Genomic DNA, 144,179 nt, shown 5'->3' with positions numbered 1-144,179 from the left:
TTTAAACTGTCTAAGGTTTAAACAGTACAACTTGAGTTATACAGAACAGCCAAAGCGGCACAAACATAATCCGCGGCTACGCCACGGCAAGATTATTAGTACGCGGCGGACGAATCGTGTGTTGACGTGGCGTATCGCCGTGGAACTTGGCATCGATCCGCGCAACGACGCTGAGTCTGTAGTAAACCTCGCGTACTTTCGCAGAGTAATTTCGCCGCATACGTACGCGGCGGATCGAGTGAAAAGATATCCACCTACATGTACATACATTTATGTGTAGGGTAGAATTTATTTACGCACAACTGTAAATGTTTCGTTTGATTATCTTTATTAAATATGTAATCCGAAACACACTTCCGAATTTTAATGCAAACGCGACATTTGGCAAATTCTAGCGTCAAATAAACAGTGCTAAAATATCCTTTGTTTCATAAAAAGCGCGCGAAAATTATGCAGACATGTAGAACCTCGTTTGGAAAGTTTGTGTGTATTTTGTGTTGTATAAATACATGAACATCACATCAGGCATAAAACGCGTGTTCAGTGGGAAAAAAAACGACCCGATTAGACGTTATTTCATCATCTCTATAAATAGTAAAAAATGCCAAAATGTATTTGATACTAAAGGAAATATCGAGAATGTTTGTGTATCGTCAATATTTACCAGCATTTGCTTCAAAACTGGAATATACGGGATTATCGGGTAATTAGTAGCGATATTAACTTTATAATATGAACAAAATAAAACGTGTTTATTTACGCATATTCAAACAATAGTTATAATAAGCTGATAATTAACAAAACAACAAATACGTCATCACCATCTTGATTATTGATGTGGCTTCAAGCTGCTAATTTTCTCAGCTTAAATATAATAGCAAATTCAACATGCAATTATTTTATAAATCCACCATATGCAGGAGCCTTGACCACTTGTATGTGCGAAAACATAATTACGTGACCTTGTTTATGTGTGAAATACATACACTACGGTCGGGAAACAAACTTAATTGGCCAGACACATTAACTATGCTTACATGTATATGCTAATACAATCCGCGCACAATAAATTTTATTATGATTATAATTATTATTAAAATTGTTCTTTCAAAATTTGTTAACTTCATGTAACTAATAATTTTTTAAATATTTTTTATTTCATGATGCTCATCGACTCGGCATCATGTCGCGGATCGCGGCATGCCTCGGCGGACAGATGTGAAGTTTTGCAGCGAAATGCGACTTGCCGCCGCATACTAACCCGGCTTCAAAGACTGACGCGGCATCGACTCGTTTCGCCTTGCCGCCGCGGATCGCGAAATACGTTTGTTCCGCTTTGGCTGTACTGTAAAAAACAAGAATATTGCCAAGCAATACAAGTCTCCTACCGGTGAAACTCCTCCATTTTCAGCAATATTTCTAGTCTAATTGTTGCCATAGCAACCAGAATTCTTGACATAGGAACAAAATGAAATGATGTTCATAATCTCCATATTGCCATCTATACATGTTTCAAGTTTCATGAAAAATATGAAGAAATTTTTAAAGTTATCATAGGATCCACTATTTTCAGCAATATTTCTAGTCTATTTGTTGCCATAGCAACTAGAATTCTTGACGTAGGAACAAAATGAAATGAAGTTCATTATCTCCGGCTATATTGCCATCTATCCATGTTTCAAGTTTGATGAAAAATATGAAGAAATGTTAAAGTTATCGTAGGATCCACTATTTTCAGCAATATTTCTAGTCTATTTGTTGCCATAGCAACCAGAATTCTTGATATAAAATAAAATGACATGCATAAGCTCCATATTGCCATCTATCCATTTTTCAAGTCTCATGAACAAATATGAAGAACTTTTAAAGCAGGATCCAGAAAAGTGTGACAGACAGACTGACAGACAGTGCAAACTAGTAATTCAATGCGAATTAATTCATGCTTAACCCACTCCATAATATCTGTCTTAGGCTCCTCATAAAAGTTCACAATAAAGACTCAGCAAATAACATGTGCATAGAAGCCATTGGACACTGCCTTTCTTGGTCAAGCAGGGACTTTCTGAGAAAATAATACATTTCATGTCATAGATTTATATTTTCAATTCTCTTGATAATTCTTTGGACATAAATAAAATGAAGTATGAACAGCATTTGAAGGCTACTGAAACCAAAATCTGAGCAAAACAATCATCATGAAAAGATTAATGATTGTAAATATTATGTACATCTTTGCTGTCCCAATTTAGACACGAGTTTTATGTTTCACTAATAGTTACCATAAATAATAACGGTCTAACAACTGTGTTTGCTATTAAGAATTTCAAACCCTGGCAAGTAACTAAGGTAAATCACCTACTGTATTGTATAGTTACTCAGTGTAAATAATTTACCTTGACATTATGGCGCCCTACTGTTTGGGTTAAATAAGCAATTAGCCTTCACTTTTGTTGGCTGCCATTTGTGATGGGTCAAATAAACAGTTGTTATTTTCCCCATGTTCATATCTTGTGATTTATTAAATTGATGCTCAACAAGGTGAGAGTCTTTAAACCTTTTGCTTGTCTTCCAGACCATAAGGTCAAAGGTATACTTTGCAAGTGGATTTGGTTTATCTTGTCCTGAGAGAAAGCTTATCATGTTTATCAACGAGTGGATGGGTCATGCAAAATAATAATAACCCTACACTTTTCTTAAAGAAGAGTTATTGTCCTTAGTTGTGTTTATATGATGTCTGTCTGTCACAAACTTTTCAAGGATCTTTTAAACTATACAAGATTTCAACATGAACCTTCATGGTTGCCTGGATATAAATGAGGAGAAGTTCCATGCAAAAGAAGCATAATCCTTTAATTTTTAAATAAGAGTTATTTTGGTAAGTTGTTTTTATGATTTTTATGATTTTAATGTTCATGGTTTTATCTCAGATACTAGACAATAATTCAACATGAAGCTTCATAGTTATATAGATAGCAATGAAGAAAAGTGTGATGTACAAGAAACATAACCTATACTTATTAAATAAGATTAATTGCCCTTTGATTAGATTAAATGCCCTTTGATGTTTTGTATGATGAAACTTCCAGAGCTATATCTTTATAAAATTTCAAAATGAAATCCTTATGGGTGTATAGATTTTATATGATCCACAGCCATGTTACTTACCAAAAGATGCTCAATCATCTGGTGCTGAGTCACATGCAAGACCCTGGAGGAAAGGTCAATATCACACATTGAGGTCAAAGATCACTAATTGGATAAATTATTCATAATGTAGCTATTCCTCCAATATGCATAAGGGGATTCTGTAATGACTGTCTACTGTTTTTCACAGTGAAGACCCAAGTCTCTAGGGTTAAGGTCAATGATACACACTGAGGTCAAATGTATCACATTTTGTAACCCTTTGGCCTAGGTTAGGGTCACACAAATTTTGTAGCACACCACCACTTTATAATAGTAATCCCCAAGATTCTTCATTATAAAAATATCTTTCTATATTTTTTCGGCGTAGCTGTATAAGCCAGCTTTTCACCTTACCTGACCTTTGTAAGTGTCCAATAAAATTCAAATAAAATTTCACGCAGCTAGACATGAATGGATACACTTCATTTAGTCCATTGGCTGATTTGAACATACCACCAGAACATTGGAAACATTAACGCGTCTTTGTAACACTGTTTTATTGCGTGTTCAGCATGAAACAATTTTATCTCTAATGAAAATGCTTGAAAGATAGAACAGTTTTACACTAAACACTCGACATCAATACAGTTTGTGCGTGCACCTTTTATTTTCAGAGGATTGCCAGCGCTAGAGCGTTTGTATTTAAAGGCTATGTTCTCATATTTAGTAATTACTTTCATATTCCTGTCTGTGTACTAGTATATTTAAGTTCATAAAAGTATAGTTTTTCCATATCCTGATATTCGTTTTGGCCATACCATTTTAAATTGTTTTCGAAATTGAACATTTAACATGTTAAAGTATAAAGCTTTAAACAAGCCGTCGTTCAAGCAGTGGAAGCGTGGCCTCACTTTAATGCATCGCATTCCAACCCGCAAGGTATCAGGGTCAGTTTGCGGCTAATAAAACAATCGTAATATAATTTAGACGCTATCGCATGAACTAGGTGAACTGGAATTTTCAAGACAAGAAATACGTGTATGTTAAATGAAGATGTTCAGGAATATAATAATGGTATGTCAATAATAGAAGCTTAATGTGTTTTCAACAATACCATGATAAATATTGTTTTTGATTAATTGAAAAAAAATTATTCCACCATTTTGAAAAATGTATTAAGCATGAGCGCGATGATTCTCTATACTGTTAATAATCAAATCAAATAGCAATGCCCGACAAACCACTAAAACAGGTTTGTTCGAAGAATGCGCGTATAAATATTAAAAATATGTGTGGATAGTAACTTCGTGTGTGGCCGGTTGACTCATATGTTTTTATTTCACTTCCATTCTTCTTTTGGTTTTTTGTTTAAGGTTTATGACCAGCAATATGTAATAATGTAAAATAAGCCGCGAAAACTCCGCGTAACATCCTGTACTGCGTATGATGCAGCTAAGAACTGCACAGAAAAAGACATTCGTTATCTTTGATCTCATCATTGAACTGTTAACCTTTCACCAACTCCTACCACAATCAACACCATTTATCTTTCTAGCTCACCTGATTGCTCAGGTGAGCTTTTGTGACCGGTCTTTGTCTGTCGTCCATCCATCTGTCCATCCACATTTGTTCATAAACACTCTAGAGGCTACATTTATTGTCTGATCTTCATGAAACTTGGGCAGAAGATTTGTCCCAATGATATCTTGATCAAGTTCGAAACTGGGTCATGCTGGGTCAAAAACTAGGTCACGAGGTCAAAAAAAAGAAAAACCTTGTAAACACTGTAGAAGTCACATTTAATGCCCAATCTTCATGTAACTTTGTCAAAATGTTTGTCTTAATGTGGTTCCGGTCCGTTGAAAAACATGGCCGCCACAGGGGGGGGGGGGGGGCAGTTTTCCTTATTTGGCTGTAGAGCAACCTTGTAAACACTTTTGAAGTCACAATTTTTGCCCAATCATCATGAAAGCTGGTCAAAACAGTTGTTTTGTTATTGATATCTTGGACGAGTTCGAAAATGGTCCAGATCTGTGAAAAAGCAAGGCCACTAGTGGGCGGGGCATTTTTCTCTATATGTATATGGTGAAAACATGTGAACACTCTTGAAGTCACATTTGTGGCCCAATTTTCATGAAATTTCGTCAGAACATTTGTTTCCTTGATACGAGAGTTGAGTTTGAAAATGGTTCCGGTCAGTTGAATAACATGGCTGCCGGGGAGGGGGGGGGGCAGTATTCTTATATTTATATAGTAAAAAAAGTTTGTGAAAACTCGAGAAGTCACATTTTTGCCCTATCATCATGAAACTTGGTGGAAAGATTGGTTTTATATATATCTCAGATGTGTTTGCAAATGGTCCCGATCAGTCAAAAAACATGGCCGCCAGAGGGTGGGGCATTTTTCCTTATGTGACTAAACAGAGAGAAACCTGGCCCTCTTGTTTAAAGATATTTCTTGTTTAGATTAAATTAAAACTTGGTGATGAGTATATACACAGATACCTGAATGAGGTACAACCATTTTTCTTACACACCATCTTTTAATCACTGTTAATCTTTTATTTTAGTTGTGCAACCATTCATTAACACAATTTAATCAATTCAACCAATATTGGTATTTTGCATGAATATAAATGAAATTATTTTATTCAGCTTATCTAATGCATAACTTAACCATTAACAGTGATAGTTAAAGATGTAATGTTAAGTGTAGCCACTTTTGTATCTTACTTAAATATTCTCATTAACATATGACATAATGTGAATATAAAGTCTCAAACATGGGAGCTTTTAAATCCATGAATGAGATAAAAGGATAGACATGACACTTCTGTTTTTATTGAATGTGCAACATTTCCTCCATCACTGGGACTTCCGATACATAACCAGTTCTGATCAAAGCTTGATACAATTTATGCCCAATCCAGCGTGCTATTCGAAAAACTGTTTGAATGGCGCTTCCATTGACAACATCTCTGCACCATTTACTGATTTCCGAAGAAATATCTCCAACCTTATATTCAGAGTGTATGACGATTGATTCTATTATGTATTGCTTGTTATACATTTCACAAACATATAATGAGGGGTGAACGAGTATTCTATGCTATGTATTCTAGCTGTTGGTGCACTGATTATGATGACTTCAGTATATTGGGATTACCAGTCTTGACCAAGCAACATGGGGGTGTATTGATAGTTATCAGACACCACTATGGAATCACCACAGCATGAATGGCTATAAGTGCTTTTACCTAGAAAATACTTGTTTCATTGATCAGTTAATTAATTGGATAAATTGTAATACAGAGAAAAAGATGTTGACAGAAATTTTGTTTGGAGTAGCAGCATTAAATGGTGGAATGTCGATGATATTGATAATGTTTAGAAACCTATCCATAGGACACTGTTTTTATCCGCTGGCATAATAGGACTAGTTCAATGTCAGAAATGTTTTGGATGGACACATGCACAGACAGGAATAATTGTTTATGCCTATTTATGATTTTATAAATAATGAAGGCATGAGAATAGTGGTTTTGTTAGACAGCAGAACACATGAGCATTTTACCTATAACTATATGCTTCCTGGGACATGGTATTGTGCATAAATGGAAATAAAAGAATTTTATTCAGCTTGTCTAATACATAATTTAACCCATAACAATGATAGTAAAAAATATAATGTGTTGCAACTACTTTATCTTACTTAAATATTCACATTAACAATTGAATTAATGCTGATATTAAGCCTCAAACATGGGGGCTTTTAAATCAGTACAGAAGATAAAAGGATAGAGATGGCATGTCTGTTTCTATTGTGTGTGCAGCATTTCCTCCACTGCTGGTACTTCCGATACATAAATCCTGTTTTCAATTCTTATCAAAGCTTGATACAGTTTTTTCCTAATCCAGCAAGCTATTTTTAACACCATTTGGTGCTTAAATTGAAAACATTTTTTGCACCATTTACTGATTTCCGAAGAAAAATCTCCAACCTAATATTCAGACTGTATGCCAATTGAAACTTGTTCAGACTGGATGCCAATTGAAACTTTTTTATTTTGCTTTTAATTCATTTTACAAAGTTATAATTTAGGGGTTAATGGGTATACTACTGATCAGGATGACTGCAGTACATTGGGACAGTTATTGACCAAGCTACCTGGGGGTGTATTGACAGTAAAAAGACACCAATATGGCATCACCACAGCATGAATGGCTGTAAGTGCTTTAACCTAGAAAATACTTGTCTCATTGATTGGTTAATTAATTGGTTAAATTGTAAACAGTTGACGGGCATTTTTTTTGTAGAAAGGAGTGGCATGATTTTGATGTCCATCGGTCTGTACGTCCGTCCGAAAACTTTAACATTGCCCACAACTTTTGCAATATTGAAGATAGCATTGATATTTGGCATGCATGTGTATCTCATAGAGATGCACATTTTGAGTGGTGAAAGGTCAAGGTCATCCTGCAAGGTCAAATATATGGCGTCTGTTCGTCCTTCTGAAAACTTCAACATTGCCCATAACTTTGCAATATTGAAGTTAGCAACTTGATATTTGGCATGCATGCGTATCTCATGGAGCTGCACATTTTGAGTGGTGAAAGGTCAACGTCATCCTTCAAGGTTAAAGGTCAAATATATGGCTTTAAAGCGGCGCAGTAGGGGGCATTGTGTTTCTGACAAACACATCTCTTGTTAGAAAGGTTTTCATACGAGTGGTTACAGTTATTATGCTCTTGAATATTAGGACTGGTTCCATGTTAGAAATGTTTTGGATGGACGCACACACAAACAGGATTAATCATGAATGCCTCTTGAGAGCTCTTTGAATAATTAGGCATGAAAATCATTTTTATGCTAGTCAGCAGCCCACATGAACACTTGAGCGGTTATTATATTCTTAATAATCATGTAAAGTTTATTTGTTCTTCAAACACATCAGAGTATTATATCAACAGTTTCATATATTTGTGTTGGCTGAACGTACTTTAAGCTGACCATTGTTATAGTATTTGCCTTTTGATTTCCTTTATGTGGGTTACTGCTTGCATTAAATTGCATGCAAGGAAAACATAAAGGAAACATATTACGCCTACAGTTAGATAATTTTTCGACACCAATAGAATCGCCATCAGCTAATGGTAAACAATTCATTTTTGCGATGACACATGTTCAATTAGTGATGCTCATAAAAAGGGAGCATGATGCTGCAGATGATTGTTTCATGAGTTATTTCTTCTTCTTCAAAGACTTGTGCAGTGGCCCAGCATGCAATTCTGCAATCATTGCACGATAATTGCTGTTTGATTTGCGTATTGGCCTTTGCTGTAGGAAGTTGTTAGCTCCGAGTTCTTATAAATCATTCATTACTGATTAGTATTAAATGGTAACCTATATTTTGTAAAAAAAGGTTGCATGATAACAATGCATATTGTCTTTGGAGAAAAAAAACAGTTCAAAACTCCGAAAATAACAAAATCTGTTGGCTTTGCTTAAGTTAGGTATATAATTTGCATTTTAGAGTTTAATAAGCTTTATGTGCAGGAATTAAACCATGCACAAGAGCAGTGTCTAAGTAATTTGCCTGGAACAAAAGGATATAATGTGTAATGTGGTCCACTAGAAAAATGCAATTCTATAATTATTGCAATAATGCTTCTCCATGATGATGTATTTAAATACTATGACAGACATGCTTTGTTTATCTTTTGGTTTGATCAAGACCTTAGAAGATTTAGCTACAAGCTACTTTTGAGACTCTGTCCTTTATCAAAAAAGGTTATCAATAAACATAATTTGACACTGTCCTCCATTTCACATAGGGGTTATCTAAATCAAATGCTCCATTTGCAATAGACAGAGCATGAAATTTGAAGATGAAAAGTAAACAGCTATTGGAGAAGATATCTGTGCTAATAACTTGACATCCATGACAAGGAAGTGGCCATCTGACCAGTTAATATGTTAGAATAGTTGTCATGGGTGGTCAAGTAATTTGAATTTTTAAGGTGAAGTATCTGTTAGTATCCATGAAGATACCATTGAGGCCATGTTTGATAGGTTTGATAATGATTGTCTCATGGTTGTAATGGACTCTGGTTGGATTGTCATTTATGTTACCATTTCATGTGCATTTGATCATAGTTAAATAATATTAGCTCATTATTATTCTGTGTCTTTATTTTAAATATTCCTCTCTGTTTTTCTTTCCTTATTTAATAGCTTTTTGAAAATCATCTTAGAGGGTTGCTTTTCAAATACAATATTTTTAGGAAAATTGTGAGTAGGTTTCTAATAACTCTAAGACCTGGTTAATATAAAGTAAATAATAAAAGAAAAAAAAAACAGATGAGAGTCATGGACTTTCAAGATAATACAATAACTGTCATTACATTTACATTGTGTAAATTCTGTATACTGTTAGAAGGAAGCAAGTTCTTTCTGAGGGCTTAATAGTACAATGTCTTGCAGGACTTTAAAGGGTGAGGGACGGCCAGCCATACTGGTAATGAAGCTGTAATTACTTTGCTTTGGGCATGACTGGGCTAGACATAATAAAATGTAGGCTGTAGAATTGACTGATTTATTTCAGTAATTTGCAACAAAACAGACATTATTACTAAACCAATGTGATTTGATGGGATTCTGTGCATAGATGACTTTCTTTCCAACCATATGACATGAACCATTTTGATCAACAGACCATAATTCTTGCACAGTCTACAGTAAAGTAGGTGCACACCAATCTATTTTATGATCACTTTGTTTTTCTGCCCTGCTCCTGGTAGAGTGTATGTGAGTCTACCTGCATGACTTGCAGAATAAGTTTGAGTTTGTTCTGATTTATTGGTTTGTGGGAAAGTAAAGGGACTTAAAAAAAAATCTCTAGATTAAGAGTTTTCCGGAATTAGTCCTTAATTCTTTCAGATATTGACCTGAATTAACTCTTGTACATACTGACCTGATTTTTGGTGTGTGAGTCTACCTATATGACTTACAGATCAAGGATGTGTTTCGTTCCGGTCCATTAATTTTCAGTTCATCTATTTTTTGAAAAAAAATTATGAGCTATTGTCATCACCTTGGCGTCGGCGTCCGGTTAAGTTTTGAGTTTAGGTACACTTTTCTCATAAAGTATCAATGCTATTGCATTCAAACTTGGTACACTTACTTACTGTCATGAGGGGACTGGGCAGGCAAAGTTAGATAATTCTGGCTTGCATTTTGACAGAATTATATGCCCTTTTTATACTTAGAAAATTGACAATTTTGGTTAAGTTTTGTATTTAGGTCCTTTTTATTCCTTAAGTATCAAAGCTATTGCTTTCATACTTGCAACACTTACTAACTATCATAAGGGGACTGTGCAGGCAAAGTAATGTAATTCTGACTGGCATTTTCACAGAATTATGTGCCCTTTTTATACTTAGAAAATTGAAAATTTGGTAAAGTTTTGTGTTTAGGTCGACTTTTGTCCTAAAGTATCAAAGCCATTGCTTTCATACTTGCAACACTGACTAACTATCGTAAGGGGACTGTGCAGGCAAAGTTATGTAACTCTGACTGGCATTTTGATGGAATTATGTGCCCTTTTTATACTTAGAAAATTGAAAATTTGGTTAAGTTTTGTGTTTTTGGGTCCACTTTTTTCCTAAAGTATCAAAGCCATTGCTTTCATACTTGCAACACTTACTATTTATCGTAGCAGGACTGTGCAGGAAAAGTTATGTAACTCTGACTGGCATTTTGACAGAATTATGTGCCCTTTTTATAATTAGAAAATTGAAAATTTGGTTAAGTTTTTTGTTTAGGTCCACTTTTTTCCTAAAGTATCAAAGCCATTGCTTTCATACTTGCAACACTTGCTAACTATCATAACGGGACTGTGCAGGAAAAGTAATGTAACTCTGACTGGCATTTTGACAGAATTATGTGCCCTTTTTATACTTAGAAAATTGAAAATTTGGTTAAGTTTTGTGTTTAGGTACACTTTTTTCCTAAAGTATCAAAGCCATTGCTTTCATACTTGCAACACTTACTAACTATCGTAAGGGGACTGTACACGCAAAGTTATGTAACTCTGACTGGCATTTTGACGGAATTATGGGCCCATTTTAATTGAAAATTTGGTTAAGTTTTGTGTTTTGGTCCACTTTACCCCTAAAGTATCAAAGCTTTTGCTTTTAAACTTTAAATACTTTCATGCTTATCATGAGCTGAATTTTACCTTGACCTTTGAATGACCTTGACTCTCAAGGTCAAATTATTAGATTTAGCTAAAATTGCCATAACTTCTTTTTTTATGATTAGATTCAATTGATACTTTGACAAAACAACTCTTACCTGACATACCACAATTGACTCCGTTCAAACCATCCCCCACGCCCCCCCTTCAATCCACCCCATTTTTTTTTAAATTAAAGATCATCTAATTAATGACCACCACACCCTAACACTATACCCACACCTACCCCAAAAAAATAGTTTTTATGCCCCCGGTAGAGTGGCATATAGCAGTTGAACTGTCCGTCAGTATGTCAGTCGTCTGTCTGTCAGTCCGAAAAAAAAATTAACATTGGCCATAACTTTTTCACTTTTTAAGATAGCAACTTGATATTTGGCATGCATATGTATCTCATGGAGCTGCACGTTTTGAGTGGTGAAAGGTCAAGGTCAAGGTTATCCTTCAAGGTCAAATGTCAAATTTATGGTGTCTGTCCGTCTCAAAACTTTAACATTGACCATAACTTTTTCAATATTGAAGATAGCAACTTGATATTTGGCATGCATGTGTATCTCATTGAGCTGAACATTTTGAGTGGTTAAAGGTGTAGGTGAAGGTCATCCTTCAAGGTCAAATGTCAAATATATGGCGTCTGTCCGTCCGAAAACTTTAACATTGGCCATAACTTTTTTAATATTGAAGATAGCAACTTGATATTTGGCATGCATGTGTATCTCGTGAAGCTGCACATTTTGAGTGGTGGAAGTTCAAGGTCGAGGTCATCCTTCAAGGTAAAAAAGAATTAAATAATTCAAAGCGGCGTTTTTATGAAGCTGCACATTTTGAGTGGTGGAAGTTCAAGGTCATCCTTCAAGGTCACGGTCATCCTTCAAGGTCAAAGGTCAAAAAACAAATAAAAATTTTCAAAGCGGAATTATCATGAAGCTTAACATTTTGAGTGGTGGAAGTTCTAGGTCAAGGTCATTCTTCAAGGTCATCTTTCAAGGTTAAAGGTAAAAAAAAAATCAAAGCGGCGTTATCATGAAGCTGCAAATTTTGAGTGGTGTAGGGTCAAGGTCATCCTTCAAGGTCAAGGTCATCCTTCAAGGTCAAAGGTCAAGCATAATAAAAAAAAATAAAGCGGCATTCATGAAGCTGCACATTTTGAGTGGTGCAAGTTCAAGGTCAAGGTCATTCTTCAAGGTAAAAAAAGATAAATTCAAAGCGGCGTTCTCATGAAACTGCACATTTTGAGTGGTGGAAGTTCAAGGTCAAAGGTAATTTTTTTTTTTTTTTATAATTTCAAAGCGGCACAATAGGGGGCATTGTGTTTCTGACAAACCTGTCATTGTTTTTTTCAAACATGGTTAAAAAACACTTTATTTTTATTATTTTATTTTTGAAATACCGTCCAACCATCCCACCCAAGAATCCCCCCCCCCCCAAAAAAAATAATTTTTTTTTGCATTTTTTTGCATTTTTGGAAGATAATGTAATAAATGACCACACCCCCACACTATACACCCCTCTCCACTCCACCCCTCCATCCTTTGTGATTGAAATTGAGATAGGTCCCTACACCTTTAAAAAGAAAAATAGATGAGCGGTCTGCACCCGCAAGGCGGTGCTCTTGTTTTACAAAGTTATAGGGCTGGACTTATAAATTTTCTTTACATAGCTCCTGAGCGGCTTTCAAGTGCAGAAGGGGACATTGTGTTTCAAAAATACAGCTCTTGTTATTAATACTGTAGCTATAAACAAATGTCTTATTCTCAATTTCCAAAATACTGTAAAATCTTCCCCCAGATCATCAACATCATCATCATCGTCATCATCTCCATTCAATAAGCATTTTTATTCTTGTTAAGTGGAGCAAGTTCTTTATTGATAAAAAATAAACAAAGACAAATCTAATGAAGCACTCAAATGTTCTTTCAAAGGATCTTTGACCTAACAGTCTGAGGTCGGAGCACTTTTTATCCACCATGCCTTGGCCACAGAATATCCAAAGCCTTGTTATTACCCCTAGCACTTAAACAAGAGACCAACAACACATATACAAGGGTAAGGAGAGCTTTATTAACAATTCTATCTACAGCTCCAAAGACAACGAGAGCGCCGATGGCGTTAAAAGCATAGGTGCAAGATACAGGGAAGAATGGCGTCACGTGGTATAATGTAGTTCGATATCGCCATCCGCGAATTTCTCAAATCAATAATTTCAAACAATTACCGACTATTTAAATAGATAATCTTTCCATTTACATCAGTGTTTGAAACACTAATGAACAATAATTACCCAAGCCTTTCAAAATTTAAGCACGGACAGATCTGTATCGAACTATTCTTTTCACAAATGAAAATAGACGCTACCCTATTCGTCTGCGTCAAGAATTTGTCGTAAAACTTGTGGTAAGCGTTAGATGCAGACGTGCACAACAGATTGAGTTATGAAAACAGATTTCTGAATGCAGATTTTTATAGAAACTCCTCACAGCAGTTACTTCCCTTGCTTCGCCCGGTCAGTAACTTCTAGTATAAGGGAGGCCACTGCGTAGGAGATTGAGATTTATAGTGCAGATAGAATTGTTTTACGAACGAAATTTGTTTTAGGTTATAAGAAGATTTTTTAACATAAAACGGTCTTAGAAAAATTCACTAAAAACGGTGTCAGCAATATTCTTGGAAGAAAACGTTAGAAAAACGTTTAAAAAAAAATTGTAAGAATGACCATATACTAAATTAAATAGATATTTCGTCTGATTTTTGATCAGGTAAGGCTTCATAAAGGGCAACCGACCGATGTGGATTTTTGAAATGTGGTATATACCATAAGCATAGGTGCGTAAACGCACCTATGCTAAAAAGTGTGCTTAATAACAAAGCATGTCAAGTCATAGTAGATGCCCGCTTTGTTTGATTGCATCTGGGTGAAGCCTACATTGCATAACAGAAAGTAGTACCACCCCGCCTGAATGAATGTGACACAATCTCACTAGGATCCACACCACCTGCCTGCAAACACTGTCTAATCGGCAAATCAACAGATTACTGTTTAGAACCAGAGCATGTCCATCCTTCAAATAAACAATGGTAATCTTGTCCACAAGTCTGTTCCTCAACTTGTTCACTATTAATCCGTACAATAAAAAATCCTTTCTGATGGAACTGATGCAGCTGGAATTCCTAGAAGATGGCGGGCTACTATGGCGATGCAAGGAAAACGGCCTTGATTCTGTTGCCACCAGTCAAGAGGTGATGCACACTCATCAGCTGGTTCCTGAATGTATCTGCATAGTTCGTCAGTCTGCGGTTTTGATGATTTTGGCATCATGAAACTCAGACAGGGACGCTTCGATGGTGTTGGTTCTTTTTCAGGGAGATGTAGGGGTATGTCATCCAGCCAGCCTTCTAAAGCCTCATCTGCCTTGTGACGCTGCGCAGACGACAGGACATCCAGATCCTTAAAGGGGGGGGGGGGGGGTAGCAGTGCAGCAATCACAGGCACAGAACGTCCTATTTCAGTTTCTGTGGGACAGAACCGCCCATGTAACTCTCCTGCTATGAGGTCTTTCACTTTCCTAACCACATCTGAATCCAAGTCACCAATACAGAGAGTATTAGCAAGCAGGCCAGGTACAATCGGGTATATCTCACTACATGATACATTCTTTTCTTTTGACATGTACGACGTTGTCTCTGTTAGCTCACTCAGAACAACTCACAGCTCTGAAACAGCAATCAACTCATCTTCTCTTAGAGCCAGGTGCTGGTCTGCTTTCTTGGTAACCGCACTGTTCAGCATTATATCTGACAAAACTTGGTGTTGTTCGTTAAGTCGAGACAGCATAGCGTGGGTGCTGTTCCAGTGAGTAGCTACATCCTGTACTTGTTTGTGCCTAGGCAAGTTCAGTGATTTCTGGCGTCTCCTCATTTCAGCGGTGAGCGTTGTTGAGTGTTTGAAGTGCCCAACCAATTTACGGCACCTGCTTAGCACTCTGTTGAGGAGATGGCATGTCTGCGATGATTTTCCATGTGCAGAGGTCTCCAGCCAATGGAGACCTTGCTCGAGGCCTGTAATGATTGACGACATCGCAGGTAGCGGTTCCATTTCTTTTTTGTCCTCTTCGTGGTTGTTCTCCTCAGCCTCCTTACATGTTCCAGTCGCGTTAGCCATGATCTTGTCGATGTGGTGGCGAGTTCATCATCGATCTTGAGCCACTGATCAATGTCTACGTCCCACACGCCAAATGAATGACAGGATTTGATGACATCTACTTCTGCGGAGTTTAAGTCAGCAAGGTGTTTCTCTGCCTCACAAATGTCCGCAGCGCTGAAACCCTCGCTGTCGTCCGCTTCATCAATGGTGTGGATCGCGTCTCCAACAGCCATTTATGGTTTGCCTGGATACCTCTTGCCAGGCACTGTCCAACATATAGATTGCCTCTTTGTCATCCTCTTCAGAAACGCTGGGAGGCTGAGATCACCCCTGGCTGTAACTGATCTGACGAGCTGGCACTGGTACAGACGTTTAGAGGTTGCAATGATCCCCATATCCATTGGTTGGATCTTCGAACTCGTATTCTTCAGCATGAATGATATTAGGATCTTCTTGTCCTTGGAGCACAGCGTCTTTAGGTGCACCCGGCAGTTATCCAACAGCATTAGTGCCTTTGATGGGAGCCGCTGTTGACGCAGGTGACGGCGGATGGCAGATGAAATCAATTTTCAAAGATGGATAATGTCATCCTTGCGTCCAGGTTCAGATGATGGAAGCACCGAGGCTTTGTGAACTTGGTGATGACTAATGGCGGGAGCTTGTGTGTTTATTTTTCACATCTCTCACAAACATTCTGAAAATGAGTGTCACTTAAATTGCATTTTTCTGCACCTGGTATCAATTTTCGTTATATATCAGGGATCAAGTTTGTCCTTAACAGTCAACAGATTTTCATTTTTTAACCCCCAAATGGTAGCTAAATCAAAGATTTAGACATAAAATTACAAGAAAATCAGTGGTCGCTGGTTGTGTAAGACAAAAATCGCTTAATACTGTGACAATATCAAAATAGATTAAAAAATACTCTGGGGGAATTCAAATTGGTCATGTAAGACAACGGTAATTAAAATGGTCGCATGCACAAGATTGACTGTATCAATATATAATCGTAAATATTAAACTGATAATGATTTCATGATAATGTATGTTGTTACAACTGAGAATTGGATGTATATAGCGTCTTTCTTGCTATCAGGAAACCACAAACTTGATACTGCCCAAAGTTGCTTCAAATGAGATTAAGGGTACTGGGAAAAAAAACTCAAAATGTTATCATTGAACCTTTAACAGTCTGAATTAGATAATCAAGCCAAAGTTAATATGACTTGTAACCTGTCTTAGTGTTCAAGCTATGATTTGATATGGGAAAGGTTCTGACTTGTTAGATTATGCTTGAAGAGTGGGCTGTATAAAAGAATGTGTCATTCATTTCACTTTACAGAGAGTAGATGTCTGATGGGATAGATTCACAAGGAGCTGCCTGTGAGAAGAAACAGAGCCCCCTTGTTCTTCTGTCACAAACTAGCCCTTCAATTATTGGTTTACACTAATTACCTTCCTTAGATACAGATCTACAAACCAATCCAGTGGTTAGGACTGATTGAATCACGAGTTTTGTTTTTTAGATGTCTGGGTTATTTTGTTTTTGTTTTACTTTCTTTTTGTTTTGTTATGTTTTAAATGGTTTGCAGTTGAATGTCAACAAGTTTGACAACAGTAATCACTGTTCTAGTAACAATAAACATTTTGTGTACTGATGTGTTGACATGGGAGCATTGTAGAATAACTTGTACAAGTATTCTAGAGAGGTACACTGAAAAACTGGAAATATTTATATGCATTGTGAAGTAAAATAGTTGCAATAATGCAATGCTACTCTGCTTTTGTTAGAAAATAGATGGCTGTATTTATGCCTACTATAAAGGGAAGCATATCTAGGATTCAAATTGTACTTCAGTCGATCAAGCTTCTTTTGTGATGCATAACTCCAGATTTATTATAGGAATGACAGAACACACTTGAGGAAAGGGCAGAATTCAAGAATCACAGCTCTAGATTTAGGTTGTACAGGGTTATTGACCTTAAGTTAATATTCTTTTGTGGGAATAACTCCCTGAGTATTGACTGTATTTTCAAAAAAAATTGGAACATTGCTTAAAAAAATTAAAAAGAATAAAAGAGGATAAGAAGCAAAACTTTGTAATCAGTATTTTTGGAGTTATTGCCCTTTGCTTATTCTTTGAATAATTTGTTGCACAAAGCAATACACTGCAAGTATTAAAGGTATTCGCATGATAAATGGAAAATGCCATGTACAATGACCATGACCCTGACTTAAGCATAAACAAAGTTATTGCCCTTTTAACATTTTTCTTGTTCACTCTATAATTCCATAAGAATTAAAACATTGAGATGAAAGTTCATAGATCTATAGACAATATTATAGGAAAGTGCATAGTGCAAAAAGTATATAACTCTATTGTTTTTTTATGTCACCGTTCGAAGAAGAGGGGGTATATTGTTTTGCTGTATGGTGGTTGGTGGGTTGGTCGTTCTGTCTGTCGGTAGACCAGTTCGTTTCTGATCAATAACTTGTAAACGTATTGACCAATTGGCTTCCCATGTGCATTTCCCTTTGGCAGTAGATGATTGCTATTGAAATTGGGGTAACTAGGTCAATGGTAAAGGTCACTGTCACACTGTTGCAGAAAATCCTATGTCCAGGTCCTGTTTGGGGGGCATATGTCTCCAACCACAGAGCTCTTGTTTAATTTTTAGTTGTACAATGTATGTAGTTGTAGTATTATTTGTATTTAGTTATTGCCCTTTGATCATTCTTGTATATGTATAACATGAAATTATCAGTCTTGTAGTAACAATGACAAGAATTACTTGTTTGTGTTTTTGTATGAAATTTTACAAATATTTTGACAACGTAAAGCAAGATGAATGATTCCGATTCTTGGCTTATCAGTGACCAAGGTTTAAATACCCTATTGTCTTGACCTGTATCTGATACTTACTTGTGAGACTCTGAGATAACCCAGTGTCAGAACAGTGACAGTTACATGATACTATTATGATAAGCACATGGTTGGGCTAGGATGCATTATGATAAGCCAGATGAGCTGGGCTCAGGTTTCTGTAATTATTAATGTGAAATTTCACACAAACCACTGGTTAGTGTCACACTGATTTTTGGCAGGCATGAGAAACTAATGGTAATTATTTGTTAACTATGTAAATACATTCTTAGTCAGATAAACCTTTAAATATTGTTATAAATGTGTTTCTGCTCTTTGTTACATTTGGTTGATTAAATTTTTTTTATATATAAGTTGCATGTATTATGCTGGTTAGTTACTCATAAATCATGCAAGCTTTTCTGAATATCAAAGATACCCTTTTACCAGATTAAGGCTAGCATTCGATCTATCCGCATCCGTATCCGCAAAATCATAATACGGATGCTATATTCCTATTATCCGCATACGTCAAACGTATCTTTCTTTTTTGGGAAAAGAATATATGGATGAAACTGAAAATTATCATTGAGATAATTGTTATGAATAACAAGCGTGAATTTAAGTAGATATAAGGTAAACATCATCATTCTGTCTGTTAAAGAATACAAATGGTAAATACCTGAAACATTTTTTTCTTGTGCCTTGGCTATGCTTTTCCAAACATTTGAAGTGAAATCAGAGTCTCGATATGCAGAACTGCGTTGGTTGTATAATTCCGGGTTATTTTTCACGAATTGAATTAGTTTTTCAGTTGATTTTTTAAATGACAGCTTCCCTCATCGTGCTAAATGCCGTCCGTATCTTGTCTGCATCCGCATTAGAATGCTCACTTGAGCGTTCTTTTGCGGACGCCTATTGCGCATGCGGATATGCGGATGAATGGAATAAGCACAGTGCATTTCTACTAAGTCTATTTTTTGGGGGATGCGGATATGCAGATGCGGATACCGACAGATGGAATACTAGCCTTACTGTTTCATATCTGTGTATAACTACAATTGATGATTATTTTTTCTGCTTAAAAAAACATTATAAGCACAACTGTGCAATTACTTTTATGATCTCTAACAAATGGAAACAGCTTTTTATGCTCCCAGTAGGGTGGCATATAGCATTTGAACTGTCCGTCAGTCCATCGGTCCGAAAACTTTAACATTGCCCATAACTTTTTCAATATTGAAGATAGCAACTTGATGTTTGGCATGCATATGTATCTCATGAAGGTCATCCATCAAGTCAAAGGTGAAAACAATAATCAAAACAGTGCAATAGGGGGTACTGTGTTTCTGACAAACACATCTCTTGTTCTCCACCAATATAGTAACATTAAAAATATAATTGCTGCATCACGCGAATAGGGATCTTATGTCACGTGCTGCCAGTGCAGACTTGTCTGAGAAAATCCTGTCTGCTAATAGAGAACACAAAACCTGGCTTGACTTTATAGGTGGACCCATTCTTGCATGAGGTCGCTTATACTTGATTGTTAGTCCTAATGATACTAAGTATCTGATACCAGTTATGAATATGAGCACTTCTAACAATGCAGAATAGTAATCCAGATATGGGTTAAGATATAACCTTAACTCTTTCAGTGCTAGAACCGAATTTTGAAGGCCTTTGCAAACAGTTTGGATCAAGATGAGACGCCACAGAACGTGGCGTCTCATCAGGATGCAAACTGTTTGCTATTCTGATAGTATTCTTTGAAAAAAATCAAAGAAAATAAAAATTCTGCAGACAACATTTTAGCAGCCAACAAATTTACCAGCATGCAAGGGGTTAAGATATAGCCTTAAAGAAAAGCAGTAAAAGTCGGTCTGGGTCATGTTCCTGTGTTTTAACACCCAATGACTGGGTATGAAAGTTTGCACCATATGCATCATTTCAGCACTCTGATTCCACTGTTGTTTCTGACATTCTGTCCACTGATTATTGGCCATAAAAATTCTGCACTTGTTTTATTAGGCCTCTAATGGACATCCCAGCACCTTCACAGCAAGCTTGCAATCAGAGATGACATTAACTATTCCACCGCTGGTTTTAAGATGCTCCCGCCAAAGTGGACAACTAAGCCTGAGCCATCTGTCATGGGATGGGCACCAAGGAGTGGTCTACACAGAGTGGTCAATAGTGACTGGTCAAGATGGTCGCAAATCCCTCAGCTGTAAGAAAGCTTTGTGTAAGATTATAGCAGCATTCCCTTTATGCCCCCCCCCTTTTTTGGCCTGCCTGTCTGTAATTGCATGTGTTTGTGATTGTATGTGTCTGTCTGTCATTGTATGTGTCTGTCTGTCCCAAAACTTTAACCTTGGTCATAACTTTTGCAATATTACTGATAGCAACTTGATATTTGGCATGCATGTTTATCTTGTGGAGCTGCACATTTTGAGTGTTGAAAGATCAAGGTCAAGGTCATCCTTCAAGGTCAAAGGTCAAATATATGGCTTCACAGCGATGCAGTAGGGGGCTTTGTGGTTCACAAACACAGCTCTTGTTTTCAATTTAATACAATACAAAAACAACAGCTACCAAACAAGTGTTCTCATTCAGGGCTCCTCTTCATTGTCTTCTTTGATTGCACTAGTTTTACACCACAATTTGTTTGTTATTTGTGAGCATTAGCTCACAAATAATGCAGACCGAATTTTGCAAATCAAAATGCCTTAGCTACGCTAGGAACCGTAACCCGTGACTGCCTGTGTGGATAACTCCAGTAAAATTTAGCAGACGACAGAATGCTAAAAGCGTCTACTCTAACCACGGCATCTGCCTGTTCTCACTGGTAAAGTACATAGTTCTTTCAGGGAAAACGGGGCTTAATGCATGTTAAATTAGCCTGTGCACACTGATTAGCTGTATCAATGATTTGAAAAAAACAACACATCTCAACCTGTGTTTTAAGGCACACTCTTTATAAATTTGAATGGGTTGTGGTCATTTCAAACTTGAGATATAAAAAGCTATAACATAATTTTGAAAACGTTTGAGTTGCGTCTAAGATTATACAACAGCGAACAAATTCAGTGCCTTCAGCGCTTTGATAAATTGTGTCATGGACCTTGAGTGTTTACTAAACAATAAAGGGCAAAGGTTTCAATATTTTTTTAAATAAATAAATTATCTTCATAAACATAAACAACATAATATACTGATACACACTTTCAAGAGAGCATTATATCTTATGACAGTTTCTGATAATTATGATATTTTCTAATCTTATATTATTTAAAGTAATAACATTTATAACTGTTTTTATTTTATCACAATTTCAAAATTGTTTCAGAAAATCATTCATTTCTAAAATAATATTGGTTTTAAGCTTTCTCCTTGATGTACACCAATTTAAAGATGGCTTCTGTAGCTGTTGATACATGGCATTTAAATTGGGCTGTGCTCTTTGAAAAGGGACGTAAATGCATGTGCGTAAAGTGTTGTCCCAGATTAGGGACGACACTTTGCGCTTTTATGATATTTTCTTTTTAAAGAAAGTCTCTTCTTAGCAAAATCCAGTTTAGGCGGAAAGTGTTGTCCCTGATTAGCCTTTGTTTACTGCCCAGGCTAATCAGGGACGACACTTTAAGCGCATGCATTAAATTCCCTTTCAAAGAGCCCTGCTCATTTAGTAATTCTAACATCTCTACATGTCCTAATGGCCCCCATGCTTAGTTTACACTTGTCCTTTCTTGTCCTCCATTGTGCATGACCAATGACATTATTATTTCCTTTCCACCTTGCGCCTGTCCATTAATGGCCAACACAGCGAGACCGCTGTGTATCGTGTGACCCACGAAATGTTCCATTGTCTTCTGGAGAAGTGGACACTGCTGCTAGATTTGTCATCATTGTTCAATGCTTGTTAGGTATTCATTAGTATAAATTGGAATCAAGGCATGGAGAACATTGCACAGTTTTGGAATGCTTTTATGATGCAGCCAGTGTTTTGCACATGTGTCCCCAAAAACTACCGGTAATCAGCGTGTCTAATGTCCACGAGCATGTGATAATAAGCTTGCAATATTCACTTGTCCTGGGAAATAAGGTCTACTGGGGTATAGAAACTGTAAGAGATCCTAAGTTACAATAAGTCTTCTAGACATTGTCATTTAATGGTAAGGACAGGTCTTTTGAAAATATGCTTTTTTGAGGTGTTGTGGTTTAGCATCTTCATTATAAGATTTATTTAATTCATTATAATAACAACCTATATTTATGTTACTTCTTAGTTTTTTGTGAGTTTTAATGAGTGACCTGATGGTTTTATTTCTTGGCCATTTGGTTTTTGTACACACTATATTTTAGTACATTTAATTTCTTGCATGTGTTTTACATGCTGAGAGTACAAACATGACATCTGTACGACATAAGAAGTTCATGGTTGATTGGGATAATAATTGTTTCTTTATTTTGGAATGTTACAACAAGTAGGTGGAGTACTGAAGAGTCACTTTTTGCTAATAAACCGCTTTATTTGACACATGCAATTATCATTTTTACAACTTTACAATTATACAACCCTCAAAAGAAAGATTGAGAATTCTGTGACATTAGCAAATAATGAAGTCATAAAACTGGCAAAGTGCATTAGATTGACAAAGGGCATTCTGTCCCAGGATCAGATAATTGGTTACATGCAAGACAAATTGGTGGAGTGTGACCTCTAGCATGATTCTTGGGACCTCAAAGGGAGCTGATTGTCAGGATGTGGTGTTTTATGGGCATCCCAGTTTCCCTAATGGTTCCATAACTCAGATAAAGGTCCAAAAGGGTCAGATAGACAAGAAAAGCAGACACATTCTAGGGGTGGTGGGACCTGATCAGAGTTTTAATGGTCTGTGGCAATGGTTGGTTTTGACAGCAAGAAAATATTCATGTTGTGTGTGTAATCTAATAAATGGGCCTAGTTTCTGATAAGTGATATGTGGGGAGTCTTTAATTAGAAAGGATCCATTAAAATATTCCAACTGTGCAAACAAAAGTAAACATGTACTAATTCAGAACTAATTTAAATATTTGAAAAAATGGACATATCATTAAATAAAATAGTCTCAGTTAGCCAACTTGGAAACTGCTCAAATATTAAAAAATTGGAACCAAGACTTAACTGAAAATTGTCTTTTCTTGAGCGTACTTTTCTTAATTATTTAAATCTTTTTGTTGTAAGAGAATTCCAGCTTGCTCAAAATTGAACCTGATAATAAAAATTGTTACTGATTGTTAATTAGTTGTGCTGTGTATCTTGTTAGCTTGGTAAAATGAAGTGTCAGTTGTGTTTTTGCTTTTTTGTGGGGCTCAACCATGATGTGTAAGGTGTGGGGTGATTTGTACAGGTGGAATGACATTTACCTATTTTTTCAATTTCCCCATATCTGTTCTGTCAAAATCCATCTTCTTTCTTAGACCTGGTTTTAGTGTGGAAGTGTTGAGAAATTGAAACGCCAGAAAATACTTGGCGTCAGGAACTGAATTAATGAAATTAAAAAATAATTTAGTCAAAGTCTGTTTTGCATTTCTCTTCCTGAAATCCTTTAAAATTGCTTGCTTGGTTTAATTAAAGTGAAATTATGGGCATTTTTCACTGTTGAATTGAGCTGAAAAGAATTTACAGGTCAAATAATTTAATGTGGTAACTGACCACTTACCTACAACTCGTCTTGCTACCAGTTGTTTGTAAAAAATATATATATTATATTTGATATTTTACATGACTCCCAGTCCTCTAAGCGGAGCGGAACTGTCTTTTTATTATAATTGGAGTTAGTGTTTGTGTGTCGTATTTATAGATATCTATGCATGAAAACAAATCATTTCTGTCGTCAGTTGTCGAACGAAAGAAGGTTGATATTCAAATGCATTATTTTTCTCTTTCTGGGATATTGTTTAAGTATGTTGATGCTGCATTAACAAATATAAGTGTATATGAAGTGAAAACAACAAAAATAAATGAAGGTTGCGGTAGACAACTATAAACATAGCATATACTGTTAGATGCAAGGTTCAGAAAATTTTTAAATGCAGTAATTACCGTAAAGTATTTATATTGCCGAATCATTCGATTATAGTGTGTTTAACCATATTATTATGGACAATAACAATAAAGGATGCTTTTCCTCATCACAGACAACTGTGTTTGAAACTTGCATCTTTTAAACCATGCAAGTTGAATATGGTAAATGTTACTGGGATTGTTATATTGATTGGGTATTTTATCCTATACTTTCCCAAGGGAATGTGCAGATATTTGAGTATTGCAAGAAATAATTTTTATAGTATTTATAAGGGTATAAAACCATGTCAAACAAAATATAAAAGAATGCTCACTTGAGCATTTTTGGAGATGTATAAATGTCGTACTGGCTATAAATAAATTTTAAGTTTCAAATAATTTGGAATGAGTTGTATATTAAGTTGCTCTTTTAATAAAACAAATGTGTTTTTTAGCTTGGCTGTTTTCGGAGAAAACCAGAGGTATTGTCATAGCCAGCTCATTGTGTCGTCCGCTGTAGGCGTTGTGCTAAAACCTTAACTCTAAAATCAAAGTGCTTCCACCTACAACTTTGAAACTTCATATGTAGCTGCACCTTGATGAGTTCTACAAACCACACCCATTTTTGGGTCACCAGGTCAAAGGTCAAGGTCACTGTGACCTCTAAAAAAAATCCTTTTCTTCTGACAAGCTTTCATTTATACAAAACTCGCCTGCATCCGAGCATTTGCAGCCGCTTTGCAGTGCTCTTGTTTGTATTTTATATCAAAACTATTCCAGGCAAGATTCTCACCTGTGCAATCTGGGTTCAGTCCTTGCTCCGGGTGAATTTTGACGTGATTGGATGTCACCATACCATAGAGGTAGGGCTTTCCTTCCCGTGATTGAATGTCACCATACCATAGAGGTAGGGCTTTCATTCCCGTGATTGAATGTCACCATACCATAGAGGTAGGGATTTCCTTCCCTTGATTGAATGTCACCATACCATAGAGGTAGGGCTTTCCTTCCCGTGATTGGATGTCACCATACCATAGAGGTAGGGCTTTCCTTCCTGTGATTGGATGTCACCATACCATAGAGGTAAGGCTTTCCGCCCTGTTATTGGATGTCACCATACCATAGAGGTATGGCTTTCCTTCTTGTGATTGGATGTCACCATACAATAGAGGAGGGCTTTCCTCCCCGTAATTGGATGTCACCATACCATAGAGGAAGGGCTTTCCTTCTCATGATTGGATGTCACCATACCATAGAGGTAGGGCTTTCCTTCTCATGATTGGATGTCACCATACCATAGAGTATGGCTTTCCTCCACATGATTGGACGACACCATACCATAGAGGTAGGGCTTTCCTTACCATGATTGGATGTCACCATACCATAGAGGTAGGACTTTCCTTCCTGTGATTGGATGTCACCATACCATAGAGGTAGGGCTTTCCTTCCCGTGATTGGATGTCACCATACCATAGAGGTAGGGCTTTCCTTCCCATGATTGGATGTCACCATACCATACAGGTAGGGCTTTTCTTCCCGTGATTAAATGTCACCATACCATACAGGTATGGCTTTCCTCCCCGTGATTGGATGTCACCATACCATAGAGGTAGAGCTTTCCTTCCCGTGATTGGATGACACTTTACCATAGAGGTATGGCTTTCCTCCACGTGATTGGATGTCACCATACTTTACAGGTAGGGCTTTCCTTCCCATGATTGGATGTCACCATTCCATAGAGGTAGGGCTTTCCTTCCCATGATTTGATGTCAGCATACCATACGGGTAGGGCTTTCCTTCCCGTGATTGAATGTCACCATACCACAGAGGTATGGCTTTCCTCCACGTGACTGGATGTCACCATACTATACAGGTAGGGCTTTCCTTCCCATGATTGGATGTCACCATACCATAGAGGTAGGGCTTTCCTTCCCATGATTGGATGTCACCATACCATACAGGTAGGGCTTTCCTTCCCGTGATTGAATGTCACCATAACATACAGGTAGGGCTTTCCTCCCTGTGATTGGATGTCACCGTATCATAGAGGTAGGGCTTTTCTTCCCATGATTGGATGTCACCATACCATAGAGGTATGGCTTTCCTCCACGTGATTGGATGTCACCATACTATACAGGAAGGGCTTTCCTTCCCATGATTGGATGTCACCATACCATAGAGGTAGGGCTTTCCTTCCCATGAATGGATGTCACCATACCATACAGGTAGGGCTTTCCTTCCCGTGATTGAAGGTCACCATACCATACAGGTAGGGCTTTCCTCCCCGTGATTGGATGTCACCATTCCATAGAGGTTGGGCTTTCCTTACCGTGATTGAATGTTACAATACCATACAGGTAGGGCTTTCCTCCACATGATTGGATGTCACCATACTATACAGGAAGGGCTTTCCTTCCCATGATTAGATGTCACCATACTATAGAGGTATGGCTTTCCTCCACGTGATTGGATGTCACCATACTATACAGGTAGGGCTTTTCTCCACGTGATTGGATGTCATTATACTATACAGGTAGAGCTTTCCTTCCCATGATTGGATGTCACCATACCATAGAGGTATGGCTTTCCTCCACGTGATTGGATGTCACCATACTATACAGGTAGGGCTTTCCTCCCCGTGATTGGATGTCACCATACCATAGAGGTATGGCTTTCCTTCCTGTGATTGGATGTCACCATACCATAGACGTATGGTTTTCCTCCACATGATTGGATGTCACCATTCTATAGAGGTATGGCTTTCCTCCACGTGATTGGATGTCACCATACTATACAGGTGGGCTTTCCTCCATGTGCTCCAACATCTCAAGACTACATACATAAAAGATTGTATACATATCTTTCAGCAAAAATGAAGCAGCTGGAAATGGCATTTTAACCCTTTGCATGCTGGGAAACTTTTCGTCTGCTAAAATGTCCTCTGCTGAATTTATTAAATTAACATTTCTTCGATTTTTTTTAAAGAATACTATCAGAATAGCAAACAGTTTGGATCCTTACTGTTTGCAAAGGCCTTCAAAATTCTGTTCCAGCACAGATAGGTCAATTAAAGATTTGCCCCAATTTTCATGAGTCTTAAGTAAGTTAATTAGGTAGGAGTGCTTTGACACACTCTGGGTCCTCAGATGTGGAAGGTCCTAATAAAATGTTCAAAACACACACATTAATAAATATAATACTGCGTGCAAGTTGCTTTTTCTTAGAATTTGCTGTAGGTTTATGCTTTGGTTTGCAAACTCCTTCAATTTTAAGGAAAATCTCTATTGCCAATTATTGATGAATTTTTATCCTCATCAATTTAAGAATGACAGCTGAATAGCAGCTTTCTCAGAGAAATAGTATTTATTACAGACCTCCCCAAGAAAGTTTGATGTCAATAGATCACTTGATTAGAAAACACTTGAGTGGCTGCTGATAGTCTGTGCATATGGCTGTGGCAAGAACTGTCATTGGCAGGTGTTTACTTTGCGATTTTTGCTGTCATAACTAATCTGTCTCTGGCTGGAATTTGACTTTGTATAGCCTAAAAAATACTAAGGACGAATGTGAATGCACCAAAAGGGAAAAAAGCTGTTGAGAGGATATATTATAATTATATAAACTCCTCAACATGATGTCTCTTCAGGATCCAAACTGTTTGCTATTCTGATAGTATTCTTCGAAAAAAATCGAAGAAAATGCTAATTTTAGAAATTCAGCAGACGACATTTTAGCAGACAACAAATTTCCCAGCATGCAAAGGGTTAACTCTGTTAAAGAAATAATGATCAAGTATTAATTATCACTGAAAAGACTCCTTACTTTGTTGGTTTTAATACCTGAAAAAGGTGTCATAAACAGGTTAATTTGGCGGCTTTACCTTAAACATATCATTGTGGCGGTAACACTGGAGTCTTCTCACACAATTTTACGAATTTTTAATTGATTGCTTTCAAACAACTCTGAATTACTTTGGTTAATCGTGGGTTTTGAAAATCCATCTGCAAAAGTGCTACTGTTCACCAAAGCACTTAAAAATCTTGGATTGAAGGCATCTATTTTATCTGTTTTGTTCCTTCTTGGAGATACAATAGTTTTACACCCGACTTGCATAAGCCCCAAGAAAGAGTTTGCGGAAGAGTATACATTACATAACTGTTTTGCATAATGAAAATTGTCCACTTTGCATGTGGTTAATAAATCACGTAAAACAGCTCTCCTAAAAGGTCACAGGGGCAGATCAGCCAATAGATGCATTCTGCACCAGGACTTGTAAATGAACTCTTAAATACACCAGCCCAGCACAGAAGCTGAGGCTATTATAAAGCAATCTTAATTACAGCTGATCTCTCATCAGATCAACTGGAGAAAAATGGAAAAACCCAATACCATTTTATTAAGTGATCAATAGAATTACTATTTCATTATGTAAAGCCCAAAAAAGTTTTGAAAGAAAATTGTTTTATTTTTATATGCATGCACATTCCATTTCATACTGATTAGTAATACGCAGTTAATTGAAAGAAATCACGAAAATAGAAAAATAAATTTATCCATAATCGATTTCTTGAAAGACTGAAAAGGCTACCAAAATTTTCCTGTTTGCTATAAAATCTCACAGTTTCACTTCAATGTTCTATTCAAAAGTATTGTGCTTAGATATTCCATTTATAAGAAACAAAGAGATTTTTTAAGATTTTCCTCATGGGAAAATGGGTCTTAGCTATAGCCCAGCCTGTGCACCTTGCAGTCTGGTCTGGGGATACCTAATGAGACCGAGAAACCTTGAAGACCAGAGGCAGGAATAAAACGGGTGGTCTTCTTTAGAGATTCACCACCTTCCTCACCATACTGGGCCACCATGGCTGTCTGCCAGGCAGTTTGTTGATTGTGTCTGACAAAGTACTCTTACCCTCCTTTCCCCAAAATGTTAAGCCCCCACCCCCCTTGCATAATAGGTTACAGTATACTCTTTATTCTCTAAAAGACCAGGGAACATCATTTATTTGAAGACACAATTCTCTGTATGGTTACTTGCGATGACTTAATTTTTTAATATTTCTGTGTGCATATGGGAGGAAAAACATTGTTGCTTACTAAAAATTCACTGTTTTCCTTTTAGGTAGGAGATTACATGAGACTGTGACAGTTGGTGGGAAACCCTCATCAACTGAATAGAAGCAGGTAAAATAGGGCTGTAAAACAATTAAGACCATTGATTTGCATCAAGTTCTTTCTTACCTACCACATGACTTATCTTTTTTATTGTGTAAATCAATTTGGCTTGGTATGCTCTTCAAGAAAATGTATGGTTATGAGGGTGTCTATGCACACAAGTTTGACTTTATTTTTTGTTGAAGTAATTGCTTTTAAAAGTATATTGTGACCTCAAAGAAGTAGAGGGAGGTATACTGGGTCACCATGGATGTGTGTCACACAGTCTGTCCAATCTGGTAGACAAAGTACCCTTTCACCCCTACCCTCAATTATATAGACCCACCCCCAAGGTACACATTTCAATATGTTGCACGCAAACTAAATGAATGCAACACTCCTTGTGATATGAAGCTGTGCATGTGTAACTTTTAGTTTTCAATACTTATAAAGTGCTGAAGAACAAATATGCCCTTTTTAGCTCATCTATTTTTTGAAAAAAAAATTATGAGCTATTGTCATCACCTTGGCGTCGGCGTCGGCGTCCGGTTAAGTTTTGCGTTTAGGTCCACTTTTCTCAGAAAGTATCAATGCTATTGCATTCAAACTTGGTACACTTACTTACTATCATGAGGGGACTGGGCAGGCAAAGCTGGATAACTCTGGTGTGCATTTTGACAGACTTATGTGCCCTTTTTATACTTAGAAAATTGAAAATTTTGGTTAAGTTTTGTGCTTAGGTCCATTTTATTTCTTAAGTATCAAAGCTATTGCTTTCATACTTGCAACACTTACTAACTATCATAAGGGGACTGTGCAGGCAAAGTAATTTAACTCTGACTGGCATTTTAACAGAATTATGTGCCCTTTTTATACTTAAAAAATTTAAAATTTGGTTAAGTTTTGTGTTTAGGTCCACTTTATTCCTACAGTATCAAAGCTATTGCTTTCATACTTGCAACACTCATTAACTATCATAAGGGGACTGTGCAGGCAAAGTTATGTAACTCTGACTGGCATTTGGATGGAATTATGGGCCCTTTATACTTATAAAATTGAAAATTTGGTTAAGTTTTGTGTTTTGGTCCACTTTAACCCTAAACTATCATAGATATTGCTTTCATACTTGGAACACTCGCAAACTATCATAAGGGTACAGTAAAAGGACAAGTTGCATAACTCTGGTTGTCATTTTTACGGAATTATGGCCCTTTTTTGACTTAGTAACTTTGAATATATGGTAAAATTTTGTGTTTCGATCCACTTTACTTCTAAAGTATCAAGGCTATTGCTTTCAAACTTCAAATACTTTCATGCCTCATGAGGTTACTGTACCTGGCAAGTTGAATTTTACCTTGACCTTTGAATGACATTGACTCTCAAGGTCAAATTATTAATTTTTGCTAAAAATGCCATTACTTCTTTATTTATGATTAGATTTGATTGACAAAACTACCCCCCCCCCCCGAATCCCCCCCCCCTATTAATTTTTTTTTTTTAAGATCATCTCACAAATGACCACCACACCCTCACACTATATTATACCCCCCCCCCCCCCGAATCCCCCCCTCCCGAATTTATTTTTATTATTTTATGTTTAAAATACCGTCCAACCATCGCACCCAAGAATATCCCCCCCTCCCCCCCCCCCCCCGAATCCCCCCCCCTAATTTTTTTTTTTTTAAGATCATCTCACAAATGACCACCACACCCTCACACTATACTATACCCCCCCCCAACCCCACCCACCCCCATTTTTTTTTTAAACGGTGAAAAAAAACAAATATTTATTTTTATTATTTTATGTTGGAAATACCGTCCAAGCATTGCACCCAAGAATACCCCCCCCCCTCCCCACCCCTCCCCACCCCTCCCCCCCCCTCTAAATTTTTTTTTTTTTTTTAAGATCGTCTCACAAATGACCACCACACCCTCACACTATACCCCCCCCCCCCACACCACCCAACCCCAATTTTTTAATTTTTTTTGAAACGGTTAAAAAACACAAATATTTATTTTTATTACTTTATGTTTGAAATACTGTCCAACCATTGCACCCAAGAATATCCCCCCCTCCCCCCCCCCCCGAATCCCCCCCCCCTATTTTTTATTTTTAAGATCATCTCACAAATGACCACCACACCCTCACACTATACCCCCCCCCCCCCCACCCCACCCAAGCCCAATTTTTTAATTTTTTTTTTAACGTTTAAAAAACACAAATATTTATTTTTATTACTTTATGTTTGAAATACTGTCCAACCATCGCACCCAAGAATATCCCCCCCTCCCCCCCCCCCCTATTTTTTTTTAAAGATCATCTCACAAATGACCACCACACCCTCACACTATACTATAACCCCCCCCCACCCCACCCCACCCCCCCCCAATTATTTTTTTTTAAACGGTGAAAAAACACAAATATTTATTTTTATTATTTTATGTTTGAAATACTGTCCAAGCATCGCACCCAAGAATACCCCCCCCCCTCCCCCCCCCCCCCCCCCCCCCCCCCCGAATTCCGCCCCCTCTAAAAATTTTTTTTTTTTTTTTTTTTTTTTAAGATCATCTCACAAAAAAAAAACAAACACAAATATTTATTTTTATTTTTTCACATTTTTGGAAGATAATGTAATAAATGTCCACGCCCCCACACTATACACCCCTCCCTCCTTTGTGATTGAAAATGAGAGTCCCAAATCACCTTTAAAAAGAAAATAGATGAGCGGTCTGCACCCGCAAGGCGATGCTCTTGTTTTCAATTTCTATTACATAAATAATCAAATTTGCTACATATTATGATGTGCTATTTTTTATAAAAGCATAACCAGTAATTTCAGCACTCTTTCATTACTTTCATGATACTTGATGTAACTGCTGTAATGTTTGCATTTAATAAGTATGTTATTGAATCTAAATATTGTAAGTTTAATATGTAAATACAATTAAAATTTAATTTTGTAAACACTAAAGGTAAGACACTCAAATATAATGTTTAGGTACAAAGGAAGTTCATCAATTGGGTAGATTTCATGGAATATGTTCAGTGGAAAAAGGTATTGAAACGACTTCAATTTATTCAAAATGCAACTTGATATTAAGGATGCATTTCCAACATAAATGAGGTTTTTGAAATCCGCTGTCTGTATAAACATTGAATATTATTGCTTTTGAAATCTCACCTCTTGAATTCTTGTGAACTTCTTTGATAAACATTAGTCAAAGCCTGAGTCTGTATTACAAAATCAACAATATACTGTTTGCGGAACAATTATGAAAATGAACGACAAAGTACAATGTTGTTGAACAAAATGACCAGGTGTCCAATATAAGCAATATTTTGTACATTTTACTGTTCCTATTCAAACGACTTACGCGCAAGACATTTTCATGTTGGCTTTTAATTTTTTTTTAAAGTTTTCCATTATTATTCACTACAGCTAAGATGATTAATAAAGAAGGATGGAGGTTCAATTAAGAACAGAACAGAATATATTATTTTTTACTTAAGCATGTCAAGCTCATCATCGTTAACAAACATATAAATAAATAACAGCATGTGTTAAAGTACACACAAAACACACATCATTTTAAAGAACAGTTAATCTAAATAAACACGAAACAAACAGATTTTGTGAACATATTTCTAGACAATGGCACATGGATGGGTTTAATACATAGTGATCAGACAATGTTATGCGTATAGTTTTACAAATGATTAAATTACATAATTCTGACCTTATTTTCTTTGTAAAAGATGTATTACTCTTTTACACTACATATATACACTGTAACTCCAATATAGTTCGGTCCGTTATAACGCTGTGTCAAATATAATGCGGGGGATGCTTGGATCCCATTTTTTCTCCAACCTTCCATTTCTGATTAAAAACTATGTTATGCAACTTCATGTATTTTCAGAAAATTCAAAGAAGAGGCGATCACAGCTTGATTGCTTTATCTGCCCGTTTAACTGATTTTAATCGATTAGAGGTTAAACACCACTTGACAGCTAATTGGTGTTAATCTGTTGTGTAATGTCAATAAAGGTGTGAAAACTCGCGAGTCAGTGTTAATTACATGTATTCCCTATCAGAGCGGTTCGGTGCGCTAATTTCAACAAGGTAAGTGCAAGTGGAATAATTATAAAATTTTATAAAATTTAAGTTATTCAAAACGATAAAAACATTGTTACTTTGATATGATTGCAGTTTGACTCTATAAAGACTATCTTAAAGGAGCGGCTTTGAAATATACTGCGCACAGTATAAAACAACTTTTTCTGTCATTTCATTATCATTCTAGTATTAAGTTATTAGTCCCCTACCGGTTTCACCGGAGGGGACTTATGGTTTGCGCTCTGTGTGTCCGTCAGTCAGTCAGTCAGTCTGTCACACTTTTCTGGATCCTGCGATAACTTTAAAAGTTCTTAATATTTTTTCATGAAACTTGAAACATGGATAGATGGCAATAAGGACATTATGCACGTCATTTCATTTTGTTCCTACATCAAAAATTCTGGTTGCAACAAATAAAATAAAAAAATATATATTTATTTCTGACAATGGTCGAGCCTGTAGGGGACTAATATTGCTTGACAATAGTCTTGTTTAATTCAGTTTGTGTACGGGAAATAAATTAAATAATCCAGACGATTCATTTACATGCTAACGCAGTGTAATTGTTAACAGAGATTCACTTTTATTTTTGCCCGGTATCAGAAAGTCCCCGAAAAACATGTTTTTTGCAAGACAGCGTATGACGCAATTTGCACATGCATCGTATTGCATTCAATCTAAATTTAAATTCACTTGTCCAATGAAAGCTCTGCCCCCATAATGCACTGTTCTCTTTAAACTTCTGAAAAATGGCGTATGCATATAATTGTGTTTACGAAATTCGTAAACATATTTATCGTCATAAATTTTCAAGATAATTATTTTTTAGCTCATCTTTTTTTTTTTTATTATGAGCTATTGTCATCACCTTGGCGTCTGTTTCGGTGTCGGCGTCCGGTTAAGTTTTGCGTTAAGGTCCACTTTTCTCATAAAGTATTGATGCTATTGCATTCAAACTTGGTACACTTACTAACTATCATGAGGGGACTGGGCAGGCAAAGTTAGATAACTCTGGCTTGCATTTTGACAGAATTATGTGCCCTTTTTATACTTAGACTAGAAATGGCGCGGCAGAAGCGGACGCGTATCCCCACGCTGCATGTTTGACCCAGGGGCGCCCCAGGGTTGGTAATGGGGCTATGAATAGTTGAGATTGACCGTATTGTCATAAGAGAAGTTCAGTATCAATTAGAAGTGAATCGGTGTAGAAATGAAGAAATTATAGTAAAAGGCAATTTTGGGTGGGCGTGGCCTATGTGGGCGGGGCGCCCCAGGGTTGGTAATGGGGCCTTGCATAGTTGAGATTGACTGTATTGTAATAAGAGAGGTTCAGTATTAATTTGAAGTGAATCGGTGTAGAATTAAGGAAATTATATTAAAGGCAATTTTGGGTGGGCGTGGCCTATGTGGGCAGGCGCCCCATGGTTGGTAATGGGGCCATGCATAGTTGAGATTAACCGTATTGTCATAAGAGAGGTTCAGTAACAAATTGAAGTAAATCGGTTTAGAAATGAAGAAGCTATAGTAAAAGGCAATTTTGGGTGGGCGTGGCCTACGTGGGCAGTGCGCCTCAGGGTTGGTAATGGGGCCATACATAGTTGAGATTGACCATATTGTCATAAGAGAGGTTCAGTATCAATTTGAAGTTGAATAAGTGTAGAAATGAAGAAATTATAGTAAAAGGCAATTTTGGGTGGGCGTGGCCTATGTGGGCGGGGCGCCCCAGGGTTGGTAATGGGCCATGCATAGCTGAGATTGACCGTATTGTCATAAGAGAGGTTCAGTATCAATTTGAAGTGAATCGGTGTAGAAATGAAGAAATTATAGTAAAAAGCAATTTTAGGTGGGCGTGGCCTATGTGGGCATGGCCTATGTTGACATGGCCTATGTGGGGGGGGGGGGGGCGCCCCAGGGTTGGTAATGGGGCCACGCATAGCTGAGATTGACCGTATTGTCATAACAGAGGTTCAGTATCAATTTGAAGTGAATCAGTGTAGAAATGAAGAAATTATAGTAAAAGGCAATTTTGGGTGGGCGTGGCCTATGTGGGCGGGGCGCCCCAGGGTTGGTAATGGGCCATGCATAGTTGAGATTGACCGTATTGTCATAAGAGAGGTTCAGTATCAATATGAAGACAATCAGTGTAGAAATGAAGAAATTATAGTAAAATAACCTTAAAAAATGAGTAAAAATCTCTGACCCGGCCACACCCCAACACCCATAACTTTTGACCCAGGGGTCAAATCAAAATTCCAAATAGTGCAGGGTCGCTCATATGCTCATAGCAACCATGTGTGTAAGTTTCAAGGTTCTAGTGCTAATATCGTAGGAGGAGATAGTTGCCAGGACAGACAGACGGACGGACGGCGGAGATAACCACAATATCCCCACGCTTTTTAAAAAGCGTGGGGATAAAGACAATTTTTGGTGGGTGTGGCCTATTATAGGCGGGGCGCCCCAGGGTTGGTAATGGGGCCAAACATAGTTGAGATTGACCGTATTGTCATAAGAGATGTTCAGTTTCAATTTGAAGTAAATCGGTGTATAAATGAAGAAATTATATTAAAAGGCAATTTTGAATGGGCGTGGCTTATGTGGCCGGGGCGCCCCAGGGTTGGTAATGGGGCCATGCATAGTTGAGATTGACTGTATTGTCATAAAAGAGGTTCAGTATCAATTTGAAGTGAATCGGTGTAGAAATGAAGAAATTATAGTTAAATGCAATTTTGGGTGGGCGTGGCCTATGTGGGCGGGCGCCCCAGGGTTGGTAATGGGGCCATGCATAGTTGAGATAAACTGTATTGTCATAAGAGAGGTTCAGTATCAATTTGAAGTGAATCGGTGTAGAAATGAAGAAATTATAGTAAAAAGCAATTTTAGGTGGGCGTGGCCTATGTGGGCATGGCCTATGTTGACATGGCCTATGTGGGGGGGGGGGGGGCGCCTCAGGGTTGGTAATGGGGCCACGCATAGCTGAGATTGACCGTATTGTCATAACAGAGGTTCAGTATCAATTTGAAGTGAATCGGTTTAGAAATGAAGAAATTGTAGTAAACGGTAATTTTTGATGGGCGCCAGTGGCCTATGTGGCCGTGGCGCCCCAGGGTTGATAATGGGCCATGCATAGTTGAGATTGACCGTATTGTCATGAGAGAGGCTCAGTATTAATTTGAAGTAAATCGGTGCGGAAATGAACAAGTTAATGTAAAATAACATAAAAAAATGAGTGAAAATCTCTGACCCAGCCCCGCCCCAACCCCCATTACTTTTTACCCAGGGGTCAGATCACATATGCTCATAGCTACCATGTATGTAAGTTTCAAGGTTCTAGTGCTAATAGTGTAGGAGGAGCAGGTGGCCAGGACGGACGGATGGACAGACAGACGCACATCATCACAATATCCCCTTTTTTTCTCAGAAAAACGTGGGGATAAAAATTGAAAGTTTTGTGTTTAGGTCCATTGTATTCCTTAAGTATCAAAGCTATTGCTTTCATACTTGCAACACTTACTAACTATCATAAGGAGACTGTGCAGGCAAAGTTATGTAACTCTGACTGGCATTTTGACAAACTTATGTGCCCTTTTTATACTTTTAAAATTGAAAATTTGGTTAAATTTTGTGTTTAGGTCCATTTTTTAGCTCGACTATTATATATGAAATATATGTAGTGGAGCTATCCTACTCACCCCTGCGTCTGCGTTAGCGTTAGCATGCAAATGTTAAAGTTTTCGTACTACCCCAAATGTTTTCTTTGTCCCTTGACATATTGCTTTCATATTTTGCATACTTGTTTGCCAACATGACCCCAACCTATAAACAAGAGCAGACAACTCTATCATGCATTTTGTCATAATTATGGCCCCTTTTCCAATTAGAATATGCAGCAAATGTTAAAGTTTGCGTACTACCCCAACTATTTTCAATGTCCCTTGACATATTGCTTTCATATTTGGCATACTTGTTAACCATCATGACCCCAACCTATCAACAAGAGCAGACAACTCTATCAAGCATTTTGTCATAATTATGGCCCCTTTTCCACTTAGAATATGCAGCAAATGTTAAAGTGTGCGTACTACCCCATTTATTTTCATTGTTATAATTATTGCCCCTTTTATACTTAGAATATGCATGTTATTGATAAATCTATGTTAAAGTTTGTGTACTACCCCAAATATTTCCTATATCCTTTGACATATTGCTTTTATATGTTGCATACTTGTTTACCAACATGACCCCAACCTATAAACAAGAGCAGACCACTGTATCAAGCATTTTTACATAATTATGGCCCCTTTTACACTTAGATAACAGAACAATTTGCTTAAATTGCCATAACTTCTTTATTTATGATCACATTTTATTATTACTTTGACAAAACAACACTTACCTGAATACCACAATGGATTCCACCCAAACAATACCCCACGCACCTACCCAGAATCCCTTCCCCCCCCCCAACCTCCCCCCTCCAATTTTTTTTTTAAACATCATCTAATAAATTACCCCACCCCACATTTTACCCCCCTCTCACCCCCCTACCCCCACCCATTTTTTTAAACATCATCTAATAAATTACCACACACCACATTATACCCCCCTCTCACCCCGCGCCCTAGCACCCCCTGACCCCCCCCCCCCATTTTTTTTTTCCCCTTTTTTTATTTTTGAAAGATCGTTTAATAAATGACCACAACCCCCCCCCCCCCCCAAAAAAAAAATCCCTTTTTTTATTTTTGAAAGATCGTGTTATAAATTATTGAATATGAACAAATTCCCCATGATGGCTTACGTTATTATAATGTCAAGCATTTTAATAGTCGAGCGCGCTGTCCTCTGACAGCTCTTGTGTCCTAAAGTGTCAAAGCTATTGCTTTCATACTTGCAACACTTACTAACTATCATAAGGGGACTGTGCAGGCAAAGTTATGTAACTCTGACTGGCATTTTGACGGAATTATGGGCCCTTTATACTTGAAAATTTGGAACTCTGGTTGTTTGCACAACTCTGATTGTCATTTTTACCGAATTATGGCCCTTTTTTGACTTAGTAACTTTGAATATATGGGTTACAATTTGTGGCAGTAGGGTGGCATATAACAGTTGAACTGTCAGTCAGTATGTTAGTATGTGTGTATGTCAGTATGTGTATGTCAGTCTGTCTGTCCGTCCGAAAAAAACACTTTAACGTTGGCCATAACTTTTGCATTATTGAAGATAGAAACTTGATATTTGGCATGCATGTGCATCTCACGAAGCTGCACATTTTGAGTGGTAAAAGTTGAAGGTCAAGGTCATCCTTCAAGGTCAAATGTCTAATGTATGATGTCTGTCTATCTGTCCAAAAACTTTAACATTGGCCATAAATTTTTCACTACACTGCAATGCCGATATATCGGGGACCTTTATATCGCACTGTCCAATATATCGCGCTTTGGCTATGGCTCCCAAAAATCCGACAAGCTTGATAATAAATGACATGTTTTAATCTGGGAATTAGCTAACTTAAGCAAAAAAAACATTCTAGCTAGTATTAACACCCTATATGTCGCGGCTTACTATGGCACGCAGTGAAGCGTGAAAAACAGTCGATAAGTGACAGTGTTGTTTACACACGGCTGGGGTTATTTTTAACACTTAAGAAATAACCAATTAGTGTCATTGCAAAGGTAATATTAATGGCACTTTACTGGTATACAAATCATTAAATTTCGGTACTGGTCATGAATTTCTTTGTCCTGATAAAAAGTGCGCGAAAATTGGCGTGGGTGTATTTATTTGTAAATAAAAGTTTCGCAGTAGGTACAACATTGAGATAATTTAATTTCCATTAAAAGTTTCGTTGTAAATTTCAACTCAAGTACCTCGGTATCTCGCGAATTATGTGGCATTGACATTTCCTCTTAATAAAATATCATTCAAACACTCTGTACCGTTACTGTTACGCTGTTTCAGTTCATTCATTAGGAGGACTAATTATTAGAGTAAATTTGAATCTATGCACAATTATATTTAATACGTTTATTACAGCAAGAATTCTTTTTAGCTGATTTGCGAGCGATCGTACATGACAATAAAAAATATAATTTACATTTTGTTTTTTATGATAAATGCAGATACGTGTGTAGTTTTGAAAATGTTTATTGAAGAATTGGTTTGCAATTATTTAAGGGTGTCACGATACGCTCACCTTACGATATGATACGTATCGCGGTACAGTGTGTATGATACAATACGTATCGCGATACGTATCGTCAGATGGAAACAACATAAAACCATTTACAACCATTTTTCAATTTTATTTAAAGACCTCTACATATGTGTCATACAAGTTAAAAAATACCATATAATGTCATGAAAGCAGACGAATTGACAATTATTTATTATTATTTACAAATCTAAAACTTTGATTAAATATGAACACGAAATTAGAATATGTTAAAAAAATACGGACTGCTTTATGTTTCTTTTACTTCGATAGATTATAAAAAGTCAAAAATAAAACGTGTTTACCAAGTAATCAAACTGGCTATCTTTGCTTGTGCCGTAAAAAACTCCAAGCACTATTCGTAGAGCCAGTCAAATATTGCATCTTGTTTCGTGATGAAGGCGACACAGCACATTTTTGAGTGGTTGAAATTTAATTTTAATGGTTTCAAAAAATTTGCTAAATTCTCAGCGGAATCACAAAATTACAGCTCCTGCTTAGGAGATTCGTAGCGACTAAAGTCGTGATATAAAGCAAACGTTTATACGAAATAAACGCCTACTACTTTCTTACTGATAACACAAAATGCTTCCATAATGTTATAAGAAGCTCGCTGGAAGTGATTCAAATTCAACTTCCGCCATTTTTTTGGGCGAATTACAGTTACTTCCCTTGAAATGTGTCATGGAAAATGCCGTACAACGGACTCGGAGGCGTATCGTGAACCGTACCAAGGGGAGACTATTACAATATACTGTCCCACGGAGTACCATGCCACCCTTACAATTATTACTATACAAATATTTAACAGCGCCGTATATACAATGAAAACATAGGGGGAAATTTTACAAATAAACTGCAATACAATTAAATTAGACATTTCTTGAGTTATATTGCGCGCCAGATATATCACGCTCGCGATCTTTGGATCCCACCAACCGCAATATATCAGCGTTGCAGTGTATTGAAGATAGCAAGTTGATATTTGGCATGCATGTGTATCTCATGGAGCTGAACATTTTGAGTGGTGAAAGGTGAAGGTCAAATGTCAAATATATGGCGTCTGTCCGTCCGAAAACTTTAACATCGGCCATAACTTTTTCAATATTGAAGATAGCAAGTTGATATTTGGCATGCATGTGCATCTCACGATGCTGCACATTTTGAGTAGTGGAAGGTGGAGGTCAAGGTCATCCTTCAAGGTCAAATGTCTAATATATGGCGTCTGTCCGTCTGTCCAAAAACTTTAACATTGGCCATAACTTTTTCACTATTGAAGATAGCAACTTGATATTTGGCATGCATGTGCATCTCATGGAGCTGCACATTTTGAGTGGTTAAAGGTCAAGGTCATCCTTCAAGGTCAAATGTCAAATTTATGGTGTCTGTCCGTCCGAAAACTTTAACATTGGCCATAACTTTTTCAATATTGAAGATAGCAACTTGATATTTGGCATGCATGTGTATCTCATGTTGCTGAACATTTTGAGTGGTAAAAGGTGAAGATCAAGGTCATCCTTAAAGGTCAAATGTCAAATATATGGTGTCTGTCCGTCCGAAAACTTTAACATTGGCCGTAACTTTTTTAATATTGAAGATAGCAACTTGATATTTGGCATGCATGTGTATCACATTAAGCTGCACATTTTAAGTGGTGGAAGTTCAAGGTCAATGTCATCCTTCAAGGTCAAGGTCATCCTTCCAGGTCAAAGGTCAAAAAGTAAATATAAAATTCAAATCGGCATTATCATGAAGCTGCACATTTTGAGCGGTGGAAGTTTAAAGGTCAAGGTCATCCTCTAAGGTCAAAAAATTAAATAAATTCAAAGCGGCGTTCTCATGAAGCTGCACATTTTGAGTGGTGGAAGTTCAAGGTCATCCTTCAAGGTCAAGGTCATCCTTCAAGGTCAAAACAAAAATAAAAAATGTCAAAGCAGCATTCTCATGAAGCTGCACATTTTGAGTGGTGGAAGTTCAAGGTCAACGTCATTCTTCAAGGTCAAGGTAATCCTTTATGGTCAAAGGTAAAAAAAAATTCAAAGCGGCGTTATCATGAAGCTGCACATTTTGATTGGTGGAAGTTCAAGGTCAAGGTCATCCTTCAAGGTCAAGGTCATCCTTCAAGGTCAAAGGTCCAAGAAATATATTTCAAAGCGGCTTTCTCATAAAGCTGCACATTTTGAGTGGTGAAAGGTCAAGGTCATTCTTCAAGGTCAAAGGTAAAAAAAAAAAAAAATTAAATTAAATTGAAGCGGCGCAATAGGGGGCATTGTGATTCTGACAAACACATCTCTTGTTTTTTTCAAACATGGTTAAAAAACACAAATATTTATTTTTATTGTTTTATTTTTGAAATACCATCCAACCATCCCACCCAAGAATCCCCCCCCCCCAAAATAAAAAAAAAAATTGCTTTTTTTTGGCATTTTTGGAAGATTATGTAATAAATGAGCGCACTATACACCCCTCTCCACTCCTCCCTCCTTTGTGATTGAAATTGAGATAGGTCCCTGCACTTTTAAAAAGAAAAATAGATGAGCGGTCTGCATCAGCAAGGCGGTGCTCTTGTTTTAGTGATGTTGTAACTTTATTGGATTATCGATTAATGTGCACATAAGAACAGCGGTATGTATAATGTTATCGATACGATTCTGTTTATATGCATGTATTTTCGGATGACAAGACAGCATGATAATACACAGGACCTATATTATAGGCTATACTTAACCATTTTTTATAGCCCCCTGAAATAAATGAGCTAAAAACTTATAACGCAGATTCGTTTATAACGCTGTTGCTTGGCTTAGACCCCGTCATCCGCGTTTTATTGGAGTTACAGTGTATATGGCTTTTTCTCTTATTTTAAACAATTTAAACAAAACATGGCTAGCTTTCAGAAATTCATTAAGAAAACATAATGACATTCAATGAAGCAAATGTTAACCCTTAAAGCGCTGGAGCTGAATTTTAAAGGCCTTTGCAAACAGTTTGGATCCAGATGAGACGCCACAGAACGTGGCGTCTCATCAGGATCCAAACTGTTTGCTATTCTGATAGTATTCTTTGAAAAAAATCGAAGAAAATGCTTATTTTAGAAATTCTGCAGACGACATTTTAGCAGACGACAAATTTCCCAGCATGCAAAGGGTTAATGCCAGTAGTAACTGCTACTATTGTCACAACTACTGTTAGGTATTACTATGTCGAAAACACACAAACTTCAGTTGTCACAACTACTGTTAGGTATTACTATGTTGAAAACACACAAACTTCAGTAACATTATCTTCAAGTTTTATCTTGGGATTTATTAATGCTTCCATTTTTTAGCTCACCTGATTGCTCAGGTGAGCTATTGTGACAGGTCTTTGTCCGTCATACATCCGTCCGTCCGTCAACATTTGTTCGAAACTGGGTCGTGCCGGGTCAGAAACTAGGTCACTAGGTCAAAAAAAAGAAAAAACTTGTAAACACTGTAGAAGTCACATTTCATGCCCAAACTTCATGTAACTTTGTCAAAATGTTTGTCTTAATGATAAGTTGGTTGAGTTCAAAAGTGGTTCCGGTCTGTTGAAAAACATGGCAGCCAGTGGGCGGGGCAGTTTTCCTTATTTGGCTATAGAGAAACCTTGTAAACACTCTGGAAGTCACAATTTTTGCTCAATCATCATGAAAGTTGGTCAAAACATTGGTTTTATTGATTTCTCGGACGAGTTCGAAAATGGTCCAGGTCGGCGTAAAAACATGGCCGCCAGTGGGCGGGGCATTTTTCTCTTTATGTAAATAGTAAAAACATGTCAACACTCTAGAAGTCACATTTTTGGCCCAATTTTCATGAAATTTTGTCAGAACTTTTGTTTCCTAGATACGTGAGTTAAGTTTGAAAATGGTTCTGGTCCGTTGAAAAACATGGTTGCCAGGGGAAGGTGGCAGTTTTTCTTATATTTATATAGTAAAAAGGCTTGTAAACTATCATGTATTAAGGTCATGTAACATGCGAGACAACACTTCTTAATACTGCATTTAAGTTTACAGTAGTTACTCCCCTTTGATTATTAATGTTTTCAAAATAATACCGTGTAGTTGTGTCATTTATGTGTTAATTGTTATTCGAGGTTGGATGTTTTTATGCCCCCTTTCGAAGGGGGCATATAGTGATCGGACTGTCCGTCTGTCCGTCTGTCTGCCTGCCTGTCTGTCTGTCTGTCTGTCTGTCTGTCTGTCTGTCTGTCTGTCTGTCTGTCTGTCTGTCTGTCTGTCTGTCTGTCTGTCTGTCTGTCTGTCTGTCTGTCTGTCTGTCTGTCTGTCTGTCTGTCTGTCTGTCTGTCTGTCTGTCTGTCTGTCTGTCTGTCTGTCTGTCTGTTCTGTCTGTCTGTCTGTCTGTCTGTCTGTCTGTCTGTCTGTCTGTCTGTCTGTCTGTCTGTCTGTCTGTCTGTCTGTCTGTCTGTCTGTCTGTCTGTCTGTCTGTCTGTCTGTCTGTCTGTCTGTCTGTCTGTCTGTCTGTCTGTCTGTCTGTCTGTCTGTCTGTCTGTCTGTCTGTCTGTCTGTCTGTCTGTCTGTCTGTCTGTCTGTCCATCTTTCCGTCACACTTTGCGTTTAGGTTTCGAAAAATGCTCATAACTTTTATGTCCCTTGAGATATAACCTTCATATTTGGTATGCATGTGTATATGGACAAGGCCTTTCCATATGCACAAAATTATTTACCCCTGTGACCTTGACCTTAAACTTAGGGTCCGCGTTTAGGTTTTGAAATCTGCATTTAGGTTGCAAAAAATACTATAACTTCTATCAAAGCGTTTATAGGGGGCATATTTCATCCTATGGTGACAGCTCTTGTTTTTAGCTCACCTGTTTGCTCAGTTGAGCTTTTGTGACTGGTCTTTGTCCGTCGTCTGTCCGTCCACATAGGTTCGTAAACACTCTAGAGGCCACATTTATTGTCCGATCTTCATGAAACTTGGTCAGAAGATTTGTCCCAATGATATCTTGATCGAGTTTGAAACTGGATCATGCTGGGTTAAAAACTAGGCCACTAGGTCAAAAAAAAGAAAAAGCTTGTAAACACTGTAGAAGTCACATTTAATGCCCAATCTTCATGTAACTTTGTCTAAATGTCTGTCTTAATGATATGTTGATTGAGTTCAAAAGTGGTTTTGGTCCATTGAAAAACATGGCCCCCAGTGGGCAGGACAGTTTTCCTTAAATGGCTAAAGAGAAACCTTGTAAACACTCTAGAATTCACAATTTTGGCCCATCATCATGAAAGTTAATCAAAATATTGGTTTTATTGATATGTCGGAAGAGTTCGAAAATGGTCCAGATCGGTGAAAAAACATGGCCGCCAGTGGGCGGGGCATTTTTCTCTATATGTATATAGTGAAAACATGTGAACACTTTAGAAGTCACATTATTTGCCCAATTGTCATGAAATTTGGTCAGAAAGAACATTTGTTTGCTTGATACGAGAGTTGAGTTGGAAAATGGTTCCGGTCAGTTGAATAACATGGCTGCCGGCGGGGGGGGGGGGGGAGGGGGGGGGGGGCAGTTTTCTTATATTTATATAGTAAAAAAAGCTTGTGAACACTCAAGAAGTCTTGGTGAAAAGATTGGTTTTATATATATCTCAGATGAGTTTGCAAATGGTCCCGATGGGTCAATAAACATGGCTGCCAGGGGGGGTTGAGCAGTTTTCCTTATGTGACTATATAGAGAGAAACCTTGTGATCGAACACTATAGAAGTCACATATTTTGCCTAATCATCGTGAAACTTAGTCAATACATTGGTTTTATTGATTTCTTTGACAAGTTGGAAAAAAGCTCTGATTGGTGAAACACACTTTTTAGCTCACCTGATTGCTCAGGTGAGGTTTTAAGATTGGTCTTTGTCCGCTGTACGTTCGTCCACATTGGTTTGTAAACACTCTAGCATTCACATTTCTCAAGCATTCTTTATCAAAGTTGCTGAAAAATCTCAGTCAAGTTTTATGATGAGCAAACTCACATAATTAATGCCATAATTATTGCCCTTAGATTGTCCAAATTTTCATTATATTATACAAAATCCTTGTAAGCAAAGTTTGATGTTTGGTAAGGGGGTCAACTCAAAATATAGGTCACTATTTCAAATCTTACAAAAACAAAAACAATCCCTACGCCAGAGTTTTGGTTCAATAATGATCAAACTTGACCAGAATGTTTGTCTGGTCAATATCTAGGTCAAGTTTGACATTAGGTAAAGATTGAATGAACCGACTCCTCTCAGGTGAGCAAACTAGGGTCATCTTGGCCCTCTTGTTTTTAAAGTTGTGATGTATAATTATCATCACTCTGTTCACTATGAATAATTAAAGTTTTTGGCAAGACTATAATTCATAAGTGTCAAAGTATAGTCATTAGGCATAGCATATAGATGTATACAAATACCATACAAAACAGAAAATGAATTATATTCTCTATAACGCATCATCCTGTTCTAACATATCGTGTATAATTGTAATTATGATAAATGTCAGAAGTACTAACATCATGTTGCAAGAGTCATTTGTACCAGAATAGACCTAACAGGCTGTTTGATGTCCTTAATTGACCTTCATTTTAAGGTGAAAGTCCCCAAGGCATATCAGCTTCAGTAAGTTTCACATTAATTAAACATAGTGTTAATTAACGGTATGCAATTCAGCATGCAATATGTTACTTGAAAAAAATTGGGAAGCATAAGGTTGGGGTTTTGAGGATTTAATAAATTGTTAAAACACATTTAATGCAATTTTCAGCATGGTCAGCTGATGTTGAATATTTATTGTACATTTGGTGTTATGAAATAATTCTTGTTCTGCAAGGGTGGATCGTAAAGTTTGGTCTTTAAATGACAATGTTATGCAAAAATAAATTAAGAGAACAAGCTGAACAACTTAAAAACACCATCCACATAATTGTTGTAAATGCTTATGGAGCTGCAGCATGGACAAAAGACACTGCAGCATATCTATTAATGAATACATGTCATGGCTTTTACTTTCTTATAACAAGATGAGTAGTTTGAATTAAATATTTAGCTTTCATTAAATTTCTATCATAGATAAAACATGGGTGTTCTGTTGTGTGCTCTCTTAAATTTCAGACATAAATGGATTGTTTACTTTTTTCGTTTTAATTGGCATGTGTCAAATTTCACCAGCTTGTTATTTTTTAATTGTCCACAGTTTGTTGCCATGTTTTTCTTTGGTGTCCCGATAATCTTGACTGAATGGGTACTGAACGGTTGGCTAAACTGCATGCTCAGTCAGATCTGTAGAGAGGGATAATAAGGAGTAGCTCCCCTATTGCCTTTCTAATTTGATAATTGCAGGGATCACTTACAAGGACATCCATGTTTGCAGATCTCCTCTGACCTCAATTCAAAGGGCCATGGGAGAAAGTTGAGCTATGAGCCCCTTTGTGAATTTCTGTCAGATATGTAGCATAATATTTTGTATAGTTTTATAGTTTATATAGGAATATATACAGTAAATTTTCTGATGATAACGCAGTCTGGCTAGCAGCTATCCTGTCATGCAAGGTCTCTTGAACAGGGTTACAAACAACTGATTAGACTGTGCGGACTCGCAGGCTGGTCTGAATAAGGTGTGTTGGCCATATATGGCATAAGACCCATTTGTACATGAAGTGGGTTATGTAGTGCTGTTCAACTTTAAATTTCCATCAAATTGTACAGTTTTTGCACATTTTTGTCAAAATTAAACTAAAATATATATTTACATAACAAATATAGGACCCTTACAAGTTTCTGTTCCATTTTTAATTAGGAGAAAGATTGAAATTAGCGTAAATGAAAATGAGGGTTAATAATTAAAGGCATTCATCATTTCTCAACCATTATGGTGTTGAACAAAATACATCACTGAGATTAATAAGGGATCATTTATCATTTTCAGGACTAGCTTGTGAATGCTTTGAACTTTGTGGTGACAGTCACCTTTAGTTTATCCATATTGGCCAGTCATACTGAAATGGAAACCATGAAAGTGGCATGGTCTAGTAAGTAAGCTAAAATATTAAGTTGATATGAGTTTCATGCATGGCCATTCACAAAAAGAACAGCAAAAATTTAAAATGTAATGTTTAAAATAAAATTAATGTTTGAGAGACAATATGTCATTCCTTACAAAAAAGACAAACTATTTCAATACAATAAGAATCACAGGGTTAAGAAAGCACCCATGTTGATGTATTTCTTCTGCATTGATTTAATTACAAACTTTTTCAGAACATTAATGATTCAGTAGTCTGAAGACATTTTCCAATAAAACTTATGCCATAATATAAAACAATTTGTAAACACAAGGGACAAAGTCTGTGAAATACACAACTGTGAAATACAGTGACTGTATGACTGCTTGTGAAATACAGCAGGAGTATAAGTTAAGTCCAATACCAGAAGCAGAAAGCATGCAGGGCACACACTGTATTTGACAGCTCTAATACTTTCTGGTTCACAATCCTTGTATTTTAATAGAGTTTAATACAGGTAGAACTGCTGATCGTGAGTATATAGGGCAGGAGGACTTTCCCTGGTGTCTTCTTCGAAGGTGTCACTGTTGCTCACATAAATGGCAGCATCTGATTGGTGGATTTGTAACAGCGGGATTTACAGATGATATGATGGTATTGGTGTCCCAGGGTGAAGCCAGTATAGGTTCTTTAAATGTGTCAGACTGGTGACAGTGTGTTTTGTTTCGATCTTTGACAAAGACTTTGTTGCAAATGAACCTGTGTTTTAATAACAATTATATTGTGGGCAAGTTGCTTTGTGCGTTAATTAATTAAACTTTGCAAGAACTTGAAAAAAGTGTTCTTGATGCGCTTTGGATGTTGTGTGTGCTGTGAACCTTTATTAAAAAAGTGACATATGCTTACATTTTAGGTTAAACAATTTAGGACAGTTATGCATGTAGATTTCATGTTCAATTATATTGTGTCCATAATTATTTTTTGTTAGAGACAAATTGCAAGTGGAAATTAGTATATTAACAACTTTGGAAAGCGTGTTCTTGGCATAATACTGCATTCCGGACTTCTTTAGAAGCTAATTTTTCATTCAGAAAGTTTTGTTGTGACAACAGTGACATAGCCTGTTTTTCATGAAAATAATTGTTGTCAAGTGAAACAACTATGTTTTTTTGTGACCAAGAAACAGATCTAGTTTTGCTGACTGAAAGAACTGACTAAACACAGAAAAGACATAATTTGGTGTCTACATAGGAGTGACAAGCCATCTGCAAAACACACAAACCATTGTAGAACTGCAGTGTCATTTGTTGGCAATAGGTAAGAGAAATTGCTGCCCTACATTTACAACAATATAATTATATTTAAGGGTAAGGTAAGTAAAAGTAAATCGTCTGTTAATTATAATTTCACCCCTTTTGGTTGAAGCTTATCGAGCAAGTTTTCATTGACTAATAAATCATTTTAGCAAGATTGTGCGAATATGGGTCTTATGCCATATTGTGCCAGATAGCTCCTGACAAGCCTGCTTAGTTGCCCAGTTTGGTATAGAGCTACCCTCTCATCTGTAAAGGCACACAAGGTTCCATGGTCTCAGTAACAGACAGCATTGATCCATAGCAGACTGCGAGCAGCCAATGGTATAAGACCCATTTTCGCATTATGCGGGTGATTTGTTGCCTTGTGCCCAATGCCTTTCATATTTTTAGCACTAGGAACTTGGCTCGAAAAGCAGTACTTGCCACTTTTAAGTTAATGTGTGACTTTATTATTTGCATTTGGAACATTATAAATATAAACTTTATTTTGTATGTATTCTATCTATTATGAAAGTTCCTCTCTGAACCACATAATCCACTTACCTAACTATTATTCATATGGTAATGGCACACAACTGATTATAAACGTTACTTTTCATTGATTGAAACAGTTTATTGCCCAGAGGTTGTGTCATGTCAGGTTGTGATTGAATTTGTTATGATTATCTAGTGAAAATGATGTGTTGAATGCTTGACATTTAATGCTGTTAGTGATTTAATAATCATATTGTTTTAGGTAGAGGCATTCCGTAGGTGATCATCATGTACTTCCCCTCAAATATTAACTGCAAATTATCTTCTTCAGCTGTAACTGCAAATTGTACATTTATTTCTACAAGTATATAATGATAATACAAATTGGGAAGTTGTTAACAATTATATCTGATGCTTTTCAGTTTTGAATTGCACTTTTAAGTCAAAAATTGTAGTTTGTTTTGCTGTGAAAACTTTCAAATAATATAATGATAATTAATTAATCTTTTTCATAATTGCTGCTCTAGCCATTTATAAGTTTTGGCTTATAGAGTACTCCTTATTCATCGTTCAAATTAATAACATATTAGCTATGACAACCGAAAATGGGTCTAAGCCATTTGCCACTAAAGTAGCTCCATACAAAACTGTGCATCTGCAAAGGCTGGTCAGGAGCTACCCTGTCCCCTAATGAGACCTCAACACTTTGCATGACTATATTTAACAGCGTAGCAGACCTGACCACACTCCGAGTGACACCCATGTAGCATGACATGGCTGTTATAATGTTCCAAGACTCAGGGAATGATGTTTTTTCCATTTTAAACCACTAGCAGAAATTATTCCATTGGGGACAATCATGCTTGACACAATTTATTTCCATTCCTTTATTTTAATGCATTATAACTTGATAAAATCAAAATTGTAAAACAAATAGAATCCCTGAAGTGAACATAAAGAGAAATGAAACAAAGTATTGAAGCTTTTATATATTTTAAATGTAAGGTTAACTTTATAGGATTTAATTATAGTTGCAATAATCCAACTCCCAGCTTTTGACCCTCCGGGTCGCTGGAAGATGCAACTGCTTACAGCATTTTCCATGTCAAGTCCCCCGCCCAGAATCCAGGCGGCAGTTTAATCCGAAATATTAGCCACATAAACTATTTTCTGGCATAAATAAACACAAATAGATCGTAAATATATCCATAATGCGCAAATAAAAAAAACTTACATGATATGTAATGCTCGCATAATATTGATATTAATCCAAAGTTTCAAACACGTCAACGGTTCTTTTAAATGTATATGTTTTTGCAATGGACAAAGCCGAGTATTCCGAGTAATTCCGAATTCGAAAATACGCTATAGACCATCTCAGGAATCCTCAGCGAGATAAATCTCATGTCTTATCTACCAATTGTAATATACAGACTTATAATCTCCGGAAACATCCGTAAGTTAGATCGAATCGTCAATTCAAAATTTTGGCTTTCGGTTTGATAACGGCTTTTGTATAAAGTTTTTGTGTTGAGTATTTCTCCACAATTCACTCGCAAATTGATATCGGTAATAACATGTATTGTGTTTGTAACGATGTATTAGGTTGATTAAACTCGATTTTATAGACATACGTGAGACATAATTTGTTGACATGAAAAAGTGGGTTACAAGGAAGAACTCTGAGCTGTATACCGTATGTACTTAAAAAAGCTCAGAGCATTCAAGAAGAACTAGATTTAATTATTGATTGTGTTCATTGTGGTTCAAAAACCAACAGGAATATTTAAAAAAAGGACACATTTTGGATGTAAGTGAAAAAAATTAATATGCATTATTAATTTTTGATCTGTTTAAGAAAAAAAATTGTATGAATGTTGGTCCGGACATGTTAATCCTTTCCCACTCAGAAGCCAGTTACAAATGGCTATGTGCAAACAGCATAAAACCTGAATAGCCTGCCAGTCACTGGCAGACGTCTGTTCAGGCTTTATGCAGTTTGCTGCTCATCAGTATCTAAGGGTTGGAAAAAAGCCTTTAAAACTTAAATTTAGTAACAAGGTTTTAAATAAAATTTAACTTTACAACGGACTACAGATGCGCGAAAATATGTATCTAAGTGGTAAAAGGTTAAAAATGATCTGTGTGATCATGTTGGATGGATAACTTCTTCAAAAAGGGGAAAACCAGTTGCCTCCCATTCAATTAATTTGATATCATGCCACTGCCTGATAATTACCAAAAAAGTGCATGAATAAAATAATTATTTCATAACTGTTCAAAGCCCAGCATAAAAGTAAATAACTTAAATTCATCAGTATAGGGCTAGTCAATGATTATTGCACATTTGATGGGTGCAATAATGGCTACACCACATTTTCTGTTTCATCTGTTTGATGGACAAATTCCCTGATATGAAATGGCAAATTAATATCAAAGCGATAATATGATTGATATGAGCAGATTTGTGAATTTCATCTCACATTGGTGATGAGATGATTGAGAAAACATACTATCTTTGCATGGTGAAGAATACATTAAGTCAATATAACTTGATCTCATCTAAATTTGTATTATGTACATACATTTGCGTTTGTTTCAGACCAAAATGGGACAATTCACAAACATTTTAGGACATTATATAATTTACTCTTTTTGTACACTTTTCCAATTTGAAGATCTATCAAGAAACATTTTTGTAATCAATTTACATTTTCATATATGGAGACATACATAATATGGTATACCAATTTTTAGCTCGGCTGTTTTCGGAGAAAACCCGAGGTATTGTCATAGCCAGCTCGTCGCCCGCCGTCCGACATCCGCCGTTCGCGTCGTGCTAAAACCTTAACATTTTGTTAAGGTTTTGAACATAGGCTCTTAAATCAAAGTGCTTCTACCTACAACTTTGAAACTTCACATGTAGCTGCACCTTGATGAGTTCTACATGCCACATCCATTTTTGGGTCACTAGGTCAAAGGTCAAGGTCACTGTGACCTCTAAAAAATAACAAAAAAACCTATAAAAAAATTGCACCCACAGCAGAGCGTGGCAACTGTTATGCGATGCTTTTGTTATGAATTTGTTTTCATATTTTCTAATAAACCACCTACAAATAAAATACGCCCTAACCCAATTTTGAGTAAAAACCAAACCTTAGGCTAATTAAACCCTCAGTTTGCTTTAAAATTTAGTCATGTAATTGCACAATTAAAATGTGTCTGTCGTGTGCCACCAACATTTGCCTTGTTAACTCTCTAGAGGCCACATTTATTGTCCACATACATGCCAGACGTCCCAATCTCGGCAGGACAGTCCAGCTTTTGGGCTCTTTGTCCCGGCATCCCGATATGAGATGATTTGTCCCGACATTTGTTGAAAACAATATAAGGTCTATAAGTTCCCAATAAATTCGCTTTTCAAGCTCTTTCTGGCTAAAACTTATCATCGCTAATCCCTTTATTGCCCCCAATTAACAACCCACTTCTACTACTCGAGTGCACCAGTGTTGGTTTTTACACCTTATCAGTGATTTATCAGCAACTTAATGATTTAATCAGCATTCACACCATGGTGTTTTTATGATAGGGGTCACTAATTGCTATCGAAAGATGTATCATACAGAAATAAACGCCACCTGCGTTTGTATTTCATGGCCCAATCAAGTCTATGATCTTGTGTATTATACAACCTAAGGTTATAAAACCTGTAGAAACGCTGATTTTGTACATCAAACAAATTGAATGCTGACCAATACACATTGATGTTTATCACAAATAAACTTTCGTTTTCGACTGATTTTCAGAAAATAGTTTGTACAAATTGCATCAATCTTAATTTATAGTTTATTTACGATTGGTTGAATAAGAACAGTGCTTGATGCGCTCACATCGTGTCACAAGATTTACATATGTTCAAGGGGATATCCCTGCACCAATTGGATGTCAAATCGAGGCATACGGGGATACCCCACATTTCAGTTTATGGAGTGTATTTACTTCCGGAAAATGGAGAATGTCTGTGTTCACGAAATTCTGAACACACATTTATCGCGAATAATTGGGCAGAAAATTAGAGTTTTTGTAAGTAATATACTGACTACTGACTAAAGAAAAGGTGGAATGATTGATCATTTTAGGTGTCCCGCTTTTTGGTCAAATTTCCAGACAATTTTTTATGGAAAGTCCCGATTTGGACCTGAAAAATTCTGGCATGTATGATCGTCCAATCTTCATGAAATTTGGTCAGAAGATTGGTCTCAATGATATCTTGGATGAGTACAAAAATGGTTTTGTTTGCTTGAAAAACATGGCTGCCAAGGGGCGGGGCATTTTTCCTTATATGGCTATATATAGCTATAGTAAAATATTGTTAACACTCTACAGGGCCACATTTATTGTTTGATTTTCATGAAACGTGGTCAGAAGATTCATCTCAATAATATCTTGGACGAGTTCGAAGATAGTGCGGGTTGGTTGAAAAACATGGCCGCCAGGGGGCGGGGCATTGTCCTTATATTGCTATAGTAAAACCTTGTTAACACTCTAGAGACCACATTTATTTTCCGATCTTCATGAAACTTGGTCAGTAGATTTGTCCCAATGATATCTTGAATGAGTTCGAAAATGGTAACCTTTGCTCGAAAAACATGGCTGCCAAGGGGCGGGGCATATTTCCTTATGTGGCTATATATGGCTATAGTAAAATCTTGTTAACACTTTAGAGGCCACATTTATTGTCCAATCTTCATGAAACTTGGTCAGATGATTCATCCTAATAATATCTTGCACGAGTTTGAAATTAATGCAGGTTGGTTGAAAAACATGGCCACCACGGGGCTGGGCATTTTTCCTAATATGGCTATAGTAAAACCTTGTTAACACTCTAGAGGTCACATTTATTTTCCGATCATCATAAAACTTGGTCAGACGATTTGTCCCAATGATATCTTGGATGAGTTCAAAAATGGTTTTGGTTGCTTAAAAACTTGGTCACCAGGGGCGTGGCATTTATCCTAATATGGCTATATATGGCTTTAGTAAAACCTGGGCATTTTTCCTAATATGGCTATAGTAAAACCTTGTTAACACTCTAGAGGCCACATTTATTGACCAATCTTCATGAAATTTGGTAAGAAGATTGGTCTAAATGATATCTTGGATGAGTTCGAAAATAATTATGTTTGCTTGAAAAACATGGCTGCCAAGGGGCGGGGCATTTTTCCTTATATGACTATAGTAAAATCTTGTTAACACTCTAGAGGCCACATTAATTGTCCGATCTTCATAACACTTGGTCAGAAGATTCATCCCGATAACATCTTGAAAGAGATAAAAAATGATGCCGGTTGGTTGAAAAACATGGCTGCCATGGGGCGGGGCATTTTTCCTTATATGGCTTTAGTAAAACCTTGTTAACACTGTAGAGGCCACATTTTTTTTCCGATATTTATGAAACTTGGTCAGATGATTTGTCCCAATAATATCTTGTATCTCAGGTGAGCAACTTTGGGCCTTTCAGGCCCTCTTGTTTCTTCATATTCTTTGTGATTTGTCTACAAAATGATTTAATGAAGTACACACATGTTTTCTACATAAAAGAGAGGACACCAGGACAGGCCCCATATTAAACACCCTGTCCTTCGTCCCTCTGAAAAATACATGAATGAGCCGCGCTCTGTGGAAAGGGGGTTGATTAGCCTGTGCAGTTCACCTAGGCTTATTTGGGAGGAAACTTTCCATCTTAACACAATTTTCATGAAGTAGAGTCTTCCTTGAAATGAAAAATGCGATTAAACTGGAAAGTGTCGTCCCTGATTAGCCTGTGCGGACTGCAGAGGCTAATCTGGGAAGACACTGTATGCACATGCATTAAACCCCCTTTTCACAGAGCTTTGCCCAAATATTATTTCAATAAAATCATTCTGTTATTTTTAGGTGCTTTGGTGGGAGTTATTTCTAGGGAATATATGTGGAAGCATGTTTATTTTAGCATCATCATAATGAAAGTTAACAGATCCCAAAATGAATGGTCATGGCAATTTCACCCTATACATCACCTGGGTCCAGGGGCACACATTATGTGTCTGTTGTTTCAATCCAGAGAGATGTTTGCTGACAGGAGAGGCTCTAAATGTTGTCCATACATCACCATAATTTCTCCATTAAGCCTTGTGGAAGATTTCCTGAAAGTATCAGGATTTTGAGTTACACATTTCCGAAAATAAGAGATTTACCTTAATAGAGAATTGGAAGTATTGGCACGCTTTGTATGTTGTCATGTTCCTGGTGTTATAGCACAGTTTGTCCCATGGGTGGTAAGGAAATGACAACTACATGGTTGATGGGGAAAATATATTTGCTTTATTGCTCAACACAATTTACTGATTTTTCAGATAAATATTGCTGTCAGTTATTCTTATGAAAACTGATTATGCATAATAAGCAGAGGATTTGCGTCTGAGCTTGGACTTTCATATTTCTCAAATTCTGGTCTCAATAGAATGGTATTGATCCTGGTAAACAAGTTTACTTCATTTGACATGATTTTGCAATTTCTTGGTGCATTTCGTTTTGTACCGCCATTGACAGCTCTAATGCTTTTGGAGAAATGACTGGTCTCCGTTAAAATGGACTTGTTTCTAAGTTTATTGGTCTTAAAAAATATGTGGCAAATGTCTAATGGTACTATTTAGTGTAAAGAGATCCAGCTATAAGGATAAAAAACACTTTATTTTTACATGCAATTCAAATATAGCTTATTTATCTACAATCTTTAACCAGGTTTTCCGAAGGAAAAAAACTGGTTATTAGATTGGCTAATGTCGGCGGGCGGGCGGAACAAGCTTGTCCGGGCCATAACTTTGTGGTTCATTGTGAGATTTTAAAATCATTTGGCACATTTGTTCACCATCATTAGACGGTGTGTCGCGCGAAAAAATTACGTCAATATCTCCAAGGTCAAGGTCACACTTTGAGTTCAAAGGTCAAAAATGCCATAAAAGAGCTTGTCCAGGCCATAACTATGTCATTCATTGTGAGATTTTAAAATCATTTGGCACATTTGTTCACCATCATTGGACAGTGTGTCGCACGAAAGAATTACGTCATTATCTCCAAGGTCAAGGTCGCCACAACTAAAAATAGATTTAATTTGAAACAAAGAGGGTTAATTATAAACAATCAGTTCAGTTTGAGTTGTCTCCCTTTATCATACTTTTTTTCATATTGAAAACCTGATTTTGTGACAATTTTGTCCCTTGTTAATTTTCTGTCAAGGTTATTTGGATCTAGGTAAAAACTATATTGAGTAATGGACTTTCCGACCAGACACATAACTCAACAAAATCCACATTCATTTGATCTGAAAAATTGGTTCAGAATTGGTCAGCAATTACAATTAAAGAACTGCCTAAAGAAAGACATTATTTACCCATAATTCAAGACGATGTGTATGATGGCCATTACTTGACTGCTGGTCTGTTCCATTTACCATAGAGTCATTGAGATAATAACTTCTGAACATTTCCAGACAGGGTATATGAGAGAAATTTTCTGCTGCTATGAAAGATTTTGTTCTGTAATTCATTGACATTGCATTTATGTATGCCTGTTGAAATGAGTTTCTCCCAAGGGGTATATATTAAGTTCATTTTGTAGACAATCAAAGGTCAATGATGTTTTGGTTTACATCTGGTGGAAGCCAGAGGAGCTAACTTTTTATTCATCACCATCTTGAAGCAGGAAAGGGTTTTTAAGCCCTTTGTCCTTTCATCCATCCATTTGTAATATTTTCTTGTCTGTCCCATATCTTCTGCACTCTTTGAAGGATTTTTATGAAACATGATAAGGTCATTTGAGACAATATGGTGAAAGGCATTAGGCAGTTATGCTAGCTGAAGGTCAAGTTCACATTTTAAGGTTAAAATTTTGCTTTGTTTGGTGTTATATGCTAAATAATTGACAGTAAAACTATTCTTCTTTATGCCAAAAATGTATTTAGGGATCAGAACTACTTTTGGAAAAAAAGAATCCATTCAATTGTTGTTCTGAATAATTGTTTCCTTATTAAAAACTGTGATTTTGTTTGAATATCATATGCATATGCTTGCTTATAGTTTCTTTATACGTTTGTATTTGTGGTGGTGATTTGGACAGCATCAATTCATTAGTGTGTGTTAACCCTTTCCCCTTTCAGAAGCAAATTGAAAATGGCTTTTGCAACCAGCATAAAACCAGAACAGCCTGCGTGTAACTCACAGTCTGTTTAGGTTTTATGCTGTTTGCTGCTCAACAGTATCTTAAGGTTGGAAATGAAGGCTTTTAAATTTGATTTTAGTGAAGATTTTTAATTTACTTAGATGGTTTAAGGGACTGGCAACGCATCAAAGTGCGTCTATATTAATAAAGGGGTAAAGAGTTGATTCCAGTTCCGAACCCATTTCATCCTGAGACTCTTTCCTTGCCAAGTGGTTGTAATCATGTATTAATTGCTGGTGGTGAATGGTGGGCAATCATGAATTGGTAATTGTTGCTTTTGTTTAACAAGGCAATTAACCATAAAACTAACCAGAGGTGTGCCCAGTGTTTCTAATCACTTGGTAATTGGGCTGATGAGCCTTGGAGGCTTGCAGACAATGCAGCATTACAGTTGATGTTCCAAGAGGCTCCAACATTCCATGGCACCTGCTGTAATAGCAATCCAACAAGCAAACCTGGCAGTTGTCTGTATGCACATCATTTTCTGAAATAAAGTTCCTGATGAAAATACCTGCAAAAGTTTGTTAAAAAGTTGTAATGCTCTTCGAAAGTAATAGTCTTTTTAGCTCACCTGATTGCACAGGTGAGCTTTTGTGACCGGTCTTTGTCCTTCGTCTGTCCGTCCGTCAGTACACATTTGTTCGTAAATACTCTAGAGGCCACATTTATTGTCCGATCTTCATGAAACTTGGTCAGAAGCTTTGTCCCAATAAAATCTCGGTCGAGTTCAAAACTGGGTCGTACCGGGTCAAAAACTAGGTCACTAGGTCAAAAAAAAGAAAAAGCTTATAAACACTGTAGAAGTCACATTTTATGTCCAATCTTCATGTAACTTTGTCAAAATGTTTGTCTTAATAATACGTTGGTTGATTTTAAAAGTGGTTCCGGTCCGTTGAAAAACATGGCCGCCATTGGGCGGGGCAGTTTTCCTTATTTGGCTATAGAGAAACCTTGTAAACACTCTAGAAGTCACATTTTTTTACCCAATCATCATGAAAGATGGTCAAAACATTGGTTCTACTGATATCTCGGACGAGTTCTAAAATGGTCCAGATCGGTGAAAAAACATGGCCGCCAGTGGGTGGGGCATTTTTCTCTATATGTATATAGTGAAAACATGTGAACTCTCTAGAAGTCACATTTTTGGCCCAATGTTCATGAAATTTGGTCAGAACATTTGTTTCCTTGATATGAGAGTTGAGTTCGAAAATGGTTCCGGTCAGTTGAATAACATGGCTGCCAGGGGGGGAAGGGGGGCAGTTTTCCTTATTTGGCTTTAGAGAAAAACTTGTAAACAATCTAGAAGTCACAGTTTTTGCCCAATCTTCATGAAAGTTGGTCAAACATTGGTTTTATTGATATCTCAGACGAGTTCGAAAATGGTCCAGAGCGGTGAAAAAACATTGCCGCCAGTTGGCAGGGCATTTTTCTCTATATGTATATAGTGAAAACATGTGAACATTCTAAAAGTCACATTTTTTGCCCAATTTTCATGAAATTTGGTCAGAACATTTGTTTCCTTGCTATGAGAGTTGAGTTTGAAAATGGTTCCAGTCAGTTGAATAACATGGCTGCCTGGGGGGGCAGTTTTCTTGTATTTATATAGTAAATAAAGCTTGTGAACACTCTAGAAGTCACATTTTTTGCCCAATCATCATGAAACTTGGTGAAAAGATTGGTTTTATGTATATATCACATAATTAATGCCATAATTATTGCCCTTAGATTGTCCAAATTTTCATTATATTATACAAAATCCTTGTAAACACTCCAGAGGTCACAATTTTGTTTCAGATTTTATTAATCTTGGGGTCATAATATTTATTTTTGTAAGCAAAGTTTGATGTTTGGTAAGGGGGGTCAACTCAAAATATAGGTCACCAGGTCAAATCTTACAAAAACAAAAACACTCCATATGCCAGAGTTTTGGTTCAATAATGATGAAACTTGACCAGGATGTTTTTCTGGACAATATCTAGGTCAAGTTTGACGTTTGGTAAAGATTGAATGAACCGACTCCTCTCAGGTGAGCGAACTAGGGCCATCTTGGCCCTTTTGTTTAATGTTGTTCCATATCTGGAACTGGCTGCTAGCATAATGTGCAACAGCTTCTTGAAATGTAAATTTCTATTTAAAGAACATGCTTTACAGAACAATACAATGCAAATAATATACACAAATAGTGATACGCAGAAAAATTAACATTTTGCAAAGGCTGTAATTAAACTTTTCAGGCATTCTTTTACAAGAATTGAACATGGCTCAAAGATAATTTCCATTTCTGATTGAACACTTACATAGTTTTGAAATATTTACTTATTTTAAAAAATTTTCACAACAGCATGTTGCCTTTGTTTATTAAGAAATTTCAACACGCGGAGGTTAGTCCGAGTTTTGTGTGGATCAGGTATGTTTAACCCTTTACCACTTAGATATGATTTTTGATGCATTTGCAGTCCCTTAGAAAGTTACATATAATTAAAGACCTTTCTTACTAGATTCAAGTTTTAAAGGCTTTATTTCCAACCCTTCGATACTAATGAGCAGCAAACAGCACAACACTTGAACAGATTGTGAGTTATAACTCGCAGGCTGTTCTGGTTTTATGCTGTTTGCACTTAGCCATTTTGACTTCTATTCTGAGAGGAAAAGTGTTAATAACTAACTTGCTGTCACTACAATACTTCACAAAAAGTGAGTGAAATCACCCACGGTCATGTTTAAAAAAAAGTTTAGTGTCTGCTTGACTATGATAGCGCTTGTACTGACGATGCCAGACAATGACCAGAATTACAAACAAGGCAAATATTCAAGCATAACAAGCATAACAATTCTGTGTAATTAATCAATGGCTATAATTATCAACACTTAAGATCAAAGGGATGTTTGATGAAAATCACCTGGGTTAGGAATTGATTTGTAAAACAAGAAGAGCATGGTCTGTTTGACCTAAAGCAGAACTACTAGTATGGTCATAATTCTGTATAAAAACAACATCAGCTTGCATCAGACAAACAATTGTGATTGTGCTTTACATTCATGATATTATATTTTTTAAATGACCAGTGATGGGACAATATCTACAGATATTCTGATGGTGAGTTATCACAATTTCTGCCAATGTGTTGGCAGCATGGCTGAGATTGTGCTGTAGCATGTCAGTTACCCGTGAGCTGCCCATCAGTATTGATGGAAGACAATTATCAATTAGTGCTGTAGTGGCTTTGATTGCTCAGGTTATCATTTGAGGCTGATTGACTGTAAGTGTTCTATTAATTCCTGGCTGATTTCCATACATCTTAGTAGTAGAAAACATATTTATTGTCATAATAATGCTTGGACAATTCTTATCAACGTAAATGTAAATTAAAAATACCAATCTGAATGGTCAAATGCAAAAAGACTCTTATCGATCCTCTGCCGTTGTAATCAGAGAGGACCATTAGTTAAAACCTTTTACCTTAGTGAATATGTCTGTCTGTCCGTATTTTTCAGTTTTTATCAGACAATAAATTCGTTTGGTACGGTTATGGAAATAATTTAAAACTAAAACCTGAATCCTTGATTATCTTAGTATGTGGATAGAAGGCGAAATGAGGAATATGCTTGTTGTCCCCTACCAGTTTCACCGGAGGGGACTTATGGTTTTCGCTCTGTGCGTCTGTCTGTCACACTTTTCTGGATCCTGCGATATCTTTAAAAGTTCTTAATATTTTTTCATGACACTTAAATCATGGATAGATTGCAATATGGACATTATGCACTTGATTTCATTTTGTTTCTACATCAAAAATTCTGGTTGCTATGGCAACAAATAGACTAGAAATACTGCTGAAAATGGTGGTTTTCTGGATCCTGTGATAACTTTAAAAATTCTTCATATTTTTCCATGAAACTTAAAATATGGATAGATGGCAATATGGACATTATGCATGTCATTTCATTTTGTTCCTATGGCAACAAATATATATTTATAAAAAATTCTGACAATGGTGGAATTTCTGACAATGGTGGAGCCGGTAGGGGACATAATTTATATTGCTTGGCAATGGTCTTGTTATTTCAGCTTGGTTTACCGATAAAATCTGTGGTTGCTATTGTTACAGATGTTTAAATATATAATGGTTACATAAATAATTTAATACTGAAATATGGACCCTGTGATCCAGATACATAAAGTATGTAAGCTAGATTGATGAAACTAGGTATGGGGATTATAAGAGGGCCATATTGGGAATATGCAAAGTATTTCAGTTTTGTCAATCTAACTGGTTGCCTTTGTTGCCATATCTGTTTTCAGAATGCATCAAGCTTTTTATGACTTTGAAGGCTAACAAGTATAATCAGTTAATTTGTATCTCCATTGAATGGCTGGTTTCATCACAACACATATTGCTCTTAACTGAGGTTTTGTCATAAAATTGTAGACATATCTTGTCTAGGCAATCTTTTATATCTTTTACTTGGTTCATTAGCAGTATTTCATATGGCTGTGACAGATCTATAGGATTGCTGTTACTGTGTTTTTGAATCCTGTAATATCTAGACAATTTTAGTTGATGAATTAAGTTGATGGTTCTGGAAAATGTTGACTTACTCAAATTCAAAGGTCGAAGTGCCTTAAATTATCACATTGAAACAACTTTCTTTTTCAAAGCATGATGAAATTAATGTATTCATCTTACTTTTTAATGCCTTCAAAAACCAGAACTATTTATATTACACTCCTGACATAAAATTCAGCAATATAATTTTGACTACTACTTACTTTAAAAAAAAAAGCTCTACATAGCAACATTAATTTTGCAATAATTAATAGGTTAACAGATTTTTTATATGTATCTGGCATAGTGCAAGTTTTTGCGATATTTTTCTTTTCAGTCCGTTATCTCTCTATAGAGATAACGGACTGAAAAGAAAAATATCGCAAAAACTTGCACTATGCAAGATAAATTGGTTTAAAAGAGCCCCAAACTTTCACAATGATTTCATTTAATACAGGCGACAAACATTTCACTCGATGCAGCATATTGATGTGTTAAATCTTGAAAGAACAAGTGAATTTTACAAAAACTGTTGTCTTACAGGACAATAACGTGACAACAAAGATGTTTAAACGTGTATATTCCAACCAGTTTGACACTTTTTCATTGAGTTTAAATCCTTTTCTAAAATCATATCTATTCCAAAAGTAAAACTCAACACTTTTTTGCACACTTAAATTTTTATGCTCCCCGAAAATTTTCAGGGAGCATATAGTTGCCAGTTTGAAGTTCCTTCCTAACTTCCGTACTTCCTTCCTTCTGTCACACGTTTGTTACCGTTTCTCATAGCACCTTCAATACTTTACCGCTCTCTTTCATATTTGGCATGTAGGTACCTTGCATTGACCTCTACCTTTTGATGAGGTTTGAGGTCACTGGGTTAAGGTCAAGGTCACCGAGGCTAATAATAATATACTTTTTCCGTCACACTTTTGTTACCGTTTCTTATAGCACCTTCAATACTTTACCGATCTCTTTTATATTTGGCATTTAGGTACCTTGCATGGACCTCTACCTTTTGATGAGGTTTGAGGTCACTGGGGTCAAGGTCAAGGTCACCGAGGCTAATAATATACTTTTTCCGTCACACTTTGTTTACAGTTTCTCATAGCGCCTTCAATACTTTACCGATCTCTTTCATATTTGGCATGTAGGCCTTGCATGGACCTCTACCTTTTGATGAGGTTTGAGGTCACTGGGGTCAAGGTCAAGGTCATCGAGGCTAATAATATACTTTTTCCTTCACTCTTTGTTTACAGTTTCTCATAGCACCTTCAATACTTTTCCGATCACTTTCATATTTGGCATGTACGTACCTTGCATGGACCTTTACCTTTTGATGAGGGTTGAGGTCACTGGGTCAAGGTCAAGGTCACCGAGGCTAAAAATAATATACTTTTTCCGTCACACTTTTGTTACAGTTTCTCATAGCACCTTCAATACTTTATCGATCTCTTTCATATTTGGCATGTAGGTACCTTGCATGGACCTTTACCTTTTGATGAGGGTTGAGGTCACTGGGGTCAAGGTGAAGGTCACCGAGGCTAATAATATACTTTTTCCATCACACTTTGTTTACAGTTTCTCATAGCACCTTTAATACTTTACCGATTTCTTTCATATTTGGCATGTAGGCCTTTCATGGACCTCTACCTTTTGATGAGGTTTGAGGTCACTGGGGTCAAGGTCACCAAGGCTAATAATATACTTTTTCCGTCACACTTTGTTTACAGTTTCTCATAGCACCTTCAATACTTCACCGATCTCTTTCATATTTGGCATGTAGGTACCTTGCATGGACCTTTACCTTTTGATGAGGGTTGAGGTCACTGGGTCAAGGTCAAGGTCACCGAGGCTAATAATAATATACTTTTTCCGTCACATTTTTGTTACCGTTTCTCATAACACCTTCAATACTTTACCGATCTCTTTCAAATTTGGCATGTAGGTACTTTTCATGGACCTCTACCTTTTGATGAGGTTTGAGGTCACTGGGGTCAAGGTCATGAGGCTATTAATAGATTCACACTATTGTTACAGTTTCTCATAGCACCTTCAATTCTTTACCAATCTCTTTCATATTTGCCACGTAGGTACCTTGCATGGACCTCTACCTTTTGATGAGGTTTGAGGTCACTGGGGTCAAGGTCAAGGTCACAGAGGCTAATAATAGATTTTTTTAGGTGGTTTTTAACACATAGATTGACAAAGCACATCATCGCGAAGCATCCATCAGTTTCACTGATATTCTTGTTTCTGTTTACTTTTCAGAAACTGTTTGTGCTATATCAGATCTTTAAATCTTTATTTAACACATATTTGAAGCATGTCAGTGCAGGTTGAGTTAAAATTGTATGGCACTCTTCCTGTTGGCCCATGCATTATTGAAATATCTTATCCCCTATAATAAACGTGATAATTTTCAGGCTAGAAAGATTTTCCAAATGACATTGGAAAGTTACGTGTTAAGATATAAGTACCGGTAGATATTCTTAATGATACAATTCACATCTAAGTTAGATTAGTATGAAGACTTGGGAAATGAAAGAAAATGTGCCTTTGTGTTTTCTTAGGCTTTTCCAGGAAATTTTGAAAATGTATTATTATCCTATTAGACATATTTCTGTAAACAGTAATATAATATTTATGTAATTATCACAAAAGGTAAGAAATGACTATGAATGGCTAGAAACTTTTAAGAATTCCAAGTTGTTAAATAGAAATTTTAAGCCAAGTGTATGAGGTTATCTCAAGGCTGATTAATGCCACCTTGTATTATATTTGAAATTGTTTTGAAAGAAAATGTCCATTATTTATTTTTCAGAAGTGCTATTGTTGTGTCAAATCTGCTCAGAGCACGTTTTTCCAGTTGCTGTGAACTAGTAAGACTGGACCCTCCAAATTATTAGGTGCTTGGTAAGTCCTTGAATCATCCATAGATTTTGTGTTACCTTACAAACAAGCATTTGCTGTATTAACTATCGCAAGCTTAACAGTGAGACAGACATATCAGTCTGTGTTCATGTGCTTATTGGCAGTGAATGGACAAAACATTTTATTACATTCTTATAATGTCAGTGGACAATAGAGGTAAGGATGCATCCTAGAATGCAAAATGCACAGGCTAATTTGAGTCCTTACGTTAACAACCCCTGCAAAATGTTGTTCTGCAGTTCACGAATAATTCGTGAACAGTTCATGAACTGTTCGTGAACTGAGTTCATGAATTGTTCATGAATAGTTCGTGAACAGAAAATGAGCCATGTCTGTGAAAAGGTCTTGAAATTTTAGTTCATGAACTGTTCATGAACACTAATGGCATGAAGTGTTCATGAAATATTCTTGAAACATAATGGCATGAAGTGTTCATGAACTATTCTTGAACCCTTATGGCATGAAGTGTTCATGAACTATTCTTGAACCCGTGTGGCATGAAGTGTTCATGAACTATTCTTGAACCATTATGGCATGAAATGTTCATGAACTATTCATGAACATCAATGGCATAAAGTGTTCTTGAACAGTTCATGAACAACACAATTCTTGAAAAAATCTTCAGGGTTTTGCTGTTCACGAACAGTTCATGAACATTTTCCTTCTATTTTTCAATGGCTCATTTTCTGTTCACGAACTGTAAGTGAATAGTTCATGAACCATAGTTCTTCAAGTGTTCATGAACTGAGGTGGCATGAATTGTTCATGAACTATTCATGAACAAGAATTTGTCAATTTATGCAAAGGTTATCATAATTGTTACCAAAGCTCAACAAACAGGTCAGGGTAAGAAGAAACAAGTCTTGTATTAGCAATTAACATATTGATAGCAACATATTACAATAATTTAAATATAACACTAATAACTGAGATACAAGTGGTTTGATAATACTCTTTAAATTTCATAATACAACTTTGCACTATATGTTCATGAATTATTCATGTATTGAAAAGATTATGAATAGTCTCATTTTCAGTTCAAGAATCATTTACTAATCAATGGTTTCCCTGAAATGGTTACACTTACAGTGCCAAAGAACTTGAAATGGATCCAATGGCTGATCAGTTCAGCCGGTAATTTATTAAAGACTTACATTTTCAAATATAACATAAACCATGTGCCTTCCGTTACAACTTCCTGTGCACACAATATTCTTTCTTTGTAAAAACAGCAATGCAATGTACATTGAGTTCTTGATATCATCTTAATCTGTTCTTGAAATAAGATGTCCTTAAAACGTTCTTAAACTTGTCTTTTAAGTCTTCCAAGAACAATGACAGATCCTTTTAAGAACATATTGGATTCTTAAAAAGTCCATCATACGTTCAAAAACATTGTGTAGACCTGTTTAAGAACATCAGAAGGAAACATGTTGTTCAAAAAAGTTCTTAAAGTGTTCAAGAATAGTTTAAGAATGATTCAAGAACAGGAAAGGTCCTTAAAAAGTTATTGAAGTGTTCCTGAAGGCAGTTCTTGAACAGTTCCTGTACAAATGTTCTTAAAATTCTCTAGAACAGGTCAAGAACTCTAACTTACAGTGGTGAAAGTACTATGCATATTCATACTAACTTCACAGGTTTTACAAATCTACAAGATTTGTATGCTAGACATTTCAATATTACTTTCAAAAATATGTATGAAACATCTAGCACAAAGGAATTCATGAATTATTCATGATGGATCCTTAAAGTCTGTCTCAGAAAAGTCATTAGAAATACTTGTGCATGAAATGTTCATCACTAAGTATTTATGGTTAGATGAAGAACTGTTCATGAACTTTGAAATGTTCAACAATAATTCATAAACAGTTCATGAACAAGTCTTAAGAACAGTTCATGTCCAAAAGTTCATGAACCAAGCTCAGGAACTTTTTCAGAACCGTTCATGAACAGTTCTTGATTGGCTTGAAGTGTTCATGAAATCATGAACAACATTTCGCCGGGGAAGCCATCTCCATCAAACAATCCAGTCCATACTTTCTGCATTGCTTAAACACATTTTTAATTAAAGCCTGTTGACTGGTCAATTATCTTTTATTTTAAACCGTTATTGCAACATTTAAAATGACGAACTTGTGCTCTAGGACAATAATGTAAAGGTGAACAAATAAACCAAGTTTGTCCTCTGTATAGTTTATAAGGTTAGGGTGATGCTTCATTTAGTTGAACTTGTGTAATGAGGCAAAGAACTCTTGTATGTAGAAAAAGAAAACTCTTCATGTTACTAATATCTGTGCGGTTCTTTTGGATGATATTATTTTCGGAGTTAACTAACGAGCATCTCTTCAGAGAAACATTTGGAAGCACTCGAGGCTTAGTATTGACATCTATAGAGGCAATCGTTCCCAGGATTTTCAAGTGCTTGCTGCTGTAGGATGAAGTAGGATGGAACATGATGTTGAAACATCACTTGAGTGCTTGGAATCAAGCTTTTATGGTAGTCAAGTGTCTCCGAATAGTGCCGCCAAACATGAAACATATATAAGTGCATATTTCATTTAGTGCGCAATTCAAGAACTTAAGTAAATCTTTTGGGAATGAAATATTGCGTAATTAGTATGTAATACGTTATTCATATTACATGGCATTATGTTGCTGTAAGTGTTTTGCTGGCTGTGCTTCGATGCTATAATTATTTATAGCGTTTTGCTATACAATTTAAGGAATTTGTATCTATTTTGAAATTTGAAACGGTTTTTATTATTACCTTAGTTAAATGACTTGTCTGATATTTTTATGTGTTTCTCTTCCAATTTCTGTTAAATTTTGGCATTAATGTTTGCCAGAGGGTCATTTCAACTGTTTTTCCTTGTAAAATGGACACATATTAAAACCAAGCACATTCCCACTTAAAAATAACTGAATGTTGTATTAAAATAACAAAATGTACTCTAAAAAATCAATCAATCCAATAAATGACCATTTAATTTAACACTAAGTGCTGAAGTCAACATTTCAAATAGATAGCAGTTCTGGGTCTTTCTGTTATTTCTTTCAAAATGATATTATAAGTATAATTAATTTCGATATGTGCTCGCAAGTTTTCTGAAGACAACTTGTATTAGTCTTTATGACAAACAACTGTATATATTGTGAACACCTAAGCAGCAGGATAGTTGTGCTGGTTGGTAGTGGGGAATATTTGTCCTGAGCACAACTTTCTCGAGCTCTTTCCAAAGTGAAAATGGCTTTTGCAAACAGCATAAAACCAGAACAGCCTGCGAGTAACTCGCAGTCTATTCAGGTTTTATGCTGTTTGCTGCTTATCAGTATCTAAGGTTTGGAACTGAAACCTTTAAAACTTGGATTTAGTAAGCCTTTAATAAAATGTAACTTTCTGAGGGACTACAAATACATAAATATACCTATCTAAGTGGTAAAGGGCTATCAGGGACTTCAACAATATCATGGTGGAAGAAACCAGCATGGTAAGACAAAGTTAAGGTCACAAAGTCAATGCAAGATGAAGTGTAAAATGTACGAATCAGTCATGAACTCTTGGTTTTTAGAGCATATCTTTGTTCAGAATGGATGGATTTTCAAATAATTTAGCAAAAAGTATCAGCATTACAAGACCAGAGTGTCACATAAACCTGAGGTCCCAAGGTCAAGGTCACTGTTTAATGGCAAACGTTTGATACAAGTCTTGAGAGTAACAAGGATTTTCATATACATTGACACACATTTCAGAAATTTTACTTAACGGGGCCTTTTCACAGATTTTGGCATGTTTTGAAGTCTGTCATTAAATACTTTATATTGATAAATGTAAAGATTGGTTCAAAAAAGCTCCAGTAAAACATCAAGAATAAAATTTTAAAAAAGAAAATAAAGGTTACCCTCAGCAGGATTGGAACCACTGTTCACTGGTGTCCTGGAGTAAAAAGTCTGCGCATTAAACCTCTCGGCCATCTTTCCGTTTACAATGATAAGTATATTTTATACTTGATATAAGCGATCCTCGTAGTTTCACAAAATATGACAACAACAACAGAACTCTCCAAATTATTCAATCGTTTCGCGTTCAGGGCTCCCGCTAGGGAGTCATGAGCAAATTTTATTTTCAGCTAATAAAAACAAGACCTATGTGATTAGCAAGTATTTCAAAAAAATGTTATTCTTGAGGGATAATATCATGTGAGCCATTGATATGCCTTTTTAAGTTTGATTTTTTTTAGGGTGGGTGGGGACTTTTTTAATTTATTCTTGAATAATTCGAATTGTTGTTTTTAGCTTTTATTTCATCCTTCCATTGTCACACTGAGTGTTGGAGTTTTTTATTTTATCAAAAAGGATAGGGATTTCTTCCTCCTAACCCATCCTCTCCTTTTTTCATGATAAATGATTTGTACTCGAGTTCAACTACCCCGTATTTCATAAGACTTCTTTGCATTGGCATTTAATGATGAAGATTGCTGTCAATTATTAAATTTTGATATGATATATGGTGGTTTGCAAATTGAATAAATGTTGTGGAAATCTTTAATTGCTTTTAAGTTGACATTGAAATAATGGCCATAATGTGAAAGTTTATCATTGAAAAGAAATTGTATCATTTTGATATTGGTGGGAAAAACAGACCTTTAACAAAGGTTGCAAGGTCAGCATATCAATTTGACAATTATTTTGCAGGTAAACTGTTTTGAGTATTTTGACATTAAAATCGACGTTCTTTGCTCTTATATTCCGTCTGTAAAGCCTATAACTTTAAATGGAAAACCTGTATTTATCTGTCTATCTAGACACTAATTATTCCCAATTTTAAAAGAAAATTTGATGTCAGAAAAACAACAAAATAAACTTTCCCACTGAGCTGAATACAAACAGGTAAAAACCCTATACAAGAATCAATTAATTTCTTTTATGAAAATCATGTCTAATATTTAATAATCATATTTATGGCTTTTATAAAAATTGTTTACATTAATATGTTGTAATAACCCTATGCAAACTAGTTGTGGATTGTGTTGACATTTTGTGTATTGTCTGTATTTCAAGTTTTTTGACTTTGTCAAAAGGTAGCTGGTACAGTTTGTTTGCATTTTGGCAACTGTCACACCTTTATCAGCAGATTACCCTTATGCGCTTAAATGCTGAAAATAGTTCAAGTTGAAATTAAACATTTGGATATTCTTTATCTATATGCAAACATATGTTTTAAGCAGTTTAAAGTCAGACTAATATTAATGGCATAATTACATGCACTTATTCTTTTCCAATTATCATTAATAAGTATGGTTCACTGTTTCTTCAGAATCTGTTTATTGGAACTACAGATAGATAACAATTTATACTAAGGTATTGATTCTCTGATATCCGTTAATTATCTCTGCATAATTCCAATAAAAACATAAAGAAGACTTTTACGCGAGAAAAAACGCATATAATGGGGTAAACCTTATTCTGGCCCCTAAATTCCCTTAACACAGTCACTGAAATATGACCGTAGTTTATTAAAATTCAATTCAAACAAAAAACTTGCATATTTACAGTACTATAATATAGGTAACAAGAGCACCGCATAACGGGTGCCATGCTCGGCTGCGAAAGCTTGTCAGAATTTTTTTTTTAGAGGTCACAGTGACCTTAACCTTTGACCTAGTGACCCAAAAATGGGTGTGGCATGTAGAACTTATCAATGTGTATCTACATATGAAGTTTCAAAATTGTATGTGGAAGCACTTTGATTTTAGAGCCAATGTTAAGGTTTTAGCACTACGCTGCCGGACGACACAACGAGCTGGCTATGACAATAGCTCGGGTTTTCTCCGAAAACAGCCTCGCCAAAAAATTATTTAGCACAATTATCTCAAATTATAAACATTTAGCATATTTTGACAAATGAGCCAAAATATTGGGGCCTGCAATAATTATCTACAAAATTGTTTCAAAGCTGATTGCAGCTATAAGATAAATGTCTCTTGGAATTCAAAAGGAAATTGAAAACCTTTGACTTTCAGATTTTGTCCTCAATTTGTAAGTTATGAATTTTCTTTGTCTAGCTGCTATATTCATTCAATTGCTCTCAAACAGTTCTTGATGCCAATTAACGATAGTGCAAATCACTGACTTTCATTTATTTAAAAATTAATAGCATATTTCAACTTTTCATTGAAACCTATTAAATGGAAAAATTAAAAATACTGCTAATTATTGTTATGAATGTCATATTGAATGACAAGACCTTGTTGACGTACAATGCTTCATGATGTATTGTCAATTATCAATTCTATGTCAATAATTAATGAAAAAATACTACTGAAAGAAAATGATATGATACCATCTATGAGATTCAGCCTGACAGCTGACCTTAATTGAAATCGTGCAGACTGAAGTTGCAGTGCATTTCGGAAGGTACATAACATAATAATAGTGTAATTATGGGTTATGAAACTGGGAACAGTTGAAAGCCTTTGAATGTAAAAAATTAATCACGAAATATCAATTGTCATTATGTTTTTGTCAGTTTATTGTGCTTTAGTATTGTACCATGGGAAAAGTACTAATAATATTTTTAAACAAACCCTTTGATGTTTTACACCACCAAGATAAAAATGTCCCCTGGGATTTTGGATCATAATATTTTACCCTTATCATGGGAAAATGAGGTTTGTGCATGTGATGAAAGCGTTGTTCCAGATTAGCCTGTGCAGTCTGCACAGGCTTATCAGAGACAATGCTTTCTGCCTAAACTGGATTTTCCTTAAGAAGAGAATTACTTTATACTAAAAATACCATACAAGCAAAAATGGTTCATCCCTGAGTAGCTTAGCCTGTGCAGATTTCACAGGCTTATCTGGGTGAAGTGTTAAGCACATGCATAAAGCATCATTCTCTAGAGCAAGGCTCAATTCTGTTTGTTTGTGACCTTTGCTGGAGAGCATTGTTGTTTAACCCTTTACCACCTAGATATGTATGTTGACGCATTTGTAGTCCCTTAGATAGTAAAATGTATTAAAGACTTTTTTTGCTAAATTCAAGTTTTAAAGGCTTCATTTCCAACCCTTAGATACTGATAAGCAGCAAACAGCATAAAACCTGAACAGACTGCGAGTCACTTGCAGGCTGTTCTGGTTGTATGCTGTTTGCACATACTGGTAGCCATTTTCACTTTGACTCTGAGTGGGAAAGGGTTTGCTTGCACTTCAGTGAGTATGTACAACGTTTATGATTCCGAATGTGGACGTGAAAACAGTCTACCTGCTATAGAAATGGTACAAGCAGATACATTTAGTTCTGTTCTACCTGCTATAGAAATGGTACAAGCAGATGCATTAGTTCTGTTCTACCTGCTATAGAAATGGTACAAGCAGACACATTCAGTTCTGTTCTACCTGCTATAGAAATGGTACAAGCAGATACATTAGTTCTGTTCTACCTGCTATAGAAATGGTACAAGCAGATACATTAGTTCTGTTTTACCTGCTATAGAAATGGTACAAGCAGATACATTCAGTTCTGTTCTACCTGCTATAGAAATGGTACAAGCAGATACATTCAGTTCTGTTCTACCTGCTATAGAAATGGTACAAGCAGATACATTTAGTTCTGTTCTACATGTACCTGCTATAGAAATGGTACAAGCAGATACATTAGTTCTGTTCTACCTGCTATAGAAATGGTACAAGCAGATACATTTAGTTCTGTTCTACATGTACCTGCTATAGAAATGGTACAAGCAGATACACTTACTTCTGTTCTACCTGCTTATATATAGAAATGGTACAAGCAGATACATTTAGTTCTGTTCTACCTGCTATAGAAATGGTACAAGCAGATACACTTAGTTCTGTTCTACCTGCTATAGAAATAGTACAAGCAGATACATTAGTTCGGTTCTCAAGCATTTTAATTGTGAAGTTAAAAAAATAATATGCACACAAAAATATTTTATTCCTAAACTAGTCATTTTCTAAAATACAAATTACATGAAGATATTTGTCAGATAACAATGGTTTAATTTATTTCAAAATATTGGCCAAATATGGGGAAAATTGAGTTTATAATGTCCAAGTAATTTGAATATGACTTGTATTAGCAGTTAATAGCAGTTGTCTGTCATATGGTTGTACCACCCATAGTTTGAATGATTGATGAAGATTTATTCCTTTTAATGAGCTCACTTACCATTTGAATATTTAAGTAGAAAGATTATCAAAATAACTGAATTTGAATAAAAGTATTTTTCTGAAATTGATGATCAGTAAAATCCTATTATGAATGCCTCATCCATTAGGCCATGACTTTTTTATTTATTGGTTTACAACTTTTTTTGGAAAATGGTCCATCGGGCGGTCGAAAAAAAAAAATGTCATTGAATAGAAAAAAAGAAAGAAACCATAATTATGACCCCAGAATTTTAATATACAAAAAGCCATTTTTCAAAGTGTGCACTTAAAGCGGCCATTTGCAATATCCGACTGGTTTACGTTATATGCGTTTTGATAATCGAGTACGATGTCCAATATTATGAGAGATCAGGATATTTTTTCTTTTATGGGATTACTGCCCCATAGATGAAAAAAACAACAATTGGCACTCACTCTTTTGAATGGGCATTTCTCAAGATTTATATCGGGTAAATTAAACAGACAATAGGAAAATCAGCATCAGTAAATTTGCGACCACATCAACTTTATTTCTGAGTCTGTGACGCAACTGTATTGTTTAACATGTTAATTATATTAAACAAACCCGATATTATAATAGATAAAAAAGTATTACCTTGCAATTTGATAATTAGTATAAACAATCCAATAAAACACTGCCATTATTTACAATATATGTGTTTAGGAATTATGTAATCACGGGTGTCCGCCATAGTTAGGAACTGCCGCACGTACAACAAGTTTGTAAATTGGAACTAATCAGAATATCTCGGAAAATCATTGATAAATGTATTTGTCGATTCAATGCTTAGGGCCAAGTAATTTCGGCAAATCGGAACTCAACTTGCGTAAAACACTTGCTCAATTAACCGTTAAACTCCACCTTCGTTCTTTGCAAAAGATTTGAAGGCGGAGCTATGCAGGTGCTATTATTAAATTGGGCGATTGCCATTGAAGAACAAACACACGATTGCTTTGGCATGTTGGTTGCTAGACAAAGAAAGCCAATTTTGTCGCCAAGAAATTTGTCGCTTTAGACAGGAAGCGGCTTCCCTGTGATGACGTTAAACTGTCAATTCACACAGACTGCAAATTTTCGAAGACTTTACCTGACTCTCTGTTTACAATTCTAGTAAAAAAACACACTTGCTTACATTTAACTTTGGATTAAATTATCAAAATAAAGCAAAAGCGAAGTTGAAAAATATGATGAAATGAATTCGCGTCAGTTCAAATAAGACGTTTTGCTTTGTAAATCAACGAGTTTTCATTACAACAACAACTTCAACAAACATTACCGCGACGACGCAGGGATTGATCTAGCTCATTTTTGTTCATGAACGATCTCATAAGTCGAGTAAGAGCAAACAAAATCTACTGACGTGCTGCACAGATTTTTATGAAACTTCACAGGAATTTCCTTTGGATGACTCTGTTAACATGTTCAAATCGTTCCAGTCAGTTGAAAATGATGTTCAATGGAGCTATAGATAAAGTTACACAATTAAAACTTCAAAAATATTCTCTGGAACCACATAATTTAATATTTTGGTGTTTAACATTTTCTTGTGGTCCTCTACTTTGTTTGTTCCAATTATATCCCTTGGGTCAAAACTGGCCACAAACAACCAAGTCACGAGATTTATAGAGAATTATATAGTAAAGAACTTAAAATTTGTCTTCAATGAAACTGCGACAGTAAGGGGTTTAATATTTGGTGTGTAAGGTGGTATCGAGATGATCCACCACAAAGTTTGTTAGTAAATTACTTGAAACTTGTTATCTTAAATAAATAAAAATGGTCCCCGGTAGGGGGGTATATAGCAGTTGAACTGTCCGTCAGTCTGTCTGTCCGTCTGTCCGTCCGAAGACTTTAACATTGCCCGTAACTTTTGCAATATTGAAGACAGCAACTTGATATTTGGCATGCATGTGTATCTCATGTAGTTGCACATTTTGAGAGGTGAAAGGTTAAGGTCACCCTTCAAGGTCAAAGGTCAAATATATGACTTCAAAGCAGCGCAAAACAAATCTCTTGTTTGCAATACATTTTGATTCTTGGAAGTTGATTTCATTGAAATGTCACATGACAAATCATGCAATCTGGGAACTAATTCATACAACAAAGTTATGGCACAGTTCCCCAAGCCTGGCCTCAGAATGATATTATCTAGGAATTCTAAGGTTTCTAAAATTCCAATTCCCTTTTTGTTACATTCTTGTAAGTTAAATTGTTAACAAATAAATGTTGAAGCTGTAATAAGTCTTGCATTCATGGAAAAGCTGTTAGTGAGATTCAGGTGTGATTTTCAACCAAAAAAATTTGAATTAGGTATGGAAATTAGTGTAACAAAATCAACTAAATATTCCTTTGGGCGGAGTATTATTATCATTTCAAAATAATGATAACAGTTTTATAATGTTAATGTATAGATTTGTAAGATGCCCTTTAGGAACAAAAATGATAAATTGAACTTGATTACTTAGACTACAAATAAAAACAAAGATATATTATTATACTGCCTATGCAAACTTGGAGAAATAACTTTTATTGGAATGTAATATTATGCAGATTTGAATGATCTTTGTTTATGGTATTATATTTATCCCACAGTCCTGTTTGATCTATTATTCAAGCTGAAATATTGTATTCTTCAATCTTGACTACATAATGATAAATATAATGATCTTTTTCATAGGTGTAAGTGAGTTATAATGAAAGTTATAAAACATCTGAGACGCAATATGGGTAATTGGAGGTTAAGGCAATTGTGCCTAAAGGATCATTACAGATTGCATGTGAAGTTTGCACAGGCTTATCAGGCACAGTACTTTCTGCCTAAACTCGATTTTCATTAGACTTTCTTTAAACGAAAAAATCCTTAAAAGTGGAAACAATCAGTTCTGATTGATGCTTTTGTGTTTTTTGGTGAAATAGCGCAGCTAAAATGTAATGATGTTTTTCATAGCTGTAACTTAGTTGTAATAGAAGCCATAAAACAAGTTCATTATCCACCACTACAAAGGTGCACAGTGACCATTGTGACCAGCAGATTTATGGCTACCTTTGGTAATGGTCAAGTTAATGCAGCCAGCCAGTGGTCAGACTGACCATTAAATGGACAAATTTACTGTCCTGAAATGAAAAAGAGCCCTGTGCTTTATGCAATAAATGGATTGTCCATTTTCAAAAGTTTGAGATCAACATTAATTATCTAAAAATATGTGAAGTTACTTTGCAGTTGTGTGTTATAATGCCCAAAGTCAGTGCAGCCGATAAGGCAATATTAATTTCGTTTCCCATACTGAAAATGGAAAAAATTGTTGATTGTTAAGGAGATAAGGATTTGATTCATTTACTGTGAGCTTTTTAAATTTTAGTGTTTGAACTTCAAGTTGCCGTTGCCAGAAAAGGTACTTTTTCTTTTTTACTTTTTCCTTTATAATGCTCAAACCACCCATTGTTGAAATTACATTAAATACAGGTATTGACTACTCAGAAAAAATGTGAATATTACTGATGTTATAGAGGAATTGGGAGTTTGTCCATTAAAGGGGCCTTTTCACAGATTTCGGCATTTTTTAACTTATTCATTAAATGCTTTATATCGATAAATGTAAACATTGGATCGTAAAAGCTCCAGTAAAAAATCAAGAATAAAATTTAAAAAAAGGAAAAGAACATTGCCCGGACCAGGTTTCGAACTAGTGACCCCTGGAGTCCTGCCAGAGTCCTGAAGTAAAAACGCTTTAGCCTACTGAGCTATTCCGCCGAGTACACATACTTAACGTATTTTATACCTTATATAAGTAATCTTCGTAGTTTCACAAAATTTAACAACAAAAACAGAACTCTCCAAATTATTCAATCGTTTCGCGTTGCAACGCTTTATAATTTTTAGGTTTCAAAATCGTCAAAAGATGCATATAATGGCTATATTAGACCATAGTAAATGTTCAGTATTACTGTTTCCTCACAAATATCATAACTAAAACGAAAATTTGCGAATCTGAAACAACTTTTTTCAATTTTGTCAATTTACCAAAGCGTGAAAAGATCCCTTTAAATACCTTGCAAAAAGTATTGTAAGTAACATTGTTATTTTAGTAACACCCTTGTTGTTTTCATATAACTTTGATGTACAAAATCACGCTTGACATAATTCTTGTGTATGCCTTAGAAAAGTAAGTGTTTGTTTTTTTAATGGCACTGAACAATGTCTAAAGTTTAAAAACATTAGCTTGTGCTTTGATTTCCATTAATATTTAAGTTCTAATAATGCTTCCAAATTCAGAAAAAAAATCAAGGAAACTTCAAATTGTATACATCTAGGAGGCTATTGTGCAGTCAGATATATTGTAATTTGGCCCATGAGAATTCAGGTCTCCAAATAATGAATTATCAGATTTGTTCCACCCACAGAAATTTACCACCTTAATGGTATGTAGTTTAACACTTGTATTTATGTGCTCTAAAGTTTTATGAGATCAGATTTGAAATTTGTCTTTTTTAATGTGTAAAATGTGAAAATGAAAGATTCATGGTCCTTTGCGATTTACACAGTTTTATATAATTGCAGTATGGCCGTTTGATTAAAACAGAAAAGACGTGATTGCCTTTTTCTTTTTTTTTAAATTTAATATTTGTACGAGCTACAACACAATAGTCAGTTTCCCGATAACTATCATGACTATTTCAACATCAAAATCTACTACATTTTGATAAAAAATTATTCCCTTTAACTTATTGCATTATGAAAGCGCTTTCTCATAGAATTATGAAAGTCTATTGGCTTCTTGGGAGATATTATTGAGAGCTGATGTGAGCTGCACAAGTTGCTCTTAAGCAACAGGCTTGTTGCAAGTTTGACATAAAGATAATGCCCAATATCTTCCAATTACTCCCAATTTCATGGAAGTTTTATTATGCATCCGATTAATGTCCTCATAATCCAATTAATAAATATGATGGGAGACATATCATTTCTGGAGTAAATTGCTTTTGTGAAGATGGATAAATACCCAATATATTTCTAATGACTTCAGATTTTGTGTGTGCTTTATGACCATTTTGAAACCTTTGTAGTGCCATCCAGCTGTGTATAAATGTTGCGACCAATCGGTACATGTGAGGCCTGGATATGCATCCATTCAACAGTTAATATATACACTTCAACAACGTTATTTCGAACACCGATAATCCGAAGTCACCGTTATTTCGAAGTATTTTTCCGGTCCCGATTTTGGTTCTTCTTTGTTTAATGTAATTGTTTTATTGTTAATTCGAACTTCGTTAAACCGAAAAAATCATTAATTTGAAGTGATTCTGTCGGTCCCAACACTATAATTTGCACCTACTCATCAATCTTAATCTGAAGTCAAAGCTGCAGAACGCTGAGCATAATTTTGTACCTTTGTCGTCTGGGCGTGGCGCGTCAAAAGCTGATAATTACACCTTTGTTGTTTGCGCGTAGCGTGTTAATTTTATAATGTCGTCAAAAGCCGATAATTACTATTTATTAACAGAATCAAAGAAGTCGTCTGTCAAATGTTTATTTTGAATTATCGTTAATCCGAAGTTTTTTTAACGGTCCAGACGACTTCGAAATAACGGTGTTGAAGTGTAGATATAAATAATAGTATAATTAAGGTTCTTAATTGTATTTAGAGGAAAGATTAACACACCCGCTGCTCCTTTCGGGGGCCTCAGTTTGGTCTTATCAGTCACGTGATAATTAGTTACTGGTTTGACCGGCTGATTCTGTCTGGAAGTTAGCGCGCAATCTCCATCAAGGATGCTTTGTTTTTTTTGTGTTGCTCAATTGTGTCTTTAACCTATTATCAGTTTTAACGGATAAAGTGTTTTTACTTATATCTTTGGTGTTGAAAAATGAACAACGATATAAAAGCTATGAGTGACTTTGCTTTTGAAGCTTGGATTACAGAACTAAATTTACCCCGTAAAGTGTCGCAGATCTTACGTCAGGAGGAACTGACATTAAAAGAAACATTGTCATCATTAAGTGAAAACGACCTTAAAGGCTTAGGATTACCTCTGGGTTGTACGAAGGTGATCCAATAGCAAGTGAGAAAATGGAAACAGGGCGATATTAGTGATACTGCTGGCGAGCAACCCAACGATAAAGAAACGCAAAACGAGGTGACGCTGGATGGTTCCGGTAAGTTGCTCGATGAGCTTCTTACTTTCCCAAACATAACACAGCTTCCTTCAAAAGAAAGACACAGTAATGTGCATAATGGGTCTAGCTTTATGGACCCAAGATCAATCCTTACCATGAAAGCGAGTACAAAAAAGACAGTTCACATAACACAATTCCTGTCAGAGAACAGCAAACTACGGAAGAATAATAAAAGGAAAGAATTCGTCTTGCACTCAAGCGAACGTGAAACTATTGTCTTCAAAACTGAAGATGAACATCCCTATTTGGGAATTCAAATGGAGGAATAGGGGGGCAGCGAATATGCGAGTCCTAAACCACCTTCTTACGGTGAACGACATTGAAAGAAGCGAGGTGGAGTTTTACCTCGCATACACTACCAGAATTTTTGAATTTGCAGAGTCATTCGAGTGGAATAGTGTGCTGAACTATGATTACCACTATCGTGAACTCCAAGCAGAACATGGATTTAAGTGGGGAACATACTCCCCGCATATGGAACTCCAAATGCTAGTTCCTAAACGACCAAAACCGTCAGTTCCGGTCCAAAATCCAGCGCCAAAAGAGGACTACAGGATATTTAAGGCGAAAGGTGCATGTCCGTTTGGGGATAAATGCCGTTATAAGCACGTGAAGGCTCTACCCTCAAACAACTCTCGCCAAGACGCTACAAAAAACCAGTAGTCCGACCGTCGACCTTGAAACTCCAAGCCTGGGAACAAAATCTGCCGGCGGATAATAAGGATCGTGAATTTATACCTTCGGGAATCAAGAACGGTTTTCATATCCTGGACATAGGCAAAATTTCTCAAAGTGCAGAGGTGGAAAATTATTCATCGGCCACAAATTTAAATATGCGCGCGCGAACTGAGGCCCAAATTCTCAAGGAAGTTGAGAACGGGCATTATAAGATAGTCGATGAATAACCGCTCATCATTTCTGCACTTGGAGCCATACCAAAATCTGATTCTTCGAAAGTAAGATTAATTCATGATTGTAGTCAGCCGACAGGATTTGCAGTTAATGACTTTGCGGACACAACTACCTTTAAATATCAATCAATTAAAGACGCCATAAAGCTAATCACACCTAACTGTAACATGGCTAAATTAGACCTTCAAAATGCTTATCGAAGCGTTAATATTCATCCCTCTAATACTCAAGCTACAGGTTTAAAATGGCGTTTTGGAAACAATAAACACTTCACTTACATGGAAGATACAAAACTTCCTTTTGGAGCAAAACTGTCCTCTTATATATTTAATACACTGACCCAAGCTGTATGAGTGATTATGAAAAATAGAGGTTTCAAAGATATCATTGTGTATTTAGATGACTTTCTCTTATATAGTAGCAGACACATACGACAATTGTCAAAAAGCACTTCATGAACTTATGAAATTAGTCCGCGAATTAGGATTTCAAATCAACTACAATAAAGTGGAAGGACCGTATCAGAAGCTGACATTCCTTGGGCTTGTTTTAAATTCAATTACAGGTGTTTTTTTCCACTTTTTGGGAAGATAGCCCATGGCTTTGGAATTGGGAATTTTATCAGCATTTTCATGAAATTGGGAAAATAAATTCATTAGCCTTTTTTTCCACACGAAAAGTCCACTGATTAGAGAAATGCTAAATTTGATTTAACTCTTTATAATCATTCAAATTAAAAGAAAAAAATCATATAATACTTTGTTAGATGTAATTGAATTAAAATTGAGATAAAATACACATAAGACTTCTTTCTAAAAAAAAAAAAAAAAATAATAAAAATTTTTTTTTGTTTTTTTTTTGAAACTGGGAATTTTTTGCCACATTTTGGGAAAAAAAAATACTTTTTGGGATTGGGAACATAGCTGAATTTCGGCTATAAAATCGGGCCAAAAAAAACCTGTGAATTAATATGACTATAACGGTACCGGACCAAAAAATCACGGAAATACACACGCTCCTGATAAATACAGTGCACGCAAGGAAAATTACAAAAAGACAGATTCAACAACTAGTCAGCAAATTAAATTGGATAACACAATGTGTTTACGGCGGTCGGTTTCATATGCGTCACTTAATTGACCTCGCAAATTCTCTTCGCGCTAGTGGACATCGTACTTATGTAAATAAAGATATGAAACTTGATATTATGTGGTGGTTGGACTTCATGAAAGTATTCAATGGTACAATGCAGATGATAGACGATAGAATGCCTGTGTCAGTCAGCATTGACGCATGCAAAACTGCATGCGGCTCGTCTATAAATTACTTGGAAGTACTTTCATTGGAAATAGCTACAAGACGATGGTCACGTGCGTGGTCCAACAAATTGGTATACGTACATTGTGACAACATAACCGCATGCGCGATCATAAACAAAGGATCTTGCAAACATCCAACTGTGATGGACTCGCTTAGACGAATCTTTTGGCTGAGTGCTATTTATAACTTAAGAATTTGTGCTGTTTATTACCCTGGCCGTTTCAACACTCTAGCTGACAGGGTATCAAGACTCCATGAACCAAATGGGTTTTCGCGGCTTATCGAAATCATGGAACAATCGGGGTTTTCTCTTTACAGATAGAAGCGGTACAACGGAAGACGACCTGGATCGGGCCGTTGAATATTTCTACAGTAACGCTTTGTCCTTCAACACGAAAGGGACCTACTCAACGCATAGATCATCCTATCTCAAATTCTGCGAAAAGTTCGGATATGTCGCTGTTCCTGCATGCTCGACGACATTGTGTCGTTATGCTGCCTATTTGTCAACAACGTTAAAGTTCAGCTCAATCAAACAGTACATGAACATTATACGCTTACTTCATGCAGAATGGAACCTGCCTAACCCGGTAGCAGACAACTTCAAACTTAAGTACACGATGCAGGGTATACGCCGTCATATTGGGGACATAACTGTGCACAAACAACCTATAACACCGGAACTACTAATAATCATTCTGGAACGACTGGACATGTCCACCTCATTCGACTCATCCGTGTGGGCTCGTGTGGGCTGTAGCCCTAACAATGTTTTACAGCTTATTGCGTCGCAGTAACGTTTTGGTCTCCAGTGATATGGCCTTCGACCCCCACAAACATCTCAGACGGCGTGACATAACCTATCATCAATGGGGTATTATGGTGCACATAAGATGGAGCAAGACAAATCAGTACCAGTCTAGAACCTTTGATATCCCGCTCCCGCAGCCTTAAGCAGCATCGCTTGTGTCCTGTGCAGGCTATATTCCATGCCCCAAAACTTTCCGCGCTTGCAAACAATGATGGCCCAGCCTTTGTTTATTTGAAGGATGGCCATACTCAGGTTCTAACCAGTAATCTGTTCATTGGTCGGATTCAACAGTGTTTGCAGGCAGGTGGTGTGGATCCTAGTGAGATTGCGTCACATTCATTCAGGCGCGGTGGTGCTACTTTCTGCTATGCCATCGGGCTTTACCCAGATGCAATCAAACTACTGGGCGATTGGCGTTCAAACTGTTATCAGAACTACTTATCAAATGACACTCGTGCTAGGTACAATATTATCCAATCCATGCAAAAAGTAATCCAGGAATCTTAATGTTCAACGAGTATACCCCTACTATCTACCCCTACTTTGGGAGTTTGGGAATAACATTATCTTGTTTGTTGTGTATGCATGCATATCTTTGAATTGTTTACAATGCTTGAACATGCGTTATTACCAATGTGTGTAACATGAATATATTTAATTTCATTATTGCATTACCTTTAGCGCGCATCTACTTTGATTTGCCATGTTTTGTTATTATGCCCTGCTTTTAGTTTTGGAGCTATATAGTTAGTATTATTAATAAAGCTCTCCTTACCCCTCTATATGTGTTGTTGGTCTTTCGTTTAACAGTAATAATAATTTTACCTATTATTATAAGGAATCCATAGTAAAACAGCTCATTGTGCAAATTAAATAGTCATACAATTAATTTAATTCAATTTTAAAAAGCACAAAAAATACGATAAATAAAAAAAATGTGGGATTATTATAAAGATTGGCCTTGCAAGCGTCGGGCTACAATGATTCCCAGCTTTTCATGATAAACTTGATCTTAAGATTCCTAAAACCCCATAATATTCTCTATTTCCTTATGCTTTCTTAAGCCTCTGATTTAAACTAAAGCAATTTGAGTTGCTTCAATTATGTCCAAAGAGACCCACAGGGAACCATGCAATGCCTTAATGAAACAGACCTAACCCTTTACCACTCAAAGCCGCACATTTACACATTTGAAGTCTCTTAGAAAATCAAATTCTATTATAGACCTCTCTTGCAAGATTCAAGTTTTAAAGGCTTCATTTCCAACCTTAAGATATCGATGAGCAGCTAACAGCATAAAACCTGAACAGACTGCGAGTTGAGTTACTGGCAGGCTGTTCTGGTTTTATGCTGGTTTCAAAAGCCATTTCTAATTTTCTTCTTATGGGGGAAAGGGTTAAATGGCACCTCGTCTAAAGATGGTCTTACAGAAATCCAGCCATGGTAAAACTGCATTCAAACACTAATGCCTTACCTCAAAATGTCCTCTTAACTTCCAACCTCCCACTATCATGCCTTAACAGCTCAAAGACAGTGAAATGGCCACTCTTACTTCAGTAACTCAGAGGTCTATTTATGTCTGCCCACCTTCAAAATGGTTGTTATACTTTTTCACCAGCCATCCAATTTAAGAGGACTGCAATAGAAGTTGTAATCCTTGAAACCCTAGAGATGTGTTGTAAAATGCCACTTCTCATCAGCTAAAAATACACAGCATTAGTTTTTATTGCTATGTAAAACTAGTTTCACAATTATATATATATTAACCCATTTATGCCTAGCGTCTAGAAAAAAAGGCCTTGGCAAACAGCGTAGACCCAGATGAGACGCCGCATGATGTGGCGTCTCATCAGGGTCTGCGCTGTTTGCTTAAAGGAATTTCTGTAAGAAATATTCTAAATATAGCAATAAATACACTAGACATCCCTAATTTTGGAAATAAATTGATCCAATTTAAAAGGATGGGAGAGTCTATTAGGCATAAATGGGTAAAGCAGCTTATGTGCTTCTATTGTTATGTCCAGGCCCGAGACAAATTCCATTTCCAGACACAATTCTGTGTCTCTGAAATTGCTGTTTGTAGATTGGATTACAGAACAAGTGTTTTATTTGGTGTCAATGTCCATGTCAATAGATGTGATGACCTGAGTCCAAGGGGTTTGTTTTTTTATTGTGTGCCTTCCTTTCATTGAATAATAGAATAACAGAATCTTGGTTTATGTGTTTTTCTTATAAGATTGCTTGTTTATTTCTGAAGAAAGTCTAGAAAATGTTATGAAAAGCTAGGAAAGAATCGTCACCGCTCTATAAAGTTTTCCTTAAAATTGGTTGTATGCTGAACAAAATATTGTGTGTTATGTGCAGCTTTTTATATACATTATACCGACTGTCTCTGAAATTGTAAAATATTTGTGGTCATAGGGGATCATGAAGTTGTGACGAATGTCAACTTACTAATTGTATTCTTTTTTTATATTTTTGTTTTTTGGTTTTCATTATTGCTGACAAGAAACTTTTTTATTTCTGTGTTTATTATCTGCTCTTACTTACAAAAAACAATGGCATTCATTTTATTGCACACAAACTGTAAACACCAATTACTGAAAAAACAACTCAGAAACCAAAAATACTTACCCATTAATCCAGACTGTCAGAGTTTATTAAAAATTTCAGGAAAAGGTCAGGTTTATTGTGTACATCATTTATTTTTATGTCATTTTGCAATTGCATTGGGTGACTCTCTGTCCACTCCATTTTATATATGACACACGGCTTAATGATGACACTAAATTGTTTCTGAGAAATTTGTTTTGTGGTTTCTGATTACGTGAAATCCAGTTACTGTTGGGCCAATAATTATAATCTTTCATTGTAGTACTTTCCTGGTGGAGGATTAATATCTGAGACAATGACTACCGGTATTTGATCATAGAAACTTGGCACTTTCTGGCCTTGCATTTTATTTGTACCAAAACTTTGTTGAATCATTTCATTGGCTAAAGAACTTAAGGAATCGCACCCATAATGGGCACCTTTCCAAATATAATCGAATGTATTATTTTCTTAATCAGCATCATTTCACTGAACTACAAGCACATTTTTAGGTAGGCTTTCCATGCCTTTTAAAAAAATACACTGTTTTTCAAAACCATCCCCACGCTCGGCTTTTGTCCAGTTTATTTGCACCCCTGGGGTATATGAAAGTTCCATAATTCATCCAGATTTCCAAATATGGGCATGCAGTTGGTATGTACAGATGCAGTAAAGGTGTTTAAAGTTTAAACAAGATGAAATAAGTATTCTTTTACAGACATTTATTTTTTATAACTTGTTATCTATGGAAGAGCGCCATGAAATGTAAGTGGTTTCAGCCAAGTAGAAATTGGGTTGGTTAAAAACAAAGTGTCATAAAATTCAACATAGTATGATTTAAGTAATATTTTGAACTTAGTTTTTATAGATACACTATATACAGCAAAAATACCAAGAAATAGAGAGATTTACGGTTTACTTTTTTTAAATAAAAATAAAAATGCAACATGCATGATTCGTATTTCCAGCAGTAAATCACCCAATTTAGCCATAATGTTGTTTTAATTAAAAAAATTGAAGAATGTGCATAAAAATTGCAACATATTTAACAATAAACTTAGCTTATATGCTATATTAAATCAAATTACGTTAGAAAAGAAATAAAACGCGTCGCAAAAAGTAACCACTCGGCTACAGCAACTTTACACAGGCTCTTCAATCTTCAAAGAAAATGAGGGAAATCATTATGGGTGCGCTACCTTAAATCACTTCATTTGGCCATTGATCAATACTGAGTACAGAAGTCAATTTGGAAATTTCCTATATGACTTTATAATACAACAAAATCAGAGCAATGAAATGTTTCAGTTAAATTATTTTTATTCCAAGAAATAATATTAAATGTTTAAAATAACATGATGTTCCTAGCAATACTATCATATATTTTAACAAACAAATTCAGTCATATATTCAGTGATATGAAATAATGCTTTTAAATAAAAGAGAGATTTGCATTGACATTTACATAAAATAATAAAGATTTCTAACAGTGGTTTATATTTCCAGCCAATCACAATTCATTGAACTTATCAAATATACTGGTAATATTTATTTAATGTAGACATGGGTATACATTACATTTGGTGGAACAATTTTTGCTTAACCCTGTACCACTAAGATATGTATTATGATGCATTTGTATTCCCTTAGAAAGTTGAATTTTATTGCAGACCCTTCTTACTACATTCCAGTTTTAAAGACTTCATTTCCAACCCTAAGAAACGGATGAGCAGCAAACAGCATAAAACCTGAACAGACTGCGAGTCACTTGCCGGCTGTTTTGGTTTTATGCTTTTTGCACATAGCCATTAATTTCACTTTGCTTCTGAGTGGGAAAGGGTTAAGATATGCCTTCTATGATTGCATCATGACTGTGTCCCCAGACGAGCTGTCAACAGTGAGTGTATTGAGCAATAAAATGCACATTCAGTTCCACTGAGTAAAGTCTCTTGAGAAGGAATGTTGTTCCAAGTTTAGACTTAATTATTGCGTGAATTATGTGTGAAATCTTTTTCATTATTAATTTTTGTGATGTTTTAATGTCGAAATTAATTCAAATTAACAATCTGTAAAAAATGCTGAAACTAAATTGTCATGAAGACAATATTTCTAAGATTTTTAAAATAAAGTATGGAAAACAGGAACAATTTTACTGCCAAAAAATTTTGGAAATTATTTAAGTAGTTTGTTTTTTTCACCATTTTGGGAATGTGGAAATTTGTAATGCTGTTGCTTTGCTAACAAATCGTCTACTGAATGTAATAACTAGGGCAACTGACATTTTGTGAATTGTTCAGGAATGCATATTTTCAGACATTTTCCAAAATACAGTAAGAGCACTTACGTTATTTTTTGCGCTCAAAATATTTCAGTGTTGAAATTATGGTTACTGCTCCTTTCTTAATTTTTTATTGTTTTAAAAAAGACATATCAATTTGGAGTTTTGTTTCGTTTTTTAAGTGTTATTATAATAATAATCAGAAAATTTGAATACAGAAAAATGTTTATTATATTAATAAAACATTTTTTTGCTTCTCCTGAAAATTAAACAAAATGTCAGTTACGCTACTTTTTACATTCACAAAATGACATGTGTTTGTTATGTAAATTTCGAAAATTTGATAAAAACATTATTTTTACCAAAAAGGTTGACTTAATATTTTAACAGTTGATGTATGTCACCTTAATAAACACAAAATGGAAAAAAGTAAAAATGTATAAAAATGTCAGTTACATGACTTATTACATTCAGTAGGCGAAATGCTTCAAAACCGCTAATAAAAGTGTTTTCAAATATTATATTTACTAAGGTGTACTTTGAATAGCTGGATGGGAGATGAACTAAATTTTTAGATATAAAAAAATATTTGTTTTAACCTTCAATTGGAAATATTTAGGTCCCATTTCGGAAAAATTTATACTTCTTTATATTGGGAATGGGGCCTAATACCAGCTCGGTTTGTGAAAAAAACAAAACTAAGTTACTATTTTCATAATTTAAATATTTTAAACGACTATATAGTGGGTCCTCAATTATTTCTACACAATATTGAGATCATATCGGTAAAAATTTGTCCCACCAGTTTGTTGAAATAATGAAATGTTATAGAGCAAGATTCCCAGATTCACATGCATTAATTTTCTGTCTCAATTTAACAATGTAACTCAGAGAAATGTATGTGTAATTTTGAATTAAAGTAAAAAAACTACATGGATACCTTAACTTGAGGAATTTCATATATTAATTTAATAAATATTGAATAAATATATTTCATATATTAAAGACACTATCCCCCTAACATTGTTATTTTAATCAACATTTCACTATCCTTCGGAAGAATAAATCATACTAAATATAACTGTAATATCTGAGAATTTCTGGTCGATACCAGATTTGCTGCTCAATATAACTATAATATCTGAGAATTTCTGGTCAATACCAGATTTGCTGCCCAAAATAACTATAATATCTGAGAATTTCTGGTCAATACCAGATTTGCTGCCATAATGTCATGGTGACATTGGAAAGAGCCTACTTACTAACCATAGTGACTGTCGAGTGCACATAAAGACCTGCCACTGAGCTGCTTGGAATCTTTTCTATTTTTGCTCATTATGGGATTACGGTATCTGGAGTTTAATGACTTTGCGTATATTATTACACTTAAAGGATATTGCTTGCAGAGAGGGCACAGAATGCAATTTGTTTCAAGGCTTAGAAAAGGCGTATGCCCTGTGTCCATGCGTTTGATTAAACAAAGTCTTATCTCCGAGGAATTTGGATATGCGCTGACTGTTTGTTATCAAAGAGACCAAACTCATTATAAGATACCTTTTATGTTGACTGCTCACAAAGGATGCATTTTTTTGTATACAGAAATACGGTATACAAATATTCTATTCTGGGAAGCAATTTACCATACGAATATGAAATACCATTTCATGGAGCTTTTGGTTTAAAATGAATATAATTATGGTCAGTTAAACTGCAAAAATTTATAACAGATAAAATTATGTCACTTTTGTCTGTGCATACCTCATGTTCTCTGGGTTATTTTTGTCTGTCGCATGGGTAACCTTTTTAAAAAGACAATATTCTAACAAGAAAATAGTATTAAATAAGTATAAACAAGACAATAGTATTGACTAGGTATCAATAAAATTCATGCATACCATGACAGTACTCAAGCTAGGCCTTAATGGAAGGGCTTCCCCCCCACCTGCCCTCCCGAAGCCCCGCCCTGCCCTTTTATTTATAATTTTTTTATTATTTTTAGCTCACCTTGAGCACAACGTGCTCATGGTGAGCTTTTGTGATCATCTTTTGTCCGTAAATGTCCGTCGTGCGTTGTGGGACATCAACATTTGCCTTGTTCACTCTCTAGAGGCCACATTTATTGTCCAATCTTCCTGAAATTTGGTCAGAAGATTGGTTTCAATGATATCTTGGATGAGTTCCAAAATGGTTACGTTTGCTTGAAAAACATGGCTGCCAAGGGGCGGAGCATTTTTCCTTATATGGCTATATATGGCTTTAGTAAAATCTTGTTAACACTCTAGAGGCCACATTTATTGTCTGATCTTCATAAAACTAGGTCAGAAGATTCATCCCAATAATATATTGGACGAGTTTGAAAATGATACCGGTTGGTTGAAAAACATTGCCTCCAGGGGGCCGGGCATTTTCCTACTATGGCCATAGTAAAACCTTGTTAACAATCTAGAGGCCACATTTATTTTTCGATCTTCATGAAACTTGCTCAGAAGATTTGTCCCACTGATATCTTTGATGAGTTCAAAAATGGTAACCTTTGCTTGAAAAACATGGCTGCCAAGGGGCAGGGCATTTTTCCTTATATGGCTTTAGTAAAATCTTGTTAACACTCTAGAGGCCACATTTATTGTCCAATCTTAATGTAACTTGGTCAGAAGATTCATCCCAATAATATCTTGGACGAGTTCAAAAATGATGCTTGTTGGTTGAAAAACATGGCCGCCAGGGGGCAGAGCATTTTTCCTTATTGGCTATAGTAAAACCTTGTTAACACTCTAGAGGCCACATTTATTGTCCAATCTTGATGAAATTTGGTCAGAAGATTTGTCTTAATGATATCTTGGATGAGTTCAAAAATGGTTACGTTTGATTGAATAACATGGCCGCCAAGGGGCGGGGCATTTTTCCTTATATGGCTATATAAGGCTATAGTAAAAATCTTGTTAACACTCTAGAAGCCACATTTATAGTCGGATCTTCATGAAACTCGGTCAGAAGATTCATCCCAATAATATCTTGGACGAGTGCAAATATAATGCTGGTTGGTTGAAAAACATGGCCATCACAGGGGCGGGGCTATTTTCCTTATATGGCTATAGTAAAACCTTGTTAACACTCTAGAGGTCACATTTATTTTCCGATCATCATCAAACTTGGTCAGAAGATTTTGTCCCAATGATATCTTGGATGAGTTTGAAAATGGTTTTGGTTGCTTTAAAAACATGGCCACCAGGGACGGGGTATTTTTCCTTATATGGCTATATATGGCTATAGTAAAACCTTGTTAACATTCTAGAGGCCATATTTATTGTCCAATCTTCATGAAATTTGGTCAGAAGATTGGTCACAATGATATCTTGGATGAGTTTGAAAATAATTATGTTTGCTTTGGATGCGTTCAAAAATGATGCTGGTTGGTTGAAAAACATGGCTGCTAGGGGGCAGGGCATTTTTCCTTATATGGCTATAGTAAAACCTTGTAAACACTCTAGAGGCCACATTTATTTTCCGATCTTCGTGAAACTTGGTCAGAAGATTTGTCCCAATAATATCTTTTTATCTCAGGTGAGCGACTTTGGCCCTTTCAGGCCCTCTTGTTTTTAATAATAATGGAAATAATATATTCTAACATATAGGATCTGGCACGAGTTGTCATATCATACCATAGTTTATTAAAAGAGTTCAGGAATTTTGTTAGTTAGCGAGCCTCTGGCGAGCTTACTAACGAATTTCCTTGACGAGTTTAATAAAATATGGTATGATATGACGAGTGTCAGATCTTTTTTATCACATGCTTTTAAATGAGAAAATTAAATAAATATTTGCACAAACATAATGATAAATACCGAATGTTATTTACATTTCGTGACGTCATTTGACGTTGCAAGGCAATTTCAGCAAAATAACAAAATGTGATTGGTCAATCGAACGAAAACTAAGCAAATGAAAACGCTTAAAAAGTATATTACACATGTGTAACATAAAAATCGTAATGGTTATATTATATGGGAAATAGGGTATCAGGCATGTGATAAAATTTATAATAAAAAAATTAATATGCAAGAGGGAGCATTTCGGATACGACAGGGCGCTTGAAAGTGCCCTTTTGACAACAAAATACCGTAGGTTTCCACGTATAGCGCGCAGTGTTTTACCTCCAAAATTCAAATTAAAAAGCTGGTGCGCGCTATACATTGATACAACGCCATCCTGGCTGCTAGATTGGTAAAAAATATGTTGTGTAATCGTAAACAATCAAAATAGCCGCCATGTTTTTTTCCAGAAAACTACCACCCTATAATCGTACAGACTGAGGGGCCATTGTCGAAACAACTGGTAGATATGAATGCGGTAGAAGAAGTTTTGGTAAAAAATAAATATGTTTGAATAAACTTGCGGACATTTCTTTGTTTGTGTTTACACTTCTTAATTGATGAATTCCGATGGGGATTGTTGTCGACATTCCGGGGAGCAGGCAAGGGTAGGTGCGAACGAGGTCTTTTTTGTATGTACGGTAGGTGTGAAAGGGGGTCATTTTTCACTTCGTAATTGGCAGATGTTATTGAGTAATATGTGCCACGACTTGTTAAGACGCTAATTGACATTTGAGACACTAATTGACACTTGAGAACGTGAAGATATGCAAATGCATTTTGTGTGTATAAATATTGAATGTTGAACAGTGGTGTACCTCAACAACTGTATCCCCGTCTCCCATGCCACATTCAAATTTACCGGTAATGCCCATGCTTTCCCCGAGGAAAAATCACACAATGTACACTATTCTTATTTTCTCACGTTTTCACGAAATGCACGTGGACTGTTAATCTTTTGCTAGAAAATTACAAAATTGTAAAAAAAAGTATAGTGCTATGCAACCCATGCTCCTAATCATAATGACGCTTCCTATTTTGAATGCTTAATTAAGCTTTCCAATGCCCCTGATTATTGGATTGTGCAATAGTAAAATGGCGGCCATTTTCAGTCCGATTAGGTGGTTTTATTGTCTTTAAATATTTTTTTCTCCATTTTTGCATTTAAAAAACAGCCTGCGCGCTATACACGGGTGCGCGCTATACGTGGAAACCTACGGTACTGCACATTCGAAAGTGCCCTTTTGACAAAATAGCCCCCCTCCCCTCACTGCTGCCGTTTTCAAATCCAGTAGCTGGTGCACTGCCTGATGCATAATCTAATATTGTTAGTTAAAGAAATAATACCCTTGTACCCTGATAGTGATTAAAATACTATACTTGGTTGGGAATGCAGATCAGGGGCCAGTTCTTTCATGTATGTCAAGGACCACTGACCAAATCTGTCCAGTAATGCATCATTGATTAGCTGTTAAGTTTCCTCATCTCACATCATAATAGTTGTCTAAGTCATTAAACTGCCAGTGCAGACTCCCCATCAATATGCAGTTATACAAACCCTGACCCCTGGTGTTGCTGCCCCACCCCTGTCCAGTTTTGACTGCTGGCAGTGTTTTATGGCCACATTTTAATTGTCAGTTAATTGCAGCAGTTTCAAGAGACAATCAAATGTTATTTTTTTGTCAATTATCTACTGTGTGACAATCTTGATAATTATGGCGATTTATTTTGCAAATAAAATGTTTTTGAATGTAATGAAAAGTGAATATCCAAATGTCAATAAGGCAATACCAATTATCAGCATTTCATAATTTAGTGATTTCATTGTCTTTTAATATTATTCATGCTGGTTACCTTGACAAATTTCTTTTGCTCACTAGTGAAACATGCTTAAATACATAGAAAAATACAAATTAATTAAAATTGTTTGCAGATTTTTGTACTCTTTTAACATGCCATTAAATGAATTTATTATTAAAATTATATATTTGGAATATTTTTTTATATTTGTTATAACAATAAAGATGAAAGTATTATGCTGCTATTTTTAAAGAATGATTATTAAGTCATATTTCCTTTTGCAAAATTATCTTTTTTTTCCCCAAGTCAGGTCCTAAAAATTCCCAATTATTTGTTTAAAAAAAAAAGAACTGGTAACAGTAGAAATAACGCATTTTTAAGATTATACTCTATCCATTTTACTAATTAAAAATTTGTGTTAAATTTAAGTTTTGTCAATTATGATTATAAATCAAACAATAATGCATTTTCTCAATTTAGTGTAAAATGACTACTTCCCAATGTGATGAGTATAGGTCATATTCCTTTTTTAAAGCCCTGCAAGCTACTGTTACACCACAGAGACTATTTGGATGGAAGTGTTTTTAAGGTTATGTCAGTTTTAAAAGTGTTACATTAATGCTTTACTATTTTTATGCCCCCCTTCAAAGAAGAGGGGGTATATTGTTTTGCACATGTCGGTAGGTCGGTCCGTCCGTCCGTCCACCAGATGGTTTCCGGATGATAACTCAAGAATGCTTACACCTAGGATCATGAAACTCCATAGGAACATTGATCATGACTGGCAGATGACCCCTATTGATTTTCAGGTCACTAGGTCAAAGGTCAAGGTCACAGTGACTCGAAACAGTAAAATGGTTTCCGGATGTTAACTCAAGAATGCTTACGCCTAGGATCATGAAACTTCATAGGAACATTGATCATGACTGGCAGATGACCCCTATTGATTTCAGGTCACTAGGTCAAAGGTCAAGGTCACAGTGACTCGAAATGGTAAAATGGTTTCCGGATGATAATTCAAGAATGCTTACACCTAGGATCATGAAACTTCATAGGTTCATTGATCATGACTGGCAGATGACAGTTATTAATTTTCAGGTCACTAGGTCAAAGGTCAAGGTCACAGTGACTTGAAACAGTAAAATGGTTTCCTGATGATAACTCAAGAATAATTAGGCCTAGGATCATAAAATTGCATAGGTTCATTCATGATCATGACTGACAGATGACCCCTATTGATTTTCAGGTCACTAGGTCAAAGGTCAAAGGCCCAGTGACAAAAAAACATATTCACACAATAGCTGCCACTACAACTAACAGCCCATATGGGGGGGCATGCATGTTTTACAAACAGCCCTCGTTCTGATTTCAATTGATTCATATCAGTAATAGACCACAAGATGTTTTTAGTATTTTACTTTGAGTGATAATGTGTGTGTGTGTGTGTACAGTTGAGTTTTTGCAAAATATATTGATGTAGATGATTGCTTGAAGAAACTTTCTTGAAAATATATTGATGTAGAAGATCAGACTATTCCAAATAACTCAAGTTATTACTAAGCCTGCTGCTGTTGCTGCTGATGATGATCTCACTACCTGCCACCCCTAGCCTACAGCAGGCATTCCTCACCTATCACCCAGTGACTGATTGATACCTGGTTTTATTGCTGAGCTTGCACATTTTATTGTGAGAAATGTCACCTCTACTCTTTCCTCTTCCTCTCCAGCACACTACCTTACACAGTTTTGGCAATTTTAATTGCTTTTTGAGTTTTTATGACCTGTCATATATGCTTTTTCATGATTTTCTGTTGTTTTGTTGGTTGTGTTTGGTTATGTATCCTAACTTACATAATATTGAAAAAAACATGATATTATATTGAGCAATGCAGATAATTGAGGGTTATTATCTAAAAATAATTTCTGAAACAAAAAATATCAGATCTAGCAAGAGTTTGCTATTAATGTGAAGAAAATAAGTTTTTTGTGTACCTGCAGATTTCATTACATATATAAAACTTGATTATTTAATTTATATTTTGATGCCGTCAAGCTATAATGTGAGGAGTTGAATCAAATCTTTGATAAATAATATAAGATTGCGCTTTAATTGCTTCTCCAGATGTAAAGACAATCAGCTAGCTGATTTGTGTTGTAGACCAAGTATAGTTCTGTCAAAAGATAACTTCTCAGTGCCCATAACTCTTTCTCATGCAGCTCAAGTCTTTAACCTTTTGCATGCTGGGAAATTTGTTGTCTGCTAAAATGTTGTCTGCTAAATTTCTGAAATTAGCAATTTTTTTCGATTTGTTTCAAAGAATACTATCAGAATAGCAAACAGTTTGGATCCTGATGAGAGGCCACGTTCTGTGGTGATTCATCTGGATCCAAACTGTTTGCAAAGGCCTTCAAAATTTGGTTCCAGCACTGAAAGAGTTAAAGCTCAGTTTGCTCAAACATCTGGACAGTTGAATATTAGTTTAGTTTACATGGCGGGTACACTACATTACTTATACAGATGTTAACTCGAAATGGCGCGGCAGAGGTCGACGCGTATCCCCATGCCGCATGTTTGACCCAGGGGCGCCCCAGGGTTGGTAATGGGGCCATGCATAGCTGAGATTGACCGTATTGTCATAAGAGAAGTTCAGTATCAATTAGAAGTGAATCAGTGTAGAAATGAAGAAGTTATAGTAAAAGGCAATTTTGGGTGGGTGTGGCCTATGTGGGCGGGGCGCCCCAGGGTTGGTAATGGGGCCATGCATAGATTGAGATTGACCGTATTGTCATAAGAGAAGTTCAGTATAAATTAGAAGTGAATCAGTGTAGAAATGAAGAAGTTATAGTAAAAGGCAATTTTGGGTGTGGCCTATGTGGGCGGGGCGCCCCAGGGTTGGTAATGGGGCCATGCATAGTTGAGATTGACCGTATTGTCTTAAGAGAAGTTCAGTATCAATTTGAAGTGAATCGGTGTAGAAATGAAGAAATTATAGTAAAAGGCAATTTTGGGTGGGTGTGGTCTATGTGGGCCAGGCTCCCCAGGGTTTGTAATGGGGTCATGCATAGTTGAGATTGACCGTATTGTCATAAGAGAGGTTCATTATCAATATTAAGTGAATCGGTGTAGAAATGAAGAAATTATAGTAAAAATTAATTTTGGGTGGGCTGTGGTCTATGTGGGCGGGGCGCCCCAGGGTTCATAATGGGGCTATGCATAGTTTAGATTGACCATATTGTCATAAGAGAGGTTCAGTATCAATTTGAAGTGAATCAGTGAAGAAATGAAGAAGTTAATGTAAAATAACCTAAAAAAAATGAGTCAAAATCTCTGACCCGGCCCCACCCCAACCCCAATAACTTTGGACCCAGGGGTCAGATCAAAATTCCAAATAGTGCAGGGTCGCACATATGCTCATTGCTACCATGTGTTTAAGTTTCAAGGTTGTAGTACTAATAGTGTAGGAGGAGATAGTGGACAGGACAGACAGACAGACAGACGGACAGATGGATGGCGGAGATAAACACAATATCCCCACCGTTTTAAAAAAACGTGGGGATAATTAAGCTTCAAATGCATCTTTTGGTAATTTTATTGGACTGACAGAAAAAGTTCATGATGTCTTGGGACATGATCTCTTGTAATCAGATATCTTCATTGTAAGGATAAAAAATTGTCTCATTATTTGTCTCTATAATAATATTATCTTCAGGCAGAAGATGTAACATTATCCCTGTCATATTATAGATCATAATGTAATTATCCTTAAACATTTTCCTTGAGCACTGTACAGAATGGAAATGGCTTTAAACATTCTTAAAGCGATTGAAATAAACAAGGTTAAATATGAAAAAATCTTGAAAATTGAATCGTAGCACATCTTGCTTTTGTCATTATCAGATCTTAATTTGTGGCAACATCAACAGCCACTGAAGAGTTTATTTTCTTTTTGGGAATAAAGGTATTCTGATGTTCTGGAATCGTTTTGTTTTTTTTTGGGGGGGGGGGGGAGGGGGGCATTGGTTCATTACTTTATGCGTCTGACAACTTCAAAACCATACTGGCCATTCTATGCACCAGTTGTTTCATAAACAAACAATGCTCTTTGTCCAGTGCATCATGTAAAGCTGAGGCCTAAACAACTTTGTTTTCACTAAACATCACCAAGTAAAATAGGTGGAATGGCTTCCTTTTATTTTTTTGTTAATTTTTAAACGATGTTTAGGGACAATAACTATATACGACACTTGTCTTTCGTACTAATGTGTACATTTTTACAAATGTTGTATCAACTTTTATGTTTTACGATGTTTATTGTTTGAAATAATAAATGTTTCAACAAAATGATACTCAATATAATAAGGATATGCAATGACATGAAGAAATCTTCCAAAACTCTTGTAAACATTCTTTATCTAGTGTATTTTAGTATGTCATCATCCATTGTAGGAAAATTGACCACAAACTTCATAGTTATTAGGTGAATTTAACAAAATTATAAAAAAAACTCAACCTGGAATACAAAAAAGGTTTTGTCCAAAAAACTATGGTGGGTCGGGTTGGTGGCAGCATACCACTTCTTTTTTAGCTTGGCTGTTTTCATAAAAAAAACGGAGGTATTGTCATAGTCAGCTCGCCGTCCGGCGTCTGCCATCAGCGTCATGCTAAAACCTTAACATAGGCTCTAAAATCAAAGTGCTTCCACATACAACTTTGAAACGTTATATGTAGATGCACCTTGATGAGTTCTACACGCCACACCCTTTTTTGGGTCACTAGGTCAAAGGTCAAGGTCACTTCTGACAAGCTTTCATTGATTCAAAAGCAGAGCGTTGGCACCCGCTATGCTGTGCTCTTGTTACTCCAGATGAGATGCATGTCGTAAACTATCATAATATGTTGTTAAGAGACAATTATGTACATGGATATTTTTTCATGCTAAATAAAATATGTGGTGTTCAAGCTTTTATTAAATTATAATTGCTTCATTTAATGCCATTTAAATCAAATCTTCAAAAACAAAGTCTCACCATAACACAATGTCACAGGTAAATCCCATGAAAGTAGATTATTCCCTGAAGCATTCAACAGAAACTGTAAATAATTCTTTTTTTTTATTCAATAAGACATAATGTATACATGTATATGATCATAAAACAAAGTGATACTATGTAGCGGCAATATGTGCTAATATATCGTTTTTTGACATTGTGGTTTTCTTTAGATTAAAAAAGGAGAGGTTAATATGTATTTTTGTTGTTGTTTGTGATAAGTGAAAAAAAAGGACAACAGAATAGTTATGAATAAGGATGAGTTTCATAAAGAGAGTAGAAATACATTGTTTAGGGCAATTTCTTTTTTTTTCAATTTGAATCTTCAGTTTTAAATTATTGATAAAACAGTTAATATAGTAGGTATTTGCTTTCTGTATTTCATGCTGAATATAAAATATTTCATTAATATAATGATGTTATTCAAAACGCCTGGGTATTCTAGTCGTGATTGTTAAATACCAATATAATAATGATCCATGATGCTACTGATGCAGTTAAGCATACTGATATATTATATTAAATTCCTTTAGTACATTTTAGTTGACTGACCTTTAATTTTAAGAAGCAATCCTTTTGGTCATGTCCTTTTTAAGAAATGTTAAGGATTATTGCATGACATTTTAGGTCATTATTTATAATCTACAGACATTTTAAAGGGGCCTTTTCACAGATTTTGGCATTTTTTAACTTATTCATTAATGCTTTATATTGATAAATGTAAACATTGGATCGTAAAAGCTCCAGTAAAAAATCAAGAATAAAATTAAAAAAAGGAAAAGAACATTGCCCGGAGCAGGTTTCGAACCAGTGACCCCTGGTCAGTCCTGCCGAATTCCTGAAGTAAAAACGCTTTAGCCTACTGAGCTATTCCGCCGAGTACACATGCTTGACATATTTTATACATTATATAAGCAATCTTCGTAGTTTCACAAAATTTAACGACAAAAACAGAACTCTCCAAATTATTCAATCGTTTCGCGTTGCAACGCTTTATAATTTTTAGGTTTTAAAATCGTCAAAAGATGCATATAATGGCTATATAAGACCATGGTAAATGTTCAGTATTACTGTTTCCTCACAAATATCATAACTAAAACGAAAATTTGCGAATCTGAAACAACTTTTTTCAATTTTGTCAATTTACCAAAGCGTGAAAAGATCCCTTTAAAAGCCCATTTACATTTGACAATTCCAAATATCAAGATCATGATAGATTTCCATGAAGTATAATACTCCTCAATGACTTGATATGAATTGTTCCATAAACTGTGTATTTAGTTTTGTTTATGCCCTTCTTTTTGGAATGCAGCATATAGAAGTCACACTCCGTCTGTATGTCTGCTCAAGTATCCAGATGTCCGTCAGAAAATTTCAGTTGCTGCCATAACTTCGCCATGTATTGATTGCTTAAAAAAATAATGTGGCACAAATGTAAACCATCATAAGATAAAGTGTCTCCCTCCCTCAAAGGTCAAGGTCACACTTATTAGTCTAAAGTCTTTTGGCCCAAAAGATTTTAGTTCATGCTTTAATCAGTGAATAGGCTCGAAATTCTCAGAAACAAAATAAAGAATTTATTCATATGATAGTTATTTTTATGAATCATTATTATCAAATTTTAAGTTTCCTGCTTTTGCACAAATGTTTCCTTGTGTTTTATAGTTTCCCACATGCCCATCTACCAGTGGCTCCAGCATTCAGCATCTAATTGGCTCCTTCCTGCTAACCAATTATGCAAATATTACCCATAATTCAACCACTGGCATCTGGTGGGTGGGGAAGTGCTCAGTTGCATGTGGCGGAGGGGATCTGCTTAATTTTGTGTTATGTCTGCTTGTTGCTCCAGCGGAAATTTGATCTGCATGCATTTATATACAAACAGTTGAAAAAAGTTGAATTGCAAAATTAAGTTAATAGACCAAACTTCAATTTTATTTTAATCGTCTAAATATACTGTTATTCAGGTATTGCAATTTTAGAATCATTTTAAAGCTCTAGTCCTGTGCAAAACAAAGACAAAAAGATTCAGTTACACAAAGCAAGTAAATCTGGAAACAAAAATGTACATTTTGATAGCACATCTTTTTCTGGCCAGTATCTCTCCGATGATCAATATTTCTCTGGGACTTGGACTCAGCTTGTAGACTGGAGACTGCAGCCTTTTGTGTCAGAGTGAAGCCTGCAGCTGTCTCTCAATTCCTGTTACCTAATGAAGAGTTTCCTGTTGACATGTACCTTGAGGTCTTTCCTGATATCTTTTTTGGCTTTATGTCTGGTGAACAATATAATGGCACCAATTTTCTCACACTCAGAGGTTCCTTTAACCTTTCCAAGAAACAATCATTTGTTACTTATGGTTTTCTTAAGGGTTTGTGTTAAAGAATTACAAAATCAATAATATACATCCCTTAAAATGAAAGATGTCGCCAGTAAAGTTGACAGGAAAAATGCAAAGATAATTTACTATCTATGCCGTTTGCTCGCCTATTTATGAATTTGTTTGGAAATATGTTTGCCCATCAAGGCATTTATTCAAAGCAAATTTATTTATTTTTCAGTTCTGTAGACTTAATCTTCTTTGTTGAATTAAAAAACTACTAAGGTATTCAATGCTTTGTGCCATCAAACTTGTTTAAATTCCAAATTACTTTGCATTGACTGTTCCAAAGCAGTGATTCCAGTTTTAATCATTTTACTTAAGTGCTTTGTTTGAATGTATTCCCTATATTGTCTAATCATCATAACTGACAGAAAACCAAAATTACTCTCTTTATAATGTCTTCAGAGTTTCATTATTAATAATTATATTCAGTATATAAGGAAATCTATTTTGATAATAAAAGGATGATAAAAGCAAATTTTCAGTATTTGATTCATTGTTTGAACTTTCTTTTCACTCATTAATGGTTAAAAATGCAAACAGAATTGTCACACTTTTAATGGACCACCACCTTTTAGTGTAAGGTTCGCTGTTAAAATCATTATAAAGGCGTGTGACTTTAAATGTTTTAAAATATTCTATTTGTGTTCTAGACTTTATATCTGTAACAAATTGCTGGAATCAAGGATGCATCGTAAAGTATGGTGTTTGATTTTGAACAATTTTGAAATCCCCTTCAAGAAACCTTCAATCCTATTTAATTCATCTCTACTTTGTCAAAAGTTCTTACTTGATTATACATTTGTCACATTAAAATTTCTGCCTCATTTACTTGAGCAAGGAGTTTTTTGGTGAACAATACCCCATGTGTCACCAACAGGTTTAATTCCTGACATTGCCCCACCCACTTTTAACCCAATGCATTTAATGACCATTCATTTATAAATTGCCCATGCTAATCCAAAACTCTATGAGTTTCTTAAATTATATGCAGCTCATTAATTAAACGATAAAGTGACCGTCAAAATTTAAATGTATAGATTTTTAGAATGATGCATAATAAAACTAGGATTAAACAGAATATTTGAATCTATAAAATACTCACCTTAACATATGACGATGAGATTGAAGTCTTGCAAACTCATTTTATGATGTTCTAATTGTTTGATTTTTGTTCTGCAGTCTTAGAAATTGTGAAATAAATCCATGAAATTTAATTTTAGCATGTCCTTGGACCATTTCAATTCTTGGTTTAGATGTGCCCTGCCATTTGAAGACTGAGGGACATTTAAGGGACTTGTATGGAGATTTTCATAAGATTGAAAATGTCCTTAAATGCATTCAAATTAACTTACAAAATTTAAGTATTTTAAATGATCCCAGATACTTAAAATTATGGAGAGAAAAAGTTGCAAACATTTTTTTTAGTTTAGGAGGTTTCAAAACTTGGGTCCTTTGGGGGTGAAATCTAAAGGGCTACCACTAGGCTGTTCAGCTTTAAGCCTAAGACATTTTTAACAGCATTCTTTTAAAATTATGTTTGTAAAATTAGGTTATTCCCAATATAGCATTGAAAAGCTTTATAAAAAAGCATATAATTGTGTATATTTTTATGATTATCAATGCTTAAAAAACACTATTTTTATTTTTGTTTATTCATTATGATCATGAAGGTGTCCAAAAGTGTTTTTTCCTGCCCATGCAATCCAATTGCCTGCTTCTGTTAAAAAAAGTTATGTCTTACCTGTCCTTAAATTATAGCAGCCAGTGCAATTGTAGTCCTTAATAATAGTGAACTAATTTATATGGTAACCTGTGTTCACATTTCTTTGGTATGTAGATGATTACTATTAAATAGTCAATGGTCAGACTCTGATTAGGAATTGGAAGCAAAAATATACACTTTGCAATTAAGTACACTGAAAGAAATTGTATGCATAATTAAAAGCCATCAGATCTTATTAAATAAAAATTATGTTTATTTTACTGCAAAGTATTTTTTTTCTAAAGAAACTTGCAAATAAAATGTAATAATTTTCTTTATGACCAGTATAATCCTCATAATTTACTTCACAAGTATTACGATGTATAACTTGAACAGATACTGTGCATGTATATTCTACTATATTTTTTGTGTTTTGGTCCATTATAAGATAGCGATACGAAAATGAGCACAATGATATTTGTAGGTGTTTGTGGAGGAATTGGCTTAAAATGTAATGTATACTTTGCAGTTGCCAGTCACATCCTGTGAACAGTATGAGTAATTAACTTTGACTTTTGTATTGGGAAAAGGTATCATTAAAAATAACAACACTTAGTGCTGTTACTGAGCACTTCATTTTGCTTAATTTCCTCTTGCAAGGTACATGTAATTGACGCAATCTAACAACATGAAATGGGGTAAGTTCTACATGCCCAAATTACTGGTTAGTTTTCAGAGCAGTTTAATTGTGACATGAACAAGGGATGTCCAAATGTGACAGGCCGGTGGTCTAATGTACATTAGTGTCGTAAGCTTGACTTGACTTTAATTTTTGAAATTTACAAACAAATTATTTACTGGCCTGTCAAAGATATAATAATATGGTAAAGTGTTATTTATTTATTTATTAAATATTTATATATTTAATGTTTATTTATTTATTAAATATTTATTTATGTATTATTTATTTATTTGTTGTTTATTTTCATATGAAAATATGTGGGGGTTTTCTTATTCTGGATGAGTGTATTCATTAAATGTATTTATAATTATTTATTCAAATTTTTATTCTTCGTAATTTTCTCATTGTGTTCACTATAATGAGCTGAACATACTGTTTGTACAGTCAACCTGAATCTTTAATAAATACAATTAATGATGATAAATTCCCAGTTTTTTTTCAGTGCAAACCCAAAGCAAGGGTGACAAAAACTAAAAAAGGCATTTTATAAAGATAAAATCTCAGCATTTTTATGTGCAATTAAAAAAGTAATTCTCTTAAATGTCCAGTTCAAACAATAAGCTGCACATCAATCAATCAGCTAATTAAGTAATGTAAATATTGTTGTAGTGACATTATCAGGTGGAAATCTCTATTGGTTTTTATGTATTTGACAAGTGTTAGATTGTAAAACACAATCAGGTCGTAAAGATAAGATTTGTGCCATCTGATATGAAATTTTAATACAGGTTGGCAATAGTCTAAAATGTTTAATTGACCATTTGCAGGGAATTTGATTCAAAATGGATATTTAAAAGAAATTGTATGGATATCAAATTCATTTTAAATGTTGCTTTGCCTTCATGGACATTCTTTGGTGAGTTTGATAATGAATTTATTGTGTTGGCATTTTGGATAATTGTAATGTGTATAATTTATATTAAAACCAAATCTACAACTAGTATGCTTACTGTTATGATTTATTCATTTTTAACTGGAATTGTGTTACATGGATAAAGCATAATATTAAATAAATATGAGGAAGCCTAAAGTGTTAGAACATTTAACTGAATATAAATTAAAGCAATTACAGTACCAAATTAATTTGTATAACAATAATGCATTTACCTGAACACAACTCATTTTATTTGGGAACCTTACCTTGTTTTTTATAGAGGCTTGCCTCAATACTTGTTATTTGTTTATCATTAATGTTTAATTAATGTCACAAGGGATTTCGGTAGAGAATCTAATTAAGATTGGTGATAGAAATTTATGCAATGAATTATTAAAATGAAGCTGGCACTGTATCTGACATGCAATAGTGGATTTTGATCCATTCTGATTGGTTGACAGGAGGTCAAATACTGGGCTCTGATTGGTCGCCCATGGACAGCACACTGTAATAGCTTGTGTTTTATGACTTTTATGGCCCCTTAATCACCAATGAGGGGTTTCAAATGTCAATCTGGACCGCAGTGAGTTTTAAAGTGAACATTGGCAAGTGGTCCTGTTTGATGTTTCAAATTACAAGTGGCGTGTTATGCCAAACGTTGTACCCAGACACTGTAAAAAGCATTTGATGTGCAGTGATTTCAATGGTTTATGTTTTGGAGGTTTTAGGAGCATTTCTTGGATAAAGAAGTGAAGTTTTGTGGTGCTTGAAAATGAATGATAGTTCCTATGAATTTGGACTTAAAAATCAGGTTGGTAAAATACAAATTTTTGGTTGTTTTATGTTATGAAATGATTTGTTTGGATGCTTGCTATGTTTGCATATTCTTTGCATTAAAAAAATCTGTTTATCCAGTGATTCTGGAACTTAAATTAAACTATAACCCCTATGGCCTGAACAAGTAGGTTTTATTCTATTTTGTAATTTGGTATGACTTTTTTTCGCACTCAAGCATATAAACAATTTATATCCGGGGCTGGTCCATTTGCATTTTTACATCATAAAAATAATTACACTTTATTTTTGTATTCCAAATATAATGGTCATGATATTCTTGCTGTGAATCTTTGCATAATTGGCAGAACTCTTCATATTCATAAAATTTCCGCTGAATTGAATGAGAATAAATCTTAGCAAAAAGATAATAAGACTGTAAATTTTGGTTGCGTAATTGTTTTAGCACATTGAAATTCAGCCATTGGCAGTCTGTGTTAATTATCTAGCATTTTTCAGTGCATCAATAACAAAGTTGACAGGTCTTAGATTTTTTCTGGGAGTTGTTTAGATAACCAGGAAGAACTGTAGCAGTGGAGCAATCTAAAGCATTTCTTGCTTCAGCGATCTAGAAATCCATTATTGGCCCTGAATTCTGTGTATACTTGTAAATTGCAATATTTGGATGCATTGGGGCATAGGTTTTGCTCACATAAAAACTTGACCTTTGTATATGGCAGATTTTCGGTCAAAGAAATTTCATTTTCTGCCAGGCAGATATGGCAGCTAATAAGATTGGATGCCTGGTAAGATGACGGCAAGATGATCAGTCTGGTGTCCTTGTCATCGAACAAAGACATTTTATCTGCCGGGATAGACAGCTAACTTATTGAAAAGTGCATTAGAAAATAGAGTCGACTATTTTTATGGGATGTAATGTTTGCTTATACATTGCTAAAAGGTCTCGATAATGTCGAAAAATTAGTTTAAAACTTTAGGGGTTAAGTTATTATTGTTCCTTGTTAATATGCTTATAAGAAAGGTCATGCAAAAATAGACCATATGCCATCTGCGCAGTCTGGTCAGGATCTTCCCTTCCGCTTGGTACATGTAGTCCACGATACCTTGTGTTACTCTATAGCGGAGAGTAGCTCCTGACAAGACTGTGCAGATACTTTTTGAATGATGCCATTTTAATAATACATGTTTGCTCTCATGAGGGATTATTATGCCCCCCTTCGAAGAAGAGGGGGTATATTGTTTTGCACATGTCGGTCCGTCCACCAGATGGTTACCGGATGATAACTCAAGAACGCTTAGGCCTAGTTTATTGCCAATAATACATCATATCTGTATTGATAACAATATAGCATGAAGGTTTAATCTGGACAAAATACATTCCATTTCATGTTGTACAAAAAAAGTAACATAAATAAAATGAATGTTGTTTGATTGTTTCTTTTACGTTTTAATTAAACAAATTACTCTTTGATTTTTTCTATGAGCAAATTTTGTAAAAAAAGCTCTCTTTATACAACAAAGGATTACTAATCGTTGTTTGCAATCAAGGCCTCATCACCACAGTCATTAAATGTTACATGCAACAAAAAATAAAATCGTTACTAAATTGACAATCATTAAAACCATGAAGGGCATTTTTTATGGCATACTGGTGTTTCCAGCAGAATGCAGCACCACAAAAGGCAGATTGTGATACTGTTGTATCTGCTATACAATTCTCCAGCAGATACAATTGTTTCATATTCAACCTTTGAAAGTTGGATGTTGGATTTCCCTGATATTAGAGAGGTTTGTGCGCAGAGGGTTTTATGATTGTGACAGTTTGTAATGACTCGAGCGTGTCCAGTTAATTCCACCACAATGCGCTTGGCAGCTGCAAACTGCCTGGTCATATACAACCATTCTTTTTTCAACCCTGTGAGTTATCATCATTAACCTTATCTGAAGAATGCAAACTATTAATTATATGTCATGATTACATGGTATGCATTGACCAGCCATGTGACCAGCCAACTACTACTACAGTAGACTCTGCCAATACCGGACTCTGGGAATACCGGAACTCTCCCGATTCCGGACGGTCGGGCCAGTCCCGTATTTTCTCCTTCTATTTCTTTGTTAAAAAATGTTGAATAAACCGAACTCTCTGAAAACCGGAAACCGGACGGGTATCTCCGTAAATTTTGTCATTTTCAACGTAAAATACATTGAGTATACCGGACGGTCTAAATTCTCAAGATGCCCGAGGCGTGAAAATAACAATACCTAGTCGGCAAAGCGAGTGCGGTGTCACATTTTGCTCGCGCAATTATCAATAATCGGATTAAACAAACCATAAAGGGGTAAAGTCGTTACCGCCCTATGGGATTCCGATTAAGTAATGTAAACAAACTGTGAATGTCTATAATAGACGTGCGGTAACACCAAAAAGTGATTGACTCGATCGTTTTATTAATTATTTATTATCGCCTATGATAAACAATTTAATTAAGAAATTATTGCATGCCGTTGCGACGATCACTTTCTTGTGATCTTCTCGGGTATTTTAAAAGATCTTATAGCCATGTTTTTAACGCTGAAATGGTTGTTTGTTTGTTTGTCAGATAAACTGTTAGAAATATGACTGTTAAATATCCATCCATCTGTATCTGCTTTTAATCGATTAAAAACACATTTTTTAAGAATGCAATTAACATCATCAGTACCTGCGTACAGTTATCACATGGTACATGTTAATGTATACGGTTTGTTTTATTTTTATGTGATTCTGTACACAATGAATACTGTGTATATTTCGGCAATATCAAAACTCTTGGTAAACCGGAACTGTCTGAAAACCGGACGATTAGGCCGGTCCCGAGACCGTCCGGTTTTCAGAGAGTCTACTGTATATCAAAACAACAATTGATTCGTGTTTGAAAATACCAGTGATTTTTAGCTCGGCTGTTTTCGGAGAAACCCCAAGGTATTGTCATAGCCAGCTTGTCGTCCGACGTCCGCGTCGTGCTAAAACCTTAACATTGGCTCTAAAATCGAAGTGCTTCCACCTACAACTTTGAAACTTCATATTTAGATGCACCTTGTTCTACATGCCACACCCATTTTGGGGTCATTAGGTCAAAGGTCAAGCTCACTGTGACCTCTAAAAAAAATATTCTGACAAGCTTTCATTTATTCAAAACTGCACCCACAGCCGAGCGTTGGCACCCGTTATGCTGTGCTCTTGTTTATGATAATGTTCTTGTTCTGCCACAAAAAACAATTATGAATCATTTCAGAAAAAAAACTTCATAAAATTGTGCACATTAACAACTATTCTTAGTTGCATTGCTACTGATTGCATTAAAAGGTCGCCCTGATGCATCTAAAAAAGTAAATGAAAAAAAATAAACATTACGCAACAAAAGCTCTTAATATGATTGGTTGTGGGTGATCAGGTTAGCCTAATACAGACTTAAAACAATGCGCCTAATGCATAAATAATTAAAAGTGTTCAAAAGGATACCCTTTGGTTTTGAAAAAGTAGATATAAAGATATTCAAATAAACATTATACAATGATAGTCCTTAACATGATTGGTTGTGGGTGGTGGTTAGCCTAATACTGACTTTAAAGGTACCCACGGCTGACTATAGTAATGCATCTGATGCATCAATTATTAACATGGGACTCCTGGATAGGACCCACTATCCCCCTGAGACATTGATTCCTGATTTTTGTGGAAGATAACTTGAGGAGGCTGGTGTCTTCACAAGCATACTGTATTAAATATGTATGCTGTATTAACTTTGTTGCCTTTTCTGGGGTCAAGATAATGTTTTGCCACAAGGGTCTTGTGCTGGAAGGGGTTAATCTATTTGGTTGTTAATTTTAACATTCAAGCCATTCAATTGTGTTAATTCTCTCAAAAATTCAATTATATTTCTCTTTTTCCTGTTATAAAAATATTTATAGATGATGTAAAATCACCTTTTCAAACTTGTTTTGGTTATAGTGTCAATTTTACAAACATGACCAATCATGCTTCGTTGCTTTGACTTTGAATTGATCATGTTCTAAACAACTCACATGCTAATGACTTTAATTATGACTTAATTGGACATTGTCAAAAACACTGTTACCAGAATGTCATTTCATGGCTGCTGATTTCTATGATGGTCAATCATCTACAATTTATTGCTGACCATGGTCCAGACATTGTCTTACATGATATGGCAATGGTCATTTCTGCAGGGTACAATACTATCTCTGTGCTTGAATAACCATCCAGTAAACTTAAATACCTGTAGCTCCTCCCTATTTATGTGAAACTTCTGATTAATCTAGCTGCTTTACTATTGGATGAAATTTACCCTATATGCAAATATTGATTGGTCATGAACTTCATTTGAATCTTAAAAATGATTTGCGAGTCAACACGAAACCTGCATGTCAAAAATGAAGTGTGAAAATCGAGTAAATACAAATTAATGTGTGTCAAAACAAAAATTCCAGGTCAAATGAAAGCCATGCTTATCTATATATTTTTACTTTTATATATTTTCAGGCAGTTGCATGAACGAGGCCATAAATGATCCAGACAGCATCCAATCTTTGACATAAAACTGATGTAACGATAGACACGGCAATAAAGGTATTTTATGACCGGCCATTATTCTACCAATACTTGATTGCTTACCCCAACCAATTTTCGCTTTCAAGGTATTTAAGTGGAAAAACAGTAAAGCAAAGCTGGTTTATGGCTGCAACAGTTATTTAGATGGTTTTATGGCCTTGGTAACAATGAAAGGTGTCCATTATGATGATCAAACGCTAAAGGGAAAACTGAAATTGCACTGGCTAAAGGAGATTCTTAACGCAACATGTTATAATACCACTCAAAAGCGACTGCACGACATTGTCTCTGATTGTTAAGATAGAAAAATGGGGTTTTAAGCCTTTGAATAAAATGAAAACCAAAACATAATGAAAGCACTATATTTTAGGATCATTGGGTAAATTGTGGTGTTAATCTTATGAGTAATTGAAAGTAAAGCCTATTGAAAGAGTCAACCCATTATTAGTATCATTTACAACAGATAGATATTGAGGCTCTTTTTTGTTAAACTTTATGCCCTATAGGTTTCATCATTGTTTTTTGTCTCTTGTACTAATATTTAGTCATTAGTGTCAGTCAGCGGTCGTAGATCGTGAAGGGTGACTGAATCGGGCGAACGTAAATTATATCATGCTTAAACTCAAAGAACATCATTTTCTTCCTTTTGCTATCGAATTCCGATTTGCATGACAGCAAACGATTACTTTCAAGTTTGCTCATTTGCTGCAGATTAAACAGTCCATACATACATTTAGATTGAATAAAATTTGGTGACACTGTATCCAAACTTATGTTCATTCAATTGAAATGTTTTGAATACATCTTTTATAATCAGGAGAAACCATATTACATGATTAGTTAAGTCTCTCCATATGGTGGCTAGTTAATGTCATTGAATTCAAATTCGAGCATACTGGTTGATTTAGTTCGATCGTTTCATGTGGCTTAAAGGACAGCGAGCAGTGGAGTTTTGATGGTATTCTAAGCTTGTATTTTATGTCGCTATCAAAGTGGTTTGAGGAGCAAAGCGAGGTAGTAAATTGCAGCGATTTTATGCAATACTGATATAAAAAACCAATCAATTGTTGCAAATAACATGCAGATTGTATTGATTTGTGTTCAATATTTCGAATTGAATTAGAGGCATGGTTAATATATTGGAATGTGTTTCTTTCTAGCATGGATTTAATCAATATCATTTAATATTTTTAATTACAATCATTCCTCATTTATTTTTTCACTATTAATTGCTATGTGGCAGGTTATAAGGGACTTGTTTAGGCATTTTGTCATTAAAAAATAAATAATTTAAATTATGCTTTTCCGATCAAGTATCTCTAGCGTCGAAAGGAAATTATTAACAAACTGCTGGATTTTAAAAATGTTTGATGAATAAGTTTGATAGGAAGCTGTACAAACAACCTCTTTATAACAGAGATTCACAAAAATGTTGGTAAAACATGAAGGAAATAATGTCAGTGTGTACAACATGAAAGAGATAAGGTGGAAAAACAAGAAAAACATTTGCCTTACGTGAACTTTTATAATATTAAGACCAGGGTAGCCTGAAAAAGGGTGAAGGTGCCCCTAAATTGGGGATGAGTCACTATTTAGTTATAGCGCACACCTTACTCAACAGTGGCACTATTACACCCTTTATTTGTTCAGTCTGCAAAAGTCACCTGATGGATTAATTTCTCTGTTTTAAGATGACGCTGGTAATACCCTGGTGGACAGTTTGGATGATAAATCGTAAACAATATTTTAATACGGGATTCTTCATGATATCGTTTAAGATACCTTGTTTTGGGTCCATGGATCCAATGCAAGAAAACCTAGGATTTAAGGCTTAACAAGAGCACACAGATTGGTTGGCAAATTTGTTTGAGATGTGATTGAACTTGTCACAGTTGTTCAAGGAAGGATACTGTTTTAAAAACAAATTGTTTGTTGATGGAGTTCATAGTTGACTCAAGACCACACTTCAAGGTTTTGAACAAACAATGCTTGTTTCGAGTGTGTTGATTTTAGCAACAGATACAGAGCTTTCAAATGCCCAGCATTCTTCTTTCGGCAATTTTAATCAGCTAAATCTTTGAGGAATAAAAGTGAATTACCCATTGTTTAGCGCTCATTGCTTTTAAAATTTGTAGATAACATTTGTTTGTGTTGTTTTTTAACTTCTTGTATTGGATGATTGTCCATTTTCGCATACGATTCACAAGCGTTCCATGTCTTTTGAAGAACATGGAAATTGGTATGGATCTATTTCAATTTCAAACATGATATTTAATTTTGATGTTTTTTTTTCTGTAATTTAAATGTATTTAAAGAATTGTATAAGTATCTTTTATGGTTTTATTTCTATAGCAAACATAATTGAGATTATCTGTTTGGGAAACATTAAACATGCAAATGACATAATTGTTGCATTTATACTGGCTTTTCAATGCAAGTTTATTATGTAATCATTGTTACCGCCACTTATATGATATTGAAACTGGAAATCCTGGCCATTTGTTGTCTTGTTGCAGCACTATCAGAGTGTATCAGTTACATTTATCTTTCAGTAGTGATATCCAATACATCTTACACTCATAGAGATACCAATCTAGCTGATATTGTGTATCCAGTTATCTTTTGATACTCATAAAATACAAATTAGTAGGCGGGAAGCCAGTTTGTTCCATGCTGCTTTTGGCTCTTCCCTGTTTCTCCCTCGCGTGTGTGCAGTATTTACAAGAGGCATTGTTACACTGGCTGTTACATTATTTGGAGTCACTCCCCTGGGATAATGAGTTGCAGGAGTTTAACATTGATTGAATGATTGGCTATAAACTACAGCTACCTGTCGGAAACTCTGGAGCTGTTTATTCACTTTATTATCCAACAGGGCATGTAAGGAATGTAGAATTTTCAAATGTGATTCTTTTAGTGGAAAAAATATTTAAAATATTTTGTTTTACTTAATTGTAATGAAGATGTTAAATAAGTAAGGATAGTTACAGTGATTGTTATTTTTGCTTAGTGTTAAAATATATAATGACAAATAGGAAATAATCAGAACCACTTGTATTAAAAGGATATTTATTTTAGACTTGGATACAGGTATTTTATCATTTTAATTTGTATCATTTTAAATAGTATAGTAATTTTTTTCTGGATGTTTCATGTTTTCGTGTTAGATGGACAATAAATCAAACAAATTACTTTTATACCTTTTATAACATTGAAATAAAAATATATGTGCAATAAAAAAAAATTCATTAGGTGTTACTCTTTTTTTAAACATAAAAAAATACATTTTAAAAAGTCATTGTTATAATTTTGTGACTGAATACTTAAGCATTATAATTCATGTTTGTGTTTAATAAAAATAAAAAGATAATATAAAAATGTTAGTTTTATTAAAATTAAAGAAAACAATAACGTGCTTTTGTTGATTTAAAGGAGTCAACATTAAAATGGATTAATTTATTAAAGCATTGAATGACTAATTTTGTTTTGATCATAATTAAGTATTCCATTTAATATCATCACATCACTCGATGATATGATAATCAAAGGTTACAAACTATTGGATTCTCGCTGTCAATATGTAACTGTTTTGTCAGATAGCTCAATGATTCGCGTGAACCAATCTTGATTTTCTGGCAGACAAGATTATCTGATTAGTTTATTGTTTTTTGGCAAAGTCGTATCATAGTCGGACAGGGTTACACCTGTATTGAATGGAAGCCCATCGCAGTCTTTGTTAAAGCTGACGGAAGATTACGAAGATTCTTATATACCTAATTTGCATATCTGATGATAGCGACACAACGCCTCTTTGCAGATGGGATCAGCTAATGAGGAATAATTTATTGTTACAGATTGGTGGTTTTTTAATCTGACTGCTGAGATAACGTAATTTGTTGGGCGATGATAATTGCAAAACAGTTGAGAGATACAGTAGATCCAAACTGAGGAGTTTTAGTTTCCGAAGATGTAAAATGCCTTTGTTACAATCTTCTAGGTATTATTCTTTTTGTGCTTCTTAAAATGGACTGGCGGGAGTTTTAGATTGTAACAAGGGGCACTAATCTGTGAAATCATTGAAATAAAGAATATGATAATATTGAAGTGATGATTTAAACCCAGCCACTGGAAAGATTTTAATTGCCACTTGATAACATGGTGGTCGTGGCTAACTGAGTCACGGTTGTGAATTTCGGGGTCTCGGGTATTAGGCATAAAATTGTCGGAAAATTGCTGTGCCACGCTTCTCATAATTATGGATGTCACTGCATGACAAGCATTATTGTGAATGTGATTAGATGCAGATGGATTGGTTGCAATTTTCAAAGAATTTTATAACAACAGTTTGAAATGTCAATTTTGGGGACTGTTGCATCAATAAATGAACTGAATTAAATCTTTTGGATAACACTGAATAGGAACAATTGCTAGAAAAAAGCTTTTATGGTGGAAAGCACATGGTTAGTACTATAATGTGTTCAATGTATGTGTAATAATCATGTTTATTTAGTACCAAGAAATATATTCTTATAATATATTTGGCATATATCTTAATTAAACTGAGTGAATATAAAGGTTGAAACTTTTTGTTGAAGTTTGCATGAACCTTCTGTGTTTACATTTTAAGGCCCTGATTTTGATCTGAGTTGTCAGTATACTCTGAAACTCTGTGAAAGAAAACAACAAGATTTATGATGTTGTTACATCGGTGTTCCGTTCATCTGTTTAAAAGATTTTGTGTAAGACTTACAAAAAATGGCACGGAAAGGCCAAGTATATGGGCTGTGCTCTGTGAAAAGGGATTTGTTGCATGTGAGTAAAGTGTTGTCCCAGATTAGCCTGTGCAGCCAGCACAGGCTTATAAGGGACGAAACTTTCTGCCTAAACTTTATTTTTGCTAAGAAGAGACTTTATTGGAACAAAAATATCAAAGCGGAAAGTGTTGTCCCTGATCAACCTGTGCAGACTGCACAGGCTAATCTGGGATGACACTTTACTGCACATGCATTAAACCCCTTTCTTAACAGAGCATGGCCAATATATATATATAAAGTTTTCCTCACCCATATAGGAGGCTAATATAACATTGTGATTTTACTGTTTTCATCACATGGTCATTAAGCATATTGATTGAATGCACACATTTCCTTGTGGTAGTGATTTACAAGTCTTTGCTCATTAGGCCGTAGGAGAACAAGACTGCTTTTGTTTCTAAGGGCAGTTGCAGCTTCATCGGGCATTTGGAATGGTCAATTATCTAATTCCCAGCATTTGTTTATGCAAAGCAGTGTCTGTAAAACTAATTACTACCCCCCATTAACAGCTCCTGTAGTACCCAGAATGGCTTCAAAGAATTCGGGGCATGCAGTTTATGGTGCATCTTTCCACTGCTATTAATTCCGCTGGTTATTAATTCCACAGCAGAGTCGCCAAAGTCAAATCAAAGTCCTGGAGAATGGACCTAACATGAACATGGTAACTTGATTTAATGTCAGGGACAGTAATTGACTCTAGGTTGCGCTCATATTTGATGGAAGGGCTGGCCACTGTTTGTGACAGAGGGACAAATAAGGGCCTTGATTGGGAGGACTGGGGTTTATTGAAGTGGACAAGGGGTCAGCTGAGGTTTGGGCTTCAAAGGTCATTGGGGGTAATGAGTGGTATAGTCTGCGTGAATCAGACTCTAATTTGTTTGTCGGGCCTTACATGGAGTGCTGGCCATGAAGTTTGATGATAAAAACATAGAAGCGTCAGTCGTCACCAGGCAGTGGCCATCATCTCCATGGAATCCTGGGAATCCCCTGGGATTGTTTGTTGGAATTGAAAAATTATTATGGAAATGAGACAATGATGGGTATGAGAGAAACCGGATTAGTTTGCAGGATTTTTCCCTTGCAATTGTGTTCGTCTAATACATATCATGCATGGACACATGCGCGTGTCTTAATTTTCTGTCAGAGTTTGTCATGATTAAATTCAATTGTAGCAGAATCTGGTGTAGGGATCCATTTGGATAGGGGACGTTTTCTCAGCATGATAGTCCAGTCTTTCACAGCGTACATGTTTACAGTAGAAATTTTGGGCAACAATGAAGAGAGTTGATAGTTGGTGTCAATCGTTGGTGTTGTAAGCCATTAGTTTTATGGCGTCCAGCTTTTTATGCTTTTTAAAAACAAAATCATTTCCAATAATTGATTGACATGTTTGCTTTGGAGCTCATGTGCTGGTGTGAAGTAGCTTTTAGTGTTTATGAACTTAGGTCATGAATGTCATGGGAAATGTGCAATGGCAAGATTGATATAAAGCATGATGAGAACATTGAAACACCATTATTACCCTTAAGGGGTTAATGAAGAAATTACAAAGTTGTTTCTTAATCTATCTCTTAATCGGTTAATTAATTCCCATCAGAGACAATCCAATTACTGATACTGTATATCGGCACTGGATTGACTGATTGCAATTGAGAAATTATAGATTATTTTAACAGGATTAAATTATGTGTTTGCAATAAAGATTTGACAATTATTTATCAGCTGCCTTCAATGGCTTTGAAATGGAATTCATTGTGAAATAATGTTGTTTGGTCAATTTAAAACATTAATATATTCAATTTATTTCAACTACCGGTACTTCATGCTTATTATTAGTTTGGACTACAATAAACGTGTTAACAAACTGAAATAGTATGCCAATTAAGCGTTTCTATTGGTGGGATGGAAACTACTCAGCCTGATATTTATATAAAGCGAAATTTTGTTTAAGCAATTGTTAATTGTAACTATATTGCAAACACTAAATTCATCATATCATTATATATTCATAAAATTAAACAATATCGTGTTACACTCTAGACGCCATAATTGCATGACACAAAATTGTAAGCTGTACCAATGAAATCAGCAAGGTATCAGAGAGGGCTCTGTAATCTAAGGTTTATTTATTTTAACACTTCTTTGTTAACTTGTTCTAACCTTTAATGTCAGTATTGCATTTAAGTAGCCTGAAGACACATGATAATGTTTATCAGTTAAGAAAATGTATTTACAAACAAAGTTAATCAAATTTGACTTGGTGTGAAAACACATTGTACAAGGTGACACATCAGACACAAGAGAATACAGATATCTTTGGATTGGGATAGCTATTGATAGAGTTGTGTATTTCTGTAGATAGCATTGGAGAGTGGCTGTTTAATTAACACCAACACTTGTTACTGACTGTAATGTTTAATGAATGAAGTAAAGAAACATGGTAAAATTTGCATAGAAAACAACAACAATTAATTTAAATGAAATCTCTATTGTAACTGGATTTCACCATTTATTTCAGATGTAATCTCCAAAGAAATCTCAGAAAGTCCGAGTCTAAGTTTGAAAATAAAAATACTAAATATTTGGCCATCGACTAGGGAAAATTGTTACAGAATAGTAGGCCTTACATGGTATACGGACAATCACTCCCATGGACAATCGCTCCTACATGTTTTTGACAACCCGGACAATCGCTCCTACATCATTTTAACAACCCTTACATGTAAAGAAATTAAATCTCACTGCAGCCAATCCGTTTCCAAGAAATGATACTTGTTACCATAAACAAAAAGATTTTGAAAGGTTGTACATGTCCCAATTTTTTTGAAATTGTTTTTATCTTAAATTTCAAGTTCCACAGTAGGAGAGTATTAAGTAGTTTATAAAAATTATATAGTTATCATCTTTGCTTGATAGGCGATCATTATTCTAGAAATAATATAATACCTTGGGTTATTTCATGTGCGATTGGAAAATAAATTGTGATTATTTTTGCTGGTTTGAGGAATGTAATGTTTAGGGAATGTTATTTATCTGAATGAAATGAAAGATTGTGGCGGGGATTGTGTGGGGTTTATTAAGTAAGATGTGAAAGGGGCAGTGCATGACTGAATGAATGGACAGGTTTTTCTAATGTTTATCAAACTAGATTCCCAATAATCTGGTCAAGTGCTCAGAAGTAATCCAGGCAATTATTGGCTGCTGATAAGACAGTTTACACCTTCTATTGCCTGTTGGGTTGATAAACCTTTCTTGTAACTGTCAGGGTTTCTTAGTTCATTGTGTCATTAAAAGTGTCTCTCAATTGTTTAGTTCTTCTGTAAGTGGAAGTTTGAGTGTATGCTTACTAAGTTTCATTGGAAGTAATGTTTGGTAAGCTGTTTCCATGGTCGGGAGTGTTAAAAATTTATAAAAAAATGTTTTACCATATTTTACATTCTTAAAAGTTAACAAGTATCAAAGCAACTTTTTTTGAGTTAATTTAGCTAAAATGATAAAGTATTTAATTTGGAATATCAACACCGTGAGTTAAGGGTCAGCACATCAAATAAGGGCAAGCTGGATTAATGGGGAAAAACACCTTTTTTACACCTAAGCCTTATGCGGAAATGTCAGATTTCTAGACTCCATAGACATAAAACTGAAAAGTAAAGCCAGATCTGGTTTAAAAAGATCACATCTGCCATTCCCTTACTCAATTTAGAACAGAATTACATCTCTTTTCTTTTCTTTTCTCAAACAAGTATTATGTAATTATAAAGTTAATTTACAATGCACTCTGGTTTACCACATTTTAATCAAATTTTTCCTTTTCAGAAGAGACAGAGTTCTTCTTGTAGGCAGTGGCAGGGCAGACTTGATTGTAAGAGATGGAAACTTAAAGGTGCTGAATTTCTGATAATTGGGGCTATTTTCAACTAATTTGAGCAATTGAGGTTTAGTAAAAGACTAAAATTATAGGAAAAGATTTACTGCTGTTAACTATCCTAGAAACTGTGAATTTGTCAGGTTTCCTTTTAGAATGATAAGAATTTATTTTTGATGGAAAGTGCTGTTGTTGTTGTACTCTTGGTGATTTAAATTACTATTACAGATTGTGCTATTTTAATGTCATTGGTATTATTATACATACATGTGCCAGTATACAAGATAACATTTTTTAATTTAGAATGATGGACTTTTTTGTGCAATGACAAGACTCATCCCCTGCAAAATGTTATTCTGCAGTTCATGAATAATTTGTGAAATATTCATGAATTGTTCATGAATAGTTCATGGATAGTCTGTGAACAGAAAATGGGCCAGTACATTGAAACCTAATGGCATGAAGTGTTCATGAACTGTTTGTGAACACCTATGGTATGAAGTGTTCATGAACTATTCTTGAACCCTAATGACATTAAGTGTTCATGAACTATTCATGAACACCAATGGTATGAAGTGCTGAGATGAAAATTATGCCTTCAATGATAATATAAGCAGTTAGTATTGTAGCTCTGATGTAATGTTGGTGGTGTTGAGTCAGTCTGGTCAGACAGTCAGTCCGGTCAGACACTTAGAACCACCAATGATGTTGCTGATTGTCACATATATGTCACCTGAATTTATAGAATAATTGGCATGAATTTTTAATGTTAACAATAGACAAAAAAATTAACACCACATCAAAGATAAGTATTTCACTACAAAAGTCACTTATTTGAATGTTTACTTATTCAAAAATTGTTACAGTAATTTTCCGTGTCAACATGATCAATTCAAACAATTCAAACAAAATGGAAATGGTGTCAGAGCCTGGTCAAATATTTTTGACTGGCCATTTCTCTGTTCAAGCTGCTGGTGGTTAATATTTACTTGCTCTTTGATGTCGTTTATGTGAAAACAACCCCTATGAGGGATGGGAAGTACAATTTTGGTATAGTTAAATGGGAATGTTTTCTTAGCAAATACGGACTGGCCCATTACTGGCAGCTATTAGTTCCCAACAATACTAACATGCACACACTTTGTGGGAAATGGACATACTCTGTTTAAATGTTTATTTTTGCATGATAATTATTGTCCAAACATTGGTCTACAGATATGTTTGTGTTTGAAATTAATGGTGTAGAATTTTATTCAACACCATAGTTTGGGAATATTAAGCCCATTTTTTTTTGGTCAGATACTCTCATGCAAATTATAGTTAGCACTAAGTGGAATTGAATTAATGATATTTATGGAATTATGCATGCAAGGTTAGTAAGGTCAAACATTTTTTGGCTAGGGGACAGAAGTGGGGAATTGAAAGGCAATTCGGAATCAAGGCTGGAATCCCTGTTTGGAATAGACAAACAAATGTACTCATTTAACAGATGTTTTTCTCAAATTGGATAATAATTGAAGTGGCTCATGAGAGTTTATTATTCGGTCATGTTAATAAAGTGAAATTTATGGCCATCATATAGAATATCTGTCAAAATGAAATCATATTATCACATGATTTATTTCAGAGATTAATCATTAATTCCGACACGCTTGTCACTAATCGAATTGGGAGGGTCCTAAACTCTGGTGATTTGAATGAATCTGCAGGCATTTTCATAGCTGCTCCTAGGTCCATAAATGGATGGCAAACTAAAACAAGACAGATATTTTAACCGGATTTCTGAGTCATAGTTAATGGCTAAGAACAAATAATTACAGGGCTACATGCCACTGATTGCAGGAGTATTGCTTTTGTTTTACTAAATTATGGAGAATATTTGTTCATTGTAAATAGGATTGGAGGTGTCTGATTTGACAGTTTGTATTATTTTGAAATGAACAATTGCTTCTGAATATTTATATGATATCTTTTAAGAATTGGCAAATTATATAACTTAGCATTTCACTATTATATATATTAATTTATATCTTTTAGCTTGAAAACCTGGTTTTGTGGCCAAGCCATTTACCTTGTTATATTTATTTTATTTGTTTATTACTTTTGGTCCATCCAACATGGCTTATTTTAGCAAGCAGATTGCCTTTAAATTAAGTAACTTTGCATGGATATTTTTAGCAGTATTACAATTTAAATAATAGCAGACACTTGAAAATATAATACAGGGAAAGAGATATTGAATTGAAGCTTTTCTCTATAGGTCTATCAGTGGTCATTTCCTAAAAAAATATGAAATTTGTGTATTAGTACAGGAAGAATGTAAATAACACCATAAATATAACTAGTTACAATAATCTTTCATCAGTTCTTCTCTTTATTCTTATTTCATGATCAATATGAGATCTCTTACAGATGGAGAAAAGAATAGCTTACGGTAGCTTGTTGTTATTAAATCTTCTTGCTAAAACGCTAGCTTGAGGCTCGGCGGTGGTGTTGATATCGTCTGTGTTTTCAGGGAGATTCTCGCAAATGGAAGATTATTGAAATGTTTCTGAGGCGATGTCATTGAATTTGCCACATCTTCATTGCATTAATGAACATGACAGTGGTACCAGACTGGCGACTGATTTTTGACATAAACAGAGTGGAACTGTTCTATCTAAGTAACTTTTTTTTTAGTATAAGATACAGTAGTTTACGTAGTTTTAAATATATTTGGCACTGTATCTAAGACACTAGAATATGTTTTATTCATGGTCAATGAATATTTGAAGACATCTTAAGTGGAATTTCATATTGATTAACTCGAAAGCCATAATTCCAAAGTTTTTTTGTTTTTTTGTGTGGAAAATTGCATGTTTGCTTAAGTATGCTGCATATGTATTTTTTTCTGTGGGAAGACATTCCTTCAATGAAGTTCATATTTACAAACTTGAGCTCTGTAAGCAGAATGTTGTTATTGACATTAAATGCAGTGCAGTGAAAGCCAATGGCCTGATTGTCGCCCATACTGGAATTATAGAGGTCTAAGTCTTCAAGGTCCAGACTTGTCATGGCGGCCATAATAATACCAGCGCCTTAAGGTTTACAATATTGATTGTTGATTTGGGGGAAAATATCTGGGATTAGAAATACAATTTTAGACTAGAACTGTGATACTTCCTTTTGCTTCAAGACTTCAGAAGTTTTGTATTGCTTTGACAGACTCTTTTTGAGGTGATGTCAACAGTTTCAAAATAAAAGCGTTGCATTTTTAAAGTGCGTGGACAAGAAAGTGTCCACAGCCAACTTGCGATTTACAAATGGCTGCTTGTCTGTAAGAACAAATACAGTAATTGTAAGGTTTCCTTTCTATGTAGGCAATTATAGAGAAATTCTACAGGCTTCACTTATACTAATCAAATTGTCGAATTATTATCTAATCTTATTTAAAGATAAATGTTAAAAATACCAATTGAAGGTTGCATGGGAAAAACTAATTATATGCAGTAAATCATGTTTAATGAAAAAACTAATTTTTAATTGGAATATTTACTTAAGGGAAAGAAATTAAATAAAAGGATATTATATAAGTTAACTTCAGTATATAATGGCATATTCTTTGGGGAAAAACACGAAACATCATATAAAACTGGCTTAATAATTACTTTATAATTATATTTGTAATTTTTAGTTATTCTAACAAGTTTGTTAACAATTTGATAAAATTCACCGTTATAAAACCTGAATCCATCCTATGTAAGATCCCCTAGTCTGTTAGAGTATCAGTTCTCATTCAGATTATTCTGGATTAACATGTTAATTCCGCAGGTCTTAAACATCCAAACTCTCTCTTTTGATGTCCCTTACATCAACAAAACCTCAACAAGCTTTGTTTATCTAGGAGACAGGGACAAGACACTTTCAGCTATTAGAATGATCCTCTGTCAACGATCCACGATGTAACATTTGTTTATCAATCGAAGCTGTTTTTCTATGGGTTAGATACTTAGGTATTATAGGAGGTAAATATTTACTGCTGTAATAAAGCCTGTTTGTCACCTTTCTTGATGAAGGAGGATAATGTGTAGGCTGTTTGCAACTTTTACAATGTGTTAAATTTTGCACCAGAACTGTCTGGACAGATAATAATTGGGGCTGCAGTGAAAGTATATTGTGATACAGGGATGTATGAATGAAGCCTCGGACCAGTGAATGAGTTCAGTGACCAGTGTATGGGTATATGGGCTGGTAGTCAGTTTTAAATATGTTGTTACACCTGTATGAAGTGACACAATAATGTAAAAATCATTAAAACTGGATTCATAAAATTTTTAATTGGCATAAAAAGAAATTGGAATCAAGGTAACAAAATTTAAAGATTTGGATGACAATAATTTGAAATATTATTTATTTATAATTATTTATGTTTTAATTTATTTAGCAAAGAAAATAATATAATATTGTTTTATTATGTAATAGTTGTGTAAAAGAGTTTTTGCAATTATTATTATTATTTATTATTTATTATTTATTTTTGCGTAATTAAAACGTACTGGTACTATAGAAAGCATAGATATTTGTACATGTATAATATGGTAAATTTTCCATGTCAACATCTGCAGGTTGTCTCAGAATGTTTCAGAAGTCCATGTGGTGAGGTCTTGTGAACTAACACTATGTTTTGTCCCTCAGATGCTCATGTTCACAGCTTCAAATGCAGCTGGAGCTAGATTTGATATGTATCACATGGAATGACTTTCAATCCCTTACAAATTGTTTCCCCTGTATTTCTTTTGCTCATAAGTTTGTTCCAATTCCTGGAGGAATAAAATCAAAGGCCTTTTCTGGAAAATGTGATTTAGCTGGGAGAGATGACAGTAATTGACCATTATCAGTACACTTATAAGAAATGAAGAATTCATTGTGACATTTGAAAATAAATTTGGAGATGTCTTCAGAAAGATGTGTTTCAATAAACACTTTTTTTTCTCATAAGAGCTGTGTCATGACATAATGGGTCTTATGTCATTTGCAGCCAATTTAGCTCTACAGAATCTGTGTCTGCTTCAGAGTCATCAAGGTTTCTAGGTATCATTAGTGGACATGTTTGATCCTTACCTGACTGACTTAATGTACAGGCTGGTCTGGAGCTATATTGGATGCATTTTGCATAAGACCCATTTTTGCATGACACAGCTTATAATATCTTGAGTATTGCCTGCTTCATCAGGTTTACCTAGAATTTTTTTTATTATTATTGTCTGTGCTGCTGTGTTAATTAACATTGACTTCAAATTAATAGTATAGACAATTATTTAATAAATGATCTTAAGTCTTTATGCATTAAAAAAAATCTTAATCCATTAATTTCCTGTTTTTTGTTATTGTCCATTTAGAAACTGAAAACAAACGTCCTCTTAAATGCTTCCTTGCAAATAGGGGTTGATAAGAATTATTTTTAGTTATGCTATAATTATACAGGAATATTATTTGCTTACAGTGTGATGCAAACTTGATATTTTATATTTTCAGGTGATCTGAACCTCTAGGAAGTAATGTGATTGGTTGGAAATCAAAGATATACCGACAAAAGTCCAAGATGGCGTTTTTCTTTGCTACCAATGTGGTCACAAAATTTGCACTGTTTCTTGCTGCAATCACTTTAACATCAGCAGAAGAGTTCAAAATAACATTCACGCAAAAGGAGCAAGTTCCAAAATGGACTTTTATCGGAAATGTTTCAGACGCTAGAGGGTTCATGGATTCCATTCCAGCTGAAGATCGGGACAAATTGTTGTTCAGTTTCTTGCAGCAGACTAACATCAAATCCATGATTACAATTCATGATGAAACTGGTTCCCTTTATACAACTGTTGTTATCGACAGGGAATCAATAGATGAGTGCAGGGTACCAGGTCTGTGCAATCTCACATTCATGATCGCCACTAGGTCGAGTCGACCGAATAGTCCACTGTTCGAAATCATTTCTGTAAGTGTTATTATTGAGGATATAAATGACAATGTTCCAACATTTCCAAAAGAAACACAAAAGATAGAGATATCAGAAAGTGCAGTGAATGGTTCGTCCTATGTTATTGACAGTGCAGTAGATAATGACGCTAAGAATAATTCCATTCAGTCGTATGAGTTAATTGGAAACAGAAATCTGTTCGCTCTAGATGAGGAAAGAAAATTAGATGGAAGCTTATCAGTGAAATTGGTGGTCATAGGTAAATTGAACAGAGAATTGGTCGACTTCTACAACTGCACTGTTATTGCCAAAGACAGTGGTGACCCGCCAAAGTCTGGAACAATGTCGTTAGCGATCAGCATCTTAGATGAGAATGATAATGCCCCTGTATTCACGCAGACGTTGTACAATGTAACAGTTCCAGAGGATGCAGCTTACGGGACAAGCATAGCACAAATAACGGCCACAGACAAAGACATTAATCAAAATGGCAATCTTTTGTACAGATTTAGTCCACGCCAAGTTGATTTTGAACACATCAACTCACTGTTTTACATAAACGAGCACAACGGCGTACTAAGCATAATCGGCAAACCGCTCTACCAGCCTGGGAAGGTAAACCAGATTATTATCCAAGCCACTGACCAAGGCATTCCACCACTGCCTTCAACTAATCAGGCCGTTGTCACAGTAAATATCTTGGACACCGTAAACAATCCTCCGGAAATTCGGATAAACTTGGTTTCGTCCGGAAACGGTCAAGTGAAGAACATTTCTGAGCTTGCTGTACCAGAAACTTTTGTAGCTCACGTTGAAGTAAAGGATGATGATACAGGGCAAAACGGAAATGTCTCTTGCCATATTAAAGATTCTTTTTTTGATGTTGAACTTATTTCTGGGAATTCGAAAAATGGCTTTAAGGTTGTGGTTAAAGGTCAGCTGGACAGGGAAAAGCAGGATATTCACACGGTGACTGTGATTTGCAATGATTTTGGGAACCCTGTTCTAAGTGCATCGGCAAGTTTTCTGGTGCGGGTTATAGACGAGAATGACAATCCTCCAGTGTTCACTCATAAAAGTTACTTCGAAGATATGTATGAGGGTAACAACAGGGGAGATATCGTACTGAGCGTTTCCGCTACTGATGAGGACTTGGGAAATAACTCCAAAGTTGAGTATTACCTGGAGGATACTGTCAGAGACTTCTTCACGATTGGACCAAATACAGGAATAATTAAAGCTCTAGATAAATTTGACAGAGAAAATCGCACTATGTACACATTTCAAGTATATGCAAAGGACATGGGTACACCATCATTGAAGGGAAGTGCGCAAGTTACAATTAGAATAAAAGACTTGAATGATAACCCACCAATGTTTTCATCCTCCGTTTTCAATTTTGAGGTGAGCGAAAACAGACCAAATGGCACTCTTGTTAACCGACTTACTGCCACTGATGCTGATGATGTTGAAAATGCCCAGTTTACCTTTGCTATTTCTAATACCCCTGAATATCAGCTTCCGTTCCTGCTTTTTCCAGATGGTGTCATAAAAACAACAACCATTCTTGATCGAGAAGTCAAGAACACTTACGAGTTTGAAGTCATCGCTATTGACAAAGGTACGCCTCGTAAAACTAGTTCGGCAAAAGTCATTATTAACGTTGGTGATGAAAACGACGAATCTCCCAAGATAGTTTTTCCGAAGCCTGACAATGATACAGTCAGTATTAATCATTTGCAAAATATTGGCACCTACATTACTCAGATCGAAGCTTACGATGCAGATGCGGGCGTTAACAAGAAATTGTCCTATGTGATTGAGGAAGGAAATGGGGAGCGACTGTTTTTGCTGAATAAAGATACTGGTATTTTGTCAATGGCAAGGGTGCATGAAGTTACTGACAAAACTGATGAGGAATATGTTCTTGTAATAGCGGTGTATGATAGTGGCATACCTCAAAGATCTGAACGTTGCGAACTGAAAGTAATCGTCAAATACAGCAACGAAACTGCTGCTGTCACTAAGCCAATTGGGAGTGGAGACACCTCGAATTCCAACATGATTATTGTTGTTGTGGTAATACTGTTGACGCTGTGCTTATCAGTCGGTATAATTATAGTGATATGTGTGATACGTCGGATGGACCGTAGTAGACAGAAAGGCCAGGATATTCAAATTAATAAACTCCCCAATAATATGACCGAAGTGCGGGACAATAATTCGAATGGGAAAAATTCTTCAAGGCCGTATGATAAGATCGAGACTCTACACAAGAAAAAGGAAGTCAGTTTTTCGTTCGACGATGATTTGGATGGACTGAGGGACCATGAAATCAGCTTTTCGAATAATTCGGTCTTCTTGGAAAATAATGGCACAGAGGTACCGGTATGTATTTATGTATCTGTTTTGTATCTATGTATCTGTTAAAACCACTCTTCAGTTTCTAAAAAAATTACTGACAAAAAACTTAATTATTATTAATTTGATTAGAAATCATTTTGATGCTAATAAATAAACTATCTGGGAATTGATGAATAACTGCTTAAGATTGGAGTTTTGGTAAAACTTAAAATAATTATTTTATTGTTTATATATGAACAGAAATGTGCAGAATAGTATACTTTGAAAGGATTTACGTATGAAAATTTTGTCTGATTTATTTCTTTTACTTTTTTTGACCCCAACTAAAACAGTAGGGCGTATTAATCATAGGCTAGCCAATTGTCATTCATATAAATGTTTTTGTCAGACTAACTCAATAGCAACTCTTCTGATACATTCACTGTACATTTTCTGACTCAACATGATTTGTTTTGTAGTTTATCTAATTTTGTAGTCCGTAAAAAAGAGCGCTGCTGCAATATTCAGTGCATGCCATGGGAATTATTCTAATTACTATAAATGTTAATTGGCATAAAAATAGTAATGCTTGGCTAGGTTTGTTACAAGATAACACTTGTTTTTGTTTAGTTGCCACCAAGCGATGCGTGAAATTACATCATCAGTAATTGTTTTCTTAAAACAAAACTTATGTTATCGCGTTGCTGTTACATCCTCATGTAATCTTTGCCACCGATGAATAACATGTGTTAAAGTTCTCTCAGCAAAGAAAGAACAGAAACAAAAAACGGAGAGTTAAAATAATTAAAACTAATGTTATTTCTGCAGGTCTCTTGGTGAGATATGGTGTTAGAAAGAGAATCTTTGTATTTTAGCTTTGTAAACCGTACTAAATAAATGTTCGCACTGGTTCATTAATTTTTTGACTGACTGGCATATAATTGGATTCTTGCAATTTGCATGTTGTGGAAAGATATCTCCTTGGGAATGTGAAGTTCATTTTCTGAGCAGCCTTTTATGCGAATGAAATTCTCATCAGTGGCACTTTAACTCATTTTCTGCTCGAGCTTTGGTGTTTATCAGTTGGGTAATTTCCAGTCAGAAATAATTGTTAATATTATTGAATTATTGATAGGTCACAAATCGCCACTCCTGCAAATCATAGACTTTTCCAGTTCTTTGATGATATTTGAAGAGTTGCCGTCAAGTTTCACATCACCCCAATACATGAAACATTTATAATTGATGGGATATAAATATACCGGGTACTTAAATGATCAGTTGCCGGTATACTTAACAGTTTTTGTTAGTTCTCAATATTTGTTGGTCTTACTCCGTATCATGACTAACTATCAGCAGTATTCTCAAGGTGGTTATTTATGCGTAGATCATGGAATAATTGGCCTTTGACAGGTGCTCTTTAACCGCAATTAGTGTCCACAATAGGTGCTTATTTCACTACATCAGTGGCTCTCTGGCCCTCCTAAAAGCTGTGAAGTGTGTTGGTTGTCGTGAATTTTGTTAATTGTCCAAAGGAAACCATTCATTACCCTCCAATATTTTTTTTGAAAGTACTTTCTTCATCACAGGATTGCAAGTCTTTCAATCTTATGTAATGAAATCTCAGCCTCCTCGGTAAGTATCATTGAGAAACTCTCATGTAATTTTTCCCAGGGTAAGGGCACATGAGCTGGATAAATTGAATCTATTATGACTGTTTTAGTAATTACTGTTTTACTTAGAGTAATGTTTATTTGAATGAAATGTGAATAAAAATTAGCAAATCCTTATTGTGATGCTTATTTGAAAGGTAATATAAATGCAAATAGAAAAACTACCAAATAAATATAGTTAACTAAATAACATGAAAAATCATTATTATATACAACCAACATAAATACACAAGAACCAGAAGTGTGACATAGATTATTATTTATATCAATTAAATGTTGTTTTATCCAGCTTTTAAAACTAAAATAACAATTCCCTCCTCTGATTCAGAGCTTCCCAATAAAAATGAATTTGAGTGGGGAATTTTTTCTAAAAGTATTTAAATAATCAATTGAAATGCATTAAAATTCTGGTCAACAAGCAATTTAATCAATTTTTCAAACCAAAACACTTTTTCCCATGCATTTGTTAAGTGAGATATTGCAAGTGCCTGAACATTCTAAATGATATTAATTGAACGCAAATTGTTCCTGTTGTTTTCTAATATAATTTAAGTAACAGGAAATGTTGAAAATCTAAAACATTTTATATAACATTGATTTGAGTGTTTGTAATTAATTTTGCAGAAAACCTGTCAGCCTACTTGAAATATTTAAAAGCATTGCGTGCAGGAAGGAAAATAAAAAAATAATGAAATTGACTTAAAATTCTTGCATACCAATATGTGATTGGAATAAAAACAAAATGAGCCTCGCTCCTGGAAAACAGGGCTTTATGCATGCGCTTAAGTGTCATCCAAAAAAAAACAGGGCTTTATGCATGCGCTTAAAAGTGTCATAAAAAAAACAACAGTGCTTTATGCATGCGCTTAAGTGTCATCCAAAAAAACAGGGCTTTATGCATGCGCTTAAGTGTCATCCAAAAAAAACAGGGCTTTATGCATGCGCTTAGAAGTGTCACCCCAGAAAAACAGGTCTTAATGCATGCACTTAAAAGTGTCACCCCAGAAAAACAGGTCTTAATGCATGCACTTAAATGTGTCACCCCAGAAAAACAGGTCTTAATGCATGCGCTTAAAAGTGTCATCCCAGGAAAACAGTGCTAAATGCATGTGCTTAAAAGTGTCACCCCAGAAAAACAGGTCTTAATGCATGCGCTTAAAAGTGTCATCCCAGGAAAACAGGGCTTAATGAATTCACTGAAAAGTGTCATCCCAGGAAAACGGGGCTTAATGCAATTGCTTAAAGTGTCATCCCAGATAATCCTTGTTGTGTGCACAGGCTAATCAGAACACAATTCTATCATAACTTGCTTTAGGCTTAGAAAATACTTTTTTAAACAAAAAAAATAAGATAAGCAGAAAGAGTCGCTCCTGATTACAGGGGTCAGACTGCACAGGCTGGGATGACATTTTTCACATCTATACATTAAGCCCCATTTTTCTAGAGCACTGTGTTAATGTCTCTTTGATGAATTAAGGAAGCCTTGTTCTTTTATATACAAATGGATACATAGAGAAGAAATATTAAGAGAAGAATTATGGTCATAAAGATAGAGATAGGATATATCTTCATCATTTACGACCTATTGAAGCATCAAGGAGCTTGTTGCCATTTTTACAGTGTCAATAAATGCCGTTCACCTGCCCACTTACTGTCAACAATTAGGACTCTTATTTGCGAGTAATTTGGGGCTTATTACAAAACTGTGAAAAGTAACTCTGAAACTAACTTAGATATTGATCATATAAACCCATTAATGCCTAGTGTCTAGAAAAAAAGCCTTGGCAAACAGCGTAGACCCAGATGAGACACCGCATGATGCGGTGTTTCATCTGGGTCTGCGCTGTTTGCTAAAAGGAATTTCTCTAAGAAATATTCTAAATATAGAAATAAATATACTAGACATCCCTAATTTTGGAAATAAATTGATCCAATTTAGAAGGATGGGAGAGTCCACTAGGCATAAATGGGTCAAGTAATGCTTTTTGGCCAGCTCTCTATGGTTAGCCTTACACTTTTGTATCCACTTGAAATTTCTATATCAGATGAGACAGTTTTATGCTAAACTGTCAATGTGCTATTTTTGATATCTTGGAGACATCTACTAAATGTGACACAAACGGTTGATCAACATACCTGGGACTCCTATAATGGCACACTCCAGACATCATTGGGTGTCATATACATAACCATTAAGGGCCATTAGTTAGCAAATATTTTCGAAAGCACTTTGTCACTTAGTGGCGAAAACATAATAAAAATACTTATAGCTAATAATTGTTTGGACATTGGTTGATTGTACAAACGCATTGGTCAAACATCTGAATTCGTTTCATGTGTTTGTATTCCAGGGTAGTGTATACAGTTTTTGTTGAAATTTTGATGTCGAAAATGTAGTTGACTAAATGGCTGGCACTCGAAACTCGAAAGCAAACCACTTAAAACTTGTTGGGCAGTTTTTCAGACACTGTTTAAACAGTAGTCTGTAATGATTGCTATAATATTTGTTTGGAATTTAATTTTCTTCTTAAGACATTTGATGTTACCGTTGAAATATGGCAAGGGTTACATTCAACCCTCTTCAGAACCCTTTTGGCGTTTCAAATAACTAAAGAGCCCAACATGATAAGAAATGGTTGAGGTTTGTTTTAATTAGCTAAGGGTCAACTTTGCTGAATATAACTTGCTTCTTGAGAGTCAAAGGAAAATAAATTAAGAATTAATTTTAGTTAGAAAATTGGATGTTTTCTTTTTACCAAGCATTGAAGATTTTAATCAATTGAAACTGTCTACTCCAAAATTTCTCTCTTGCATTCAATATTATTTCAAGTGTGTCGTATGAGAAAAAAACGTAAGTTTTTTCGTTGCAATCATATATTTTTGCTGTAATTGTTGGTAAGTTTTAAAATGTAATTGGTACCAAGTTATAATTGGGATGGTTAAAAATATTCTGGTTAAAGTTTTCTGAATAGTCTAACAAGTGACACCTTTGATAACCAATATTTATATTATACAACAGTTTTCATTATGGACTCACTCAGTGAAAAATACAGGCCGTAAATAATAAATGCAATATATGCTTGGTTTTGCACACATGACATACCACTACAGTTTCCTGTTGCCCCTAGGGACTGTGACCATGCTGATAACCTCCTAAAAAAGATGTTTAATTAATTCAATAGCATATAATCTCCCTCCATATCTTTGGATTAATTTATTTATTTGCCTCAATCTTTTTTTTGACACATTGTTGGTGACTGGTTTCCCAGCATACAGGGCAATCATTTCTATCATGATTGTAGATTTAGAAGAAATTAAGCGTCTGTCACATTTTCATTTCATGTTAAATTCATCTGCATTTTTAGCTCATCTTTTTTTTGAAAAAAAAAAAGCTATTATCATCACCTTGGTGTCGGCGTCCGGTTAAGTTTTGCGTTTAGGTCCACTTTTCTCATAAAGTATCAATGCTATTGCATTCAAACTTGGTACACTTACTTACTATCATGAGGGGACTGGGCAGGCAAAGTTAGATAACTCTGGCTTGCATTTTGACAGAATTATGTGCCCTTTTTATACTTAAAAAATTGAAACTTTTGGTTATGTTTTGTGTTTAGGTCCATTTTATTCCTTAAGTATCAAAGATATTGCTTTCATACTTGCAACACTTACTAACTATCATAAGGGGACTGTGCAGGCAAAGTTATGTAACTCTGACTGGCATTTTGACAGAATTATGTGCCCCTTTTATACTTAGAAAATTGAATTTTTTTTAAGTTTTGTGTTTTCCTAAAGTATGAAAGCTATTGCTTTCATACTTGCAACACTTACTAACTATCGTAAGGGGACTGTGCAGGCAATGTTATGTAACTCTGACTGGCATTTTGACGGAATTATGGGCCCTTTATACTTCAAAATTTGGTTAAGTTTTGTGTTTTGGTCCACTTTACCCCTAAAGATATTGCTTTCATACTTGGAACACTCGCAAACTATCATAAGGGGACATTAAAGGACAAGTTGCATAACTCTGGTTGTCATTTTTACGGAATTATGGCCCTTTTTTTACTTAGTAACTTGGAATATATGGTTACATTTTGTGTTTAGATCCACTTTACTTCTAAAGTATCAAGGCTATTGCTTTTAAATTTCAAATTTTTCATGCTATCAGGAGGGTACTGTACCTGGCAAGTTGAATTTACCTTGACCTTTGAATGACCTTGACTCTCAAGGACAAATTATTAAATTTTGCTAAAATTGCCATAACTTCTTTATTTATGATTCGATTTGATTGATACTTTGACAACACAACTCTTACCTGACATACCACAATAGACTTCACCTAAACCATGCCCCCCCCCCCCCCCGAATCCCCCCCCTCCTCCCCCTCCTCCCCCCTCAATCCCCCCCCATTATTTTTATCTAATAAATGACCACCACACCCTTATACTATACCCCCCCCCCACCCCAAAAAAATAATTTTAATGCCCCCGGTAGGATGGCATATAGCAGTTGAACTGTCCGTCAGTATGTCAGTCAGTCTGTCCGTCTGTCCGAAAAAAACTTTGACATTGGCACTTTTCACTTTTGAAGATAGCAACTTGATATTTGGCATGCATGTGTATCTCATGGAGATGCACATTTTGAGTGGTGAAAGGTCAAGGTCATCCTGCAAGGTCAAATATATGGCGTCTGTTCGTCCTTCTGAAAACTTCAACATTGCCCATAACTTTGCAATATTGAAGTTAGCAACTTGATATTTGGCATGCATGCGTATCTCATGGAGCTGCACATTTTGAGTGGTGAAAGGTCAAGGTCATCCTTCAAGGTCAAATGTCAAATTTATGGTGTCTGTCCCTCCGAAAACTTTAACATTGGCCATAATTTTTTCAATATTGAAGATAGCAACTTGATATTTGGCATGCATGTGTATCTCATGGAGCTGAAAATTTCGAGTGTTGAAAGGTCAAGGTCATCCTTCAAGGTCAAATATATGGCGTCTGTCCGTCCTAAAACTTTAACATTGGCCATAACTTTTTTAATATTGAAGATAGCAACTTGATATTTGGCATGCATGTGTATCTCATGAAGCTGCACATTTTGAGTGGTGGAAGTTCAAGGTCAAGGTCATCCTTCAAGGTTAAATTTATTTTTTGAAATGTCAAAGCGGCGTTCTCATGAAGCTGCACATTTTGAGTGGTGGAAGTTCAAGGTCAAGGTCATTCTTCCAGGTCAAGGTCATCCTTCAAGGTCAAAGGTCAAAAAATATATAATCAAAGTGGCGTAATCATGAAGCTGCACATTTTGAGTGGTGGAAGTTAAAGGTCAAGGTCATCCTTCAAGGTCAAGGTCATCCTTCAAGGTCAAGGTCATCTGTCAAGGTCAAAGGTAAAAAATAATAATTTCAAAGCGGCGTTATCATGAAGCTACAAATTTTTAGTAGTGAAAGTTCAAGGTCAAGGTCATCCTTCAAGGTCAAGGTCATCCTTCAAGGTCAAGATCATCTTTCAAGGTCAAAGGTCAAATTTTTTTTAAAGCGGCGTTATCATGAAGCTGCACATTTTGAGTTGTGAAAGTTTAAGGTCACGGTCATCCTTCAATGTAATTTTTTATTATAAAATTTCAAAGCGGCGTTCTCATGAAGCTGCTTATTTTGAGTGGTGAAAGTTCAAGGTCAAGGTCATCCTTCAAGGTCAAGGTCATCCTTCAAGATCAAAGGTAAAAAATAAAATAAAATTCCAAGCGGCGTTCTCATGAAGCTGCACATTTTGAGTGGTGGAAGTTCAAGTCATTCTTCAAGGTCAAGGTCATCCTTCAAGGTCAAAGGTAAAAAAAAATAATTCAAAGCAGCGTTATCATGAAGCTGCACATTTTGTGTGGTGGAAGTTCAAGGTCAAGGTCATCCTTCAAGGTCAAGGTCATCCTTCAAGGTCAAAGGTCAAAAAATAATATTTCAAAGCGCGTTCTCATTAAGCTGCACATTTTGAGTGGTTGAAGTTCAAGGCCAAGGTCATCCTTCAAGGTCAAAGGTAAAAAAATAAAAAAATAAATTCAAAGCGGCGCAATAGGGGGCATTGTGTTTCTGACAAACACATCTCTTGTTTTTTTTCAAACATGGTTAAAAAACACAAATATTTATCTTCATTATTTTATTTTTTAAATACCGTCCAACCATCTCACCCAAGAATCTTCCGCCCCCTAAACAAAATTATTTTTTTTGCATTTTTTTTGCATTTTTTGAAGATAATGTAATAAATGACCACACCCCCACACTATACACCCCTCTCCACTCCACCCCTCCCTCATTTGTGATTGAAATTGAGATAGGTCCCTACACCTTTAAAAAGTAAAATAGATGAGCGGTCTGCACCCGCAAGGCGGTGGTGCTCTTGTTCAGCTTTGTTTTTGCCCCTATATGCAATAATTTAGAAAATATATTATGCCAATACATCATAATTACTCGCCTCTAGCGTGTGGTTATTATGTTTTAAATTTAAAATGAAATCAAGTAATAATTCTATGCTAGGCTTCCACTGTATTGCAAGGTAATGGATGAAGACAGATTATTGTTGCCATAAATACAAATAATTTGTAATTAAAAAATATTGTTCGTGGAGTTGCATAATGGTAAAATGCGGTTTAAAAATGTTCTTTAGAGACATAATGCCATTTTCTTTTATCAATGAAATACTGTATGAACTAGAAATAACAAGGCAGTCTGGCTTTCATTCTTCTCTTAATGATCTTGGAAAAAAACATGTCTTCATCAATATACTCAATTACAAAATAATATAATTAGCACATACCCACCCTCACCCCCTACTGCATAATCAGCTGTCACCACTTGTGATCCCTTTATCAGTCAAAATTGTCTACTTGGCTTAGTTGAAATTTCTTAAGGTTAATCCATGTGTTCTTTGTTCCATGCTGTTCTCTTGATAAGCTTCCCTTGTACAACAATTGTCAGTCTTGTCCAGTCTTTATTAGGGAATTAATATTGTTCTGTCAATAAGAGATAGAGCTAGGTGTGAAAACACTCACACAGCCTGTCAACTTACAGATACAGGTGCTTGTTTAATTGGATTGGTAGATAATTGAAGATAGAAATTTGAATAGTTGAAAGAGTCGATACAAGCTCTCATTGGATAAACTCTGTTTATTTAATCTGTTTATTTCTGTGGCATTTCTTTCGATTTTCGATAAGAAAATCATTTGGTGCATTCTTGTGCGATGACATTTTGTTTGTTCAATGCTTGATCTTTGCAGATTGTGTTAATTCAAAACCCCCAAAAATGCAGCAGATTTTTCAATTTCAGACAGAATATTTAATTATTGCATATGCAAATATCTTTTCAAAATAATTTGTGGGTGAAGTAGCTCTGATCCAATATTTTATTGAAGAAAACTACATTTTAAAGTCACAAAATACAGAATAAAAACAATAAAAAAAAATAATCCGCACGCAGGCAAAATGGATTTGCAAAAGTGTCATCACGGATGCAGTCTGCACATGCTTATCAGGGACAACAATTTCCACCTACACTGGATTTTTTGCAAACAAACAATTCCATACAAGCGGAAAGTGTTTTCCTTAATTAGCCTGTGTGGACTGCACAGGCTTATCTGGGGCAACCCTCTACGCACATGCATTAAGCCTGGTTTTCGCAGTACTTTGCTCAAATGTTATAACATATTTCTGTACTTAGGTTTATTATAAGCAGCTGCTGTCCTATTATTATTAATTTTTGTTGTTCATTTTCTGTTGCAAGGTAACGCATCTCTCGGACAGACAGACAGGAAATCACCTTCGCACATTCCAGATGAAACAAAAACACCAACAACATCCTGTGTATATTGGTTCCCATACAAAAAACTGGGTACCAGGCTCAAACCAACCTACACTTGAGGTAATTTAGTGGACTTACTCCTTTTTGTAGGCTACATTCAACATAGAATTTAAATGCTATTTTAGAGCCAATATTTGGGTATCATGAGATGTTTAAACATAATAAGTCAGGTGGCCGTAGCACAAACTATAAAACTTTAGCTGTTAATTTGATACAAAAAATGAGCAGTTTTCCTCTGAAAATACCCGGGTTTAAGTATCACATTCCCACAGGCGCTATCGAAACAGACTCGTAGTTAAATTTCTATGGATACAATGTTTTTCTGATTTCTCATAAATAACTCGTAATTGTCGACCACTGGTCAGTCTAAGTTTCTGATGATTGCCCCTTGTTTGATGAAATTATTGTTGAGCATTTGAAAAATGAGATTTTGTATTGAGTAGAGCTAATGGCTTAAATATCGCACAATGGACCAGCGTTAGGTTGACACGAAATTGTCGCCCGCAATGTGTTAAAGTTTATGACTTTCTGTAAAATTTGACTCCTACAACTTAACATGACAAAACACCACGCCATGGGGAGGTCTTTTGAATGCCGTTTCCTAAGGATGTTTGCAACTATAGGGGCAGGGGGTAGGTTGGTTGCCCCTGTAATCACGTGTAATGAAGGGTCCATGTGACAGGATGCATCCATATTGAGATCTGAGAGTAGTGCAATGCATTAGTGAATAAAAGCATTTTAATAGAAGATATTAATCTGAGCCTTGTGCCCATTTTAGAGTAGGAGGTACCTTACTGCTATGCTTATCCTTTAGGTATGATGTAGACACACTTTGAAACATAGTCATTGTGTATCCTAATGCCCGTGTGCAACATTTTTTTCAAATAGCCAAATTGTCTGTGGAATTGAAATGATAGTTCATTCATACTACATTATTTTCACATAAAAATACCCCCATTAAAGCATTGATCAGGATACTAACAGGGGACTCTTGGATATAAAAGTTAATATTTTATCAGTATTTCCCTAAATGTTGGGCCTGATGCATCATATACCATTTAGCTTAAAGGCTTTTTTGATGTTAAAGAGTGTGACATGCACATGCTTAATTAATTGCAGTTATTAAAGATTTATTATAATATTGGATGAATTTCTGCTTATTTACTATGCATTACGGACAATATATGATGTTAATTAGCAATCTTTTATCACAATTGGTCAAATCTGCTTTGATTAAACCCTTTACCTTTCAGATAATTATGCAGTTTCATGTGCTTGTAGTCCTTTAGAAAATTAAATTAAATTTAAGACCCTTTCAAGTTTTAAAGGCTTTATTTACAACCCTAAGATACTGATGAGCAGCAAAAAGCATAAAACCTGAACAGCCTGCAAGTTACTCGTAGGCTGTTCTGGTTTTATGCTGGTTGCATATAGCCATTTTCACTTTGCTTCTGAGCAGGAAAGAGCTAAATCATGCTTGTGTTTCTTGCTGCGTAGGTTGTTAAGATGGGCAAAGATGACAGCAACAGCGACACATCACGGGAGACAGTGACCAGCGACAGTGGACGGGGCGGCAGTGACGACGACTTTCACAGCCCGCATAACTCTAGTAAAGGTGGGTGGGTGGGTATATCACAGTCCAGTGAATGGAAATGAACCACGCTCTGCAAAAATGGTGCTTAATGCATTTGCGTTAAGTTTCGTATCGTATTAGCCTGTGCAGTCATTAGCCTGTGCAGTCAGCACAGGCTTATCAGGGTCAACATTTTTTGTTAAAACGAAGTCTCTTTTTAAAAAAATTCCAGTTGAGGCAGAAATTGTTGTCAGACAGCACAGGCTAATGTGGGACTTTACCTAGATGCATTAAGCCCCCTTTCCCCAGAGTGAGGCTTAAATTACTGTAGTTTATAGTATTCATTCAAAATGGCAAGCTTCTACTGTAAACATCACATCTTAATCAGTGGTGGTATTCTTTCTCTATCATTCACCCAATCTGTTATGTATTTATTCCCACGCTTTTTGAAAAGCGTGGGGATATTGTGGTTATCTCCGCCGTCCGTCTGTCTGTCCGTCCGTCCTGGCCACTATCTCCTCCTACACTATTAGCACTAGAACCTTGAAACTTACACACATGGTAGCTATGAGCATATGTGCGACCCTGCACTATTTGGAATTTTGATCTGATCCCTGGGTCAAAAGTTATGGGGGTTGGGGTGGGGCCGCGTAAGAGATTTTCACTCTTTTTTATGTTATTTAACATTAACTTCTTCATTTCTACACAGATTTACTTCAAATTGATACTGAACATCTCTTATGACAATACGGCCCCATTACCAACCTTGGGGCGTCCCCTGGGTCAAACCTGTGGCGTGGGGATACGCGTCTGCCTCTGCCGCGCCATTTCTAGTTAAGTTTACCCTCTCCCCCCTTAAAAAGAATTTATTCATTTAGGTTTCTCAACTTTTCTATAAACATGGGAAGGAGACTTCCTTCTCAAGCCAACCCTGTAGCAGCTTGACCCTCTGTTAATGTTTTCTTTAAATACAAAACAAATATCAGTGAGATGATTTTATCGTGGCTAAAATAGTTTTTGGAATGTAATGATAATTTATATATTGTAAGGACATGTAAATATTATATTTTGGCATACTAACGCACCATCAAGTAAATGATTATGCAGGATCAAATAAATTTTAACAATTAAACCCACTGCCTAACAGCATGTTACCATGCAATCTTATCCCTCAGCTCACAACCAATATTTGTATCCAGTATCCCTGAGCATTTTACTCTCAATCTGCTATCAGAGAGGCATGTCAATACCCCAGTACTGCATGTCCTATGAAGTAGGGAGAACAAGCTTGAAATGGTAGATAATGAATCTTGTCCAAGAGAAAACAGGCTGAATGCCATTGCCCAGTGTGGCACAACATTGATTCCCTCCCTTGTGCTACTTGAATGGCATTTCTTCTTTTATTGGACTTCGTCTATATTATACAGCAACCCTTTCATAGCTGTAGAAATGGGCCATTAGTATCATTTCATGGAATTAATTATCGGTACTTATATTTTTGTTAAAAGTTTTATTTGTTCTTCTTGTTTCTGTTAATAATTTGATGGTTGAATTTACAGCTCTACTATGCATTTTGCAGCAGCGAACTAGTTATGACTTGAAAACAGTACAGAAAACATTATTCTGTTGTAACAGATACAGTGGTTATCACTCTCCAGTGCACACATGCACTACAAATCTTTGGGTTTTAGTGAATAATCGTGAATAGATATGTTGCATCAGCAATATAAAAAAGGTTTTTAATTTTAAAATTATTTCATTCTCTTATTTATTTTGTTCTCCAGACGAGCGGGATCCAAACTTGTCAAGTGCTGGTAGCAATACCCATCTGTTGAAGAGTTCAATACCAACACGCCATGGGCACAGCTCTTCAGTGCCTCCCAGTGGGGAACCGCAAAGTTATTCAATGTCTCCACATGGAAAACAAAATGGCCGCCCAAAGTCTACAGACTTGACAAACAATAAACTAGGTCTGGACAAAACTTTAACTAATTTGGTTGGAGGCGACAAACCAAAGTTCACTGTGAGAAAGCCATACATTGAACGAGAATCCTTGCGCGAAACCAGAGATAAAAAATCAGACAGTTGGGTTCCTTCTTATGTATAGATGTAAAATATTGACTGTAAAATAGTTTTGGTGTAAAAACTACACAAAAATCAAATATAAGTGAGATTTTGATGTTTGATGGAATTTTCAAAGGTTTTGCCACTTTCTTATTTGTGTAGGATAAATAGATTCATGATTTGATTAAATACACAATGATATATGTTTTACGTTAATAAAGAGCACCTTTTACCTAAAAATAAACATCAAATGAAGTATCATACATCAAGTTATATACAAAAAGGCATATGATTTTCTCATTATTAAATGAGGCTGCTTTTCAAGTGGCAACACATTTGTTACTTCCTCAGGCATCCTCTATGCAAGAATAAGTCTGTGATAAATTGTGTATGTCATAATTTATTTTGTGGAACTGTCCATATGTTTGTTCAATTTCTGTGTACACTATTTTGTTTCAGTGCTGTGAGTTTGAAAAAAAAATATATAAATGGTGCTTCTTTGTTACATGTGAAACCTTTCCTATTTCATGATTCTCACATCTTGATTTTAGTTGTGTGTTCATCTGTGACACAGTTTGCAATATTCAATGTTAATATGTAAGACAAATTGTAATATAAGACAGATGATGAATAATGGTTCGTTTTGTTTTCCTATTAAAATGTTAGGACAATTGATCATAATGTAACCTTAATATATACATACTTAACCCATTCCCCATCAGAAGCAATGTGAAAATGGCTTTTGCAGCCAGCATAAAACCAGAACAGCCTGCAAGTAACTCGCAGTCTGTTCAGGTTTTATGCTATTTGCTGCTCATCAGTATCTAAGGGTTGGAAATGAAGCCTTTTACACGTGAATCTAGTAAGAAGTATTTTTTAAAGGGACTGTCAACCACGATGACGAAGAAAAGAAAAGATGTAAAATACTGTAATTTTTTACCATTATTTGTTTATATTGAATAAAATATCTCGACTGGTATATTACATTACTTGAAAAAAGTTGTTAAGTTTTCATATTTTCAGTATATTCGGTAATAAATTTTACTGGGTATGTCTAACAGGTAACTACCAGTTAACTATAAATAACGCCAGTAGATTGATCATCGTCGTCACGTGATAAACCCAGGAATGCAAATTGTGCATGCTTAGTGAATTGAATATATTTTATATATAAAATGATCTGTCTACTTGCGTTATTTATAGTGTGTATATCGTTATGTCACCTATTTTCGCAATGTACTATCGATTTCACATTACGAAATTGTATTACCTAATATACTGAAAATATTAACTTTTTTAAAGTAATGTAATATACCAGTCGTGACATTTCAATTAGTATAAACTAATAATTGTAAAAAAACGGTAATTTAGAACTTTGCTTTTTTCGTCATTTGTGGTTGACAGTCCCTTTAAAATTAACTTTCTAAGGGACTACAAATGCGCGAAAAGACGTATCTAAGTGGTAAAGGGACAATTATATGAGTCTTGTCATGCCAGCATGCATGACTGGGCTCATACATAGTAATCAATAACTTGCATGAGTTATTAAGATATAATATGCTATAATTAAGTGAATGTGTTTGAATAATTATTGTCCATGTCTGATGTCTAATAATTATGTTAATACATTTATTCTTATGATAATTATCCATAGAACATAAATGCTGTTATTTAGGGTATGAACGTTTTTAATGAGATAAATATTCTAAAGTTAAAGCCACAAACTGAATTCTTAATAATGAATATTATGTTGATTCGCATTTTAAATGAAATATCTTATATATAGGATCTTGCATGGTCATTTTGTATTGAAAATATTAAACTCGTCATCTAAATAAAGATAAAAACGAGGCTTGCAAGATTCTATTTATAACATGACCAACAAATTTTCTTTTTATTTTATGCTCTTTTCACCGTTTTTCAACGGATAAGATTTAAAGAGTTTAACTGAAGAAATTCGCTGGAATAATGATGACATTTCGTAACAAAAATGACATCATTTCACTGTTATATGACTAGTGTAATAACACCCGTGTAATAAAGAAAATTGAGCATTACATTATTTCACTCCTGGAGCGTAGGCCATGTTATAAAAACAAGTTATTTTCTTTGTAATTAATTATTCAGTTTTGTTCTGTATATGTTTTCTTCCGCTTATTTATATTAAAACTGCCAAAAAAAAAATAAAATATTGTGATGTTTGTTATAGAATCATGTGACTATGAATTTTCATGAAACTATGTTACAACAGTTGGTAGCAATATTAGTCTTATAATTTTATTTCAAATGTTCCAAATATTTTCTCTCCATTTTATGGGGGCCATTTTCTTTTTAGAGAAACGTTCAGTGCCCTGTTTTGACAGATCACATTGTGTCTATCAATGAATGGCCATTGCAGCCCCACTTAAAATAGTCAGAAGGACCAGGACAGATGCTGTAATTATGACCATAAATCCAGTTATCTTCTTGTTGACATTTGCAATAAATTCACACATTGTTGCCTTTGAAAGGGACTTAATTTGGAATTGTACAGTTTTTTTCTGGAACTCATGACACTTAATTATATCAAGGAAATATTGTGTAAAGACATAATTTGAAGACACGTGAACGAACTCTTATGCTATTCAGAAGATAGGATTCATTGATATAAATCTGTTGTGTTTGATGATTTATTAATGTATTTTTTTCTGTTTTTGATGATTTTTTTAACACAAAGCTTGTGTCCTGTAAATCTTATGGTTTGTACTAAGAATTTTCAAAGCTTTTCCTGCCTCAGCATTTGTTGTGAATGTAATAGCATAAATGTTTTCTGCATACATTTTCAATTGTTATTAGTGAAGAAGTATAATGCTGATTTACGTTGGTGTTTGATAGATGAATTAAGGTACTAGAGGATGTAACATTGTTTACAGTAAATTGTAATTCTGAAAAAAAAATCTTAGCTTCCATAATTTGTGAACTACCACAAAAAGTCTAAACATTTAACCAACTGAAACAAATATAAAATTAATTATGCAACTGAATTGAGGAGTTACTAAGAAACTAAGGAGATTTAATTAAGCTAGAAAGTGTTACTGAAAGTATAATAATTTAAATATATTTCAACAATAAAAAAGTACTTCATCTGAACTTGAACTGAGTCCATCTGTTGCCTGGTGGTCTGGTTGTCATGTCAACACAACAGCAAATTGGCCTATCTTAACCACAAATACAACATCTTGTTAACATCTTAATAAATTACTGAACACCTTGTTAGTAGGACTTCTTAGTCCAGAAAACACTGTAACCACTAGGCTATAATTAAGTAAATAATGACAGCGGCTGTGTCCTTACTCATTGACAGTTAACCTTCGACACAGAATTAAGATCGTTATCATTATTGTTTTAGTAGCAAGGTTTTTCTTATTTAATTTATTAGGAACTATTTTAGCTTCTGAAGGTTTGATGAGTCATTTTATGTGCAAGTGTTTAATTAGATGGCATTATCAACAATTGGTTTTTCTAAACAATTTATTTGTGGAATTTAATTATTAGATTTTCATTTCTTTAAAAATAGTTTATACTTGTTAGTCTATTGTAATAACCCATAGCAAATGTTTCAAATAAGAATGTCTATATCAAGTGCCATTAGTAAATAAAAGATAAAATAAATCGAGAGTGATTCTTTTGATCCTAAAGGCATTAAAAGGTATTGATTCTTCAAAGTGATAATTTTAAATTATTCATGCATTTACTTAAAATTGCAGATCAATAGATTAAGACAATACATGTACCTTGAAAAAGCATCATTTACGAAAAACATCATAAACTTAGTGTTACTGGACATATTCTAAGGCTACATGAAACACGCAGTCATGGATTAAACATTATGGATATGTTGGTCCCCTTAAGGTAGGAATTATGTTTGTAATAGATACACGAGCGGTTTTAACTTTATTTAATGTATGTATGATGCGTGAAAAATATGTGTCTTGTTCTCAGAAAACTGGGCTTAATTCATGTGCGTAAAGTGTCGTCCCAGATTAGCCTGTGCAGTCAGCACAAGCTAATCAGGGACGACACTTTCCGCTTGTATAGTATTTTTAGTTTCAAGGAAGTCCCTCCTTACCAAAAATCAAGTTTAGGCGGAAAGTGTCGTCCCTGATTAGCCTGGTAGCCTGTGCGGACTGCACAGGCTAATCTGGGACGACACTTAACGCACATGAATTAAGCCCAGTTATCTCAGAACAAGACACATATTTATATTTCAAATTATCATTTAAATATCTATTCTTGTGTTCATGATACGCATGTTTATATAACTGCAACAGTTTTATAACTTTCAAATGGTTTATATTTATGATGTATTAATGTTTACCGCGGAAGGTTGTGCATCTTTATATTTGATAGTGTGTTAGTCATTTTTATATTTGTATGAATTCTGTATTATATATTTTGCGTTTAAAATATGTAAATCCTTAATTGTTACTGAATAAACTTTATTGT

At 35.4% G+C, this 144,179-nt stretch overlaps 1 protein-coding gene across 2 annotated transcripts; it reads left to right on the top strand.

Moving 5' to 3' along the window:
• Window positions 1-65,352: 65,352 nt before the first annotated feature.
• On the top strand, window positions 65,353-143,789 carry LOC127880172 (protocadherin-9-like). 2 transcript variants are annotated; one of them, XM_052427424.1, is made up of 6 exons: window positions 65,353-65,437; window positions 109,500-109,586; window positions 123,762-126,588; window positions 135,980-136,117; window positions 137,555-137,672; window positions 139,415-143,789. In XM_052427424.1, the coding sequence occupies exons 3-6, from the start codon at window positions 123,829-123,831 to the stop codon at window positions 139,735-139,737; spliced, it is 3,339 nt and encodes a 1,112-aa protein (XP_052283384.1). In that variant the 5' UTR covers window positions 65,353-65,437; window positions 109,500-109,586; window positions 123,762-123,828; the 3' UTR covers window positions 139,738-143,789. The 2 variants fall into 2 exon arrangements, with proteins under 2 accessions (XP_052283384.1, XP_052283385.1); XM_052427425.1 differs by lacking the exons at window positions 65,353-65,437; window positions 109,500-109,586 and adding an exon at window positions 110,983-111,268.
• Window positions 143,790-144,179: the final 390 nt, after the last annotated feature.

The sequence above is a fragment of the Dreissena polymorpha genome, chromosome 4 (assembly GCF_020536995.1).
Source record: "Dreissena polymorpha isolate Duluth1 chromosome 4, UMN_Dpol_1.0, whole genome shotgun sequence".
NCBI classification, from domain to species: Eukaryota; Metazoa; Mollusca; class Bivalvia; order Myida; family Dreissenidae; genus Dreissena; species Dreissena polymorpha.
This window is presented reverse-complemented; position numbering and strand designations above follow the sequence as displayed.

What these genes read in the sequence shown, in the direction of transcription:
- LOC127880172 (XM_052427424.1), top strand. Translation starts at nt 123,829, where the DNA reads ATGGCGTTTTTCTTTGCTACCAATGTGGTCACAAAATTTGCACTGTTT. An exon ending in ATAATGGCACAGAGGTACCG is followed by an intron (nt 126,589 to 135,979) that starts GTATGTATTTAT and finishes TTCTGTTGCAAG; the next exon opens with GTAACGCATCTCTCGGACAG. An exon ending in CCCGCATAACTCTAGTAAAG is followed by an intron (nt 137,673 to 139,414) that starts GTGGGTGGGTGG and finishes TTTGTTCTCCAG; the next exon opens with ACGAGCGGGATCCAAACTTG.